At 39.1% G+C, this 101859-nt stretch overlaps 8 protein-coding genes and 1 long non-coding RNA gene across 31 annotated transcripts in view; 4 read left to right on the top strand and 5 right to left on the bottom strand.

The window, feature by feature from the left end:
* LOC124304626 (ephrin-A5) overlaps window positions 1-6001 on the bottom strand; it is a 440201-nt gene extending 434200 nt beyond the window's left edge. The window contains exons 1-3 of the mRNA XM_046763106.1: window positions 5271-6001; window positions 4563-4704; window positions 4323-4375 (exon numbers count right to left, since the gene is read on the bottom strand). The gene's annotated coding sequence lies outside the window, so the exon portion shown is untranslated. The remainder of the gene's footprint in view (window positions 1-4322; window positions 4376-4562; window positions 4705-5270) is intronic.
* A 19226-nt stretch (window positions 6002-25227) lies between these two features.
* Window positions 25228-26854, top strand: LOC124305755 (uncharacterized). The gene is made up of 2 exons (XR_006908442.1): window positions 25228-25628; window positions 25709-26854. It is a non-coding gene; the product is annotated as an uncharacterized LOC124305755 (long non-coding RNA).
* On the bottom strand, window positions 26379-29783 carry LOC124305749 (protein phosphatase 1H). Of its 4 annotated transcripts, XM_046765485.1 has the most exons (7): window positions 29651-29766; window positions 29232-29466; window positions 28886-29143; window positions 28589-28806; window positions 28240-28510; window positions 27879-28138; window positions 26379-27806 (listed from the first exon to the last, which is right to left on the bottom strand). In XM_046765485.1, the coding sequence occupies exons 2-7, from the start codon at window positions 29415-29417 to the stop codon at window positions 27557-27559; spliced, it is 1443 nt and encodes a 480-aa protein (XP_046621441.1). In that variant the 5' UTR covers window positions 29418-29466; window positions 29651-29766; the 3' UTR covers window positions 26379-27556. The 4 variants fall into 4 exon arrangements, with proteins under 4 accessions (XP_046621441.1, XP_046621443.1, XP_046621442.1 ...); XM_046765487.1 differs by lacking the exon at window positions 29232-29466 and having other exon boundaries at window positions 29748-29783; XM_046765486.1 differs by lacking the exon at window positions 29232-29466 and having other exon boundaries at window positions 29651-29741.
* A 107-nt stretch (window positions 29784-29890) lies between these two features.
* LOC124305750 (putative Dol-P-Glc:Glc(2)Man(9)GlcNAc(2)-PP-Dol alpha-1,2-glucosyltransferase) lies at window positions 29891-33089 on the top strand. Of its 3 annotated transcripts, none has more exons than XM_046765490.1 (4): window positions 29891-30295; window positions 31258-31621; window positions 31712-31851; window positions 32002-33089. In XM_046765490.1, exons 2-4 carry the CDS (start codon window positions 31297-31299, stop codon window positions 32734-32736), a joined length of 1200 nt encoding a protein of 399 aa, XP_046621446.1. In that variant the 5' UTR covers window positions 29891-30295; window positions 31258-31296; the 3' UTR covers window positions 32737-33089. The 3 variants fall into 3 exon arrangements, with proteins under 3 accessions (XP_046621446.1, XP_046621447.1, XP_046621445.1); XM_046765491.1 differs by having other exon boundaries at window positions 31241-31621; XM_046765489.1 differs by lacking the exon at window positions 29891-30295 and adding an exon at window positions 30415-31181.
* A 353-nt stretch (window positions 33090-33442) lies between these two features.
* Window positions 33443-52263, bottom strand: LOC124305753 (galactosylgalactosylxylosylprotein 3-beta-glucuronosyltransferase P). 3 transcript variants are annotated; one of them, XM_046765506.1, is made up of 6 exons: window positions 39974-40197; window positions 39082-39298; window positions 38364-38590; window positions 36789-37173; window positions 35875-36032; window positions 33443-35230 (listed from the first exon to the last, which is right to left on the bottom strand). In XM_046765506.1, exons 3-6 carry the CDS (start codon window positions 38577-38579, stop codon window positions 34832-34834), a joined length of 1158 nt encoding a protein of 385 aa, XP_046621462.1. In that variant the 5' UTR covers window positions 38580-38590; window positions 39082-39298; window positions 39974-40197; the 3' UTR covers window positions 33443-34831. The 3 variants fall into 3 exon arrangements, with proteins under 3 accessions (XP_046621462.1, XP_046621461.1, XP_046621463.1); XM_046765505.1 differs by lacking the exons at window positions 39082-39298; window positions 39974-40197 and adding an exon at window positions 51777-52263; XM_046765507.1 differs by lacking the exons at window positions 39082-39298; window positions 39974-40197 and adding an exon at window positions 46784-46802.
* Window positions 52264-54576: 2313 nt separating this feature from the next.
* On the bottom strand, window positions 54577-62616 carry LOC124305748 (excitatory amino acid transporter 1-like). Of its 3 annotated transcripts, none has more exons than XM_046765481.1 (8): window positions 61963-62616; window positions 60905-61267; window positions 57133-57536; window positions 56829-57023; window positions 56554-56737; window positions 56041-56469; window positions 55845-55979; window positions 54577-55570 (listed from the first exon to the last, which is right to left on the bottom strand). In XM_046765481.1, the coding sequence occupies exons 2-8, from the start codon at window positions 60922-60924 to the stop codon at window positions 55426-55428; spliced, it is 1512 nt and encodes a 503-aa protein (XP_046621437.1). In that variant the 5' UTR covers window positions 60925-61267; window positions 61963-62616; the 3' UTR covers window positions 54577-55425. The 3 variants fall into 3 exon arrangements, with proteins under 3 accessions (XP_046621437.1, XP_046621438.1, XP_046621439.1); XM_046765482.1 differs by having other exon boundaries at window positions 60905-61258; XM_046765483.1 differs by lacking the exons at window positions 60905-61267; window positions 61963-62616 and adding an exon at window positions 57619-57816.
* A 1204-nt stretch (window positions 62617-63820) lies between these two features.
* Window positions 63821-68425, bottom strand: LOC124305754 (uncharacterized). 4 transcript variants are annotated; one of them, XM_046765510.1, is made up of 7 exons: window positions 68289-68424; window positions 67323-67397; window positions 65935-66062; window positions 65659-65796; window positions 65247-65490; window positions 64130-64298; window positions 63821-64040 (listed from the first exon to the last, which is right to left on the bottom strand). In XM_046765510.1, exons 4-7 carry the CDS (start codon window positions 65764-65766, stop codon window positions 63908-63910), a joined length of 654 nt encoding a protein of 217 aa, XP_046621466.1. In that variant the 5' UTR covers window positions 65767-65796; window positions 65935-66062; window positions 67323-67397; window positions 68289-68424; the 3' UTR covers window positions 63821-63907. The 4 variants fall into 4 exon arrangements, with proteins under 4 accessions (XP_046621466.1, XP_046621465.1, XP_046621468.1 ...); XM_046765509.1 differs by lacking the exon at window positions 67323-67397 and having other exon boundaries at window positions 68289-68425; XM_046765512.1 differs by lacking the exons at window positions 67323-67397; window positions 68289-68424 and adding an exon at window positions 67624-67644.
* Window positions 68426-68711: 286 nt separating this feature from the next.
* Window positions 68712-91303, top strand: LOC124305752 (single-stranded DNA-binding protein 3). 8 transcript variants are annotated; one of them, XM_046765496.1, is made up of 14 exons: window positions 68712-68849; window positions 70174-70246; window positions 70341-70402; window positions 70510-70594; window positions 70797-70838; window positions 70966-71052; window positions 73741-73848; window positions 75429-75503; window positions 75634-75682; window positions 76433-76462; window positions 78716-78927; window positions 80298-80468; window positions 80879-81079; window positions 89967-91303. In XM_046765496.1, the coding sequence occupies exons 1-14, from the start codon at window positions 68794-68796 to the stop codon at window positions 90069-90071; spliced, it is 1356 nt and encodes a 451-aa protein (XP_046621452.1). In that variant the 5' UTR covers window positions 68712-68793; the 3' UTR covers window positions 90072-91303. The 8 variants fall into 8 exon arrangements, with proteins under 8 accessions (XP_046621452.1, XP_046621454.1, XP_046621456.1 ...); XM_046765498.1 differs by lacking the exon at window positions 89967-91303 and adding an exon at window positions 89410-89725; XM_046765500.1 differs by lacking the exon at window positions 89967-91303 and adding an exon at window positions 87838-88169.
* Window positions 91304-95371: 4068 nt separating this feature from the next.
* LOC124305751 (glycine receptor subunit alpha-2) lies at window positions 95372-100831 on the top strand. Of its 4 annotated transcripts, XM_046765494.1 has the most exons (9): window positions 95378-95934; window positions 96622-96766; window positions 96856-96938; window positions 97038-97181; window positions 97323-97405; window positions 97566-97700; window positions 97870-97970; window positions 98046-98366; window positions 98999-100831. In XM_046765494.1, exons 1-9 carry the CDS (start codon window positions 95831-95833, stop codon window positions 99149-99151), a joined length of 1269 nt encoding a protein of 422 aa, XP_046621450.1. In that variant the 5' UTR covers window positions 95378-95830; the 3' UTR covers window positions 99152-100831. The 4 variants fall into 4 exon arrangements, with proteins under 4 accessions (XP_046621451.1, XP_046621448.1, XP_046621449.1 ...); XM_046765492.1 differs by having other exon boundaries at window positions 95375-95934; window positions 97038-97405; XM_046765493.1 differs by having other exon boundaries at window positions 95376-95934; window positions 96625-96766; window positions 97038-97405.
* The last annotated feature ends 1028 nt before the right edge of the window (window positions 100832-101859 follow it).

Below are 101859 nucleotides of genomic sequence, written 5' to 3'. Positions count from 1 at the left end.
AGAGAGAGAGAGAGAGAGAGAGAGAGAGAAGAGAGAGAGAGAGAGAGAGAGAGAGAGAAGAGAGGAGTGTTTCAACCCATGAGATGCGTACAGAATCCTGGAGGACAGAAAAATACCGGCGCACTTCTTACCCCCTCGGTCTTTCTCTTTTAATTTCTCCCTCTTTCTCTCGTCGTGCATCGCAGCGGATCGGAATATAATTTTAAAACGCTTATTTATCTATTTCTTATGCAACGAGTCTGGGTACTCTGGCATTACCAACCCCCTTGTTGCACAACCACCGACATTATTCTTCCTGATGTACGCCTAGGCACAACGTTTTACTAGCGTGGAAGATGGACCTGCGAGAAGGCAGAGCTGAAGATGTTGTATAGATTTGTTTTTTTTTTTCTTTTTTTACCGTAGAAGAAGAATAATTCATCGTCAATTAGGAACGAATCCTTATAGGTACTCGATGTTTCCTCTTCTCTTCGCGATCTTGATCCTCTTTACAAGCATTGAATCATTCAATCCGTATAATGTAAATGTAACTTTGCAATTAAATAATTAGTTTTTATGCAACACCTGCATGGAAAGTCCATTTTTATGCACCATTTACAAGCACCGAAAGTAGTCTTTTATACACGTGTGCGGGAAAAACTTTCGCGCATTGCTAGCGGTGTGAGAAAAAGACGGTCACGCTTTTATCCACAGTTGCGCATTTTGCAAACAGCTGCACTAGCGCCACCGACGGAATAGTTTGTCACTCTTTGCCGTGCTCGGCATCGTCACTGAACAGACATCGTGCCGTGGTTTCGTGTAAATATAATCGCGTATGTCGGACTTCCCATTACAGGTGTAGCAAAAAATAGAGTTCGATACACGCGCGAAAGTTGGCAATGCCTATCTCGCGTTAATGCGCCACACTCGCCCTTCAACTCGTCTCCGGGCTCGTGCTACGCCTTCACGCTTGTGCGGGCATTGCTACCTTCGCGCACTAGTATAGAAAAACACTATTACTGCATGTTACAGAGAATGGGGCCGTCTGAAACCATTGAACAATAACACGAGGTAGAAGCTATAGTAACGATACATTTTTAGGAAAAACGTATAAAAACGATACTGTTTTGAAACCTAAGAAAGACTTTGAAGGAGTCCAGACACGCATCGTTGCAACAACGTCACCAACATCAACCCTTGAACAAAAATGGAAGCCTGCAACATGTTGTCACGATGCGTTTCGAAGGATCGGATCAAATCCAGGTCAATAATTTCGAACCTTTGACTGAGATGGTGGAGGAGAAAAAATCGTTAAACAGAGAACGTTTGACAAGGACGTAAAAAATTCTATTTTCGAGAAAAGAATTGACCCACCCATATATTGTTCAGGTCAGAGAACGAAAGGCAGAGTGAATCTGTTTGAGCGAAATCCCATTAAACACAGGGAAAACGAGGACGGGGAAATCCAGCAAGCAATCTTGTCAGTACCACGTCTCATGAAACCCTCCCATGGTGTGTGTAGACATGACGGTATACACACGTCACTGTTCTTTGCACAAGGGGATGGATGAAGGTATATTACAGATACACCTTGTTTACATGATGTACAACGTACAACGTATTTACAAACGAGCACTGAACGTGTTTCTTCTATTGTGCCCGATGTGATTCAGACCTACGCGCCGAGGCACAATTGACCTGGACTGATTTTGATTCCAGAAAAGAAGAGGGATTGAAGTGTTTCGCGAAAATTTCAACTTCTCGGACTGCTCAGAATAGAAATTCACACGATTTTAAGCCTCGACGTGTTCCAAATGAAATAGAGACGGTTCAATTAGCTGGGATAAGCGATTGAATTGATCATTTTGTGTCTGCTTTGCATAGGTTGATACAATTATATCAATAGGTTGGATAGTTATCACGAAACGTCAAAAATATCTTCACACTCTCAGACGTGAACTCTGATCATTCGATTATCACTTTTACTTGAGATCTATCAAGTATGAATGGGGACATTTGATTTAAAGCCTGCGGTTCGAGAGGACCAGGACAGCTACTTTCAAAAATTTCACACGGTCCGAAACCGATTTATCAGTCCCTTCAAGATTTTTGAGTAGCAGAAAAAGATCGAAATAACAAGCGAGGTTTACTCAGTCGGCTAACCCTATCTATCCGAGTCTCTAAATACCCCATCACCATTGACGGTTAGAGGGAGTAGCCTCAGGGATCTATAGTAGTAGTAGTGTAGTAGTAGTAATAGTAGTAGTAGTAGTAGGATAGTAGTTATTTAAAATGGAAAGACTCGCGGAAACACTCTGCGCCTGGGGCTGACTTGTCTTCTGGTGGTAGTTGCTGACTTTGCAGAGACACCGCAAGCTCAGCAGCTAAACTTCCACGGGGTGAGGACCAGAGGTAGGGAGAAAGAGGAGAAGGACTCGGAGGACTCGGAGGAGGAGGAGGAGGAGGAGGAGGAGGAGGAGGAGGATGTAAAGCAAAGTGACCATGATACAGTTAGACTTGCGGAAACTAATATCGCTGTCGTTTTATATATATATATATATATATATATATATATATATATAGAATCACGATCAGGGTTAAGTTTGCTGATAAACCGAGACTAGACGAGTCGTCGTTTATTGTCCGTTAATTCTCTCCATCCGACCCCCCCCCCCCCCCCCCCCCCCCCCCTAGAGTAAAACTTTTTCTCACTAGGTTCTTTCCCTCGCTGTACCAACTCTTGTTTTCGATGTTCTATACTTTTCCTACCGCTTCGTGATTTCTGCCGAACAAGGGAACGAAAATAAACCAGTTTGCAAGGTGCTTGAGGTACGAAGTGTAACGGTACGAAAATTGCAATTTTTGAGACCATAATATCGTTCAACTCAAAGAAAAAGTGTGTCCCGGACGCGGAAGGCTGAGGGAGTGATATTAACTGACTGATCTTCATCCCCTCCCCCCGAAATGTTTCATCTTCATAACACGTTATATGTATTATACATATCCATATACGTATATAAGGCGAAGCAGAGGAGGAAGAGACTTGAGGTTCCTGAGCCCCTTAGAGGCGGGTGTGTGGCTATATTCGAAATTCAAAAATCTGTACAAAATCCGTTGACGGAGGCGCGTATTATGTGCATATATGTATATATGTCTATGTATATATATATATATATATATATATATATATATGTATAAAGAGAGAGAAAGAGAGAGAGAGAGAGACGTAGAGCGAACGGTGAAATAAAATTCCGCCTTAAGGCTCTCGGGTAGACGTGTAAGAAAAATACGAGAAAAAATAGAATCGTTGACAAAAAAAAAATAAATAAAAAATAAAAATAAATAAATAAGTAAAAGTAAAAAAATAGGAAAACAAAGGACGGGAAGAACGAGACAAAAGTAAATAAACAAAAACACACCGCGAGTGAAACGACTACGGGATGTAACAACGGAGTGTGTAGTGTAAGGTGGGCATATATACCTTATACCTAACCACCTATACCCTATCCTATCCTACCTACTTTGCTCTTCTCTCTTAAGAGGATAAGACTGCTTAAGATCTAAACGACCGTTCACCGAAATATCCGACCGGCGCTCTCGGGCTCTCCGAAACGCATTTACGCACACGTGTATGTATGCACAAAGGTAGAGGAGTGAATGTGTGACGTGTGTGTATATATATATATACATAAATATACGTCCAGATAAAGAAAATAAACGTCGTCGGTCGGTCGGTCCGTTAATGTTTACTGTCGGTTAAACCCTTATATTCAAAAATACTGGGTGTTTTTCAACACGGGGTTTGAAAGTCGCCGTTTAGATTCATCGAACGTAAATCGTCGTTACTCTTGAGAGCACAGATTATACTTTTACCATTTCAACAGGTATCCACATTACACACATCGATCCAGGCACTAAACTTCCGCCGTCGAGAGAGATTACAAGACTGTTCGTTTTTCTTTCTTCGCCGTACGGTATCCTTTGACATCGTTTTTTTTTTCTTTTCTTTTTTATCCCTTCGATTCACCGTACGTCTAATATTTATTACAACTATAGTATACTTGGATGGTCAAATTTTAAAACCGCAAAATCGAGTATTCCAATTTTTCTCGTCGAAATAAAAGAAGAAGCGACTACCGCGATGAGTGATCAAAAATCGTACAAAAGCAGCTTTTCTCTGTCGTTAACGAGTTCGCAGAGATTAAAAATAAAACAAAAATAGAAAAAAACGTGATACGGTTGTATTTCAGCGTTTTTACGATAGTTCGTGGAATATATCTCAGAGGGAGAAGAATGATCGTTTCCGTTTCAGATGTATAAATCGAATTGGTGTGTGTACTTACTTTTTGGAAAGTGACCAGGAAGTCGGTATATCCGCACTTTAGTATTAAGCACTCTGTAGAACAATCACGTGTTTTTTTAATTAGGTATGATATTATTATTATTATTATTATTATTATTGATACTTTTCAATTTATCGCGTTTAATATTTCAATCGCGTAATCGCACGTTTTCTTCTTTCTTTTTTTTTCAAATTTATATTCAAACTTTTGCCTCCTTCTCTTTTATTTTATTTTCCTTACTTTTCTTTTTATCACTTATCACCTGAAACGCTTCGCGTTTATCCCGTGAGATCGAACCTCTGCAGCAGCTGCAGGGTGGGTTTTAAAAATTTACCCACCGTTTATCCCACGCCACACGAAGACCGATGAATATCCGCACGTGCTGCTTTCGTTGCGTGCCACGTGAATAAAAATAAAATAAATAAAAACCAATTTCCCGACTGATACTCGCTCGAGGATTATATATATATATATATATATATATGTATATATAACTATAGTTTTATATATACGTATATGTATATATATTTATATTCGTACAATGTATATACGTCTCTACGAAAATATCTGCATGTATAAATATTGCAGAGAGAGAGATAGATGGAGAGAGCGAAAGAGAGAGAAAGAGAGAGAGAGTTTTTCTCCGATGCGTATAAATGATAACGGATGGAAATTTGTATTCCGAAATAAACGAACTGCAGGCTGCTATACAAGCTTCGTTGAAATCGTTTTTGAATAAGCTTGCATGTGTTTTACCAAATTTCGTATATGGATATCTATACCGGAATGTAATATTCCGTTTTTCACAGTCCCTCGGGAAAGTTTCAAGACGTGAAATTGTGGAAAAAAAATTATAACAGCGCAGCGTTTTTCCACAGCTAATTTGAAAAATGAAAGGTTCAATTCTGTGCGTTCGTAATTTTTTTTTTTTTCTTTTCTTTCTCTTACCTCGATGATTTCACCGAGGTTTGCAGAGCTTTTTTTGATTAATTGCGTTTTTAGTCAGAAGCACAAGATTCGTTACACGCTTATATACCGTTTTTTCGTACTTATACCTACGTCCACGAGTTTTAAACGGTGATTATTAAGCGGCAGCGTGAACTTGTGATAACGTCGAATCGGTCACAAAACGATTTTGGTTGCAACACATTCACACAAACACTAAGTCCCGTAGGCATTCAGGGCGATGTTTATCGTATTACCGAAGTGGCCAAACTACCTGTATGCTTGATAAACATACAAGAAACACGCGCGCACACACACACGTATATATTTCGGTGTATAATAATGTATACGGTTTATAGGGTCACACAATTGGGATTATCATTTGAACAACACTTTTATTATCGTATATTATATAAACTATTAGATTATATTATACGTTATTTTATACCATATGTATACAATATTACGTTAAAGTTGTGTGTTTAGAATTATACGTATGTGGGTGTTTATTATTCAAACTTCACAGTGTAACAACGTTGTTTTGGTTTTCTTTCTTCTCGTTCTCTTTCTCTTCTAATCACGTTTCGTTTTTTTTTTTTTTTTTTTTTTAATCCTTATTTTTGTTTTTCACGATATCTCCAACCACACTAATTCCGTTCCTCCGGGATCTGCAGCGATTGAAGATTCCAGGTTTACCGTGCAGCCGGATGTATTCGTTATAGTACGAGACGTTGTACAGGCCGACTCAACGGGTCCCGAACATTAACAATCATCAGGACCTATCGACGAGAGAGAGGAAGAGAGTAGAGATAAAAAAACAAACAAACTCTTCTTTAAATAAGGGTACACAAAAAGCAAAACTAACTTGGGCAGCCTTGGAGCTCGCAGCGAGAGAAATATGAACACAGATTCTGCACTCGTGTATAATATTATTAACCGTAAAACTTATGCCACACGATTTTTATTACGGAATGATATAATTATTATATAATCATTATCCCCGCGGTGTAGTTAAAGTTTCTCCGGAAAAACGTTTATTTGCCACAGAGACGATCGGCGAAGATTTTTCCTCCTTCGCTTCCCGACGACGTTTTCCTTCCGTCTTGCGATGATTTTCCTTTGTTTTTCTTTTACTTCCGATTTAAAAACAGCAACAACAACAGCAACAACAAGAAGAACAACTATATAACAATCACACAAAGTAATACGATTTATTATATTGTATTATATTATATTATATTATATTATGTACTGAACAGAAGAAAATATCGGTGTGTAGAAAATAATCGTAAAAACGTACGTGAAACGTACCGTGTGAGGGATTATTGTAGAGGAGAAAAACAAAAAGTATTCTCAAAACAAGGAAGTTTCGATGAAATGATAATAAATAAATTAAAAAGTAATTGTCGACTTGTACATGCGATGAGGAGAATAATAATAATAATAATCGTAGTAGTAGTAGTAGTAGTAATAATGATAATGATAATAATAATAATAATAATAGTAGTAGTAGTAGTAATAATAAAATAATGATAATAAGATTAATAATAATAATTTATTTCACACTATCTTTTATTACTCGGTTCGCGCGGTGTAAAAAGATTCTCGTTATCGCGGGAGAGATTTCTTTCATCAATCTCCTTCTCTGTCACCCTTTTTGTTGTTGTTTTTCCTACATACATACATGTATGTACATATATATATATTTGCGTCGTTCCCCCCCTCTCGCCGTTTATTTCGCCACGCACCTTCTCTCTCTTACTTTCCGTATTCCTTCCCCTCTCCCGCTATTTCTATTTCTCTCTCCGTCACGCGGGGGATTTTAAAACGCGAGGTGACACGTTGCGTGTGCGTCGATTTGTTTGTTAGTTGGTTAGTTGGTTGGTTAAGTTCCCTCGTTCGGAGCTGGTAGGTGAAATTGGCGTACGATTTGTGGTTAAGTAAAGTAATTACAACCACCGTATTCGTCGTTATGTATGAATATTTTTTTGTATATATACTGTATATGTGTGTATGTATATATATGTATATACATATAAATATATATGTATATATATTTTATATATCTCGTGCACGATTTTAATCGCGAGGAAAACCGCGTGCCTCTCCCGTTCAGACCGGCACTAAGGTGAACCTTGCGCGTCCGTTGACGGGCTTCGAATGACGCCGGGTGTCCCCCGTTATACGGACACGGAGGCTTTACGCCGCCGCGTCTCGACGGCCCGGCGCGGCGCGCGTTACGTAGAGAAACGGAGAGGGACGAAGGCGCCCGAGTCGCGGGACGATCGTCGCGTCGCGTCGCGTCGCGTCCCAGCCGAGATGAGCGAGAGCCTTCGCGCGCTGCTCTACGTTGCGTTGCGCGGCGCTGCGCTTACGCTACGTTACGTTGCGCTGCGCTGCGTCATACGGGGTTCGTGCCATAGGCGCACACACGCTCGGCTCGCGCGGTCGTTAGGCGCAGGCGCGAATTGACCCGAACTCTTGCAGGCGCCGCGCTGCACCGCCGCCCGTTGCAGGTGGCCCCGAATTCTTCTCCGCCTTCTCGTTACAGGTATCCCCGAACCCTCGCACTCTGTGCACCCACGAATACGAGGTGCGGATGCGCTGATTGCATGCTGCGGGGCGCGTTCATCCCGTGTCTACGTGTAACTTGTTCCGTAAAAATAACATCTTAAGAAACTGCAAGCTTATATTCTGTTACCGTTTTTTGGACTAATATCTTTTGAACTACGTGCCAAATGTCTTTTACAACTAATTTTGGTCGAATGTAGTGGAAATCTCAGGCTCTTTATGGCTCGAATCTAACTTCCGTCGCAATTTCTTTGAATTTTTCTATACGTATACGAATAGCACAGGATTTTTAAACCTCTGCGACACGGCGGTTATTCAGGATTTATATTCAATTTTTTTGACATCGCTGTCATTTTTTTTTTTTTTTCTGCATTATCAGAGATTCAAGATATCAATGTTGATGTTTTACGAGGGATTATGATAATTCCGCGAATATAGTGAGCGCTATAAATGAACAAAGTATTGAAAATGCCTGGTTTTACAAAATAAATGTAATTGTGGAACGGTTATGGGGACTATAAAAGTGGAACTCGATAAACTTGAGTTTTTGTGGTCGCTAAAAACGAATCCGACGTCGAACTCTCAAAATTGAAAATAGCGGCTCCGATATGGTGGACTCCAAATTTTTAAATTGATTCGATTCGCTTGAAATTTGTTACTCGGGGGTTTTCGGGGTCGCTGAAAACAAATCAGACGTCAGAATTTCAAAACTCATGCTGACGGATCCAATATCGCGAACCAAAAATATCAACATTGATCCTATTCGCTTATATTAGATCCGCCATTTTAAATTTTGAAAATTTCTCAGATTTGATCCCATTTTTCAAGTCAGTGACCTCGAGAACCCATTTATACCCAGTTTCAAGGAATTTGCCTACCAGTAAAAATGGATGCTTCAAAAGGTTAACACTTGATGATTGATTTATTGTTTTTTTCCTGTTGATATGTGAGCTCAAAAAATGTTAAATTTCACCAAACTTCTTGCAGCTACGACTGTGGGTATTTGATATGGATATTAAAGATTCCAAGTAAAAAAATAATCATAACCACGAAATGCCAAAAATCCTGTTATTCGAATGGGAAATTCCGAAAGCTCAGCGGCAGAGTTTAGAATCACGATAGGATTACAAGATATTTCAGCCCGTGAGCCCAACGAAATTCGATAATGACCATATTAAAAACCCACACACCAATGCGCATAATTGTTATTTCCTTCTTCCTGTCTACCTAACGAAGTGTGTGACAACATAACGACGACGTAAATTATGCATCCGTAGCAATGCCAGTGTGGGACGTCTTTTTAAACACCTGGTTCAAACGCAGATCCGAGTATTCAAGATTCCTACACAGATATGTTATTCTTACACGCTACTTAATAGATTTTACCGCACTTTTTACCCGGCGAAACAAACATATTTCACTGAGATATTATCCAAATTTAATTTCCGCTCCAAGATTGAACAAAACCGAAAATTTTGCACTAGTAATCTACTAGATTATGTATATTTGACTTGACAACGTGATTGCGAAGAACAGAAAAAAATATTACGAAAGTCCATTGCGTCATCGTCGTAGGTTTTCATATTCCGTTTTTACTATTGACGTGGATGTAGAAATTGGCAAAAGTAAACAATGAAAAGACAAAAACGATTAAATGAATTTAATTAGGTAGAAATTTTGTTACCGAATATCAACCCCTCAGGGATCGATAGTGTAAATTTTACCGCATGAAGTTTGCCGAAATTAATGAAAACGTATTTCGCAGAAATAAGCTTAACCTTGATGCCATAAAGGTCATTTTTCATGCACACGTATAAAACAGAGCACCTTTTCCTCCAAGGGAAACTCGGCACTCCCTTCACCACCGCACAGACTTTATCCTTACGCATTTAAAAGCTGATCCCGTACTCAACAAAATCCGCTTTTTCCCACTAGAGCGTAGCTTTTTTTTTTTTGTGCTTCATGTTTTCCGATTTTTTCTCTCGCATCTTTTTAATCGCTAAACAAGAAAGCTTTTGAAGTTGAATAATTTCTTACTCTCGACGATTAGGTTTTACCATTATTTCGTAGGCGGGATACGGTTTAACTTTACAAATAAAAAGAGAAAAAACAAGAAAATTGAAATTAAAATCAATGAATCCATTCCGGTGAAATACTATGGCCTTGTAATGTTTTATCTCGCGATACATGGATATTACCTGCGGAGAGAGAAAAGTTTTGTCGTGAAATACTGTACACATTTTACGAAATTTGTTGTTTCTCTTTTTATACTGTTATACTTCTTTCTCTTCTTCCTTATATGTATTATACAGTTATTTATACGCGTTGTTTTCTGAACTAAAAGAAAAAGGAGGAAGCACATATACCTACAGGGATATGTATGGATACTTATACTGTATGTATCTATATACATATACATATATGTACGCATAGATTCTTATCAGGACAACTTTTTTTGCGGTCGAATAAAAGATGAAGCGACAGTTTCCAGAATACTGTACACATCGGAGCATGAGACACGCACACACACAGATATATGTATAAATACATGAACGGTTTGCACGGTATAACTGCGATACGCTTAGGCCGTGAAATGATATTCCTGGAATGAGAAAGAACCGGGAATTAAACGACTTTTATTTCCACTTTCACATACAACATTTAAGGTAGTATCCCCCCGCCTCCCACGCCAGGCGTCGCAGAGGCGCCGACTTAAACGCGAAGGGGAACGAGGGAATAGCTTCAGCTATTAAACTCCACCCTTATCTAAAAACTCTTTTAAAACTGTAACGCGCCGAATAAAAGATATGGCTATATAGACTCACATTTAAACACGGCGCAGCCTGCAGTGCGATGCAGAAATTAAAACCCGCCTGAGGAGTTGGTTATTTCACTGAATGGGGTCGGGGGATCTGATCTCTCGTACGAGTCTCAAGTTTATAACACGGGTCAACGAAAAATAAATTTTTTTTTTTTAAATTTATATCAATGCATCAAATAATAACCAAAATCTTTATTTAATACTTGCAAAGTTTGCTTTTGTTGTATTTTTTTTACATCGATAAATAAGTCTTGAAATTTTTGGTTCATAGTATAAGCAGCAGATAACAGGACCTTGAAATAAAAAGCAGACTTTATCCAAAAAGAAACTGTTTTTATAGTTTCATTAGTAACGTGAAAAAAATCAATATTTGACGTCTAGAGTCCAAACTCAAAATTCGTGTCGACCGGTGCAATCGGTATAAATTTGCAACTGCGTTGAAATTTTCGCCAACATACGTGTTATACCTATGTTTGCCTTCCCTTGTGCGGTTGGTTGAATTTACGTTGAATATGCCGGGAATAGCGAGTATTTTCATGATCATAAAAACGTGTGGAATAATTAAATGATCGCGAATTCTTAACCTGATTGACGCCAAGTATAACGTAATGGGCACAGCTGGATGAGTATGAATGAAGAGCTTCATGGAATGATTTGCTAGTTTCCGACCATCAAAGATCGTCTGAAAGTTCCAACAGCGATTTCCTTGCTCAAAGATTTAACTCCCGGAGATAGTGGCTGGTGCCTGAACATCCCACGGGAATGCCTCGAGTTTCATGCACCGCCAACCCATCTCTAAATTCTAAGCCATTCGCAACTTCAATCCTCACATACAATTTCCTGTGAAAAATCTCTCCTTGTTCTTCGATCGTTACATAATTTCATCATTCAATCTATCCGTGAATTTTCAAAACTGCCGATTTACCGGAATCTTTTGTTTTCTAGGTTATAAAACTTTCTGCACTGAATTGTTGCTGCGAAATCCATGAAATTCGAATACAGTTACGCCTCGAAATTTCAAATAGCCAATTTTCTGAAATTCGGAACCGAAAATATCTGAAAAAATTCAGAAAAATGTTCTTCAGTGGCAAAATTATGCCCACGAAATTTCAACAAAGTTTCTCAAGAAACTTGGAATTGATCGAATTTTCTAGAGTCGAGGTGACTGCCATCTTGGATACAAAAAATCACCTGAGTTTGACAGACATCTTACACAGATATGTATGTGCAGCAATGTTCATTGATGCCTTCCCATTTCAGCTACCTTGTTTTCGATCCGAAACAAAATGCGAGTTAGATTCTAATCGAATTATGTGAAAATGACTGGCAATGCAGTCGACGTGAGCGATTTAAATCATTGTCACATAATTCGTATAGAATCGAACTCGCATTTTGTTTTGGACTAAAAACAAAAGAGCCGGAAGGGGAAGTCATCAATTAACGTCACTGTGTATACAATGTTCTCTCTGTCTTATAAGTCTTATATGTCGGATAAGTTCTATATTTGGAGGAGTCAATTATTCCGCAGCTATCGACGCAGTGATCGCGTGTCTAATAATTATAACAAGTGACAAGCGACGGGTTGTGTGACTTCAGGGTACAAATTGTCAAGCCTGATATAATCGTCAGTCGCGAGACGTGGCTTGTGTCAAATTTGACACGTATACCGCGTCTTTTCCACGTTTATTCACTTTGGTCCCTTGTTTGTTGTCATTTTTCTCACTGCATCGTACATATGACGTAAGGGCAGCTCGTTAAATAATTCAGAGCAAACATCCTGTCTGCCCAAATACAGTGCAGCGAAAAGTTACATGTTTCTCACAGAGCCTCTCGTGTACCTTGAGAGTTAGGTTGGGTTCCTCAACCGACGTGACTTCGGAATTCTCCCTATTCACCCACGCCCCATCGTACCGGCCATTCGCGTATTGAACTTTCCCATTTCAATTAAATATTAAATACCCCGATCGATACCGCGTCTTGTCGTTACGTGCCTTACCTTTGCCCACCCTTCAACTATACCCCGCATCCGTGTCTCTAACCCACGAACAACATTCACTTGTCGGTGCGATGCGCTTCCTGACTACCTGGTATGTTCAGAGGTATTTTTAGTACGCGTCGAATATTCACTTCATGGCCGTGACCTTCCGTCGAAGAAACTAATTTTTCCTCCACTCATCGATGTCGGTGAAACACTGTAACTGAAGTTTGAGTGGAAAGACTTCAACCCTTCACTGGAAAGCAGGGTATTCGACCAAACTTTAGCCAACATAATAATGATTTCCACTAAAGATGTTATAGAATATTTTATGTCATCACTCAAGTAGTTGGTAATTCAGTATTTGTCGTGACCTTTGCCGATTAATGACAGTTTTACCCAAGCCTCTCTTAACAATTTATGAATTACTTTTATACTGTCATTCTCAAATGCTGATATAGCAGTGATGCTATGGGTTACACGTACGAATGTTTTGATCCGTGTAATTCGATCCGTGAATAATTTTATCTCAAAAGAAGACACCAGAAGGCGCCACTTGAAATGAAGAATCCAACGAAAAAACTTGTTGCGTTCCACACTCTTGTCCTATTGTTGTGATATCGCCTTAGTTCAAGCCTTTTGAATAACGTGTGGACTAGTAAGTGTCCGTACCCTGCTGGAAAAGAAAACTGCAGCACAATGTGCAAAGAAGTGGTTTCACCGAAGGCAGGTGAATTTTTATGCAAACGGAATTGCTGCAAAACGTTGAATAGGAGATCAGAAAAAGGACCTTCAATCGGTGAGAAACATAGTATTCAGAGGATGTGGTTGTTCCCGATGGCACGGAATAGCGTTGGATTTTTATTCAAGCTTTCTTTGAACTCTCATACACAAGTATACAGGCAGTTGCTTCCCGTTTATCTGGGTAACGAAGACAGCGAGGAGCAGGTGAACAGATATGACGCGAAGGAGTTTCGATTAGGTCCGAAGTCTGGCGCCTCGAACTCGATTGTGGAATCCGGCGGTAATGACCAAGAAATTAGATTGTAACTTTTTCACGGTCCGATTTTCCAATACCGTTTCGAACGGTGAAAGCAGCGGCTGGTTGATTCGATGTGAAGCTACAGAGGTACGTAGCCTATACATGAAAGTATACAGCGGATGAGCGACGCTGTGAATAAGTTATCAGCCACCCGGGAACTTCGCAGTAGAGGGTAGGTTGAGAGGTACGTGATAAGTTTAAGTTAATACGAAAGTGCGGTGGAAGTTGATATATAAATAGGAAAGTCACACTTGTCGCATTGTCGTGAGATGAAAACCGCCCGAAAAGCAACAGTCTCGAAAGCTGGAGCGAAGCGTAGAAAGAATTTCAACGTTGAGACGAGACTTGACCAAGTCGAAGAAACCTGATCCCGCTGCAGTCTCGCGAAGGGATGGATAACGCGCGTCGTTTGTTAGACCGATCAGCCATGAGCATGGAAATATATCAAGATGTCAATCTCGATCAGGAAAAACCCACACGAACGTTGGTCCCGAGTCCAGAATCGCTTATTCACCAAGACTGCCGTTTCCACTGTGCTGCATTGTGACGAACGTTGAATGCGGTATTTTCCCAGATTTCACCTTATCCTTATATTTCCCTCGTCTCGGCCGCGTTATTCCATCTTCGATACCTCACCGGCAAATGTGATCCCATTTCGGAGGTAAAGAAACGCTTTCGCGTCTCGCTGTTTGCCCAATTGGGTGGGCAAACCAGCATTTTTGAAAGAATGTTGACAATGGTCGTATTGGCGCAGTTATTACACGAGATTCATTTTACCATATTACAGAACTGTGAAACCGCAGTAGCTGCAGCGGAATGCAAGGAGATATGGATGCGGAAATAAAATTCTCTACTGGTTCGCGGATGAATAAACTACTCCGCAAATTTCCGCGTAGTACATACATTAATTCTTCCTGCGGGTTATAATCACCGGCCCTCCATAAACCACTTCACTAATGCACAAGTAACACGCGTGTTTTCATCATGTTATAACAACCTACGGGAATTGCAGACTGCGGGGAGATCGCAGGCAGAAAAGCTGTTCGCAATAATGATCGCACGAGTTAACATCAGCAACGATCTGAAATAACGTCGTACATGCATTAGGATCGCGACGATAGGCGATCGTTACGCTTTAGTAATGTAATTGCAGCTCGCGGCTGTCGCGAGATCCTCGTAACTCATTGGGAGTTCAATCAATTAGAACGAAGAACTTGATATCATTTCGATGAATGAAACACGCCTCTTGTGCAGCGGCAAACAAGCGGAAGAGATTTGATCGATACCTGAAACATAGGTATGTACCTACCTACCTACCTACCTACCTTGCCTCACCATTCTCCTAGCAGTACCGAAGAGAGTCGCAATTACTACTACGACAATCATTGTTCGAACCACTAGCAGCTGAAAAGGATGTTAGAGTTATTACAGAGTCAAACCGATTCCGACTTGTTGATCGGAGAGCCACTCGAACCGTCAGCGAGTCTTCGACATTATTAAAATACCGTCAAGGAGTCTCGATTCAGGATTAACCTTCAATGTTATTATACAGAACTGCTCCGTCTAGCCACCCACTGGCGAAATCAAAACTTCTGAAGTATCGTTTGTCGGATCAAGCTCCTCGGTCTGAATGGCTCCATTGTGAGCGTCCCGACACTAATTTATTACTCTGCGCATGCCGGATTTCTGAGAATGTACGTTACGCTGTCATCCGCGGATCAAACAAGCCGACTAATTGTCCGCACGGAGTGATACGGTTCTCCGGGCGAAAGTGCACGGCTGCGAAGGTTCATGCACACGATTACGGAGTTTGGAAAACTAGCGTAGCTGACGGAGAAGAGGGACTGTAAACTGGTGTCAGGACCCGGCGGACTCGACCGGGTTCCCTAATCCTTTCAGAAGTCACTCTGAAGCGATATTCCATTCGTAGTGGTGCAGGTCGGACTATTACCATGGCAGGATGGACTTCGACTGAATCTGGAGGGGACAAAATCGAGTGACACCGAAACGGTTTCGTGTACATCTAACGATTCGGAGTCCGAGCTGGTGGATTAGCATCGATTGCTAGAACGTACGAACCGGTCCCGAGTAAAATGACGGGATAAACTTGGTTATAGATGACCTCGCTTCGCAACAAAGAACGCTGAAAGGTCTGTACTATTCTTAACCTGACCATCGAACGTTTATATCTCGAGGAAAATGGTGAATCGGAGACAATGAATTCCTGGTCCTATTTCCACGAATAGACGAATGTCCACTATAACTCTATCTATTCATAGATTCTAAGTATCGAGTGTCCGTTCCTGCGTCATTCTACGGTCGATACAAGACCAGCCACACAATCATGTGGATTCGTCGTGAAAGGCAGCACAATTTCCATGTGACATATGGATGGAACCGGTGTGATCCGAAGAAATTCTCTCACTATATAACAGCTCGCCGTAATTATCGTCCGCGGTTGGTTGCTGATTGACAAACTTCAGTGATTACCATACTGCACACTGTGCTCTATGAAGAACTTCCGGCATTGGACACAAACTCACCTCTTCACATTGATCGGGGTCAATTTTTGTATCTTCCGACTATTTGGATCTCACTTAAATCCCTCGAAAGATTAATTTGTCATTCACTTGTCGAATTTTTTGAGCGAAAACCTCGGTGAAGCTCTCTTCGGCTATATCCGTCTGCCTGGCATCATTAATTCATCATGGACGAGCTTATAATATCAGGCACCGTGAATAGTAGCGTGGGACAAGACAACCGCGGTAATAATTTTTTCCGATGAAATTATTCCTAAAGGGTTATATCGCACGGGGTGATATTATTAGATAGAATAACTGAAATTATGTCACCCATTTCCTATTTCAAGCTCAGTGACGAACATCCCGTGATTATTTCGTCGACGGTAACTTGCAGGGTTAATTCGACCTGATGTATGTGTGCATGAGTAAACGGTGTATACTGCGACAGGATATTCGATCCACGTTGATCAAAGAGGCTGATATCTATAAGCCAGAATTCCATCGCTAGCGTTATTCTATGCCTAATTACACGTACATCCGTTATCAGTTTTCATTGTTTGAGGTGAATAAAAAAGAAACGAACAAACAAGTACGGGGAGAGAAAAATTTGTTTGCTTTCCAAGTAGACATTCTGCAAACACTTTCGCAGACATTATGAATACGTGATAAAACTCCAACTACGGACTCTCCGACGCTCGATAACGCTGCCGGACTCTATTTCTGTGCAAATTATACACCGGTGCAAATATCGCAAACGCCTAGGGACAGAGGTAAGAATGGTTTCGGTGAGTGTGTTATACACCGCCTGGGTATAATCTGTGCCACGGTTAATTTCATGCATTCGAAGGTTCGACATGTGACAGAGGGATACGGGTGTGTTTGAATAAGTGATGGCAAAATGGAGCCGCGACGGCGGCAAGGATTGCAAGGCGAAGTAATGATTGCGGAAGGACATTCTTGGGCGTCTGTTTTTTTTTCTTTCTTTCCACTCTCTCTCCTTTTCCGCGCCTTAGTAATCGTCACAAATTTACCCGCGCCGTTTACATCGTTCCAGTTACATTCCCCTGCTGGGTATCCCAGTATGCAGTTTTTAGATTTTGAATCGAGGCGTGAAAGACCCAACCATCCGATATTTCCGGTGTTCTCACCACAGGAAACTACATGAGTCACCGTATAATGGGATGTATAACACCGAAAACACGGGCTCCCGCTACTTCACGTTCAGGGAGCGACCGGGGGTCCCTTTAGATCCCCTTCGCCCGAACCTTTCCGCGGGTTTTGTATTCTATGGCGATCGAATCTCTGCCATAGGCGTACGAAACGCTCGAAAGCAAATCGCGCTTGGTCACCTTCACCGAAGACACCCTGTGGTTTGGAAATTTGAAAAAATCGGACTCGTAACGGTCGACGAATTTGAATTTACGTCGATTTCGATGCCGAGTCAAAGTCCGTTGGACGAAAATCTACGCGAAACGCTGGAGCGAGACGAAATCACGCGGTTCCACGCCCATGCGTGATGCAGGTTCGCCATGTTGGTAAATTTAAAAGGTTCCGTTTCGATATTCGAACAGTCACTCTGCAGCACGGGAAAAGCCTTCAGCCAACTAATTGTTCCCGAAAATATTATACGTATCGGTGATTGACGTTTCATCGCGATGCTGATGGTTATATGAAAAAATGACTACTCATTGAACGGAATGAAGAGTGACGCTCCAAAAGATAGCTGCCTGCCTACAACCGTATGTGTTGTGCGTGTCTCCTTGTTCATCGTTACACCTACTTATATACATATCGGAAATTGTTCGATAGGATTTTCAGTCACACGTCTCACACGATGAATAAACGAAGAAAAAAAATTTGAACAAGACAGTTGAAATATTTGAAACGATTATACACCTCGTAATCCGATTTTTTTCGAGCTGTACCGGTGTACACCGATTTTCCGATTTTAAATCAATTTCCGGTACCCAATTACAGCTCCAGATTTTTCCCCTAATCTCGCTTTCATCAGTTTTCTCCTCGTCTTAACTTTTTTCACAGGGTTCTCTATACTCTTCAACATTCCGGGTACGCGAGCAGCCGCGAACTTTATTAACAGATACAAGAAAGGCATTCCAATGGTAAATTCTTGGAGGCTTCTTTTTCTGCTATACCTCTCGCGTCGTACCAGCCTCCGTTAATTGCTTAATTATAAACACCTATAAAATTCCTGCGTACGTTTCTTCGCGACGATTCCAAGTAGGTGAAATTTTTATTCATATTACATTACACCGTACCTTTGGTACGAGGTAAGTGTCGCAAAGATTATCTAAAGAAGCGGACCATCTATACACACACATGCAGGTTCCGCTTTTATCAATCGATCGAATTGCTGACTATGGTTCGGAAAAATGAAAACCACTAGGTGGTGGTCAAATCAATAATAATCATTGTCGTTGGTTTAGATAGACGGCGAAACGCGATCAGGCTGGTCCAAGAATCACGTGGTTTCTGGTAGGGTGTTTCTGGCCCCAATCTGGTAATAGACGAGGACCCCCATAATTCAGAGCTAACCCGAGTCCATCTAATGCGAACCCCCGGCGCGTGTGTGTAGACCCAAGATCGCCACACACCGTTACAGATATGCTTCGCATGTGTACAACAGGCTGCGCATTCACCTGGATAGCCTCGGCCCTTCTTCTCCAAACTATACGCCTTCATACCGGGTGCTCAACGATCCAAGGAAATATGCAATACGTCGAAAATTGCGCCCATCATCTCTGGTCGAAACGATACTGTCCCGTTATCATTGTCCGATCCCATGGATTCGCGTCCTGCAGTGATCTGATTAAAGTTTGGCGAAAAAAGCACCTCAAGCCATGAAAGAAAAGATTCCACGGACGATCGATTGCCGGTGTGTCGTATACTTAAAAGGTTGATCGCCCGTCTGGCCCAAATAAGGATTCACACGAGTTGATATTATGTCAAATAATACTTATTAATGAATATCAAGCTCTTACATATCTTGACATTACGCGTCTTCCGTACGAAATGTCTAGGAATGAGCGATTCTTTCCGATTAATCGAGAACACCGATGTTTTCTTCATTGATTAATCGATGTTTGATTTTGTTTTCTCAACGTTGGATGAATTCGATTTTTTTCTGTGACTTTGTAATTCGAACGTGGACGACGAGGACTAACTGCGACAATGGAACAAAAATCGAAGTTAAAAAAGAAACAATAACTGTTGATGTGTATATTTGTTAAAAAATGAGGTTATATAATAAACAAAAAACTTTTTCTTGCAAAGATGTAAAATCTGTATTTTCGTGACGATTTACCGATGTATCGATCTTTTTTCTTTTGAAGCTCATCTATTTACATAATCGATTTTTTTTTTCGAGTATCGATTATTTTCTGAACATCGCTCATCCCTCGAACTGACGCCGGTTGGCCATAGAAAACTGTTTATCTAGAGAAAGCGTTTCACGCACATTACTATGTGTCGAACTTGTCCATCGAGACTTACTTTGTTAGTCTCGCTATTTAAAATTCAGGTTACAGCATGTGCATTTTTGAATCCTCTGATTGCTGGGTGGGTTTTACGATCTCATGATTGCTCCTGAAGCTTAAGACATTTTCGCGATAATCGCGCATCTTAATACCGGACAATTTGCCTGTAACCTAATCTAGGGGTTGGTGATAATTAACGCTGTGGGCAGCCCGGTTGTTTACTGCTCAGGCAGCTATTCAATCTGGCACTAATTTAGTGCGAAGCACCCTTACGTTATACTATACTGCTCTGCTACGAATGGAGCAAATGGAGTAAAGTGATGCTCGGTGAATGGGGAAGGCTGTGAATGATGCTCTTCTGCGGTGTGTTCGAACACCAAGTACGAGATCGCGCACTTTAAGCCGTACAGAATTAAGCCTGCAAGCCTAAGGCGCTCCTCCCAGGGTCCAAATAGCAAAAAAAAAATATGCCGCTTCGGGAAAATGTTTTATCATGAGTAAGGAAAAAGTAATATCACAGCAGTGTTTCAGGAAACACATGAAAATGGGAATTTCGAATTTGCATTCGAGTATGCGGAGTTGCCCAACGTCAGGCGTGCTGGCTGACCATTCAAGTGCTTATACTACTTCCAACAATGTTGGTTTCATCGCGGATCAGTCGACAGGGCAGGTCTCTGCATATTTTTGATACAGGAAAAAATGGCGAGTCACTCTTTAAATAACGCGGGTTTTATTACGCAGAAGAAAATGTTCATTCTGGACGAGATTTCTTACTCAGCGTTCTTTTACGATGGCTGATTATGGTGAATACCAGTTGTTCTTGCATTTTTACACATGGTTTAGTCTGTGAGTTCCTTATCGGTTGGTCTATGAAAAAATTGTCACAATATTACAAATCTTGTTTTTTCAGCCTCTTTTTAATGATTGTTTGAATCACCTGTACATTGCCATACACGCATCTCGATTCCTCAGTTTTAGCTTATCGCTTCTATTTCTTTAGGAAAAAAACCAGCACAGGGTGTGTCATTAATTTACGTATCCCATAGAAATGTGGACCAAAGTGCCATCACTATTCAAGCAAGGTTGGAAGCGAGACCGTGAATTCAAGGGGTCAGATGGAATTGTCTGAAACAAAGGTCAAGTTAGTTCCGGAGTTTGAATTAAATTTAAAAGAGTGTCCGACCGCTCCGCACACTTTGCGTGAAATTTTGAAGCTCGGGGTGATTTTGAAAGAAGTCCACTCCCGTTCCGGTACAAGGCTTGGGTTGACATGAGGCAATTTATACGCCAAGTGGACGTTTCAACACTTCAATAATATATTTCCCGAAAGATAAAACCCCAATAGGTGGTAGCTGATGTGATCATATAGGCAAATCGTACGAGTATCACTTCACTTTCGTGTATGCGTGTCTACATTCCTTTTGAAAAAAACTGAAAAAATCAGGATGCGTTTCAGCGTTGTAAATTATGTTCGTGTTCCAGAACCTTTTGCATTGTATTGAACGAGCGAACTAGCCTGTACTGCACTTAGTCCATACTCAAACTTTCATGCATTCCGGACACGTGACGATAAATGGTATTCCCTCTGAAGGCTTATTTCCATTCTGTCATCAGTTGTCCTTACGAATGCCGTTTGTGAATCGTATATAAATGGCAGATAGCAGCTGAGTTGTAAGTTGCCGTACATCGATTTGAAGATTACAAACAACTCTTAAATGGCTGCCTGAAGAACTTTTCGATTTTTTCTCCAGTCAATCTCCGTTTTCTTTTCAATACCACAACGTTTTTAAAAATGCATCAAAGTAAAAACACGTAAATTCAAAGCTAACTTTATTTTCACAAATCGAACCTCTAAGTTTACTTCTTTCCTTCACCGTTCAGAACACCAGTCATTTGGACTAGACCGCAAAATTCTATTTACATATATTCCGTATGTTGCTTTGATCACCATTCAAACGAAGGTATATTAATTTTCATGTCTAACTTGAGCGGGAGGAATCGGGGCTCCAGGGGTGAGTCGATGGTATTTAATTACAGGTACACGTCAAAAGCGAAATAAAAGTCAGAAACCCACGATTTTGCACTGTGGCGTGACCGAAGACACGGATGTCCACCGACGTGACATTTATACATCGTTCGAGGTACAGTAGAGAAAATAGACGTTTCATTTCATAAAAGCGTACAAAGTGAACTTGCGATTCTGATATCACGACAAGGCCAAGAGATATGTGAAAAAACTCATGACCGAAGGTACGTACCTGCTTTTTCTCCGTACCTACCTTCCTATCTAAAAAGAAATAGTTAATGGTTAGAAAAAGTTTAGCGTTCGTCGAAGGCGACACGCGGGGACAAAGCCTGTAAGAGAAAAGCTCCATCCTCGGCCGATCGATAAGAAGCTTTATGTTTTTGCAAAGACTTTGTCATCCGATAGCGACAGGGCCGTCACGTCAGTTAACGTCGTCTCCTCCCCCCCCCCCCCTCCCCACCCCTGCCCTCCCTCCCAATCTGCTCACCGAGCTTAGAACCTGTCCAAATTTCACCGACGTGGGCCAACTGATGCACTGCAGGTGAACTACATCGGGTGGGTTGGGTAAGAACTGTACGTCCATTAGCATCGATTATAAGTCAACTCAGTCAGGTTCGTCTAGAACGATACGAAAACACAGAGTCGCGTCTTTCAGGAATGGTCTCAACGATTTTTTATTCTTCTCCCTTTGTTTGGGTTTTCCGAAACGCCGGTTTTCCCGTCTCGGTCCACCCCTGGTCGGCGGACAGTGACGAAGAAAGATAGTCCATCTCACGCCGCAAGTATCCGGCAACTTTGACGCTTACTCCCTTGAGACTTTCTATAAATACACCACGGGGTGGAAGGCTATTCTTCGGCTAACCAAACTGTTGAGTTTACTCGAGCTGTGTACGGAGTGAGTCTAAAGTATACAACCTTTGTCAGTGATCGATTTTCAGTCACTCAGACCCGTTAATTATGCACGCGTACAGTATGCCTATTTATTACTACAATATCTATTGCTTATGTAACGTAGCTGAAGTATACAGGCAGTGAGCTGGGTGGAAAAACTCTTACTTCAAATCTCTAACTTCCTGCTAGTCGCCCCGCTGCCCAAAGGCAAATAAACTGCTTTTGATGGAAGGGAATGAACAAAATTACCTTCCAAGAACTCCAAGGGGAACGTAAGAATTGTGTGAACTTGAAGTTGAATAACGAGTTCAAGGTGTCGACCAAATCTTACATCGAGCACCACAGATCGAAAAAGATCTGTCGTCAGATTTTCCTGCACCGGTACTTTGCGATGAATAAATGGTTATTTTCACGTCTCTAGTGAAACGGCGTCCATTACCATAACAAGTACCTGTATATTTTTGAATGGGAATCGAGCATAATTTCTTGGCGAGCTACCAATTGATGGATAATTTTTCTCCGCGATGGCTGCTTGACTCTTTCCGGTTTCTGAACAGTTTCTTCGCCACCGGAGTTTCCGGTGCTCGCATCAAGACATGAAGCTGGAATTGCTGAAAACTAACCGAGCTGAAGAAGGAGACGCGGAGCACATAAGTGGGATTTATTGCCTTCAAGTCTCGATAGTTTGAAGATAGTTTAAAACGATTTGGAACAGGGCCGTATAGCACAATGCCGTGTGGTTTCTTGAGGTTGATTTAAACGCACGGTGGATAAACTCCGCACCGTATAATGTAGGTACATCCCCGAAGCAATTTCCGTCGACAAACCAAAGGAACAGAGGACCAAAGCGCCTGGCAACAATAAGGAGAAGCGCACACAGAACGTGCTTGCAAACGCCCAATGCCCCCATCGTGTTACCCATTAAACCATGGGTAGGTTGGCCGAAGAATAACTCACTTCCGGCCTATTCTCGCTATGAAACAATTTCGCCATATCCAATTATTAAAATGAACGCAGAGGACGGGTTCGTCAATGGTGGCCAAAAAGCACGTCGTGTTAAAGGTATAAAAGAAGCTGTTTCAAGCGGGGGTTGTAAAAAGGAATGAAAAAATAAAGATACGAGCAAACCGAGAGACAGCTGTGAGAAAATGACTCGGGACGGGTATTTATCGTGAAAATTAGCAAGCTGGCGAGAGGGGCTGACGGAATTCCACGAGACGTTACGTCGAGGTGTCTGACATGTACCGTATAGGTATGTATACAGCTAGCTACCCTCTTTATGTTCTTGGAGGGACGAGAAAGACGATGGGCCGAGTAGGTATATTCTAGGGCGGGTGACTGAGCTAACGAAGATAGGGAGACGCTGCAGGTGGAACTGAGACGTTGACGATAGAGACAAGCCAAAGAGAGGTGGTTCGCAATAAGGGGCTTGCGCGGCTGAGGGATCAGGGAGTGACGTCTGATCTTCATTAAGCTTTTCCACCGAGTTTCAAACTTCACCGACGACGACGAAGAGGAGCAAGAAGACGAGGACTAGGATGAGTACAACGATAACTGCCTAACAAAATTTTACCTACAACCTCTTGTCTACCTGGAGGCTATCGCCGAGGACGATATTCTCGAGGATCGAACGGCGGAAGTATTCCGACTTCCTCGGATAACCCTCAATGTCGAATTCCGCATTAGTTGCTTTGTATCGTAATGGTAGAACTATGGTCAGAGTTGACGGTGTTTTCTTAAACCGTACTGAAAATATCAATCTCGAAGTTCTTGGAAAGTTAATTTCAGCGCCTAGATGTTGGTATTTATATTGCAACACTCTCGGGTGTTACGGAAGTTAAATACGGGTTTGTTGAGTAATCAAGAAGTGAACAAGACAGACAAAGATTAAAAGATGGGAAAATGCGAAACAAGGCGGTTTATTACAATAAATGTTGGTTGACGTAGCGGCCTCATCCATTTCAGAACATATCAGAGCTCTTATCTATCTTTTATCTATGATGACCACTAGGTCATTAGAAAGGGGGTAAAACGGGTGATTTCACCTTTTGCAACAATATAGTCAGATACAGATTCCATGAAGAGCAAACTTTTATCGCAAAGTAGTTCAATTTGGCGATAAATGAAGTCGCGAATGAATATATTCGTTCTACAATCAGCAGCAAAGATACGTATTACATACATGTTAAAAAATATCTATACCATACCAACCTGCACGTTGAATGCGAAGGTGGAAAATGTATGAGGGTATTGGTGAGTGTGAAGTGGGTAAGAAAAGTCGAGATGAGATCTCGAGTAAAAAAACTATAGGTATACATGTAGACACGGATGTGTGTAGTTACACGCATGCACACCTACCTGCTATACCTTGGCAAATAATATTTTTCACGGTGAGAAGTTGCGTGACGGGCGATCAGTCACGGTGTATCCGATCACCGAAGGGGGAGAAGACTCGTTGTCATGGTGAGGCTAAAGGAATGGAGAGGTGCGGATTAGATATCCTCAACCATATATATGTGTGCGTATGTGTGGATGTATATATATAGGTGCCCAGGGTCCCTGCTGCGTACATCTACTGTACATCAGAATCGCCGCAAGTTGGTACAGGAGTCCCATAGCCAGGCGATACATCATCGTTAGGCGACTTTAGACACTCACCTATTTCGGCATTGCGTCACGTTGCTTTCAATCAGTAGAATAGAGACTATATTTTACCTTCGGTGACACTGTACCTACGGGCTGATCTTTAAGGTTAATTGTGAAAAGAGTGACAGAATAATGGGATTTAGTCGTTGCTCGGAAGTGAGGTCTCGGTACGAAATGTAAATACCACCTACGTACAACTTCTTGAGCGTATCGAAACTGTCGATTAGTAATTGATACTTGAATTCAATATGGCCGCCTTCGTTATCGCTTCACTTCCGATTTTATTTCGGTGATGCGATCATTTCCAGAGCTTACCAAATGGCAAATTTATCGCTTTCGAGGATTTTATGTCTGAGGTTACTCGAAAAATAAGGTACGCAATTGACATCATGCAAACTGTGTCTAAATCAGATGTATGTATGTTACGAAGACCAGGTATTTTGGAATTTGTAGGTTATATAATGCCACGGACTATGAAATCGCATTAATAGATGACAGCACGTGAGAATTCTTGGTTTGAAAAATGCAACAAGCCTAGCGCGTTGTACTGAACTTCCTCTTACACGGAATCAAATCCGAAGAAAAGAAGCAGCGAAGCAACACAATAAAGTTGCATGGGCAATTCAAGCATTCAGGGTAGGACTGAAGAAAAGTTTTATAGCTAATTTAATTCTATCTGTAATCCATAACCATCAGTAAGTTAGAAATTAGGTACGGATAGAAATTAGCGCCACTTTCTGAGTTAACCTAAATTCGTAACGCCTGTTTCTAAGAACACAACATGGTTGTCAGGGCGTGAGTAATTTATAAAGCAAAAAAGAAAACTTTTTTTGAAATAACCGAAATTCTTTGGTTAGAAAAAACATTCGTTCCAGGTATTTTTTACATGATAATTGTCGTAAATGGCATTCGACTTGGCAATGCAAATTTTAACACCCAAAACTCTGCTTCTCCTTCATCAAGTGATGAGAATGTTTCTAACAAGGTAAATAATACTTTTTTTCCGAAGTATTCAGCCAAGTGAATGAACATCAGTTGCTACGACAAATCTTCTCTTTTTCATTTTCTCTTTGCGAAATACGGATAAAGGTAAATAATGGAAAAATAAATGTAATACAAATAATCGTTCTGGTGATATTTTATATATTGACATAACATAACTACGCCGACGTGTACATTAACGAATGTCGGTTTCATTTTGTTAGCCTCCACGATTGGTTGCATATATTTGATCGTTGAGAATTGATACGTATATATCGTAAAGTATCAGTGCTTTCGTACACAAGAATTAATTTTAAGTAGTTGAAATGTATAATATTTTATATTCAAATTGTACAAGAATACTAATATTAATAAAAAAAAAATTCTGTGTATTGATATTCAATTATAATTCTTAGTTTTCATGTACAGAAATATAAATACTTATACGGTGCACAGCAGCAAGATAGGAATATTGTGTGTTTCAATTGGTTATACCAATTTCAAGTGCCATACGGCATAATAAATAAAATCATTGCAAATGCCACGATTTTCACTATTGGAAATACTTCCGATTTCCAGAATCATTCTGTTAAATCCCCAGAAAGTGCGTTCATTCTCTGTTACGAGAAAAAACCTTGTCACCTACGAATACAGGTTATACGTATTTACACCTGTATTATTTATTGGAATGTCGATTATCGAGTAACAACTCTATATAGGATAAAAAAAAAACACAAAAATATCATTAATGGGTGGTCATATAAATCTAATTACGTGGCGATATACACGTATTCATGGTTCATGTATGCATAAAAATTCATCGTAATTATTATCAACATTGTTGCTAATCTTCCCATTATTCGAAAGTTATTTTCGAAAGTTGTGATTTGCCAATGTTCCTTGCGACATTTACCCTATAACGTGTGTGTACCTAAATTTTTGAAAAAATATGCCCTTAGTACCTAGATCGCACATGCGAATGCTTATACGAGACCGAATGGAAAATGTTTAAAACATGCGATAGAACGTGGTAATAAATAAAGACGAAAAAATATTATTCCACGTTTTGTATACGCTAACCTATCATTAACAATATTAACAACCCATTACGTGACACGCATTATTCTCTAACCACCTATAAGGTGGATTTCACTAACCCTTGGGACCCTCATCTCATGGGGTTCTAAGTTTTTCTTATAAAAGATTAGTAGGAAAATTGTTCTAAATTAGCTTTCTTTTTTCCTTAATTTGCTATATCATCACTTATTTCTATGTAATACGTCTTCTCATAAGATTTTCTTGCGCCAACGATCTTTGGATTTAGTTCGTGGCGGAGGATTGCATCGTGTCAAGAGCGTGCCTCTGATCTTGTTGAATAGTCTTCAACCATTGCTTATGCTCGCACAGATAAGGATACAACGGCACAACAAGTACACTTATATCGTCGACTGACGCCATCGGCAATATTTTCATTTCTTTATCTTCGGGATTTTCAACTTTCCCTCGCCACACGCGGCCCACCAATCGTCCTCGCGCAGCCTGCACCAGCTCCTGAGCTCCCATAGTCAGACTGAGAAGAAAAAAACATGTGTTTTGTTTGCGGGTGAAATAAAATTTGGACAAATAATGGAGCTAATTGTACCGGTATTCCAACGACGGAGTATCGGGAGCGACCGTCTTCCTCAAAATGTTAGCTGCCTCCTCGTCTGAAACGACGTCCCAGAGTCCGTCAGTGGCGATGATTACGCAATCTCTCTCGCTGAGATCATATTCCTCGAGTTTCAGGGATTGCACTTCAGGTTGGGATGACAAAAACGGTTTTATCGTCACTCCCGTGTTCGCAGCCTTTAATCCGTGGTCTCCAAAGCCCCTAGTGACGCCTATAGTACCCATTACTCTGCTCTGTGGAAAAGTATTGCACCGCGTTTAGTGTATACGCCTTGTTTCTTCCGTTTTAATGTTTTCTTCCGTTCTTGAGGGTTGCAAAATAAATTGATAGTTACCCTTTTTCCACGTCCAGAAATGAGGGGCAGTTTCAGGTCTGAGTGGGTCAGTGTCTTGAAGGCCCAGCCCGTCATGTAAGGTTCTCTGTAAATGACGTGAGAGCCCAGTTCCCGCTCTAGTGGACGCCTACGGAATTCGAGCGCGGTAAATTGGCCCCTCAGCAATTCTCCTCCCCTCAAAGAACCCAGGGCTCTTACACGATCCGACTCTGAATCAGGTGTATGATCCCGCGTCAACGCACGTTCTTGTTCACCAACCACCAATATTGCTCTGTAAAATGTTTTTAATAGGTTCTTTAATGTCAACATTATCAGAAAAATATGGCGTTGGAAGAAGGTAATTCTCTACCTGGAATCACCAGCACCAGCTGCGTACAAAATGCCATTGAGAAAGAGTATTGTGATGGCTGTGCAACCGCCGCCTCCTTTCTGTGACTGCAGTTCCACCATTTGATCCATTTGATTGTAGGCAAGCTCAATAGCACCTACAACCAGATCTCTGCCATTGACTAAACCACCTTGTTTCGCGCTGAGTAGATGCTCGCCAGGTATGGAAGCGAGCTTTTCCTGAAAAATAAAATAAGTCACCAGTAGTACAGACTAATATTCCATCATGTTTCTGTGAGTCAAAGATTTTGTAACTTACATAAATTATCCTGTGGAGATGTAGCCTTGCCGTTAAGGCTACTTGGTATCCAGCATGACCATCAAACATTGAAAACATTATGTAGGGCAGCGTGATGTTCGAATCGACTAACTTTAAATCCCCACGGGTCGCAGTTGCTTGATCCTCATTCCAGGTACTCTTACCAGCATTAATGCATTCTGCATAGCCTGCGCACCAAGGCAACCGACTCAAATCTCTCGGGACAATTATAGGTCGCACTCGATGGTCAGCGCTTACCTAAAAAAAATTATCTTTTAAAATAGAGTTAAAATAACAAGGGAACGTGGGAACATGTGCGATATTATATGTTTCTAAGATTTAAAACCTGTGTCTCTTCATTGGTAAGACCCAGGAAACTTGGTCTGCTATAAGGTTTAGTCTCAACTTCAAAGACTAGATTAGAGTTGAGAAAATCTGTTCCAATTTCACTGTCCGATTCAGGCGGATACTCGAGTCCTAGTTCACTGGCCCCGACAGCAGTGAGAAGCGCAGATTTGAATCTATTGAACATTGTTATGTTGTTGTTCGCTTCGTCTTAGCGCGAGTTTTATTTTCTTGTCCTGAAATTGTTTATTTGCTTTATTTGTTACTACAGGTTATAGGTTAGGCGTCAAATAGAGGACGCATTTTTCCCTCTTTCAGTAAATGCAAACATCTTCTTGTTCGCATTAATGTTTCGACCGTAATGGCTCGGATTCTTTAACTAACACTAGTAATTTGATTTATTAAATTTTACTACTACACATCTAGCTGCAGGTTATGACAGCCAATTGAAGTTTGACGTTTTGCTTGATGGTCAACAGCGCCCATTTTAATATTACCACTTTACCCACGGACTTACATATAGGACTCCTTCCACCATGCATACAGGTCTCTGGAAAGTAGGGAACCTTTTTTGGAGTGGGGGGTGTATGGCTTGGTGAAGCAAGTCAAAAGCAAGGTTATTTAGTTCCTGCTATGACCACCTGAGTCGTTGCGTTCTAGGACGTGTTATGTACAGATATATAATCGAGGAAACTACACGAGAAAAAAACCACACCTATATTACAACGATCCTACCGGCCAGGCCAATAACTAAGAAAATGAGCTTCACCAAGTGAATCACCCTCCACCATATGAGTTTTCAGTGGGCTGATTCTTTAATTAATGTGAAAATACAGAATCAATCCCCAGACATGTGCGTAAAACAGTCACTTTACCAGCCGTCTGCCTCGTGTTCCAAGTAATAATTAGGCTTTCCGTTCGGTGCAACCATCTACGACTCTTGCAAGTTACGAACATGAGTTATGAATTACCGCCGTCTTGTTTACCATCTTGTACCAAACGAAGCCTTCAGGAATAATCGGATTGGCTGTCTGCAGCCATGTTAACAACCATTTTTCAAAAAAGGTATTTCTCAGCTTTGTATTATCTATTTTCTGTCTTTGGACCCCTGCTTTCTGTTCTTGACTAATCATCATCCATCTTTTGAGCAATTCATCCTACTCTTTTACAGTTCGTGTATTGTTTGAGGATGATACAATTTCATTACATACTTTCAGATAATCCTCCTTGATTTCCCGCTCTTTTTATGCTGCCAAACTGGATAATCGTTCAGAGGTACCTTAATGTACCGTATTTTTTTTTTTATTTTCTCTTGCCTTCGGTTATTTACTTTTTTATATATCCGTCGAGGATTCTTGCATTCCACAGTGTCGAATTATTTTTTTCATACAAGAATGTAATTTACACTGTTTATTCGATTTGGGTAAACAATGCAATTGCATAGAATCCAATCTTCGATTAAGAAATTGGCAGCACTGAAATGATGTGGCGTCTCGGTGTGAAACACGTGCTGACAGATCGCTTACGACGCTAAATGCCGACCATTTGAAGAATTCGATACGCAGCCGAAGATTCCTCGGTAACTGAGTAAATAAAGCTTCAAATTTCGCGTCGGTTCTCATTGTAACGGTACCTGCTGTCATTTAAACGTAACAGTCGTTCGAAACAAACGTCTGCTCGTTTTGAGAGGTCGTGCAACTGTCACTTACCCAATCGCGGGAGATTTGAACAGGTTAAGTTTAAATAAGTTCTTTAAATGATGAATTTTAATAAATCTATCACAATTTCGACTTCTTCTCACACTATGCTTCGACAGCTGGTTGTCTTGATATTCGTGGTAGCAAGTATCGGGCTTTTTTTTTACCTAAATAAAGTGCAGCCGCATTATTACATCGATGAGATTTTCCACGTGCCTCAAACGTTGCGCTTCTGCGACAGAAATTTTTTCGAGGTAACTCTTTTTTACGTCAATATGAAATATAATTTGTGACAGTCTTTCACAAATATTAGAAACATACGAATTTCAGTGGGATCAAAAAATCACCACACTTCCGGGGCTCTATCTGATGGCCGTCGTACTTTTCGCACCACTCAAACTTTGCAACACTATCGTTTTGCGGGGGATCAACTTGATCGGGACGTTCGCAAATTTCTTCGTTGTGTATCAAATACTAAAGTCAAGTATTGAACGGCGGCAATATGGTGCTAAACAAAAATCACACGATCAGAGACAACAATGGACGATCCTCATAGCCAGCTTAAACATCGCTATTTTACCACCCCTGTACTTCCTTCTTTTTCTTTATTACACCGATGTCATTTCCACCAATTTGGTGCTCCTCATGTACCTGTTTTACATAAAACGACGATTCAAAACATCCGCTTTTGCGGGTAAGTTAATCAACCACCTAAAATGAGTTTAAAAAAATGAAGCAACAATTTTTCTCGTATCATATTTACTGCTGGTTTTCATTTCCCAAGGTGTCTTGGCCGTACTCTTCAGACAGACAAATATCGTCTGGGTTGCGTGGATCTGTCTTGAACTCGGAATGGACATACTGGAGAAAAAAAATCCGAACCGAATCCACAAAAGCTTCAAAAACACTCCAGCATACGTCAAGGTGAGTTGATTGGCCCTTTGCAAAAAAAAAAAAAAAAAAAAAAAAAAAACGATTCAGTAAGAAGACAACGCAAATAAACATCGGAGAAAAATATTTGAATCAAATGTTTACAACTTTCTAGCTGAACGGCATTTTTCCTCTGTTTTCTAGCTTCTCTGGGATAATGCAAAGGAAGAAATTCTGGGTCGAAGATTTACCAATTTGGCGGCAGAAATATTCGGTGTACTGTTGCCGTACCTTCTAATCGGTTTATCCTTCGCGATTTTCATTCTCTGGAACAAAGGCATAGTCCTTGGGGACCGCAGCGCCCATGTAGCCACATTTCACGTGCCTCAAATCTTCTACTGTTCGGTATTCTTCGCCTTTTTCGCCTGGCCATACTTCATCAGTCACGTAATAGACTTCTTGAGATTCGCGAAGGCTCGTTGGGGCCTCACCACTCTTGCCTTGCTTCTAGTCGGGATAATTGTCCGCTACAACACCCTGGTGCATCCCTACCTCCTCGCCGACAACAGGCATTACACCTTTTACGTTTGGAACAAAACTATCGGACGATATTATTTGGCCAGATATCTCTTCGTCCCGATTTACGGGTTCTGTCTTTTCGCCACTTGGCGGGCTCTTCGTCATCTCCGATTTCTCTCCCAGATCGGCTACTTTATCGCAACGTTCATAGTGCTCGTTCCCCAGCTCCTGCTGGAGCCCAGATACTTCTTCATTCCCTACATCATATATCGTATCAATTCTATCGACAGTGTTAAACCGTGGCAATTGTTCGCCGAGTCATTGACGACCCTACTAGTCAATGCTTTTCAATTCTACGTATTTTCGACCAAAGTATTTTACTGGGACGACGACGAGTATCCGCAAAGAATCTCGTGGTAGTTGCGATCTTGTTCACCTGGAAAAGAAACTAGTCTTTTTTGTTGAAACGGGGGAAAAAGCTCTCGAAAACGACTGATTCTAGGCATATATGTACGTATAACTGTATTGTTTAATGGTTTGTGAAATGGAATAAATGAACAGAAGAAAATCCAAGTTCGATAATTATATTTATTTGATTGCTATTACGTTACGTCTTCCAATTTTCATTTCCTCCTTCGTAGCAATTTTTTGCTTCTCATTTTGTTTTTGTTCGTTTATTTTTACATAGTATGTAACAATCTCACCATAATTTGGTAGGTTTTACCTATATATTAGGTTAAGATTTATCATGTAATGTACAAATATAATACACGCCTCGCTCCTATAATATTACTTTGGATTTCGCCTAACTCGATCGTCAATATGTTATATTCATTGTTTTTCCATTCGCTGCAGCTGGCGAATTATTTACTCTCAGGCCTTAATTATTTATTAATTCACTCATTTATTTATTTTCAACTAGGTATTCGTTACGATAATCAAAATGGTTTTCAATCTGAAGCATTGCGTACCTACAGATAATTATTGTGTCCGTAACTTGTATGCACCGGGGTTAGTTTATAACGTCCCTTAATCACCAATTTCGTTATCGCGCTCCGTTGAACATTCTTTTGAACTTTTACATTTATTTTATTTAAATTCATAAATTTCAGAGTTTTCGACGCTGACGTCGCGTAACTACCTAAATATAATGCTAAAAAATGTTCAACTCTTTTTTATTTATTTTTTTTTTTTTATCTTGTCATTTACTTTCTTCTCTCGTATCGTTTTCCGATTTCAATATTACCAATATTTTAATACCACGCATAATTCTATTCTTCGAATTTCATCTCTCAGACAATAAATACTATACGGATATGTCCAATGTAAACCGCAAATTACAGGCAATTAGATCGCACCTTATTTTCTCGAATTATTGTTACCGTTTATAATTAGTTACGCGGCTGTTGCGCCTTTTGTCCTGTTCTCTCTATTCTCGTTAAGAAAAAAGGAGATACCATTGCCCTTATATTTATCTATCTCCTCTTCCATCTATCTGTCTACCTATCTATCCGCTCACTTTTGACTTTGTCAACCTCGCATTCACCGACGAAACGATCTTTGATATGCGCAATGACTCGCGTCGAATGAGGTCTTGCTAAGCAGGATCGACGTTACGACGGAATGAAATCATAAATAGGTACGTAGAATTGAATGTTGACTGGCTAGCCGTTAGATACGTTTTCAAAATACAAAGCGCGGTATTAATTTACAAAATAAAAATAAAACACAATTCGTACCGCACCGAATAACGAATTTTGAATTAGTATCTCCTCTCGATTAAATTTTACCTCTAAAAATCGTACAACGAATCACGATTTGTTAAAGCTTCATAGAAATATCACGTATTGTAAAGATTATCGCCGTTCTTTGCTAAAATCAATAACACCGATTTTTTTCTCACCGTTGCTGATTGTTTCAACATATTGCTTTTGAATTTAAATTTACTAATAGATGTATAAAAATATAGTAATAGAATGTAATACCCATATGGCAAAGTCCAAGTCTTCCTGATACATCATTACCTCAGGCAAACACTTTTGAAATATTATTACAATCAATTTCATCAACATTTAAAACAAGTCAGTTTCAAGAAAAACAAATAATCGAGCCGTCCGGTACTTGCCGAAAATCGACTAGCGTATTATCGTCAATCGAATATTCTAACACTGACAATGAGATTAAATCCCGCGATATACATGTACTCCGATCATTTTGACCTAACAACATGTAAATAGTAACGTATCCATTGTCGGTACTAATTTATGTTGGCGTGACTCGTTAAAGACAAATTGTAAAGTCGACCCTGATTTCAGTACGTCAGCATTATAACGTATAGTAATAATAATAGCACTGCTCGTTTTTAGGTATCTATAGTGTAGGTACGTTATATCTTGAGTAAGGAAGATACAGCTTAGGCACTAGGTTTACGACGCGTCTGTGTAAAAGTGATCAAAGACGGCGTCGTCTAGTTGAGACCGATATCGATTATCGCTATACCGCGCCTCACATTTTATCATACTATTTGTTGCTTTAATTTGATCAAATTCGTCGAAGCGTATTTCTCCTTGTCGAGGGCCGCACTCGGCTCGTTCTTCTTGGTTTGCGTGTGCCAGGCGAGAACTTGGCTGCAGTTATCAGCCAGAAGCTCTATTTCGCTCGGGTTGAACGGCGCCAAGCTTTTCAGGAATCCGTCCTCCTCGTACCCGGGCCTGAACGGCATGCTGGCCTTTGGTCGCTCAAGCAAAAACTTGACGCTAACTGCAAAACCTGCCATATCAACGGGGAATTTCCGTCCTGCCATCCAACCGTCGTAGAAACCGATGAACTTTCCGTTCTTCACTATCGGCGTACTTAGACCGAACTTTGTGCAAAGGCCAACTGGCCACATCGAGACTTTTCGAGTTGTGCGGATCTGAAATTATGCAATCGAATCATAATGAGAGTGAAGTTCGTAACGTTAATGTAACGATTAAATTTGAAGAAAAATTATTATTCCGTAACTGTAGGATCGTCTGGAATTGAGTAATCTATTTTTAAAAACTGTAGTGTATTCAGATTTTGGAAATTAAACTTTTTTAAATACGTTCCAAATTTTCAAGACAATGATCTTAGCTTCAATATTTCGTTATGTTAACGTTACTAACTTCAGTCTGGTGAATCATACGTGTTTATCAGAAATCCATTACGAAATTGAAATCAAAGCAGCTTGTAATTATCTGCAAAATTGCACGGAAATAAACGGTTCGAGAAAATAATGGTTACTCGTCGTCACCTGACGTGGTATATTTTTTGTCATAAATGATTCACGGTTTGGAAGACCTTCGGTATTTCTCCATAGCAACAACTGATATCGAACGGTACGATCAACAATGCAACTGCATGCGAGTCCTGCATTAGAATCGATTGGATCCGATTCGTAATTTGATTGGTAACCGCTGCTCGAAAGTTTTCGATAGTTCGCGTAATATTAACGGATAAATGGGACAAGTTCGATGAAGTTTTTTTTATACTCTACAGAAAGACCATCTTATCTTTTCGACATTATATGATACGAACCTCGTCGAACAGCTTAATGTCATAGGTATTGTCGTCGTCGGCAAAATAAAAAACTCCACTCGTCGCATTTGCTCTAATCCATTGAAGACCGCGATTCCTGTTCGAAACTCCCCGAGGTTTTGCACCGTTCTTCTTTTTGTACTGCTCGGGCATCGGGGCTGGACAGGCAAAATAGTGGGGGTTAATGTCCGAAGTCACAACCGATGACTTCGATTTGATCACACTCGTTTGTTACAGGTTCAACAAACACCTCGATTATCGGAATAGTATATTTTTGACGAATGAGTGAAGTCTGAACACTCCTGAAGTTGGGCATGGACACTTGGCGCCCGGATTTCATGACTTGGACTCACCTAACGAGTGACGCAAAGGGATTCGAAGTAACTTTATAATCAACTCCACATGACTTTTCGTGACTTCAAGTGATTCCAAGTAACTTTAACTAACTCCACGTGACTTCGTGTGATTCCAATTTACTTTAAGTAATTCCACGTGACTTCAAGTGATTCCAAGTAAATTTAAGTATCTCCATGTGACTTTTCATGACTTCAAGCGATTACAAGTAAGTTTAATTAACTCCACGTGACTTTTCGTGACTTCAAGTGATTCCAAGTAAATTTAAGTATCTCCATGTGACGTTTCGTGACTTCAAGTGATTCCGAGTGACTTTGAATAACTCCACGTGACTTTTCGTCACCTTAATTAACATCATGATTTCACGACTTCAAGTGAATTTGTGCGATTTCACAGGACTCTTTTTACGCTGTATACCTAAGTTCAGGAGTGGTTGCCCCCTTGTCCAAATGTCGTAGCGATAAGTTAATTCGGATCTGAACCTGATATCGTGACCTGGGGTAAAGTCATCAAAAAAGCAAATGCCAGAACCGTAACTCACAATCAGAAGAGAAACTCACCAACGAGATGTTCATACTTGAGTCCAGTCCTTTGGAGGAGGTCAGTGACTTGTTGAGTGGGGGTATGAGCGTCTTCGATGACGAGCCAGTGGACGTTCTTCACGAGCATCAGAGTGTGGGCCATTCTCGTAAGTTCCGGGACTTGTTCCGGACGACGATACGTCGGGGTGATAACGTAGAGGGGGTTTTCATCGGCGAATTTATCTGCGGCTGCCACGACGCTGTTGATGGTGGTTTGTGCAGGGGTTTGGGACAGCAGCCTGTCCTTTTCGCGATTACCGATCGTCAATTTGTTCAGCTGATTCAGAATTCCCTCGGTCAATTGGACTCCGATTTCGGGCCCGAGCCCGTTCGATTTTCTGACCGCGTCCACCGCGTATCGAATCTGCAATCCGGATGATATTGAAGTTGGTAACGTTATTGCAATGATTCATGCTGAGGACACACTGTTATTTCGTCATTTTGGAATTGTCTGAAATTCAGTGGACCGTAGTAATGTAAAATACACTTATATTTCGAAATCTCAATTCCTCAAAGCTCATTGTAAAATTAAGAAAATCGTGATTTTATGCCCAATGTTTCGTTACGATAACTTTCGTAACTTGAACCTCGTCAATTCGAAAATGATAATGCCGCGAATGACGAAATAATGTATAAACGAATGTGCACAGATTCAATCATTCTGGTGAAATATTTTCGACGATATAATTCTATCGAGAAAACTAACGGATAAATGGAAAAGCGTTTTTTTTTAATAGATCTTTCCGTACAAATCGATGAAATTTTGTGAAAGATTCTAGTCGTCTGTACAATTACTTACAACAGAATATTGTATTAATTATCCTCGAAAAAAATGAAGCGATAATTCGTGAATTTTCTTACGCGAATTATACGAACTTAGTTATAAACGACAGTTCTACGACAAAAATAAAAGAAAAAGAATTAATGGCCATAAAAATAAAAATAAAATTCTGTAATTCTTAGAGGATTGGTCAAATTTGTGTAAAAAAACCTACAATTCATTATAAAAACTTGTAGTTTCGCGATATTATTTGTAGTCAACTGTACAACTGGAAAACGACGAAATAGTTTTTCAACGAATTTCGCAGAGAAATATAATGCAGATTTATGTTCGGCGAATGACCTTATATAAGATGAACATTATCTATCAAGAAAATATGAATTATAGTATTATAATCAAACCGAACTAGATAGTTGCATTACTTTTACAAATAATACTCACTAAATACAAAGTCAAGTGGATATCGAATAGTGAATCTGCATTAAAAAATTTTTGTAATCTTTTGAGAATGATTTGATCGGATTCATAGAATCTGTCTTATATCGTTGAACTCATCTTGCCTGAATTATCAGTGAGTCTTGCGGACAATCTTACGTAACAAACATTAATCTCAAAATTCTCTGACGTAATCTTTACAAAACGAAGTCCGTTATAATTTTTTACGTAAGAACAAACGGTTGTAGAAACAAGCGATTGGTCCCTCTACAAATGTCCCTGGAAAATTTTGGTTTCTTTTTCTTACCAGGGCATCCATCGTGCTAAAATTCACGTACCATTTCTTCGGTGAGCTTCTGGTGCGCGATGCTGCAACCGTAGGTGTCGCTGTTTACCGGTATACCATCAGGACCATCCGGGGGTTGCCCGGCATTCAAATCAAATTTCAATGCGGGGATTTGATCAACTCGAATCCCGAAGGACAGGTGATACTGGTAAAACACGAGGCAGATACCGACGAGGGCAATCATGCCCATCTTAAGAGCCGGTTTCATCGTGCGTGAACCTGAAAGAATTACGATGTTCAAGGAGGTTTCGAGGACGTGGAACGATCAGGTTTCATTCCAATGAGAACCGCTACTTTCTACGATGACGCATTCCAAGGACGTCGGAATCAAGCTTGGAAACTGTAGTGTAATTCTGAAATAGACATAGAACATAATTGCTGGCACATAACCATTTCCGGAAACGTAGGCAGTCCGGAAACAGCAGCAGTGTGGCAGATAAAAGATAATAAGGGTGAGCGAGTGGAAGATATAACTCAGGACCAAAGTTCAGTGAAAGAATGAAATGATATTTAAGCTGGTGGAATAATACAGAAAAATTCATAAGTATGTTTCGGAGGCATTGCTGTAAAATAAAATTGTCTAAATTCGATCAAAAGACGCGTTGGAAAAAAATTTTGAATCATATTTTTGTCAGTGTAAGAATAGTTGTTTCAGATTTCAGCGTATCGACAGTGTAGCACTAAACTTATACAACGATGAGCAGCATTACCAAAATACACATGCGTGTGTCAGTCCTGCAGCATTACATCTGACGTTTTTAAGTTGCGCGTAAACGTCTCACGTGCGCAGCTAAAGTTTTCGCCAAGAATTTGAACGAGTTCACTTGTCTCAATTATACCAGTTGAAATTCGTTTATCATCATTTCTTGTGGTTTCCCTGTAAGGTCACCGCTTCAGTCCGTCGATAACCTCGTGCAACATGATTGCCTGGCGTACAATTAGACAAAATCACCAAAACAGAATTGAAACTGATAACTTATACCGCCCAGCTCACAATCAATAAAAATACCATCCGTCGTGATAGTATACGATACATCGCATGAGCGAGAAGACAAAATAGAATAAAAAACACTCGTTCCCAGACCGGTGGAACATAACTTCGAACCTCCGACACGACTCTTCGCCGCAATGCACCGGATCAAAGCTAATTTGATAACTTTACACGGTACATCTGTTCGTGTGAAACATGAGAAAAGGAAGCGGTAAAGTAGACACCCTTGACCTGAAAAATGATTTAACCACCCTTTCCGCTACCGTTTTATCCTTATTTATTTTATTCTTTATTTTTTCTTTTTTTTTAAATGTCCCGATACAATTCTCCCGGTATAACGGTGCAGTTGCTTGTTATTTCGATCAACGCTTGTATAATCGGTCAACGAATCATTTAAAACAAAACCTCAAATTCCAACGTTCTATTTCACAATTTTATTAACAGTAGAAAGAAAAGAGAGTAGGATCGCCTCTCTCGCGCTACGACGCTGCCTCTAAAAATATTTCGCGATGCAGTTTTGCCAGCAGCATGGCTCTGCTACCGAAAACCTCGAAAGAGCGACGCCGCGACGAGACGCTACCCGACCAGCTGTGGCGGTACTGACTACTTACTGACTGCACGCCTAGAACCTCAGGAGGCAGTCGTTTTACCGGCTTGAGGCAATCGGACGGCTGAAACGGGGCTCTGAAATGCGGCGAGTGCCGCCTTTCGTTTCGAACTGCGACGGTGTCGTCGTGGCGGCGGGAAACGGTGCAAGTACACAAATCATGATTCAGGCCGAGAAACGCGTCGACGAAACGCAACGCCGGCGGAGGAACATCGGCCACGAGATTCTCTGGAACACGCGAAACTGCTGCAGGCTCTGGCTGCGCCGTTTCGATCGATCCCCCCACCCTCCGTCCTGGCAGACACCATGTGTTCCATCCTCAGCATTTTCGCCGCTCTCCCCTCCACGTTCTCAACCCCTCGACCCACACCCCCCTACTGGGTATTGATCTCGACGGTGAGGAGAAACTCCGCTAATGCTATACACCGTGTTCTACGTGTTCGGATTATGGATTAATGCGTGTTCGAATGAAGCAATTAACCGGCCTAGTTGGCGAGGAATCGATTATAATTTATATTCATTATGTTCGGAGGTATGAGTCATTTGTGTTTAAATCTTTCCATTCCTGTAACCTGTGGAGATGTCTGAAAAAATGTCAAAACGGAAGATGTTGGGTTACGAAGGGTGAAATCACCCGTTTTTGTGACATAGTAATTATCATAGACAAGAGATGTTGTAAGAGGTTTCACATCTCACAAAATGATGTAAAGTTGATGCGCCGACCAATATTTATTGTAAAAACAGTCTTGTTTCTGACTTACGTCAAGGAACGCGTATCGCTGATGAAAACATTTTTCACTGCTTAATTTAATTATTTATACCTGTTGGATCATTTCTTTATGCTCAACCAACCCATATTTTATTTCCTAACGCCAAGTTCGTTACAATATATTATAAAAAGTAGCGATTTTCGGCCAAGCAACTTCCTTAATTGAAGAGGAAAATTAAAAAAGCCTGTAATTATATATTTTGTAGGGAGAGAAAAATTCGATCTTTTCGGACCGAGCGTAAGTTTGCGATATTAGTCGTAGGTGAGCCGAAAACGAATATTGCAAATACGCGTGACGAAAGCAACGTTTCCTCATTGTTGTACACGATTATTTATGTAAAAAAAGTACGTTAACATCATGAGATTGTTTTGTGCTTCTCTGCTTCATACCCATAGAAAAATGAGATGTTTTTGGTTTTGCGCATAGACCCAATTATCCGTTTTCTCCTAAACCCGTCGCTGAGGATCCCGTGGCGTCAACTTGTACAGTTCGCGATAAAATTTTTCCGAACAACACGAAAAGTTATTCAATTATTATGGTAGGTACCTATCAAGGTTATCAAAAGTTTCTTTCAAATCGATTGATTTGAATGTGAAGAGTAAAAAATAATAATTAAAGAAAAAAAAAAGAAAAAAAACGACCAATTGTCAACACTGTTGGATATTGATCTTGCTACCACAGGGTTTATCATTTTCTCCTTTATTTTTTCTCACTTTCATGTATCACAATAGTTTGAAGAACTTTAGTGACCCGAAGGTAATTTATACATATTCATAATAGATAACATTTATAATTGAAACAGGTCCGATTTTTTAACCACTCACTATCGGACTGTTAAAATGCAAAATTGGCGTTTTAGCAACTTTCAGTTGAATCAAGTTAAACATACACGTTGAAATTCTGTCAGTTCCCTGATTCCGTTTAGCATCCAATTTACTTTTTAATCAGACTGTATCCGCGTACCTACACAGTTGCAGGATGAATTGTGCAGGTAGCCGAGAGAAAAATATTTCCCAAGTATTTCTAAGAGAAGCTACTGCGACAATATCCTTGAATTAATCCGCGGTAGGTGTCACCTTATCTCTTTCTTGCATCCACCAAGACGTTTATACTCATTGTCAGCCGTATCGTGATTATCGTGCTCAAGTTTATATCCATATGATACCCGTATGATGCGTCTCTCCAGCCCTACATCTTTCAACGCGTAATTAAATACGTCGAAATGCGAATACCCGTAATCTTATATCAGTTTTTCTCTTCATTTATACCGATCCAGCAATGTACAATGAAATTGCAGAGCTATAATTTAAAGTTTCTTTTTCTTTTCTACTTTCACATTACAATGAGACTAAAAATTGAGAAATTGATTCTAGTCACTATTCGCCTTAAGAGATATATTCGATCTGTTTCTAACTGATTGTGAGAAAGAATAATTTTCGTCATAATTAAAGGGATGAAAAAGAGAGAGAAAAAAAAACACGCTCGAAATCTTTCGCCGCTAATTGCTTCTTTACCTTATAACACTGTATACTTTTATCTCGTACTGTACTCACGACGGAGAAAAGCATACCTGGGTAGGGTCAACACGTTTCCTAATGTATATGCAGGAGTTGAAAATTCTCCACTGCGTTTTAATTTACAGCTCGCCGCAATTATACACTAATAATAATTGCTACGCTGAGCTAACGAAATTAATTTCAGCCCCTGAAATCTCTGTACCTAGCGTACGAAGCATTGTCTGTTGCCTGTTGTTTCTTGTTCTTTTTTTTTTCAAATTTAATTTCCATGCTCCCAATTTGCAACGCGGTGTAATTATGCAATCATCTCCTCTCTACGTCCACCGAGAGTTTTTCTAACAACGAAACGATCCCTGCTCCTGATTCCGGCAACCGTAGTTACAGCTCATATCGAGCACCGTTTCCCGCCACGATAAGGCCCCTCCAACTCCTATCTATACTCTGTCCGGCGAGAGATCGACACAGCATTGCGCATGTTCGGGCGGAGTGGGGGTCGGGTGGGGATAGCGGGACTCGCCACTCATTGTCAGTATCGTCTCTCTAGTTTCGCACATTTGTGTCCTACGCCAAAAGTCCACGCTCTGTAACATGACTAATAGGTGAAGTAATGTCAACATCGTGGTCTCATTATATTCTACTTGCAAATTTTACAATTCCAACTCACTCGCTACTTTGTACCGACTGACGTTCGACGGTTTCAAATCAACCGTTAGATTTGAAATTAACCGTTAAGCCCTGGGAACAAGCTAATTCCTCAGGTGATGGGGTGATCTCATTAGCCGGCGCCATTTTATTATTCATTCAGTCCCTACGATCCTTACGAAGTGCCGTAATGTTTCGGGTGACTGTTTAAGGCAGGGGGTCTTTGACTGATCGACTTGAATTGACAGGGTAAGCAGGTTGAGTCGGAGTGCCAGCAAAAATTGGGCTCATTTTCGGCGCAGAGTTAGTATAGTACCGATTTCCTCAACCCGTGGCGTTCCTCTTCTTCGATCCTTCGATATATGTGAACCGGACAGCTGTCAACACGTCATCATCACTTAACAATCATAATACGTTCGATATTCTCGGTAGGGCTCCTTTTGGGACTTTAGGGGAAGATAATCCCGGTCAGTGCGTTGTCCCCTCCACGCGCAACTTTCATCGTGAGAGCGTCGAGTTCGGAATTCGACAAGCGTCGTGACAAGTCTTGAGTGGGTAGAGTGGGGATGATGTTTGCGGACGGATTTGGGGAAGCGGCTTTACCGATAAGGAGACCTTACACACTTACCGATTTCAACGAAACTTAGGTCGCGTTTAGACCATGACTCGGACTTGAATTTCCCAAAGCAGAGACTCCGAATAGACAGCCGTTTCCGAGAAAATAAAGCTTATGTCTCGCTGCGACAATTTTTTTTTCTTTATTTTTTCGTTTGTGTTCTTTCAATTCTTGATTCCATTCTCATTCCTACATCAGTTACATTATAGATTTATGAAAATTTTACGAGTAACTAAACATTGAATTAGCATTTTCTTCCGACAAATACGCTTTTTATAATTTTTTTCGATCTATCGTTTGAAACACGTGCTTTTCATCCAGCACATAGATATTCTATTTAATCTTTACGTCTGACCGTAAGTTCGCTTCTAACTCGAGAACTACTGAACCGATTTCGATTATTTTTTTTCCTGCGTATAGTTACAACGTCTGGGCAGATCTTATGCTATATTTCGTTAGAATCGGCTCAATAAAAGTAAGAAAGAAATTATATGCAAAAATTGCAGAAATTCATTTTCCTGCCGGTATTGTTTCATTGCATTAATTTTAGGTAATCAATTGCGAGAAAACGCTTCAAGAGCTTCCGATCCAAGCGCGGCCCTGATAAACCTTCGGCTGGTTTCGCCTCGCTTGAATTTGCTGAAGAAATCGATGCAACTCGCTCCCTTCTCCTCTCTCCTTTTCCCCCCGCAAGGTTAATACTGCAGCGTTATATATACATTGACATGACATGCGGAAAACAATTTCGACACGAGAAAATTTAGGAAATCAGAGTCTAATTTTTCCAATAAACTCTTCCTGTCTCGGGATTCGTCAGGCAGCTGGGTCTTTTGTATAAATAATCTTGCATTAACTATTTTTTTTAGCTCGTTGTATGTGTTGTAAAAAAATTTCTAATCAATTATAAGCAAATCAGTTATTTCGTGAAAAGGGTCAAAAAGGAAAATTCTCAAGGATCAAGACCTTCTGTGTGAAAATATCGAATTACCAACTGGCTGATCCTACTATTCCTTGCGCATAAATACTATAAAGTTTGCAAACTTTTAACGAATTTCCCTGATTCTCAGAACTTATACTGAGAAATAATTTTTGGTTTTTTTCAAAGATAACCATCTAGCACGTTTTGTAGAAAATTTCATACGAGTCAAGTCTCAGTATTTTTGTGTTTTTTGGAACCCAAGAATTATGTCGTAAAATCGATTGTCAAGAGTCTTTTTCGACTGATTGATACATCAAAAAATAAAAGCAAAAAAGGGAAAGAAATATATATCGTTAAACAAGAGTTGTGTAGAATTGATTTCGCTTTTTTTGTTTACTCTTATGCGTACACACAGAGCATAAAAGAGCAAATTTTGCTGAAAAATGCAAGAAAAGAGGAACACATCGGGTGTTTTATTAAGATATCCTTCGTAAAATGCAGAATTTACACAAAAAACAGTGAAAACCACTGTTTCAGAGTAAAATCTGTAACTTTTACAATAAAAAATATGGTTGAAATGAGATTTTTTTTACTAAAAACCTTCATGTGTCCCTCTTTTCCTGCGGTTTTGAATAAAATTCCTTTTTTTCGCTTCTTCGTGTAGAAAGGACGGCAGGATATTTTTGTTTCGTGTTAAAAATAATTGAAATTATTTATTTCGTTGCGCCGTAACAACGTGTATAAAACATAACGCCAAGATTTACTCACGGTAACATAATTTTGGCTGTCAAAGCAAAAATTCATTCTCATCTGACAAGGCAAATTTTTCGCACCGTTTCGTTTTCACTTATTAATTTTACGTCTCGTTTAGGATCGATTACGTTGCATCCCGAGGGTTCAGAATCGTCCGTTTCTAATCTCACGTTACGAGTTGAGTAAAAAAAAAAAAGTTACACCGAATTCATGGTGTAACGTTTCAATCTATGTCATGACGTAAGCATGACGTAGTTAGGAACTAAATTGGCATTGAAGAGTAGCCGTGAGAATTTTTTTATTCCTGAACGGGTACGCAATCATTCAACTATAGTCATTTGAGGAACATTCACGTACTCAGAGTTGAATTTAGCATTTTCATAAAGTCGATTCGCTTCCCCCAGATTTTCTCGGCATGGCACTCTGATGAAAATTCAATTGTATTGTGTAATGTCGCGAAAGTTAAACGCTAAAATTCAGGCTCACTGTTTAGAATCGTGAAAAAAGATGTTGATGTAGAATGAGCTTTCATTCGCAATAACGCGTGCTTTTTTTAATGACCGCCTAGCATGTGATGAATAATTTACACTACGATGAAAAAATTCGTCGGACGTTGGTGATCTAAACAATTTACTATTTGAACGACCTTCATTGTCCTCGAGTTGATGTTAAATTAGTTACAAATACATGGAGTCAGATTACTGATAATTATTTGACAACCTTTCTGACTTTGATGTTATTATAGCGCCATTGTGGCAGGAAGGAAGTGATCGGAAATTGATCTAAATCTATTTTCAAAGTAACATATTGTAACAGATATTTGTTGTATCATTCTTAAATTTTAACTCACAAACTCTAGTACTGTAAACATGCTAGTTACTGATGCATATTTTTTAAGAAATCACAAGTATGATCATAAGTTTAACTTGACTAAACAAAACGACAAATCTTGTTAAAATCAGATATAGTCTAGGATAAGCGAATGACTAGTTAATTAAGCATTTGTTATATCTTTTTTAGTTTGAAGATGGTCGGTATGTTCACATGGTAAATTATATCATTGACCGACATTCGACCGATGTTTTTCTTCATATTTACCACCTGGTCACAAATTTTCAACTAAACAAGTTAGACCGCTAAACTTGTCTTCATTTTTTTCCTCCTACTCTCTTCCCCTCATCCTCACATTCCTTATGCTGCAGCAATTTTCCATTTTCAATTTCAAGCTACTCGAGTTGACGGCCTACTTATACCCAACGCACATTTCGCACCTCTCGAGAATAATGAAAAACGAATACACGAGTTCGCAGCGTACAATATCCATACATTTAATTTAAAAAATCGTAGAAAAAAAATTTCAATATAAAAAAAAAAGAAAACATAATATTCGCAATAATTCGTATTGAAACATTGAATATGCGAGTTCGCAGATTTGATCATTTATTTTCTAACCTAATTTAGTTCGGCACAAAATTCGAGAGAGCCGAATTTGATAAGTAAAAAAAAAAAAGAAAAAAAAAAAAAAAGTTGCAACGAGAAAATTTTTCACCCTCAAAGAAACACAAAACTTACGTGAATTTGCGTTGGATTCTTTTACCTGTAATAAGTTTCGCCGTCTCGAAGGTTCTCCGATCACCTTTCGAAGGTTATATCCAAGAGTTCATATATTGATTAGCGTTCGATTTCCTTAGCACTGAACAAGTGGTGACGGATGTATAAACCAATTTCTTAGACGACTTAGGTCCTCCGTCTATTCACTTCAAGAATATTACCGTAATTCTTTTTTTTTTTTTTTTTTATACTTCAAGGTTTCCCGACAATTTTTATAAGTGCACAGGTGAACCTCGAAACGTTATAAAATCCAATTCAATATTTGTGAATTTCTCTTGTAACGAAACCTTTTTCCCCGATTACCTACAGATAGAACGAAACTGATTAATGGAGGGAGAGAAAAAAATTCTTCACGAATAATTATTTTCCGTTACAGCGCGACTTGTAAAATTATTCCTCATACGACGTGTGCAGGCGATGCGTTTAGCTGACCCGTCAGAAGACCTCCCACCCCACTTCCGAAATGTCTTCCTGTTTTTGCGATAACGCTTCGCGCTTAATCAGAGTCACATAATGGCATAGAATGCGATAATATTTATAAACCATACGTTATAAATTCATGCGTATAAAAAATTTGAATCATTCGTAACCGCTGATTCAACGGAGACAAGAACGCAAATTGATTATTACATCGTTATCCCTTGACCAAGGATTTTATAGGTATTGCGTTGCAATGTAATATCCTTCGCACGATCGATGTTGGTAGAAAAAATTGTTGTAATTTTTTACCACGAGTTGCTGCGAATTATTTAATATTTTTTATTGGTATAATACGTTGTGCGATTTAACAACTTGTAAATTTTTATGAATAAAAATGAAACAGGTAAATCGTGACGTTAAGGGAGCTTTCCAGTGTGACAGCCCGAAAAATCGCTGTTTTTCGCGATTTTTTTTTTTAAAGAAAAAATAATCTAATCGGTCTGGTTTTTTTTTTGTATATTAATTGGGTATTGAAGAATACTAAACAATTTTTTAAAGATCGATTTATTTATTAATTAATATCTATAAAAATGATGAAACAATTGTTGCAGAAAATGCACTTGGATGTTGTGTCCACGTTGGGGGTCACAATTTTGATCTGAAACAAAAAACACAAAAAGATTATTGATCGGTATATAATTGGCTTTCGTGCTATGGAGGCTTTTTTCTTTTTTTTTTTTTTTGCAAAAATGGCGCCGGTTTGAACAAAAAGTATCGATTTTAGCATTTTTTTTGGCAGTTTTTTTTCCAAAAAAATAGGAAGATGTCAAAAAAAAAAAAAAAGCTTCCATAGCACGATAAACAATGACGTTAAGAATATTATGTAAAAAATTCAACTCGATAGCTTTAAAACTCTGCCCTCCAAGTTGGACACCGTTTTGAAAAATGCTGTTTCGAGAAAAACGCGTTCAAAGTTTCAAGTGAGGAAATTTTAGGTAAATCGTTTACTTACGGTCAATCAGCGATGCCAGGTCCGTACAATATCCCTTCTGCTTCTTCGAAAAGATCGTGCTCAATGGATTGTTCAGTCCGACGAGCTGTCCTCGCCTCTTTGCTATCCAGGGACGCCCGGCGGTTTGCTTGGGTGATGCGGGCATTCTTGTACTTAGCGGCGAAATGTGCGGCGCTCGGCCCTATCGTGCATCCCATCGTCTCCAAAATTTTTAAAATTGGGTCGTAACCTTCATTGAAGGTGCACACAGCACACTGCGTAGCGATTTCTACTATCTGCTTGCCGCAGAATACGTGCTTTGGGGCTAGTTGCCACACACAGTCATTGATTGATTTTCAAGAATTTAGCACGCCATCCGCTTGTTTTTTTAAAATTGAGTGCGACAAAAAAATAAGTCGCGCGACTAATTTACGGCTAATTAACGGCAAATTATGCAATAGTCCGAATTCACATTTTCGACAATTGGCGAGCCAAGTTCATGTACGTGCAGGTAGGAACGAGACAATAGAAATAACAGTCGCACGGGCAGACGGCCGACGCGGCAGCTGTAGCGCTCCCTTGCCTTCTTCCAAAAAATGCTGTACAGTAACCGAAATAATCTGAATTTCGGCATGAAAATTTCAGGGAATATTTGGAAGAGTGTATACTATTCGATAAAGCAAAAAAAAAAAAATCGAGTTTTTGAAAATTTCACACTGGAAAGCTCCCTTAACAGTCCAAGACAAACAAAGGCGTATAAAACCGGTTTTCAACATCGCGCGTAATTCTTCCTATACACCGTGTGAAATGAGCTATTTGTAAGCTGAATTTCACGTACCTATAAACAGATAGAAATACGTGTATATATGGACCGGTTTAAATTGCACCGAGAAAGAGAGAGAGAGAGAGAGAGAGAGAGAGAGAGAGAGAGAGAAAAAAAATAAAAAATAAGAATAAAGTCGACGTTATACTAATTATTTTAATCTATGATACAAAGTGAAGGCCGACTTTTGTTTTTCTAATGTTGAAGAATTTAGAGAATGTAAGATTCCGCGTTGTTATGTTTTCGGACGTGTAATCGTGTTTTTGAAATAGGCGATTTTCCGGTGCATCGATAAAAAAAAAAAACAAAAAACGTCACCCTATACAGTTGCGAATAATTTTGCGGCAAAATATCTCTCATTTATTTACATTCTCTGTTCAAACAGCGAGGATTAATTTTCTTATTATTAATAAAAAATGAAAATTAAATTATGATATTCGCATTCGAATTTAATTTTGCCAATTTGAAACGAATTTTTCATCTCAATTTTTACCAGTCGTCGAAATGAATCCGGCGCTTTTACAACACGCGCCTGAATTATTATGGCTAAATTATTCGTTTCACTGATATCTTTCCGCAACGGGATTATGGTGGTATCGCGTGTCAGGGGTGGCTTTAAAACCGTTCGTAGAACTCTGAAACGTGGTAAAATTATAATAAATCGAACCTTATCCTGCGCCTCGCGATAACGAATCTCGAGCTATAGATTAATTTTTCATTATTCAAATCAGTCTCGTTATTACGAGTTGTTGCAATGCATTTTTTCCCCGCGATCCGCAGAATATATTATACTTTTTTCTTCTATCACAAAGAAATCAAGCGCTTATAACTCCGTAACTACTAAACCGATTTTGTTTATTTCCTTTTTCTGTGGATAGCCACAGCGACTGACTAGAATTTAGGCCATATTTCGTTACGATCACATCATTAATTGCGGAGATGTAACGATATTTGTAAGCCAAGTCGAAAGGGGATCACAAACTTATGCGAACGCTCGCTAAAGTCAGGGAATTATGATGGCTCATGGGGAAAGTAGTACATTATGTGACAAGGGAATAAAGTTGACTTTTAACCCTGCGTTGAATGCAGAACTTTATTTCCGACTCAACTCTGGCCATGATGTTTATTTGAAAATTGGGACTTTTGAATTATCATTTTAGAGAAGAATATACCACTGTCGTCCCACTTTTGAGGTAAACAAAGTTAACTTTACGATCCAGTCGGGAATAAACGTACTTTTTTTTTACGAATCATTTTCAAACTTCCGCTGCGCTCCGTAATTTCAATTAAACTGACTTTCGGAAATGGTATTGTTTAATTTCTAATTATGTGTCTAAAACGAAGCAATATTATGTGTTTTTTAGACCCAAATTTATATACCCAAGGCGTACAATTTCCGGAGCTTTTGATCATAAAAATCCAAGTTTCTTGGTAAAAGTCAGCGAATTCCGAATTTTTTTACAGGAAAAGTCAGGGAATTTTATCCGAGCAAAATTGTCGCCACCTTGTAAACTCTTACAGATAGAGGAATAGAAAATTACGTTCAAAAATTTTCTAGGTCTCGACGAGCTTTACAAAAAAGTCCGCTAGAGCCTATGTCTATCTCTAATAATTTCGTCACAAGATAAGTTTGAAAATAATAATAGCGCTATTATTGTATACGTTAGACTGGGCCAAAAAAAAACGAAGAATTTTTTTTATTAATGGTACTGTGAAAACATTGTTCATGAGGACAAATAAAAATTATCCTGAAAGTTTGAGCCCTTAATATTAATATTAAGGGGTGTATCGTTACAGCTATTGATTTTTTAACAGTTACCGCATTTTTTTACCCAAAGTCCGTCAATTATCAATCTGAAAAATTTTATCAATCCATATTTTTGAAGGAAATTAAATTTCCTACAAAAAAGCTCTCCTACTAAATTGACGTAGATCGAGCCGTTTCCTTGTAATCGTGCCTTAAACATTGATTTGTTTTTTCAAATTTTTGTTTGAATTTTTGATTTTTGTAATTACCAGAAAAATCAATATTTTCACAGATCAAACCATTATTTTTGTGGGAAATTTGATGCTCTACAAAAAAGGTCTCTTAACATTTTTCATGAAATTCACTCCTTTAAAAGTTATTCGACATTGAAATTGTATTCAAAAGTAATTAACAGTTGATTTTGCGTTTGACATAATTCTTTTCACTTGTTTGACAAATTTAAGACTTAAATATTGAAAATATTTTTTTTTTCTCGTCAGATGGCTAAATTTTTTTCAAAAAATCGACATTTATTACGATATTATCCAGCTAAAACCTTTCTTTATCTACATATTTTTATTTTTACCGTATTTTACCAACTTAAACAGTAAAAAAAAATCGGTTTCTCAAGTTATTTTTTTTGTGTAGTTATTATATACTATAATTTATAGTTTTTTTTGGCCCAGTCTAGTATACCTGCAAGCCAAACACAGTGTTCCAGTTTACATGACAATAACCAAGAAAATACCAACCACTAATTGTAACCAAGTGAAAAATGTTGCTTTTTTCAATTCAATTAGAGGAAGAAACTGACGTGAAATAATTCAAAAGTGTTCATCATCTGTGAGACACGAAACGAGAACAATCAATTTTTCATTTACCCAATTAAAAAACAGCGTCACCGTTCACTTTTGAGTTGTTTGAAAAAAAAAAAAAAAATTGTACGATGTAAACCGCGTATATAAATATAAGTTTATCACGCGCACCTAATTACTTACCGTAAAGTGAGGCATGATTGTAGACAATTTCCAAGTGGCCAAACACTCTTCAAAACGTACAGCTGTTGTCACATTTCTTCGATCTTCCATTTCTCCGGTTGTATATTTTCAGTCTTACCGCGTCTTAATTAATCGTTAACGTTATTGTTATTACTCTTATTATTATCATCATTATTATCAATGGTATTGAGCCTTTCTTTCATCAGTCAATTCTCCGTCTATTTTGCCCGGTAAACGCGGCACGATTTTTTACAACTGACCTCTGACAAACAACAACGTCCGTGTAAGGTGTCAATTGGCGTGAACAGAAAACGGTAACAACGCTCGCCTGTAATGAGCCACGTGTCGATACGCAGTGGTCATCATAAGTCCGGCGGAGAAAATTGGATATACGGCTATTTTGACTTTGGAGGGGGACGACAAAAAAACGTCCCGTACTGGCATCGCCTTTCGACAAGCACGGAAACCTCGACCGCCATTAGGAGAAGCGCGGAAATATTCCGTCATTCAGAGCGCATGTGCACAGCAACAACACCAGCCGGCTCTTTTCCTTGTTGGATATAACAATAAGAAGGTGTGATTTTTATTGCGGAGTACGATGCGCGGGAGAAAAGCATGTAATTAGAAGGTGGAAAAAAAAAACAAAAAAAAAAAAAAAAAAAAACGGTCCACGAATTGGAACGAAACAAAAAGATGAGAATACAAGTTTTTTAAATAAATAAAGTTGAAATCTCTTACGAAGATATCACGGTAAGTAAGTGAGTATTAGTTTTATTGCTTCGTTTGAAGAAATTTTACAATACACCGTAGATTGATGACGAGTTTAGCGTAATTGATATGTTGTTAGGTATAAATTACGGGTGGTGATCAAAACTTGGAAGGGTTTAATATTTCGATAGGCTGATGTATCGAAATTTCGAAACATGCGAAAATAAAATGACGAAAGACGAGTTGTACGAGACATCGGTTTTTGAAAATGTCTGAATGATTAGAAGTAATTCCAATAAGTTTCGTCGTTTTTTTTTTTTTTTTAAATTTTTTTTTTGGTCAACATCGATTTCAAAACGATTCAGAGAATTGGTTTCAGGGTCCCGCAAGCATCCTTGATCCTATTCCCTGTACTCGAGGGTCATTCTGCAAGGACTTTCGTAGCTACCAGAGTGTTTCGCATCATGGCATAAAGCTTCTAAAGAGAAGTGCAAACGAAAGTGAGATCATAATTGAAGAGATTGCTTATCGAGAGAAAAAATAGACACGAGTAGATGAGCATGAATCGAATCGTGGCTATTCGTATGGAAAAAAATCAAAAAACATTACATGTATAATGCCAATTTCAAAATACCGTGTATTTAAGTTTTGTAAAATTTTTTCAATCTTATTCAACCGATCCTCAATTTTACCTCATACGAATCACTGAATCATTCATATCCAGTTGCGAAATTTAATCGCAAAAGTATTTCACGGGGCTCGCAATTATTGCGCCCTTCGGCTCTTAGGAATTTATCGTAGCTAGACTGAAATCAGTTTGAACCCAATAATAACGTCGTTGTACGCATACTTTCTCGATTGTTTATCCAATTAGGCGTTGTGTATGAATATATGTGCACCTGATCGCCGGCACACGCAAAGCCTTGGAAATTATTACGGGTTTCAGCTTTGTTCCATCTTACATATTTTCATCCCCAAAATTCCAACCCTGAATGCCAGACAAAAATTTCCTTACCTCATTTGCGAGAGTTATCCTTCTGTTTGATTGAAATAGCGTATCTATAGATCGATAAATCGAAATACTCTTTTCTTTATTTACTTAGAAAATTCGTCAAATAAAAAATCTAGATACCGTTAATTTTATACTTTCGCTATTTCGGCGTAATGCGTGGTATGTATGTATTGCACACAGATCTATGCATACATATAATTGTAAACGAATGATATATATATATATATATATATATATATATTATCCATATTTTTTTATTCCGACATATAATATACATGCATACAGTAACAGTAATAATAATTTTAATAATCGTAAATATGACAAGTATATATATATATATTTTTTCTATATATTATATATTAAGTTTCTGTTATATAATTTATTATAATATTTATTATTAAAATTGAACAATTAACAGTTATACCTATCAATGAACAATCGTTTACGTAATATTATAATACATAGTTTCGTTATATATCGATATAACTATTATTACTATAGTACGGTTATAATTATTATAGAGAGCACATTTCGTCATCAGGCCCCTGGAATAAATTTGGAAGCGTTTTTTCACTGCAAAATTTTCTTACACACATTACATAAAGATTAATTTATAAATCGTATTTAAATTTTTTTTTTTTTTCTTTTCTAATCATTTTCCAACACTACGCGACTTCATTGTCTTCAACAGCCAATTATTGCGGTATCGAAGTCGATCTGTTGGATAAGAATGAATTGTAAAATTCTGCAGAATCAACTGCAGATGAAATTGACATCTTTGTGTCGAATTTCTTACCTAAAATTTACAATTTCTATATATGGCACGAGGTAACCAAATATTAAATGTCACCTAAATTTTTACTTAGACTCTGAAAATCTTAACGAAGATCTCGAGCAGTAAATATACATGTAGCTTTATCGTAAACGGTAATTATTGCATAATGTCGTAAAATCTTTCTCTACGTAGAACACATATCTCGTGTCAAAGAACAATCAATTCAGAGAATAAATTTCACGTGTCGGAAATATTTACATCTCTTTTTTATCTAATGTTTCCTACCCAAATTTCCGGTTTATTGCTTTCTTTTTTTTGTTTTTTTTCCGTTATTGCATCTTTCCAGCAATCACGCCTTTCGATAAAGCTTCTTTCACTAAAATCCACGCCTATCGGGAAATACGTTTAAAGAGAATTTGGTCCAAGACTGTTCTGGTAACTTCTATCTATGTTGAAAACTCTTTGATTTTACGTTCTTGATGATCTTATTCAAATTGGTCTTAAAACTTTCTTGCGTTTGGATAGTTTTTGATTTGATATAATGAATGACAATGTCTGTATAGTTGTACCGATACTCGAATTAATTCGGAAGATTTACAGAAATGTTACGAAAAAAGCGAATTATCCTTCTTGTCCGAATGGAAACAGAGAGAGAAAAAGACAGGGAGAGAGAGAGAGAGAGAGCGAAAGAGCGAAAAGACACCTTTCTAACTAGTAATTCTATGACTAATATAAAGCTACTTTACGTATGGCATTAATAATGACTTGTGTACGGCTCTGTTGTCACACAGAGCTGCGTATAACCATAATTTTGAGACGTGTGAGCAATGTTTCGTATCTTTTAATATATAATAATTGATAAATTATCACAAGATGAATACCTAATATCGTGTTATGTATACACACACATACATACATGTATATGTATATGTATGTATATAGCGTAAATTAGAACAGTAAAACTTAACGTGTAACATATATATATATGTATATATGTATATTTATTCATATATAATATGCACTCGAAATACCCGCCAACAAGCTTATATTATATACATGTTGACTTGTGTATTGTCGTCTTTGCAGTAGACGGCATCAAATTTTTTTTCTCACCGTCGACGCTCCGCAAGTTCGATAATTCAAATACGACCTCTTCATATCGGCGTCGTATTATGATCAGCACCATTTTTCGGCTGTAAATCCCGCGATGGATTTCGCAGCTCGTTGCGACTCAGGAAATTTACTATTCCAGCACCGAGTGAGTCTCCCATCACGTTAATTGTCGTCCGAAAACGATCCCTGAAAAGCGTGAGAAAACAATAAAGTCATTGAACTGGTGAAAGGTAGTGTTCAAGTGGAATAAACTGTCCTTGAATTTTTCTTGGGTCTTGGAAATACTCTACTTCTAATGTCCTTGAATAACCTGAAATCGTCCTGGAAATGTCCTTCGATTTGTTACGGATTTTTTTAACGGACACCATGAATCCCAAGAGCTTACAGGACTTTTGAAGGACAGGCAAAATTCAAGGACATTTTCAGGACCATTGGACACCATATCAGGATGTATCCTTACAGCAGCCAATCCACCGCTATGATCAACGTGACATCTTTGGCCGGCAGTCCAACCGTGTCAAGGACCATGACCATGGTGACCAAACCAGCCTGCGGAATGCCGGCCGCGCCGATGCTGGCGGCGGTTGCCGTGATGCTGAAACAGTGGCGAAGGATTCGTCAGTCAGTGAAATAGTCAGCACAGTGACATCGATTACCTGACTGCCACCAGCTGACCAAAGGAGAGATTCACGTTGCGGACTTGAGCTATGAAAATTGCGGCTACAGCCTCGTAGAGGGCCGTTCCGTCCATGTTTATCGTCGCCCCGATCGGCATGACGAAACGAGCCACTCGAGGGTCTATACCGTTCCTGTCCTCCAGACAGCCAATCGCGACCGGAAGTGTGGCGGAACTGGACGAGGTTCCAAAGGCCGTTGCCAAGGCCTGAGCCATGTTCGAAACGTAGGAGAAGGGGTTGCGTCGCGTAACGAGAAAGTAGATCAGCGGAAGGACGATGAATCCGTGGATGAAGAGGCCCACGAGCACCGTCATGAAGTACATTCCAAGCTGGCCGATTATCACCTCGAAGGATTTCATTTCCAGGAGCTTCGATGAGACCAGGAACAACACTCCGATTGGCGAAACCCTGCCGGATGACGCGGTGATTATTGAGTTTCATTAGAACGGAAGGCGTTCAGACCAGCGATAAAATATGCTAAAGGCCTTTTACCAAATCACCCAGTTTGTGATGATCATCATTGCCGATGACAAAGCCTCGAAGAAACGGAGTAGAGGTCGACCGTCAGGTCCCATTTTACCAAGAGTGATACCGAGCACAGTAGAAAATACAACGAGACCCAGTATATTCGTACCGTCGGCGTATTCGTGCTCGATCTTCCAGGTCAGAATGTTGGCTGGGGAGAATGAGGAGCATTGAAGTGAATAAGTACTGATTGCTACGACTCATCGTCGCCGGTTGATGACTAACGACGAATTTACGCTCACCGTTCGTGTCGTTGGCTTTGGGCTTAAGTACTGTACGATACTGCGATATGCAGGCCTGGACCAAGTTCGGTGGAAACATGTTCCTCGCCAGATCCATGAGCGTGTCAACGGTTGTCACGTTTCTCGAAACTCCGGCTCGTTCGATGTTCGACTCGTCGCCGCGTCCGGGGTGAATGGATATGACGAGAATGATACCTGCGCCAAAGAAACTGCGTTAGCTTAAAGGTAACACCATTCTAGGATTTTGGAAACCTCGATTTTTTTATTTTTTCGGGTCTTGGACAGTTGATCGTAAGACACAAACCCGTGATAACTGCACTGACGGTTGTAACCATGTAGTAAACGATCGCTCGCGCCCCGATCTTCCCGCTCAAAGACAAGTCCAGCGAACCAATAGCCGAGATCAGACTGGCCATGATCAGCGGCAGGATTAAACTCTTCAGCATTCGTAGGAACAGTTCGCCTATGTAGTTGACGTACATTATGTCGCGGGAAGGCCAATTTGTGCTGCGTGCATTCCTCAGAACCAGGCCCAAAATTATACCACCAACCACACCGAGGACCGTCAGTATCGTAAGGGCGTTGTGCTTCAGGCAGTTTTTCGTTTGCTGCCGTCGGTTCGGCGGTCGTTTGTTCGGTGTTTGGGGGTAGTACGATGTCCTCCCAGTCCCGATCCGCCCTTGCTTTTCCGCATCCGACAGCGGCGATCTGCGTCAAATAAATGCACTTAATTACATGGTACCGCGGGTTTCATTGGGATAGATTCATCGTGTGAAAAGTGTGTCCATACGTCATATCAGAGGAGAAAATTCATTTTTCGAACTACGTGTTGATCACCATCGAAAAGTGTTAACTCCGTGTTCGTCGGTCGATACGTGCAACAGACCCAACGACTCGAAACGAAGAAGAATTCGATGGATTGGAATGGACAGTGAAATGGATTGTGAAGATTTTTTTTTGAGGGTGTCTCCTAATGGCCAACGCTGCTCTGGACTGGATGCGCGCTGTGCACAGAGGCGGAAAATGCGATATGATGACGACGGTTGACATTTGACAAGTTCGCCGAGCATTAACAAGCAGTTTTACTGACGGTACATGTGTAACTCGTGGTATCAGCTCGTGCGTACACACGCGGTGGATATACGCATGTTCCAAACAGGATATGAATATCCCCGCCCGCAGTTTCGCCCCTCTGTACATCGTCTCCACACGTGTTGGCCGCAGCTCGTCCGTGCATGTCACACCCTTTCGTGTACATCGCCATTCCCAGCACAATGCCGAACGCATTGAATCTGCAATTACTGTGCGCTTTGCGTCTTTCTCTTTATTTTTGGCACAATTGGTACAATTATACGTATATTCAGAAGCTTCGAGGTGATCTGACGATGACCTATAATGAGTTGTACTATATGTCGTCGTTGAATTGTCACTACAAAACCTCTTCGTAAGGTGGTTGGTAATGAAGGTGAAGTGGAAAAGAAGGAAAGTAAAAAGGGATTATCATCAACGCCATCGCGTCGATCGATGTGTATGTGAATAGTTCTTTCACAATGGCCTAGGATTGAAGGCGATACGTGCGGCTTAAGGCGATGAGCGCGATGAATGGAGAGCGTCAGAAGGAACTCCAATTAAAATTCGTCGCGGAGAATAAACGAACCACGAATGCTCTCTATGCAGCACATTTCACGTGTACGTACCTATTCATATACCGAGTACACTGTGACGATATAGACTCATCAAGTAACAGATGCGATACACGTTGCGTGCCATATGCAGAGTGCGATTTTGATGAAACTGCACTTGTCTGCGACATCGGTTGACGTCGTCCAAGTACTCACTGAAGTGGAATTCAATCACAGCAGTAAAAATATTCTGGGAGCTGGAAGTCGAATAGAGACAATCTCGAAATCAATTTGTTCATTTTGTCGATCACTTTATCACTTGTGATAAAGGATGTTTTCCGTTGAGTTGTACGCTTTCTGACTGGACAAAATGACGTTAAACGCCTTAATGATCGGTGACATGAGCTGCAAAATAACCACCACCACCATCACCCCCCATCGTTTTCATTACAATCGGTTGGAAATTAGCACGGTTCAAATGGCACGTCAAAGAAATTATGTTGCCCGTCAATAACAATAATTAGAGGATATATCCAGTTATCGAGCGTTCACATTGTGGAGAGTCGAACAATGGGAGAAATTGGTTGAACAAACGCGTCTATATACTCTCGAAGGTATTCTCATGAATGGGTTCATGAATTCAAGACCTAATTGAAAGTTGGAACAAAGAACGAAGAAGAAACAATCGACCACAGCCAATGCCATCACGATGAAAAGAAAATGATTCCAATTCTTTGAATTCTTCATACATCACAATACAATAAATGAATTTTTTATTTTCAATGATTATCCTGATCAGTTGTCGCGTCGTATCAGGTGATCAGAACCAGAAGATTTAGGCAAGATTTAAAATCCAACGAATCGAGCAAAGTTGTTCTACTCAATTTCAACGACAAGAATCAATGTTTCTGCGCGGAAGAAAAAGAGATCAGAAACAATTTACGTAACTTTGGCTAACGACAAAAGTTCTTTTTGATTGATATATGATATTATAAAGAAAGAACGATAAAAGAACCAAAGAAAAAATAAAAAAAAAATAAATAAAAAACAACAACAACGGACCCGACGGTTAAAAGAGCAAGCAAAGTAAGCAACTAAAAGTAATCGATGTTCTTCGTACTTCCTCCATGGGAACGGATATATGGATAAAATGTATATTTGTACAGATATATATCTATGTATGTATATCAAGCGTCGCCCATTCTGCGAGGCAATTTACCGTGAGGTCATCTCGGGGAAAATAAAAATGTTATCAAGATGAAAGCTGAAGATGGAAGAGAGACTCCTCTTCGAGTTTTCATTCGGCATGATATTGGGTTGTTCTCTGAACATAACGTACAGTTTGTAGCACATATAATAGGTTGTGCTGACCATGCGTACGTGCGTTAAGATGGTATAACAACAAACGGCTGTAACCAACTCGCCCACGTCTGACCCGACTGTCATTTCGTTTCGCTTTTGCTTGATCATGATTACTCCAACTAGCAAATGAAGAAGCGAATCATCACAACCAGCAAGCGTTTGATAATTTGGGTCCCTACTTTAGGGATGTTCATTGAGTCCTTGTTCGAGGTCTGAACATACAGTGGAAAATAATCACGGTAAACCGAAGTAAGAATTCAAATAGTGCGAAAAACGAGAATTTTCTTGTTCCTCGATACAAGATCCATCGGATACAGACAATGAGTCAAGAATATTTAGGAATTATCCATTCGAGACGGTTGAACAATAATTATGGTGACTTGTTCAATTAGCCTAACAGACATCTTCCTTGCGCGAGGATTAATCCGAAAGATTGGCCGTACCTAAATGCTTTCATAAATTGTCCGTCATCGTTCTGAGTTGAAGTAAAGTAGCTAAATAAATTTGAGTACAAAGGCAGCGAGCGACGCTTATAGTATACTTCAGAACTGATATTGGATCTCTTGCAAAAAATCAAGGATAATGAGTTCTCAAAGTCAAAAGAAGAGAAACTTTAAATATTGAAGAGTAAAAAATTGCATACTATCAAAGGAAAAACTAAAATAATGGATTATATAACATTATATCGTAATGAAGTAAATGCAGTTAGAGGGAAAAAATTGTTAGAAGGAAACACTTGAATAAATTGAAATGTATACAAATCAGTTTTGTTATTCACGAAAAGACTAAAGGTTTAATTGGAAATAAGTTTATTTTTAGTTTTTAAAGTTATTTAGGCAAGTGTATATAGTTATGGATAGTTTTTAAATCGACCCCTGAATGCGGGTGATTTTCTTATGGTACCTCCGTCAGGATACATATGTATACATATACAATGTGTATGTATACTGTGTACTACTAAATGTATGTATTTTTAGTTGTTATGCAATAAAGAGTCTTTCTTTATGGTGGTTCAAAGCAAAAAGCGAGAACACGCAGAACGAAAGCTTTGGTGAAAAATGAATGCTGAAACTTTATAAAAAATGTACTCACAATTCTGAGGCGACTTCCATAGTTGACACAAAAGACGCAGCAGATAATGAAATTCCCCCGAGTTCTGTAGCCCGTTTTTTCCAACAGTTGAGAGGTAGACCGGAAGTTGGCCGGGTCAATTGGTAGATGCGCTGATCAATGTAGCGGGTCGATCTGAACAACCGGTGGAAGCCCAGTTGCGGCAAGTAGCTAGTGTTCGCACTCGACAGAGGATGTGTGTTGATGATAGGGAGCTTTCAATCTGTGCCACCTTGGGTGGTACATAGGTTACAGCGCTTCACGATATGTGCCCTGCACATACCATATTACACGATCTCCCCTACGATAGCTTCCTGTCCGTGTCCATAATATCCACTGAAACCACTGTACAGCCATTAATTACCTCCATTGTAAACCTCACCTATATCGAGCCAGACTTTGATCCGCTATCATTCATCAGGAATGATCAGTGAGTGATGAGCGTGGGGTTGGAAGGAAAATAAAATCCACACCACATGTTTGCGCGTGGTAAAATTTTTCGAAATGGCACCATGTACCGGAAAGAAGATCTGACGGTCGATTATCGCGGGACCGATGAGTGTTTATAACTTCTGAACATGTAAATACCTTTGCACATGCAAAGATAAGGCGTACACACCACTGAGACACACGTGTGCGTACAAAAGCAGAAGAATGAATTTAAAACACGTGATTGCGTGCGCGCTGTGAAACGCTTAGGATCGATTTTTAGAGAAAGTCTTTCCATTGAATTACTTGCTTCCCTTATAAACGAGGCTTCCAAATTCTTTTCCAAACAATCCCGGCATGTAAAGATCGCGAGGTATATTCACGTCACATCTTGCTTATACGAACTTAATTTCAATCAATCGATCGACGGGAAACGGGTATGAAATACTGATTGCCCGTGAACATTCATAACAAAAAGCAGGGAACAGGATGAATATACAATGGATAATATTCTGAACAAAAGCGTTGTTGTTTTGACTTTTGAACAATTGGCCGTGCGATTTCATGCATGATTTTGATGGGACTATGTCATGGTGATTTATTGAGCTCACCTCAGCTGGTAACAAGCCGTTTTTTAGATGGTTAATGAAATTTTTTTTTTCAGCCGTATTGTATCATCGCTGATATCCAAGAAATATCCCTTCATCTACCGATTCGAACGTCCTTCCTCGTCGATTGAACCGAATCCCTTAAAACTTTTCAACTATATCCACTCGTGGCTTTTATCATCAGGGACGTCAAATATTCTTCAACAATTGTAAGCTCAAGAGAATCTCATCGATCAAGCACTCCTCAAACCACAATCTCTTATTCTCCTTTTCTTGCTTTCTCTACCCCTCTCCCTCTTAATGTTTCTCCGCTTTATCTCTCTCTTTCGCCCTCTCTCCTACTCTCTCACACCGCCTTTCTTCTGTTCTGCGCAATAATAGACGAGCGAATAACAATTCCTCGATTATTCAACGTACTGGGGAATAAAGCTGCAGCGGGTAATTGAAAACAACAAAGCACTGTGTTTTTGATGGCTAGGGTCGCGTACGTCTTTGAACCGTTCAAATCGACGTAACACCTGGCGGGAACCTGCCTCCACCACTTGTGGCGCAACTCTGTGTGCCACGCGACGATGAACACTGATCGTGGGACAGGAGTCGGACTACCAAGAGACGAGGTAATGCGGTTGTGCGCGCCGCGCAAGCAGTTGGATGTGTGGTGTGGGCTGGAGCTCCGATCATGAGTACGACGGACCACGAGCAGCCCTCGCAGACCTTCGCTATTCCCCGCAGATTTTTTTCCCGCCATTTTTAATTTCGCTCAGAGGTCCCCGACGGGCTGTCAACGTAAATAAAACTGGGCTCGATGTAAGAAACATGAATGACAGAGGATGTTCAGATACGTTGTACTCGGTGATTTGTATTTCATCCCCAAGGTTCAATGTTCATTACCGAGCATCTATATCCTCCTGATTCAGTAAAAATTTCATTTTGGCTGATCGCAGCAGGGATCACTGCAAGATTTTTTTTCTGAAATGAACTTCGACCAGTCTGCAGAGATTCTGAGTCATATTTTTGTCGGGTACGAGCGACACTCGTACGTTTGGAGCAAATTGCAATGTTCAAGTGCCAATTACCATAATCGTACTCAATTGCTCAATTTCAGGATAGGCACCTGAGATAGTGCTATAAATACATGAATGCTTAGATGTTCATAGGTGGACTCCAGGAGACGATGATCCATACTCGACCGTAGCTGTCGAGGAAATTCTGTCAAAATCTGGTGATTTTTCAACATCCAACAATGTATTTTCGGTATTTTCCCCCCATCTCGGGGTGTAACATGGAGGCGCGGCCTTTTCCGTCCTTTTTCGCCAGACGGTAGGGTCGCGGCGCAACAAACTGAGTTACCATAGCAACCGGATCTCTCTCATTCCATCCTCGTCACCATTTTCACTGAAATCCTGATTAACTCTCAGCGGTATCTAAGAAGCCAATCCATCCCCTCCTCTTGCTAATTTTCCGGTAAATCACGAACGGTACCGAGAGGGTAATATCAATTATCGATTTCCACATGCCAATAACGACCACTAGGCACATTACGTACCCCCGAATCGATGACGTTCACTATTGTCGACCGATAATTGGAATAGACAACCATGCATATTACGCTGAAAATTGACTCGGAGGGTGGCCGATATTCACGTGATTCGCGTCGCTGCATCGACGTCCAATTTGTATTGTAATTTTCGAACGCGGATTGCAGCCGAACCGCGTTCAGCGAGGGACACGCAATGCTAGTATTTTTTATCAATACCTATCTCGGCTGCCTACTCGCTTTAATATTGATTCAACTCAGGACCCCGATAGCTCGGCGTCTGGTACATGGAGATGTGTACAGGGATGGAATAACGAGAGTCACTTTTTAAGTTAAGTGTAAAATTTATTTCAATACAAATAATGCCAGCCCTGATTCTGCCATCGCCAATGATGTCGTTATCACGGATCGCTAATAAGCTTCATACATGACCTCCGGCTCACGTGACTCGTCTGCGATCGTCAGTTTGTAATAATCCTCATGAAGTTTCAGCTGCAACGCTGCAGGCGCGGCCACACTCAGCCAACTTACAAGCTTGTTGTTGCTGTTCAAATATTCCAGGATCACGAACAAAATAATTATTAAATAAATGCCTGCGTAATAACTAAACCATATTAATAAAAGGTATCCTACCTTTTCCAGACATGCCTCAAGAGATCTTGAGAACCGCACGGATGCAATTGGAGAAATGGAGTTCCTAAGATCGGATGAATTGCCTGGGATAATTCCGAGTAACACAGGTTGTTGTTGCTTATTAATTTCTGTGCGACCTCGGCGCTGACCGGATTGCAGCCCGCGAAATCTGTTTAACACAAAAAATATATATATATATATATATATATATATATATGTATATTCTTTGGGTTTTTCTACGGGTGTAAGACGAGTCTGGAACCCTGATAAGTCTCCTTAACTACGAGGTAGTACTTCAGGCGATCAAAACATTTCGAGGAAGTCATAGGGTGACTTTTTTTCCGTGAAATATGCGCTGACCCAATTCGTCAAAAGCGCTGCGTCAGGCCTGTGCTGAGGGCTACCGGTGCCTCGAGTAATCCCTCGAGACTATCTCGGGCGGTATATGGGATGCATGGATATGAGAACGGTTGTTGTAGAGTTTTCGAACCAATTCCAGGATAACCGAGGCCGAAGTAAAGTTTTGAGCAACGAACGCCAGCACAGCCGGAGGGTCCGAGAAATCGAAATCCGTTTGAACCAAAGAATACTCAACGTGGTTGCCACTTGCATCGGCCTTAATCGCACCCAAGAGCGGGATTGCGAGGCGTCCGTTGGCTGATTGCTCGTTCGATCTGGCAGCCTCTTTCTCTGAACGAGGCTAAAACGGAGACAGCGATCAGGGGAGAGGACTCCCGGAAAACCGGTGAGTGAGGCGGAGCGTAAAAGCCAGAAACAAAAGAGCGTACGAGCTTAGCTGATATTGTCCGACAAAAAGCTCGCGCTAATGTGACTCTCGTTTGTTTTTTAAGAGGGCTTCTACGACCGAAGCTTCTACCGGGGGACTCGCCTAGCAAACCAACGCCAGCTCTTCCACCGTATTTTCCTTCCTCTTTCAATGCTAACCTACATCCGCTCCAAACATTCAACGTCAAGTGCGTAGGCTGCTTTCGAATCGTGACAGCACCATGACCCTGCAGGTACGTACAAATCAGCGATAGTGAAAATTAAGCGACAACGCCGAATACGCCCGAGGGATGGGGGAAATATATTAGTAATGGAAAATTTTTCTCCTCACCAGACTTCCATCCATTGAAGTAAAGTACTGGTACGCTATAACTCATGGACCACAGAACGTGGTGAAGTGTGATCAGCGGCCTCTCGTCTTTCGAAGCCGCCTCAAAAGGGTCCTTGGCCAACCTGGCGTCCAAGTTTTTAGCCCAATAATCTTTGTCGGTACCAGTTGGTGGCTCGTCGATTGGATATTCGCACGGGACGTACGTTTTCACTTGGCGTGAAAGGTACGCCATTCCGGGTGCGCCCTTCGTGACGATCGGTAATCGTTAAAACGCTGATTGATTATCGGTGTAAGAAACTCAAATATTCAAGTTTTAGTGCTTAATTACGTATTCCGAAGTACAAGAAATACTTAACGGTTGTTCACATTTGTATAATATCAAGTTTTTATCTAAATTCTTTTTTTTCATCACCTGATCGCCGACGAGTTCCCAATCATCGTGAATCTTGTCGGAAACCTTTAACAAAGCTTGAGCATCTTTGATAAAGGTTTCCCACGTGACAGTACCGATTCCATCCATGGCCAGAAATGATGACACGTGACTTGCGACCTTGTGAAAACGAAAACGACTTCAAGAAGAAGAAAGACCGGGGAAAAACAAAACAAAAAACAGCTCCAAATTTGCAAAGTGGCTGTGGAATCACGATATAATAGAAATCTGTACGGGTGGGTGGATGTTTGTACCTACCAACGGAGTTCGGAGTCAACGTCGATACGCCGCGCTGCTTCAACTCGAGATGTCGCTTTTAGTGTCAGCTTCTATCGGAGGTTCCATCTCCAGAGTCACCTTTCAGGAATAGTGTATTACTTTTGCAGCTGAAAAATATATTCAAGTATGTAAACAGAAACAGGGGCATTGAAAGAGTACAAATAACGTAACGGCGAGCAACTGGCTAAGTCAGAGAAAAACTTTCCAACGTAATATATCGAAGCCCAGAATATCCTTGTGGAGAGGGCAGAGCTCAGCACTTAGACATTACGATCGTCAAACATGGCCGCGAAAGTAGCACAGCTTACCAACTGCGGCGAGACGGGCTGAACGGCTCGCAGCTCAACACCCAATACCCTTCATTGTCTCTATCTTTACGCTTGATAACGCTGTCGGTGCCATTTTACATACACCGAAATTCATTCTGTCCAATGTATCCTTGAAGGCGAGGCTTTTTCGAGAGCAGCGAGGATTCCTCGGCCAATATCTTATTCACACACGTGTTTGCGCATTGTAGACAAAGGAAGCCTTATCACGTAGCTGGTAGAATCTCGCATCAAACTTTCATGTCCAAATTTTGCAACAGTCAGACAGTCTGAATTTACGATTAAAAAAAAAATAGCCCTTCCCGACTCGAAACCTGCGGGTACTTTTACTATTTTCAAGCTCATCCTGTTCGCTAATCTCACCGATGCGTTCTAATCTCGAAATAGAACCTACATAGATAGAAATATCGTACAATTGAGAAGGTCGAATACTGCACAATTGCACATTGATCAGCGTCGTGTTCCCTGGGACATTTTGACCGATCGTTCGGAACGTTCGTCAAGAGAGCGGCCGTCGAACGACGGTAAGTATAACAAAACGGGTATTATAAGTGTGCCGAGCGTTGTTATGTGGCGTGGCTGCACAGTACACAGACGCAGTTGGGCACACGGATTGATGGACGTCGTTCTTTATTGACGGGTGGAAGTTGACATGAGAAGAACAGCATCGAAGACAACTACGGCGTTGAGCTGAACGTCGAGAGGCTCGTGAAAAAAAACCGACGCTTATAAGTTCGCAGGTGAAAATATTTCCTCCAATGGGGGCCCAGGAAGAATTAATAAATTCCAAATTTTCATGGAAATCGGGCTTTTCCATTTGTAGTTACTCCAATAACATTCGTCGTCATTTCTACCTCGATGAAGAATTTACAAAACGGGGAAGCTGCACAGCCACAGGCACGGCAGTAGTACCGCACAGTTCTTCCCCTCTTTTATACCGACTATTCAACTTCGGCTGGCTCCGGCTGGGCTCGGACGAAATCGAACCCCCACCCCGTACCCGCGCCGGTAAGTACGGCGATGTGTGGGTAGTGACTGTACCTTTGTGTGCAGGCCGATTTCCAATGCCCCTCAAGCTTCAGGGGCGTGACAAGACTCGACGAGCCGGGCGCGTATCTGGGGGCCCGGTAAAAATTGTCGATGTTAAAATTTTTCGACACACGTGGACGGAAAAATGTTATTCGGATTGTCTCGGGAGCGGCAAGAATACAGGCGAGAAGACAAGACCGAGTAAAGACTCTGCGAATTTATCGCCGATCGGTTTTCTCGCTAAATCGAAACTACGCTGGGTCAGAACGGAGTTCTCGGTAATGGTCGAAGGGAGCTCGTCGCGAGGACGTACTTAACTGTAAACGAGGGTAACGGCACCCCCCGTTTATGCGCAGCTGCTTATCGCTCAGGTAGTGCTAGGCTGGGTTGGTTTGTGTGCGCGTAGCTCTTTGCGCTTGCTCGCTAGGTGTACGTGTACGACACTGCTGGCCCCCCGTTTGAGCGTGTGGTCGTTACCCGAAGGCAAGAGTGTACGTGTGCCGAATGACGCGGCTGCGAGTCGTACGTATAACGTCGAGCGACGGGGTGAACTGAGCAACTTTAGAATCCATGGTATAGACTAGACCGTCGAGTAGTAAGGAGAGTGAGCGACGGTAGACCGACAGACAAACAGACGTGGTTATATTAACGGTTAACAAAACACGGGAACTCGCGACTCGGAGCTCCGAAATACGCATATTGATATTAAAATGAGCGAAGAAGCGGATGGATAAATTCGGTGCTACGGTGTAAATACAGTAGGTGTATGTATATTGTTCGATGCGCGTGTGTGACACACAATCGCCGAGTTATATCAGAGTGAAAATACGTGCACGTAGTACTGTACTTATGTATTGTAGTATGTATTTATGTACTACTGTAATGAATTGTCGCGGGCACAACATCGCTTAGCGGAAAGTTATACCGAGGAGGCCCCGCGACACCCGGGAACAGTTTTGAATAATAACGGACACCTACCAGAGAAACAAGGGACCGAATTTCTAGCATGACGCGCCACTGGGTTGAAGAGATCGCGAGCGTTGCTCGGCCAGAGTCATGCAGCAGCGGGAACAGCACCGTCACTATCACCAGCAGCAACACCATCAGCGGCCCCAAATCCAGCGGTCAAATATAAGGATCAATCCAGTGTTGACTTACGCGTTATGTGAAAACCACACAGTCGAGTATCATCGGCTTGTATACCGTGACTGATCGTAAAACCTACAGAGATATACACACACACACACATACATATATATATATATGTATACATAGATGTTGTACATACGCGTATACGCATATATATATAATAAATAGGGACGGAAGTACATTCGATCGTCGGTCGTTCACTACACAGGACTTCTTCGAGTTTATAAAATACTTTGTTCGTTACCAGTTGAAGTCTGTTCGGTACTCCGCCGATATTTCCTGTATTTCAATTGTCTGAAAATTCGAGAATAACTCGGCCACGCAACAACTGAACATGTACGCGAAAGGTAAAGGTTCAACTGTACCCTCGGACGGTCAGGCTCGTGAAAAGTAGGTATTTTCTTTATCTCTTAAGCCGCCATTTTTTTTTCTCTGCTTCTCCGTATTTTGTTGTTGCTGTCTGTCGCTTCTAAGCATCGTTTTCGTTCCTCCTGTGTACAATTATTCTGACAATAATCACTGTTTTACTGTAGACGTATTTCTCTTTTTTTTTCTTTCAATTTTTCCTTAAATTTTACCTATTAAGATGGTGTCCTGGTCGATTTCGAAGTCCACGTACACATCTTGAAATATCGAGGTCCACTTATCTGAAACAGCTTAAAGGTCCCATTCTGTACACAATTCTGAACAAAAACACTACCATCCATTTTCATTCGAGTCAGAAACAAAGAAATGGCACGGATTCTCCGAATTTACTAATGCGATTTCATAGAAACCATGCCATTACTGTATTTATGCCTCAAATGAAAATGCGTTGAAGTGTGTGTGTTCAGAATTGCGTATACAATGGGGCTGTTGAGTCTTTTTTTTTTTTGTTTGCGTTTGAAGTACGTGGACTTTGATATTTGGAGATATACATATACATGCCATTACGACGGTCCTGTCGTGGCGCGGTTTAAGGCTGAAGTTTTAGCCGATGGATTTTCTCGTGCTCCGACCCATCGCCCCCCACCCCCCTTGAACGTTGACGAATGGCGATAACATTATTTTTATAAAAATTTTCTACAATGTTTTAGTTTTCTTCAGGTACCTGATACAAATCAGAAATTAATATCAAGGCTACGATTCTACATGCTTACATGCTTTAATACAAGTCCACTTTTGTTTATTATACACACATGCGCGTATTAATGCATACACACACGCACACGCCACGGGTATATACGAATGAAGAATGAGAGAGTGAGCGAGAGAGAGAGAGAGAGAGAGAGAGAGACGCGTGATCTAATTTTACACATTATACTAACAAGTTTACATTCTATTTTGCGTTCTACAAACCGAACTTTTACACCCTTCGATTTATCAAAGTCGAATGTTGCGTCGACACATGCAGGATTCGATTTCTCCTGCAACGCAGAAGGTGTTGCGATTTTTAGTTTCGTCTGTATTATTTAAGATACGCATGTATGTTCACCACTCGTACAGACTTATTCTAACGACTTACAGTTTTTGTTAATTTTGTTACACGTATAATCATACGAAACCAACGTCATTATCGTGATTGTCGAAAACAATAAATTTGACGAGTATTATTTAGTGCTTATATTCCTTCTTCCGATCATTTATCCTGCATTCACAGCAAGATCCGATAATGGGATTTTTTCATCGTGTATCGTGAACCTCGAGCAATGCTTGATTAGAGATTTTGTTCCAGACTCGCACTTTACGTCTACGAATACCTCCTTCATGTTGGAGCACAAAAAGCTGCACAGACATTCCTTTCGGAGGTAAATTTTCATCTGTATTAAAATACGACGTAGCGTCAAAAATACAAGAAATACAAAATTTTATTTTCATATAATAAACGTTCTCTCGTTCTAGATTCGATGGGAAAAAAACATCACCCTTGGAGAACCTCCCGGATTCTTACACTCCTGGTGGTGGTGAGTCTACGAATTCAATTAAATCGCCAGTTTTCTTACAAAACTTTTTTCATTCCTCCAACCGACGTTTCATTAACAAATTGCAAATCACTTATTTATTGTTTCAGTGTTTTCTGGGACCTGTATTGCGCCGCACCAGAGAGACGCGAAACGTGTGAACATAGCAGCGAGGCCAAAGCTTTTCACGATTACGTTAGTAAAAGTTATACATATAAACGACGAAACGTTATTCACTTTTATTAAAATCTCGATACATCATTCCGTTCGTTGGTAAATTCGAAAACTCGTAACGTTCGAACGAATTCGAGTCGTAGACGATAGAAAAGATACCAGCATACTAGCATGCCTTTGTCAATTATTCGTCACTAATACTTTTGTTTCTTTTCACACACAGGGATTCGTTAACAGCGGTTACGGCGTGAACGGCATTGCACACGTAAGTATCCCAGTCGGCACAGATCTCACTCTGAAATTCTTTATTCATTATCGCAAAATTCATTTCGTTCGTGAGATGCTCTACCATCATCGTTCACCATGCCGAACTTCTTAATAAATCGTTCCAGAATGCTGGCGCAGCGCCCTCTCCGCTCGGTCAGATGCCGCCCAACGACGGCATGCCTGGTGGCCCGATGCCCCCAGGATTTTTCCCAGTAAGTTCATTTTTCCTCTCCGGATACCTGTAACCGATTTTTTTATTACCTTCGTTCTTAATCTTTATTTACATCGTTTCGGTTACCTTTTTTCTTTCCACATACATACGATGTAACTATCCGTGTTATCATTTCCGTCGCGTCACTACATTACATCGTAATAGTATATTGTGTAACAAGCAGGAAAACTCGGTGAGTTTGCAATACGAGTCGTGGGTGAGCCAAAGATGAATACTGCAAATCCGCGAGGCGAAAAGACCGCTGCCTCCTTGTTTCACGCGATTCTTTATGTGACAAAAGTATGTTGCTCGTTTTTTCACGAAGCACGAAATTGAAGTCGGGGTCGCGTAATGTCGGATTTGTTCGCGACGGCGCATGCGCGGAGTACAGAAAGTACCACTTTTAACTCCTAGGACTTAAAATCGGTCTTTTCAGTACTCCGCGCATGCGCATTCGCAGACTTACTCTACCGTCATAGATACGGGTACTTCGTGCACGGAAAACACGCACGGAAAAACGCGTCAAACATGCTCGCGTTCTATAAAATCTACATATAACCGAAATTATCGTGCAACTTCAGATGAGGACAAAAGTAAAAATTAATAATTCGAAATAACCGCGGGAGATATAATAATAAAAAAATTCCACACACACGCCGAATCTGTTCATTGGATAAATAATTATTATAAAAGAATGTATAGTGTACACAATTTAACACAGTTCTATCTAGTTGTTGTCATAAAATATTAGACAAACTGCACGACGTTTTTATTTTCATATATGCATTACACACGATAATACACGCATTCGTATAACATGACATTTATATTCATCTGTTGATAATGAAAAAGATAAAAGTCGATCCATTCGCTCGTAGCGAAAATCAATTACTCATCGGTTCTATTTTTGTTTTTTGAACAATAATCCAAAACAAAGCGTTTTAAAATGCTGATCAGTCGTGATGCTGGAAATTTCGTTGAAACAAATCGGAAATTAATTTGATACTTTACACTGCACGATCAATTCACACACGCACACACACACACATGATACTCTAAACAAACATTTTATGCTATGCTTGTCTCTATACATTGTACTTAATATTTAAATGTACTTATTTGTACCTCTGCTATGTGTCTAACTTTTGTATGTGCATTCGTGTACCATTTCACCATTATGTTTGGTTTTTTTTATTTGTCCATACATATATATATATTATATTACGTGTCTACGAATTCTTCCTTACTGTATCGATTTCTTATGTTCGTTACATTCATCACTACATATATACGTGTATATGTTTCATTTGTCTATACTCATTATATTATACGCTCAGCAAATGTATAAACTGTAGGAGAATTTCACGCCGGCAAAATTTTGTCTGTTATTAGATGCTAGAATACCCCTATAAAAGTTTAGAGTTCTCTTTGACGCCAAAATATTCAAAACCATTGCGTAAAATTTCTAATTTAAATCAAATAAAGTCTAAATTTCAGTGAAAAAAAATCTAAAGAAACAAACATAGAAAATGGGAAAACAAATTTTACCTTTGGTTGGGAATATGCGGCTTATCTTTTTAACGTCAGAGCCTGCATCTAAAATGTAGATTAGTTAATATCCACTCGTCAATTTAACGTCCATGGCGTACCAATATTTAATGGCGCGCAGATACAGTGTATTTAAATTACTGATTCATGGTCATAGATAGCACATACTGGGAAAAAACTGTCTTGGAATCACTTGTCTGATTATGAAAAAAAAAAAAAAAAATACACACACACGCCATAGTTTATGGATTTAATATTTTTTTCAGTGTGTCTGGTTTCGCAAAAACGTCCATCTCTTGACAAGCTTGAATGATATATACTTCGAAATCTTTTTTCTACCATGTCGCGTTGCTTGAAAAAGATCAATTCTGCGAATACATAAAGAAAGAAAAAAAAAAAAAAATGCAAGAATGACGATAATCCTTCTTTTAAATACACGCAGCGTTATCCAGAATTAGTGATGTAACCAATATTCGCATCCGCCTTGGCACAAATCTTGCGAATATTTTGTGAATGTGATCGTCACAAATACTTCGTATTCAGCTTACAAAAATTGTGAAAGTAATATTAAACGAGACCAAAAACATTGGTTTTATAATGAACTTTTATTATAAAAGTTCGTCTTCTCGTTCCAATGAAATTCTAACGCCAAAATTAATTTCTTTCTGTCATTAATTTGTCGTTAAATAATCAAACAAACCATCGGCTTGGTTCGCATCAGCTCGGCAATTTCCGGAATAAGATGCAAACGGCTCTAACCTATGGCGTGCTACTTGTTACGGTGCGTCAGTCAGTCGATCAATCGTCAACTTTTAGGTGCAGAGAAATGGCGCCAGATTTAAAAATGTCGATGATGAATATTCGCATTTGCGAATACATAAAAACTTATATTCGTTACATCACTACCCAGAATCAAATATCCTGATGCATAATAACTGTTACTAGTCTTACACATGCATATATTTGTTATATACATATATCTATCGTGCCTTCTAGTCTACATTATATACATCCATATATATATTAATCATATATATAGAAAGAAGCAAAAAAAAAAAAAAAAAAAGGAAAAAAAAATAGCTGTTGCCTGTGAAATCGCAATGTCGCTACATGTCCATGTTGTTTGCGTTGCTTGTTGCAGAACAACTCGACAATGCGACCATCTCCGCCCACACACCCCTCATCACAGCCATCTCCTCAGCACCCCCAGCCACCCCCGCCCCCACACTCGCAGATGATGTCCACCCAGGTAAGCTTTCATTCGACACGATTCATCATACTCGTTCGTTTCTCTGTGTCTAACTTGTATTATAATGCATCATGTGCCACCTCATAGTCTTTATATTTCCGCATATTCTATTACGCTAAAAATTCTGATATCAAAGTCTCGAAAACTGAGATGAAATTGATGATATCGACGTGCTTTATTTCATCATGGAATCAGCGTAGAAAGATAAATTTCGATTCATGATCGTTTTGATTCTTTGTAGTGTGAAGCATTTGCTTGTTTGTTAATTTTTTGCTACTTCTTTCTCCGACTTTTTTTTTTTTTCTCTAAACTCAAAAAGAATGAAACACGTCGTTCTTCGTCGATTTACGTGTACGTAACAATCTTTCAACAATCCACGATGTGATCAACGAATCTTGAGGTAAGCTGCTTGAATAGTTTCTCTGGAAAAATATCAGTTTCAGGGATCAATGAAATCAAATGTCTTTCACCATCATTTTGAGCACACACAAATTCTTCTATCTACATATTATTGGCATCGGTTCATAGCGTCGGATTAATTACTGTAGATTTTCAAAAACGTATTCACAATTTAAACAGATCATTTTTCATTTTAACATTCGTAATATCGTCGAAAAAATCATGCAGACATTCTAAAAATAGGCCAGAACATTTATCAGCAGAGTTCTTAAGGTAAGGCGTTGATAAATCCTTTTCAACCGCTTCCATTATTCTATATTTTTTTGTCTTTTTTATTTTTTTTTTATAGATTTATACACAAATCTTTGCACTGGTTGTTTGTAATGTTCGTCATTAAACATATTATAAATCACTCACGCATCATTTATTGTAACCTCCGCAAATTAATTCGTTCGTTTGCGTATAGTTATTAATTTTTTTCATGTGTCTCCCCGTCAAATTACCATCTCTTCATTGTTTCACCGTTTTTGTTTTCGTCTGGTTTGTCTGTCTTACACTAATCCTGTACTATTACATATATATGTATATATATTATATACTTATACGTTTCGGGAGTGCTAATCGTTCACACAGTTTGTGCATTATTAATCCTATACTATACTTATGTTTATACTCATCATTCATGTACATACACGTGAATAACAACAGAATGAAAACAACGTTGAACGAAAAATACGGTGACAATCACTAATAAATCACACGCGGCTTTTACCTTACTCGCGCAAATCAACGAGTTATGAAAATTAGAGGAACAAATTTGAAGTTGAAATTTACGGCGACGATATTCCGCATCGTCATGATCATCGACATATGTTTGATTTTATTTCAATTACGGTTTTCGATTCTTTTTTCCAACTTTTTTTTTTATTTTTTTTTTTTTTTTTGTGTTTTTATTTCGTTCTCTCCGTTTTCACGGGTAGAGGAGTTGTTACAAATAATTTTTGAACTCAAAGCCAAACCCGTTGTGAGTTTTATTCGATCTCCTATCCTCAATTCAAGTTATAGAATTTCTTTGTCAAACAGTGTTTAAAATATTGTGAAAATATGAAGAAAATTATTTTGAAAAATTCCCGAACCTACGGACGGATATTTCTAACTTATTTTACTATTTCGAATTTCAGTTCATGGGACCAAGATATCCTGCTGGACCTCGGCCCAGCGTTCGCATGCCACAAATGGCAAACGATTTCAATGGGGTGAGTTGTGAATTTTATTTACAAACCGTGATAACGACAATACTAAAAATAATAACAATGATAAAGTCGAGTGGAAAAACGTTCTCTGGATAATATTGATTTTTTTCTTCTCTTTCTTATCCTTCTCCAGCCTCCTGGACAACCAATGATGCCGAATAACATGGATCCGTCAAGACAAGGTGAGTTTTAATTACACGATGTTTTCCAAATTGTGCAGTTGTTTTTCTTCATCTTCGTCTTACCTTTTTTTTTTTTTTTTTTTTTATTTTTTCTTCTTCGTTCCATGTCGTCGCGAAACTAAGAGCGTTTCAAGACAAGAATTACGTAGATGCATGTGTGTACGTGATAAACAAAAAATCGTACAAAATGAAACAATAATAGAAGAAATATTGGAAAAACAAATAACGATCGCACACAGCAATAATTAAGTAATGGAAAAAAAAATGAATATAGATGGAAAAAAAAACAAAGATAATTCATTATGAATTATAACAATGTCATAATATTTATAATCATAGTGGTTGTAACCAAAAAACGAGAGGTGGGAAAAAAAAAAAAAAAAAAAATCTGGATTTTGCATCACTGTGACGTGGAGTGCGTTGGATTGGTTTTTTGAATCGTCTAATTACCGACGGCGGCGCAACTGAATTGTTCGACAATGTAGAAGAAAATGTTGTTAAAAAATTTTCTCACCTGAATTTTTCATTCCCCTTTGTTTCGCATCGTCAAAGTTGTTTTCACCAACGTAGAGTAAACAAGGATTGACAAAAAAATTTCAGTCGAAAGTTGAGGATGAACTGATCAAAGTAAAATAATTTTTACCAACGATCTTTTGCGCCGCAATGTTTTTCTGTAATTAGGCTTATCATCATCAATACCTGACCTTTTTACCTACTTGCCATACTAATGTGTGCTCTTGTGTTCCTCAGGCGAAGCTGGAGAGTTTGTAGGGTGGCAAGGTAGGAAGCAAAGCCAGCGACAAAAATCACACTCACATGACTTAGTCAAGCATAATTAGTTTCTGTTCTCATATTTTCACTATACACATACATCCATATGTTGTGTATATTATTATTATTATTATAATTTTTTCTTTTATACTCATTTATATTTCATTTATTCACTTTTTTTTCCCTTACTAATTATTATTATTGTTATTATTACTACTGTTGTTATTATTATTATTCTGGTTTTTTTTTTTCACGTTACATTATACAAACATACAAACACAGAACAAACAGAAACACACACACACACACACATATAATGTATGTGCATGCATTTACATGCGTACACATATTTATGTACATAAGGAATTTATCCCCGTGGAGCAAAATCGCACAGCTTTGTTTTTTAATCGCAATGAGGATTTAAAATAGCCGAAATGATATTACGGCTAGAACAAAAAAAAAAAAAAAAAAAAGAACAAACGGAAATTCTAAAAAAGCGTTTGGTATTGTTTTTTCTATGTTTTCTCTCTATAATTTCGTTCGTAAAGCCGCGAGTGTTGCGATCAAATACACGTAATTACAAAAGAAGAAGATGAAGAGAGAAAAAAATTTGATACAAATAAATTATTTACAACACAAAAGTCCCCATTGCTTCTGCCTCCGGCATTCTCATCTCCAGCATGTAGGTCTTCTTGTTAACCGTTGTTGTTTATTATCTTTTGCGTAAATTTATTTTCATCAAGCTTGAAAATATTTTTTTCTTTTTTTTTTTTTTTTTTACTAACACGATAAAAGAAAATAAAGCAAAGACAATTTGAAACAAGAAACAAGTACGTATATTTCATCAACGACGTACGATTAACGAACGGCATTGTCACATTGCATGATACGTCGGTAATAATTTATCATTTACAAGCATACACTTGTAATCGTGCGTTTTAATCGAGTGGAAATTTTAACTGCTCGATAACGTGTTGCTCACACGATACAAAAGTGATCTTCCGTCGTTGTTTACCTGTATGTATACCTAGTCGAACGTTGCAACGTATAATAATGGAATTTAGAACAGTACATAAAACTTACCGTGCATACTAACCGGTAACTTGCTTCGTTCGTGTCAAAGCGTTAATATTGCAGGTAAAAGCCTGAAGAAGTAGAATGATAATAGTAATAATAATAATGATAATAAATAACATCAAAGTCGTGCAGATAAGGAAAAAGAATTGGAATACTTACGTAAAACAAAAAAAAAAAGGAAAAAAATATTGAATATTCTTGCTGCAGTTGTTGATCGCTTTTGCTGAGTAAATATACATGCATAATATCTTATACGTCCTGAAACTCGATTCTATGTCTTCTATCTCTTATCGCTCGCATACATATATGTATATTATTACTCGTGTATGTACATTTGCGATTCTCTGTGTTCAAATTACGCGCCATTTTCGATGCGTTACGAAACTAGCTGGCAGGGTTGAAAATTCCCTAGGACAAAGACAGAGATTAATCGCTGACTCGGCAGCGTAAAAGAGACAAAAGATTGTCGTCGTCGCTGGGAGCTAATTTCGGAACGCATCTTGTATGCGATGTACATGCGTACAGAAAATAAAAAAAATAAATAAAAAATTCTCATACACACGTTGCACACACAGTCTTTCTCATCTAACGTATAAGAGAATAATTAATATATTTATATTGTAGAATGAATGTGATGTAGTCTTAGCGTTACTTATACCTGTGTCCACGTATGGGTATACGCATAATAATACGTCCCTGGAACAAAATTAGGTGTAATACTCGTCAATAACGATGATCAGAAGCCAAATACGATGAAAACGAAAACCGTATTTTAATGATGCTCGAGAAGATTTCTACAATCTGTAAAAATCGCGTGCAGTCTTCCATGTAGTAAATTACGTAGTACGAACTTTTTTTTTTTTTTTTTACAATTTAGTACACACAAGTTTCTGGGTTCCGTTATAAATTTCCTTCTCGCTGCTTGGCTTGAGAAAATGATGAAGAAAAAACAAAAAATAAATAACCGACAAAAATTTTGTCGTTACGTTCTGTATGCACGTAATACGTATATGTATACCTATACGCATATGCCTATCGTATATAACAAAATTAGCCCTACCTTACAGTTCTCATATATATTTTCAATATATATATATATATGTGTGTATATAATCTATGTAAAAATTGTTTTACCCGACAATTCTATCGCCTAGCGTTTTCACCAAGTTTCTCGTTTCTATTTAGGACCTCCAGGCATGAATCCGATGAATCCGCGAATGAACCCACCTCGCGGTCCTGGCATGGGACCCATGGGACCTGGAAGTTACGGACCCAGCATGCGAGGCCCGCCGCCCAACAGCAGTTTGGGACCAGGAGGTCCCGGCGGTCCAGGAATGCCACCAATGAGCATGGCTGGACCGGGCGGAAGACCACAGTGGCAACCGAACACGTCAACGGTAAATTGGGGGACAGACTTTTTTCATACTTTTGACTAATTCTATTTCGAAATGGTCGGTCATTGAGTATTTATCAAATTATTATTATATTCGCGAGCTGCGAAAATCTTTCTGAAAATATCGAAAACAAAACGTAAGCAGAAAATTCCGGAGTTACAAGCAAAAGCTTCGATATCGATATTTTATTTCGAATCGATGGGAAACGGTTAAAAATCTTCTAGATTCGAATTCAATGAAACAATTTTTTTCATCATGTTAACGTTGTTGAATGCTTAGCATATGTTTCAATTACTTGGTACGAAATAGTCTGGCAAACAAAATCAGCCTGCTGTATGTGTAGTGAAATACATAGAACGAACTTACGTGACAAAATTTTAAATTTTGACCACTTTGGCAACTTGATACGAAGTATCGATATCCAACAATAAGTTCTTGTTTGTGAGATTGGTATATTTTATTTTTTTGTATTCTTTCAGAAACCTTTATAGCCTCAGAATTCAATGATTCTACAAATACTCAATGTACGACTGTCTTGCAGTAAAATTAACACGAGTTTTCGATTCATGGTCAACTAACCTCTAAGAACCATGCATCAGGTGTGCAATCCAATGAAAACATTTCCCCAAATAATAAATCACGAAACAAATACCGAACAAGTTCGATGAAGGTGAATCAAGTTCAATTAGGTTAGAGCAATATCCCTTCAATATAAAAACGACAAAGAAACAAACACACCAAAAAGAAGTAATTGATTCGGACCGAACAGCGCACTCGATGCATCCCTGCGGTGGCATCATCACGAAATCGTTAAAAGTAGAACATGTTTAAATTCAAATACATCAAAACTGACAATTACATCTTTACACGTACAAAACCATCGGCCAATTCACCGGTTTAATACTGCAAAGAAAGAATGTCGAATCTGTGATTTTAACACAGGATCTAACCGGAAAACAATTCTCGGTAGACTTATTCCAAATAATACACGTATTTTTGAAAAGTAGGCATCACCAAGAAACAAGGCTCGCACCGTGTTTTTCACAAGGATTCTGAATCTCATAGGAAAACATAGATACACGAAATGATCCTTCGTATCATGTATGATATTAAACAAATTATGATTGAATTTTTTCTGATTCTTATCTAATCGCGAAGCGTTCAATATCCTCACCGAGACTCACTTTTGGTTGGGAATATACGTCCCGTAACATCTTAATGTCCAACAATATATTATTCAATATAATATCAGAGCTTTGCTCTGGCGAACACGGAATTCGCGCTTTCGTGATGTGGCCACTTTGGCTCCGTGAGTGACTTTTTTTTATCGACGCTTCCATCATCCCGCACCTTACGATTTCTCACTTCCGCAGCCGATGAACTACTCGTCGTCATCACCTGGAAATTACGGGGGTCCACCGGGATCATCGGGTCCCCCGGGACCAGGTACACCGATAATGCCGAGTCCGCAAGACAGCAGTAACAGCGGTGGTGAAAATATGTACACCATGATGAAACCCGTGCCGGGAGGAAACATGCCTGGTGTAAGCTCCTCGATTATTCTTCCAGGAAATAATCCTCGACATCCGCTTACTCGAACGCCCAAACAAACCAATCAGATGTCAATTTAGGGTCGCTCTTAATTAATTTGGACCGGGAAATTGTTATTTTTTTTTATATGTTTGATTAGTAGCAAAGCACAACGAGATAGCAAATTTTCGTTATCCATTCAAAAGTTCTAATTGTTCATTCATATGTGTGAAAAATTTGTGACTGGAATAATTGTTCGCCTTGTGCACATTTTTAATCGAATGAACTCTTACCGTTTTTTTTTTTTTTTTCTCTTTTCTTTTCTTCTCTTCTCTTTTGTTTTCTTCCGAAACCAAATCGAGGAGCGTCCTGAAACCTCATGCAAACGACTTCTTTCACGTGCTTCTCGTTTGGCGTTTTAAAGGATTTCTCAATGGGCGGTGGACCCGAAGGCGGACCTATGGGTCCCATTGGTCCCAACACAATGGGCCCGGTATTGAACGGTGACGGTATGGACGGCATGAAGAACAGTCCGGCAAACGGCGGTCCGGGAACACCGCGAGAGGATAGCGGAAGTGGGATGGGCGATTACAATCTCGGCGGTTTTGGTGGCCCAGGCGAGAATGTGAGTAATATCAGCAGGTTCTTTAACGACTCTATGTAGTGATACGGAAAAACAAAAAAAAAAAAACAAAAACAGTCGCGTCGTTGCTCCATTTTCTTTGTTTGTTTTCTAGTACCTAATTATATCATATTTATACATGCATACGTACATATATATACATATACACGTGTATGATATCTATATATATATATATATATATATGCATATGTATATGTATGGGTTTACATATAATTGGTACATGTTGTATTTTGCTTTCTGTCGGAAGCCTTTTTTTTTTTTTTTTTTCTTATTTTTATTTACCATTATCTTAATTTTTTTTCATCTCTTCCTCGACGCTTTACCTCTCCTCTTGCCAACGTCGATCTCATGTTCAAATTACGCGTATCTTTTGCATATACGTCCGTAACATAACCGATCTCCCCATCAATCGTTGAAAGAATAACAGAGAGAAAAAAAAAAAAAACATTATAAAATTACGAAAAAAAAAAAAAAAAAAACCAAAGTAGAAAAGAAAGAACTGAAAAACCGACGAGGTTAGGAATCACATTATAATTTGACGAGAGAAGTTGCCGAGTTGTGTCCGCACGCGTGTGAATAAATATGATGGAGGAGAATGAACGAACGAACTAAACATGCGTCGTCAATACGACCAGGGATTTATTTTCGATATACCGGAAGTGATAATACAACGACGACACGTGTATATAATATATATATATATATATATACATATATATGTATATAGATATATATTTCTGTATACTCATCTTGAGAAGGTGCTACCTGATAAATGCTTGCCCTTAGATGTACATCTAATATCTATATAGTTTTATGATTACAAGAAAAGAAAACGAAAAAAAAAGAAGGAATAAGTCGAGATTTTATTTTTAAGGAAGCGTATTCATATATACATATATATATATATATATATATATATATATATGTATGTATGTATATATGTATATATGCATAAAAACATTTGGTTGGGTTACTTAATTCGATTTGATTTCTTTCCTCCGAGCAACGGAGTGTATTATTTGATTTTTGCAAATGATTTTTTTGTATATACGCTAATTTTTTTTCATTCTGCATTTTATTATTCTCTACTTTTTTTTTTTTATATTGTCTTTGCATTATTTTTTATTTTTTTGTTTTTAAATTCTTTTCTGCGCGAATCGCAACGCCTAAAAAAAAAAAAAAAAAAAAAAAGAATAAAAATACTCCAACCTTCATAAAATTTGCGGAATTTTTTCACGGCAGCTGCATCTAATCATATTATTGTACTTTGCAAGGTATATATATATATATATAGTCATTTGATTAGGAAGTTTCTACTCATACGTATCATCACGAATTTGAAATCGTGAATTATTCAATCGGCACGTGTGCATTTAGCTTTCATATATTGTCGAAATATCGGTACTAGACTTGATCGATATAAATTTATTCGAAAGATTGATACAAATCACGTTCATGCATTTATTTTCCTATTTTCTTTTCTTTTTTTTTTTTTTTTTTTATTCTACGCTCTCCACTTTCACTCTCACGAGATTTTGTTCATCGTACCATCACGCAAATATTACGCTCCGTTAATCGGTCGACTGACTTTCAATCGTGTCAATCTTGGTTACTTACAATTAGTATATATGCATACAGTTAGATAATATAAGACTTGAAAATGACAATGATATTTATATTACTTTTTCTTAATTAATTAACTACTGCATCCCGCCATAAAAAAAAAAAAAAAAAAAAAAAAAAAACAAAAAAAATACTACAGACATAAATACGCACATACATGTGTGTATGCGTGTGTGTACGTGTAATAAAACAATTGCTTTCGCTGCATTAAATACTCAGAAAGGTTGCAAAAGTACCTATAGATATCTAATATAAATAATACGATTATTATCTTATTGAATATATTTTTTTCCTCGAATTTTCACCTCCATTTTGTATTATGTTATTTCTTCTTCTCTCTCGCACTCGTTTCGTTACATATTATATCATACGGATCTTAACATAATCGCATAATATTTACCGTCAACGATTTGTCGCTTTAGTTATTATATTATCATTGCTGTTACTATTGCTATTATTATTATTACTATTACTATTATTATTATTATTATTATTATTATTATTATTATTATTACTGTCATTAGAATACTATTATTCTTACCATTATTATCGATGATATTATTAATCATAATCTTGATTCGTATTTATTTGAGAATTTACCTACCAATGGTTATAGAGAGAGAGAGAGGGAGAGAGCGAAATTGAGAGAGTGATAGGGGGGGAGGGGGGCGAGACGGAGAGATAGACGGTGCTTAAATTATTTTATACTAAAAAGGCTGTTTTTTTCTTACAAACGTTAACCTGTCTATTCTAAACAACATATATACATATATATTATTATTTTTTTTATCATATTCGTTCGCGGATCCATCCTTTCAATTTCTTACCACTTCAACGTATGTTCGAATATTTCATTTTCTTTTCATTCTTCACTTTCTCGGTCCGTTACGGCAATTACTTCGCTTCGTGAGTTGATTTATTTATTTATTTGCTTATTTTTTTTTTTATTTTTTTATGTAACGCGAGCACGTTTTACGTATTTTTCTTCATACATGTTCTGCGTACACAAAGTACCCGTTTCTACAATGGCAAAGTGATTCTGCGCATTCGCAGACAGATGTTGTGGAGTAAATCTGACATTTTCACTGATATATAGCTACGCTAGATAGAGAATCGCGCTGCCCAGCGCGGTGCAATATGAAACAGTAAAATCGCCGCCATTTTGTAGGTCCAACGACACGTGTGACGTCATTTTCGTAAATTGTCAAATGTTGTCGCCATGTCAACGAGTCCAACCGCGGTTTGGATTCCTTTTATCAATGAAATTGAATAAATTCATTAATCAAATCGGATGTGTAACTGTCACAAAGAGTTCTCATGTTTAAATCTCCCGCGCATAAAATAGATCGTGCCTCTATAAGATGGCCGCCAAATCGCTAGCGTGTCAAACATCTTGGGCCATCCTCTATCCAAGTGTAGTTATATACGAGTGGACATTTTTCAACGCTTCATCTCATCGTGTAAGGAAACAAGATGTGCGCGATAACAAAGTCACGTGATAGCCCCCACGTGACGTGACAACAATTATAGTTGAATATAAGCGACGTCGCGTTAGGGCACGTTCTCAATGGTCAAAGCGGCAGCGACACGCGAGAACACACCTTGTTTACTTGCACCATGCTTCAACCTAACCTCAAATTTTTTTACGCCTCGCGTATTCGCAATATTCGGTACACAATATACTATTTCATATCTTTTCCTTTTCAATTTTCGTTAATATCAGATTGTGAGATATTCTAACCAATATCGACTCATTCATAAACCTTTTTCTGCACGTTATTTATTCAATTATGTACATTTTTTTTATCCCACGTCACGGGTTTCCCGTTAAATTCTCCTCGCATCCTGTGCTAAAATCTTTTGATCGCATAATTTCCCCCCCCCCCCCTTTTTTTTCTCACATCATACCCAAAAACAATATCTAGAATCTAATTGTAAGTTTCGAAGGCTTACATACAATGACGAGGGCGATACACTTACACTATTGTCACATACTTGTACTGCTGTTTATGTATATATATATATATATATATATATATACTGAAACTCATGTATTTAACGAGTCCCTCCATTCAATTGCTCATCTGCATATATAATATTTATAATATGTAATGTGTATATATAAATATTAGCTCACGATAAATACAGCGCGGTTTAAAATATTGTTATAAACAAACGCACAGTTTCCTAAACATGTGATCGACGTTTTATTTTTTAATTTTTTTTTAATACATTTTATTATTATCATTAATTTTCATTTCGTATACTCGCTTCTTTGTCAATGATTATCAATTTTGCATCATAAAGTCTGATTTCGGCAACATTTTAAAGTTGTAACGTAACCTGATATGGAGGAGGTTCAATTTTTGTTTCCATTTTTTTTTTTTTCTCTTCGTTGGCAACGCTTCGGGCATGTTATCGTCGGAACGGAGAAATATTCAGGTGCTAAGCGGAACTTGATTCAAATCTTTTCATCCCCCCCTCCCCCCCCCCCCCCCCCCGCCCTTTTATCCACGCGATGCAAATGTCGTAAGAAAAATATGGCCACTTTTTCACATTAGGTTACATGGTTGTAGGTATTATTTTATTTTTATTTTTTATTTTCACTATTTCACCCGTAATATAAGTTGTAGATATATACATAAATATAACATGCACAATACGCAGCGCATAACTAAATACGCGTAAACACTCTGATGCAGCCTATTTTTAATTAAAACTCGCGTGGTACAGCAACAACAACAATAATAATAATATTAATAGTAGTAGTAGTAGTAGTAGTAGTAGTAGTAGTAATAATAATAATACTAATGATGATGATGATGATAACAATAATAATAACAATAATAATAATAATAAATACGGGTGGTTTTTTGGTGTTTAAAATTGCTCAATTCGAAATAATATTTTGTACATAATTTAAGCGGCGACTACGACGACGGTTACATATTTTTATCACTACCTATACATACATGTTTGTATATATATATATATGATATATTGCAAGAATTGCGACGATAATCGATGATCGGAAGATTCGTCATATGATGGCAAATCCATCAATAATATTGTTACTATTCACTGCTACTACTATCATTATTATATTCTGATTATTACTGCTATTATTGTTATTTTAATAACGTATATCTGTACCAAGTTTCTATCCGCAAATGATATATTAATCTTTCCGTTATTTCCCGATTTGCGAGAAAAAAAAAAGAATGTTTTTTTTTTTTTTTTTTTTTTTTCTTTACAACAAATTTCTTCCTCACATGTTCGTTACGGTTTCATCTTTACGTCTTCTCCGTCCGAATTTCTGTGAAACGATTCCTGCTGTAAATTGTTTTTGTACTCCTTTTTACTCAGAGTAGAATACACGTGGAATGGAAATGGTGGAAAAGATAAAGAATATGATACCGTATGCACGATGTATAGAGGCGTATGTGTCCGTGACTCTTGCCTAATTTCGATTTTTTTTTATAATTCTCGCATTGTTACGTCGCCTGTTTACGCATGGTATGATGGAACATATTGTTCGAATTATACTCCTAGGCGGGCATATATACATATATACAATATATCATTAAAAGTCTCAAACGGCCAAGATCGATTTGTACGCTTGGATAAAGGGAAAAGACGAAATTAGAAAAAAAAGAAAAAATACTACGAAAGAAGTTGGCAAAACTATTGGATGGATTGTATCTTTTATTGGGAGATATGTGAAAGAATATTGTATGTGTATATATATTTTTTTTTCTTTTTATACATACCTACACGCGTGTATAAATATGTGTTATTTATATACGCGTGTATATGTGCATAAAAATGTTTGACGAAAGAGAATACGGAGCAAAGAAGAAATATTTTTGTATTGATTAAATAACAAGGCAAGGATGTGCATTCTTTATGCCTGCCAGGCGATACGAGCAGTACTGAACCTATGGTATATAATATATTATACTGTGAGTGAGTGAGATGATAAACAAGAAAAAAAAAAAGAAAAAAAAGTAATAATCTTGATTGATGCATACAATAGGAATGGGGAGAGAGATATTGAGGAATGATATACGATATATTTTATTATAAAATACATGTGTAGATGAGTATATTTAAAAAAGAATTTCCGCAAATCAATTCAATCGCAACGAATTCTGGAATATTCTTTTTTATCTATAAATCTTATTGAATATCTGTTCATTATATTTTTTTTTTTTTTTTTTTTTTTTACGTGGAACATAATTTTTTTTTTTACTCCTTTTATAAACGTATGGAATTCACCATATTTACATATATTTGTATATACATATTATTATGTGTATATTATTATTATATATACTATGTGTATACATGTATGTTATTGCCGTTGGTTATAGGTCAGTACCAGACTATGCTGTGCTGCTGTTAGTTACTTTTACTTAAAAGATACTTGATAAAGAAAAGAAAGAGAGAAAAAAAAAAAAAAAAGTACTCGAAGGTACATCACCGTAATATCTCCTATTATGACAATTCTCTTACAGCGAAACATAATTTTATCATGTTCAGTTCGAATGTACACGATGAAAAAAAAAAAAAAAAAAAAACAGGTACGCTTACGTTCCAAGATTTCCATTCTCTCTCGATATTGTCGATGGCGTCTTCTTGTGTTTTTGTTTTAATTTTTTTTTTTTTTTATTCCCTTACCGCGCTTCGCTTCATGTTTGTTTACTCGTATTGACCGTGATGTAGTAAGAATAAATTTTTCATCTCATCGTTGATGAACGGTGGAGAAAATATTATCCAAACGGAACGGGAAATGATGAGAGACAAAGCGAGGAAGGGAGAGACTGAGAGAGTGAGAGAAAGATATATATATATATACATGTATATATATAGACGGAGAGGGGGGGGGGGGGGATAAGGAGAAACGATTAATGTGACTTTGTTAACATTTTTAATTACTTTTATTTATTCATTATTTTTATTTTCATCCTCCGTTTTACTTATTTATTAATCTTATTCCTCACAATCTGTCCTTGGACGATATACTGACGAATATAAAGCTGCCGAACGTTGTAACGTTATTTTACAAATTGTTTTTTTCTATTTTTTTTTTTTTTTTTTTTTTTTTCTTCGTCGAGGCCGACCTAACGTTCGGTTAAAAGAAGCGAATCGACGCGATGTGGAAATCATTTTCGATCCATATTATCGTTGAAAATAAACGTGAACAACGAAGTGATGGAAGGAAAAAAAAAAAGAAAAAAAAAAAAAAAAGTCGCGGAGTAGTTGGAAAATTCAATAATATCGTGGCACATCTTGTAACGTAAACGTATCTTATATAGTATTTTATTTAAATGGTATACTCTCCAATACTCCCACGTTGTAAGCCATATACGCCTGATGACATATAATAATATATATGCCTATATATGCCAGGGAGATCGAGACAATAAATGTAATCATGTTACACTGAGATATATTGCGTTTTGTTTTTATTTGTAATAACCCGCAGGGTGCTGGCTGCCGGTATATATATATCTATCGTTTTTCTTGCTGGTCATGTTTTTTTTTTTCATACCATCTTTTTTTTTCTTTTTTTGTTTTTTTTTTGTAGCGTTTGTTGTTCCCTCGGTTCGTGGTTTTCATTCGGTTTATCAGAACGGGTGTTTCGCTGTTTCGTTTTTAACATCGCTGTGTAAATTTTCTTTGAGAAAAAATAAAAAAAAAAAAAACAAAAAACATATTTCAGCCAACTTGAAAAAATTGTCGTTGATTTTTGAACATTCGAAATTTCTTCCTCTTCACCTTTATTTCAATTAGAACTTCTTTGATTTTCATTCTGTCCGCACTTCGTGCACGTTACCGATGTGTCTACTTACTTATACTATAATATTGTATTGTAGACAGACACGAAACACTCGATCTGTAACATATTTTCCACACATGATACAATATTGCGATTTAGTCAAAGACAAACGAGCATAAACGGTATGCAATACGAAAGTATAAAAATATATGAAAAATATCTATATTGTCCAAAAGAAAAAAAAAAGGAAGGAAAACTAAATATATGGTAGCTATATAGTACTAGCCTGTACTGACCTGTAGCACATGGATGCGTGTGGAAGTGATTGATGAAAAATGCGTTCACAAAAGAAAAGAAAAAAAGAAAAAATTATGTAGATGAAAAACAATAATTGATAAATGCAAAAAAAAAAAAAAAAAAATACATACATTATAATCGAGTTTAGCGAAGTGTGCGTGGGTGTGGGGGGCAGGTGTTTTTGATTGTTTGCTTTCGTGAAACTTCGTTTTGTATCCAATTCATTTGATTTTCGCTATTTTTTTTTTTTTCTTTTTTTTTTTTACCTGAATTCGTTTAATTTATTTTTTGTTTATTTTTTTCTCTCTCTCACTTTTTTTCAAACACAAAAAAAAAAGAAAAAAAAAAAAAAAAAATTGAAAAACGATGACAAGTATTTTTGTTTTCACACGCGGTGTTCAAGTTTTATATTAATTAGTACACCATTCAATAACGGTGTGGCGTATACAATACAAAGAAAAGCCTCTCACAGTTTTAACGTCCATGTGTTGTGGGTCAGAGCACCCTGGAAAATTGAAATCCCGATACATGATGATTTTTTTTTGTTTTTTTTCACCAACCCAATTTCACCACTGCTACTACCTTTATATTGTTTCGTGACCCAACGTAGCCCCACCAACGCACCACCACACTACGCTACGCGTATGCCAGCCAGCATTCTCCCCAAGATTCGAACATAAGATTTTGACAAAGTATATTTCATTGAATTGAGTTAAACGTTTGGAAGAAAAAAAAAAAAAAAAAAAAAAAACGAAAATAACAATAACAATCGAGACAAATAAAAAATAAAATCAGCACGCGATTGATCCACGCTGAAACGTCGGTGGAAATTTTTTTTTTTAGCACGACACGATACTTTGCGTCGTCTCGAAAGTTTCATTTTTATTTGTACCTCTGTCGCGGCAAGAAAAAAAAAAAAAATAAAAAATCAAAACGAGTAAAAGATAAAAAAAATTCGTAAATCTTTCTCGAGCTTGCGTTGAATTTTTTCCCGATTTTAGGGAAAATCGTGATTTTTTTTTGTTGAAATGATGAAATTGAAAAAAAATGAATAATAATAATTCGTTTCGAAATCTTGGTGGAACGCTGCGCATATTTGGTAAGGTGCCCTGTCAATGGGTTTGCCTGACCTTACGTGTAACCGGCCTGGTGTTGGTTGGTTCGCAGGATCAGACCGAGTCGGCTGCCATACTGAAAATCAAGGAGAGCATGCAAGAGGAAGCGAAGAGGTTTGAAAAGGATTCAGATCATCCAGACTATTTCATGCAATAATGATATATAGAGAAAGAATTATTATTATTATTATTATTATTATTATTGTTATTATTATACATATATATGTATATATACATGTATAAATTTCACATGTCTATGTATACGTATGTATGTAGATATATACATATACAAATACATATACTCGTATACACACATATATATTTATAATAATGCCCGAATGATTTAATTATAATGATTTACGTAGACCTACACATGTCCAATAACATTATATTCCCACGAACGTAACAACGACGACGACGACGACGACGACGACGACGACAGAGACGAAAAAGCAGGAGACGCAAAAAATTTTGTTGGTAACGAATACGAAAACATTGAAAACGAGAAAAAAAAAAAAAACGAACAAAACAAAAGCACGAACCATTCCATCAAATATTTGTAAACGGTGTTGAATACATCGTACGACGTAAGGAATAGGACAAAAAATGAAAGAAGAAACTATACAAATATACACGCGTACGGAAAAGATATTTATGTATATATATATATATGCCGGTATGTGTATATATATATATGTATATATTTTAGATGTACGCAGACAGCAGCGACAAAGCAAAGAAAACCGTACGCGTAAAAAAAAAAAAAAAAGAAAGATTTCTTTTTTTTTTTCTTTTTAACGCGTTTATTGTCCCTCAGTTCTATAAATATATGATCATATATTCGAGAGTCTTTGTACGTAATTTCGAAAAGTATTGCGGTTTACTTTAATAGCACCGAAGGGATGTTCGTTGATCAATCAATTTTTAATTTTCGTTCCCGTTGTCAGTTTGTTATTTATTGATTTTTTCTTCAATGCAAAGGGTTATATTCGCATAGAATAATGAGAAATGGAGATTTTAGTATGGTTTGGAAAATATAATCAATACCTCTTCTGTATCGTTTTTCTCGTCCCCCGGTGGTTTTTTTTTTTTTTTTTTTTCGTATTTGACTTTTACCCCAATCTGGATCGGTAAAACGACGAACCTTTGAATCGCGATGACGAAAAACAATATATACGTACACATGTGTATATATACGATACAGTATATATTTAAAAACAAAAAAAAAAAAACAAAACAAAAAAGAATCGCAAAAATTAAAACTGTTATTTATTGGAATACTGCGTTGATCGGCAGACGATTGTTTTTTTTTTTTTTGTTTTCTTTTTCCTAAATACGATCCAACTGTTTCAATTTAAAAAGAAGTAAAATGGAAAATAAAAAAAAAAACACTGATGATGATGATGTTTATGACGATGATGATGATAGTGATGAAGATGATAATTTTACTGTAATACTAACGAATCGTGAGAGGGGATATAATTCATATATTGTTTTTGTGTACAATGTATAGTTGTTCGAGATTTTCAATAATAAGAGACGACTTTATGATTGATCGACTATTGTAACTGTGACCTATGGCTGGTAGTAGATTCACTATCACAATTTGTACTTGATCAATTACCAGCCGGGTGAATACTGGGCAAAGCGAATTTTATGGGTGGTACAAAGTAATAACATAATATACATACATTTATTACACACACACACACACACACACACACACACACACACACACACACACACACACACACACACACACACACACACACACACACAAACGCACACACAAACGCAACACGCAAGCACTTACTGCGGACTTTTTATCGGATGGATGGATGGTTATTAAGAAAACTTCTAACACCTGTGAAAATTATACAAAACACGCCTACTACACATAAAAACGTCCTTTGAATCCACGCATAATTATTGACATAATGTAGGATATTCTATATACACATATATACATATATATGTATATATAAATACAAATATAAATATAAATATAGTGTCGGTAGAATAAATGATAATTATGAACCTAATAATAATAATAATAAATATTAAATAAAATAAATGTCCTCTATCCTATATACGTAGTGTTCCTTTTTTCTGTCTACGATTCGATCAACATGATCACACATTCGGATAACGATTGAACGCTGTCAATTGTTTATACGACGACCATCGTAATTTTGATATTCAGCATGCTCAGGTAAGGTATAATTTACAATATAGAACGAGAAGAGTTGAAAATTATTATGCAAGATATTATAAAAAAAAAGATAAAACTTGGAACAAGGGAGATTTAGAAAAAAAAAATCGATGAGTAACCAAAATTCAGAATAATTCTAGTAGCCGCGCTTTAATTGCAGTATCGTCTGCTAAATATCACAGCTGACGATGAGGTAAGAAGTTGCGGGTTATTTATTCCGCTCTCGTTCCCTCGAAAGCCTAGTCATTCGAAACAATAGGTCTGCTCAAGAGACGGAGAAAGATCGTACATACATATATCCGCAGAGGCATTGCGGCATTCGCGCGCATCATGTACGAGGTACGAGGTTCGAACGAAACAAGAGTAAAACAGAAAACAAAAGAAAGAAAAAAGAAAATGAATGAATAAAAGAAACAAAAATCAAGCGAAATCAAAGAAGGAGTCTAGGCGTAACCGAATATGGCGACGGATTGACGCGCGACGTCTGCAGGATATGCGGCAGTAGGCCAGACGCTCTACGAAGGCAGCTGAAACGTAATAATGCAATAAAGCGCGAATCGAAGCTGCGGAACTCCGCTGCCACTGCAGAGGGCGTAGCAGCAGCAGCAGCAGCAGCGGCGGCGGCGGCGTCGGGAAGAGGAGTAACAGGGTCACAGGAAGTGTTGGGGGGCATCCCGGCTAGCGGTGTGTGTAGGGGGTGGGATGGGGGGAGGCGATGAGGCGAGGGCGCGGTAGGAGAGAGACAAGGACTTGGAGAACGGGCGTGCTTATCGTGCATCGTCGTCGTCTCATCCACCTGAAGCGGTCCTCAACCGCCCCAGAGGCTAGGGACTGAGCCAAACCGGGCACCCCTTACCACCGTGTTACCGGCTTACAGCTGACGTTCGCGAAAAAAAAACTCCAACCAGCCCGAGGAGTGTTGGTGCCCCGCGTGACGTACACAACCTCAGCAGAATCTAATTTCTTCTTTGGTAAGAAGAAGACGCGGGGTAAGATCGGCCACTTGTTTATTGCCCGTCAATTCGCACCCAGTCAGCCACCCGAAAAAAGAATTTATCCTGATACTCGACAGAAATGCGTTCACCACTCCCAGCCTTGGTGGTAACACCTACTCTCTTTCCAACTCTGAGAAAGGGAATTGGAACAGACAGCCGCCCCGTACAGATAAAGTCCTGAATTTGGATGTAAATTCGTACCCTGTTGAGGGAAAAATTTTGCGGTGATAATTTAGACTCGAGTTTGGGTTTTTTTTTTTTAAACATTGTTCAAAATGTGATACCAAAATTAGTCGATGTGCTATTTTTGCAATCTATTTCGAAAATTTACCATCCGATAGTGTTAGGGATTGACATAGAATTATAGTCTGCGGAAATTCACATCAAAATTCTTCTTACTGTGTAAGAGCACGAAAGCTGTCGAGGATAACCGACTGTTTTTCGTACGGCACCGTAATTCACTGACGGTATTAAGGGCGGTAAGAAGAAGAAGAAGAGGGAACAGGAGAGATTGGTAAACAAGGTTGTCCACGAGTGCGATATTCACATGATCCGTCACCCCTGAGATGAAGAGCAATTCGGTTGAGAAGTTCTTCGAGCATTCCAACACTGGGATATTCGTCTTGCTCTTCAGCACCCCAACTTGACGATAGTGACGTCACACTGCGACGTTGTGACGTGCGAGACCTGATTCGTTAACCATGAGGCGATACGGGTACTGCGTCGTTGGTGGATACCCACTCAGCGAGTCGCCTAGGAGACCCGGAATGACCTGATTGCGGATGAAGCCGCTCTCAATGTCTCGTTATCGCGATTATTGTACGAGAACCTGAAAGTAGGGACCGTCGATCATTCGGCCGACGCTGTTGCGAGCACAGATGAACCACTGCTGCAGTGACGAGTATACCGGAAACGATTCCGCGAGCGGAGAGCCTGAGGAGTTGCTCGAAGCGATGCTGGAGAACGACGGGATCCTAATTAATTCGAACAAGTTTCATACGCGAGGAGTGCACCAGCCACTCGAGATGACGCGGAGAATATTGACTCGCTGCATCAGTGGCGAACCGGTGCGGTTCAGGTCCGATGCCAAAGACATCTGAAACCGTGTAGAAGCAGTACCCTTCACCAGGTTCCATCCTCGCGCATACTGGTGGATGCAACTTTTGGTTAGTTCTAATGATTATAATTGCTCGCGTAATGAAGGTGACACTTATTATCGCCCGACAGCATCCCAAGTCCAAGTTGAAGAAGGGTTTGGCGAACGGTGTACGGGTCGTGGAGGCAACGGAAATCACCGCAGTTCAGTTCTTTTTCTCTCTTTCCATGTATCTTTCTCTTGCCCCCTTGGTCCACCGTGCTATTCTCTTTCTCTGTCACCGTGACGATGAGTTGGAGCCTCCTCAAAGAGTGTGCCGGCCACTTGACGAAGCGACGCTTTCTATTCGTGGCACAATTTCAAGGATCGATACATCGACTGGCGTCGTTTCTGGTGCCTTCAAATAGCGGTAGTTACCAAGGGACGAGGACCACTTGGCATTCACGGCCTCCACTCTCCGAAGTGTGGATGCTATTTGGGTACTAGTACCTTTAACCGTCGTCTGATGCGCGGATGGACAGGCCCTACACGCGGGACAGGATTCTCGCCGGTCGTTCATTCCCCCGATCATTGAGAGTCGCGAACTTGTTGACTTATAGGATGATCCTGAGAATGAAGACGCTACATCTTCGTTCTGCTTCATAGCGTTTAAGGTAGGTGAGAAACCCTTTCCGGATTCGTTGCAGGGTAGGTAAACAGTCGAACGTAATACTGCAAAGAGACAGGAGGGACGAGATCCCGTCGATTAAAGACTCGGTGATACCCTCACGGACACAATGGACTCTTTGATGGCTTCCTTCCGTGCCAGCATGCAGTGAAATCCGGTAAAATTAGCAGCACGAATTCGATCCTGCCTTTTTTTCTAGTCAACGTCAGGGGGACAACTTCCACTGTCTACGAAAAAACGAAAAGATCTTTTTTTTCTCTAGTACGGATTCATCTTTCACCCTTCCAGATACGAGATCTCATTTGCCATTCGAAAAGTGGCGAATCGAACATGACAAACGTTACACCTAGAGAAGTTGCAGCGAAATATAAGCCCATGTTCTATAGACATTGGCTGACCTTTTATCTGTTGTATCGGTCCACATCCGTCCTAAGGAACCGCATCGCGCTATCCCCAGGGAAGGGGCGTGTGGAAGGGGGAGAAATTTGCAGGAAGCTAGGTGGAACGAGGGGCGAGTGAAGATAGGTGATAGGTGATGGAAACTCCGTAGAGACAGTGGCTGGTAACCAGCTAGTACCAACGAACGGTAGGTTCAGCGCAACGTCTAACACGAGTACCCGCTACTACAGGGGCGTTTCAACCCTTCCAAGGCTGTCTCTCTAACAACGTCACTGCTCTTCTGTACCTCCCACCACTTTTCTACCTCTGGCGTACCTCTCCGCCTCCAATTTCGCAACTTCTGCAAAATCTCGGGCAAGAAGTCGAGCGGAGGTCCTCAGTCAGTCGACGTTCGGCAGTCAATCGTGGCTAAAAACCATCGGTTCTAGTGGTTCCGTTGAAGCGAATCTTTCGGCCACACCGATTGCGTAACTGTCATTTCTGAACATCCGGGATATTATCGCATACTCCGGTTCCCTCAACTACGGATTTGAAATGTGTTGAAGACATGGAGAGCGGTCCAGCTCGGGCTACTCTGAACGGCGTCTGCAGGATGAGTGCTTCTCTGCCGCTGGTTCTCTTACTTGTCCTCATCTATGCAGCCCAAGCTCAGTAAGGCATTCCGTGATATTCTGAGGAATACGTAAAGTAAATCATGTAGTTCATTCATTTTAAAAATCAAAACTTTTCGTTACTGCCACCTACAGAATAAACAGTTACTTACCATCGTTTCGAACACTCTTGAAAAAAATATAGACAAGATTCTTCTAGTGGTAGTCAGAGGGTTCTTTTCTCTGCCGTTGTTCGACACTTTCGATTCATCGACTTCCTCCAATTATCGTTATTCTTTTTTCGCAAACTCGTCCAGTCAACAGATTAGCTTCTCGTTTCGGTGCCAAGTTGGACTCATTAAAATTCCAATACGAATTCCCAACCAGTGTCTCACTATACATCGTCCACTGTGTGTAATCGAAACAATGGAGATATACTCTCTTTACTTCAAAAGAGTTAATTGGGGATCTAAAAGAATGCCCCCGATATCGAAGACATTTCAATAATGTTCACTCCATTTATAATGATTACCTGCTTTCGGTGTTGCTACCAATTGAAAGTACATTCTTTCTTCAAGAGTCGCGAACTTCGTCCACGTGAGAAATATTATTTTTATATTGACAAATCATCGGATGGGCACAAAAATGTATATCGAGTCACGTGTGCACTGTCAGCGAGTCATTGGGCCGATGCATAATAGAGAATATCACACACCCCTCTAGCGAAAAACACACGAAATATTTACAGAAGGAGTTTGGAGTTCTTTGACCTCTTGCCAGAAGATCCAAAGTTATATGACAAGATGCGGCCACCAAAGAAAGACGGACAAGCAACTGTCGTCTATTTTCACGTAACAGTAATGGGTCTAGATTCTATAGACGAAAATTCTATGGTAAGACTTTTTTGCATTTAAGTAGTCAGCTGAGGTAAGCGAACGATTTAATCCGAATTTTAAATTAATCACAAGAAAAATCCTCCTAGACATATGCGGCAGATATATTTTTTGCCCAGACATGGAAAGACAACAGACTGCGACTTCCGGAAAATATGACTTCGGAATATAGGTAAGGATGACATTATTGAACAACACAATGCTTCAATCGATCAGTTTAAAAGAGAACCGATTCGAAAATGATAGATTTTTTTTCTTGTCATGATTCAAGGTTATTAGAAGTTGATTGGCTGAAAAACATGTGGAGACCGGATTCGTTTTTCAAGAATGCCAAATCCGTCACCTTCCAAACGATGACAATCCCCAATCACTATTTATGGCTTTACAAAGACAAGACTATTTTATACATGGTGAAGTATGTGCCGATCAATTATTCGACTATCGTTGTACGTTCCCGCTATCTGTCTTGGACCGACCCTCTGTATTCTCTTATCTGTAAAAACCCCGAAATAGTGACATCACAGCAAACACCAAACATCATCATCATTCGTTTTAGGTTGACGCTCAAACTTTCCTGCGCCATGAACTTCTTGATCTATCCGCACGACACACAGGAATGCAAATTGCAAATGGAAAGTTGTAAGTAAACTCATATGACAACGACACGGGCCTTTTAGAGCTTAGTTTCAAGCTACCTACCGTCTTTCACGCACGACTTACGTTTCCGTTCCCCCCTCATCTGTCGGCTGAAACAAAAATTTCGACACTCACCAAAGTTTAAAATATTTTCAATCAATAGTGTCGCATACCACGGATGAAATGATCTTTCAATGGGACCCTGACGTACCGCTGGTCGTTGATGAAAACATAGAACTGCCACAACTTCAGCTTGTGAAAAACTACACAGCTGATTGCACGCAAGTCTATTCCACCGGTATGTTCTTAAAGACTTAGCCTCTAACGAACGTTGAGTTTTTGAACCAAGTACTGACCAAATCGCTTCATCGCACATTGAGCTGATTTTAATCAGCCATCAACTTTTCATTGCCGTTACTTCCCCTCATGGCAGATACAGATTTGAACCAAGCAGTTTTCTTCTCCAGGAAACTTTACATGCCTGGAAGTTGTCTTCGTGCTAAAACGGAGGCTGGGCTACTATCTCTTCCACACGTACGTTCCTACTTGCCTCATCGTAATCATGTCGGTGAGTAATTGTGACCATCCTTCGAAACGTTCACATACGTTCCTAACCGGGTTTTTGAAAATTGTTTTTCACCAGTGGGTTTCGTTCTGGATAAAACCGGAAGCCGCACCGGCGAGAGTCACTCTTGGAGTGACGTCGCTCTTGACGCTTTCGACGCAGCATGCAAAGAGTCAGGCCTCTTTGCCTCCGGTATCATACCTCAAAGCAGTTGACGCCTTCATGTCTGTCTGCACAATATTCGTCTTCATGGCCTTGATGGAATACTGTCTGGTCAACATCGTACTCGGAGACAATGACGCTCCACCAGCCAAACCTCCACCACCTCCTCCTCCACCAAGCTCGGCCAGTGGCCCGGACGCCACGAAACTCGACAAGATCTTCGACATAGCAACCAAGGTGACACGTGGATGCACATCCATTGTTCACACTACTTTCAGTTCATTCAGTGACTTGAGAAGAGTAGACGATGAAGTCCTGCCAGCTTCTGTCTCCTTTCACGGCACAGGAAAGATCAGCCCGATTACTTGAATGTCCGAACCGTATTTCTCTTGCAAGCGTTAACTTTGATGGTTTCCAAATGTACTGTATCAGCACAATAATAAGCATGCTTAATTCTAGAACGGTAACGTCATTTTTTTTTTACCTATTCCGGCAACGAGGGGTGAAAAAATGCTCCCATCTTGTTAATTCCGTCTTACGGGTACATCGTATCGTTAAGAGTCCTGTAGGGTCTCATTTTCTTCGGTATTTAGTAATGTAACAGTGGTAAAAAAGTGATGTGTCTCGAGTCGAAAACGTATGTTGTTTTTTTTCTACGTTACCGTTCTAGGGTTGATAGTACTCCAATTCGTTATTGGACTTCCTGCGGCTCGGATGACTCTGCGGGATTCGTGGTACCCTGAAAATTGAATTCAGGAATTTTAACGGCCCATGCGTTCATTTATCGGGTTGACGTTTTTCCAAGTGGCATTCAAGTGCCCTTTATTATTACGCAGAGAAACGCCGTCCTGATAATCGACCGATTACAGAAGTCAGCCGCAGCGCCACCCCCCGGACCGACGCCGGCGCAAAAGGCACGGATGCGGGCCCTCAACGTCGACAGAGTATCCAGAGTGTTTTTTCCGTTCCTGTTCGCCGTGCTGAACGTCACCTACTGGATCATGTTCGCCAAGTACATCTAACTGGAAGGCGCGCTTGTCACGACGCAAAAACAGCGATCGCTGTTGCGTAGTCGAATCCGGAACACAATATGTTTGCTTAATGTCTCGATGGGTGTAAAAAACCCTGCTGTGCGCCAGGAAGAAATCACAATATTACAACTGCTTAAGATGCCTGATTTTTGCAATCGCCAATAGACATGAGCAGTAATAATTCATACGTGTCACAAGACTATGTCGCACTGCAGCAACGGCTGATGAGATATAGATCTTTTTCCAGAATCGCGTATTTTGACATGGTTGCGTGTTTTTTTTTTTTTTTTAGATCACTTCCTTTTCAGACACAAAATTGAATTCAGCTCTTGCTTTTCAACTGTAAGTATATATATTATAATGTCGTGCAATTTGCTGACGACGAGTCGAATTGGCATTGAGCATATTAGTGATTTAAAATTGCTAATAATCATTTTGAAAAATCTTCGTATTGAACTATAATGCGTATTTAGATCTCGGAATTAAATAATATTTGGTATAAATATACTTTTAGCCCTAGATTAGCTTCAAGTATTCGAGTCCAAAGTGTCACGTTGTATAGATTATTTGACATAGAATTAAGTGTGATGTGAGATAAAAGGTCGAACGACCCTATCGAAGGGACAATTATGTTTGCGTCTTTTCCTTTCTGCCGCCTTTCTATTCTGTAATTTCTATCTATCTTCTCTTTGTTTTTATATAATAGCGTCAAATTCACTGTACCGTCAAATTTGAAACACAGTACAAATATTTCTTCCTTTCCATTCTCATAAATGCAGATCAGATTATTTCTACGTAAATGTTCAAGTTTAGAGAAGAAAGATGAGGCAGAGAAAAAACTTATTTGCAAATGTAGATAATAGTGGTGCGTGTATGTGAATTATGTATAATATTAATGTTAAATGATTGATGACACTAAGTGATTATACATATAACGTAATATTATAATACAAATACTAAACAGATTGAATATACAACGATTTACCAAGGTTTAATACGTATGAAAATGACCGTGTTACGAGTATACAAGTTTATAATTTAATCGCGCTTTAAATATTCGATTCCATTATATCGTATTGAATTAAATTATACCTATCTTCCGAGTGTGTGAATTTTCAAGCGCATATACATAAAGCCTAAGTAGACGTATAATGCTTAATTATTGCGATTCGACGGAGTCCGCAATATCGTCGTATCGTCATCTGTAACTATATTAACACTCGCGCATAAGCCATTTCTAAAAATGTAATCTATGATTATGTGTATATGTGTAATGTACTCGTATATCTTAATCAACGTACGTTGTATCTTAATATACCTTTTGTAGTGTGCCAATTGAACGCAGCTTAATCGTTCGGAGCAAAATCCGAATTACTATAAACTTACGTGCATAAAACCTTATAATGCACCTGAAGAAAATAATCTTGACCGCAGACTCTGTAATAAATTATTCATTGCTCGAAGCTGATATAGTGATAAAATGAAGAATTTTTTTTTTTTTTTTATTTTTATTTTTATTTTGTATAATAATTAAGTACACAGCTCTTGTAATAATTATAAACGAAAACACGTACTAGTGTGTGTTTAATATCTTGTACGGGCATAATTCTCGCTAAACGATTTCATGATCAATATTCATGTACACTTGTGAAAATATATGTATAAATACGACGCTGCATACAGGTATATATTTAAAGCAAAAACCGATCTGAATTCAAACTTATTGAGGTAAGGAAACAATCCTCATATTTATGGCCTTGCACCCTGGTTTTACGGTACCCTGGATTAAACGGTAGTACCGGCGTAGTTTTAAATTTTTTTTTTTTTTTTTGAAAGACCAGTTGAACGCTCACGGACATCGCAACCGAATGTCTGTTCCACAGTTTTCGTGCATACTTGTAGTGTGGACTCAGGGTGACGGTCTCACAGAATACAGTCATTGCTTTCCAAGCTGATATCTCTGCCTACAGTTATCTTCGACTAAGGCTGACGAATAGTACGCGTTCTATGATGTCGGTTATAAATATATCAACCCATGACCCTCGGAGTGAGCGATATGAAAGCCCCTTTCAGCGCCGTACTAATTACAAATTTCAAGCCTTTAATGGGACTAGCCTGCGTCGTTTAGTCTGTCGAACATAAAATGTGGCTAAAGCTTAGCTGCACGAATTGAAGCGAGGAAGAAAAACGTCTTTTCATCCTTTTTTTTCCGGTCCTGTGGTACTCTTTGAAATCGAACTTACGGTGGTCATTCTATTTGAAAGGGAGAGGAAACACGCCGGGACATCTTATCGGGAACGCGATTACAGGCAACGAAATTATCAACCACTACAGGTCAATTCTCAGCCCGGTATAAGACTTCGTCATTTTGAATTCACATGCAAGCAAGATAGGAGAGAGAGAGAGAGAGAGAGAGAGGGAGGGAGATAGAAACAGAGAGAGAGGTGGAAGAAGAGGAAGAGAACGAGGGTCTCAAGTACAAACGACGTGGGAATAGTAGATGCTGGAGGAAAGAGTGAGCCAGCAGCGAGGGAAGAAGGAGGAAGAAAACAAAAAATAAAAATGAAAAAAGTATTCCAAGGAAAACTCGGCGGAGTTCAATGACTAAACCATGGGTCTAAAACCGTTTGACAACTGCACAGCTGCAAGTGTTCAGCACATGTTGCACGAGCCTTCCGTTCGGCCTCACTTTCTCTCTG

This window comes from Neodiprion virginianus, chromosome 5 (genome assembly GCF_021901495.1).
Source record: "Neodiprion virginianus isolate iyNeoVirg1 chromosome 5, iyNeoVirg1.1, whole genome shotgun sequence".
Classification (NCBI taxonomy): domain Eukaryota; kingdom Metazoa; phylum Arthropoda; class Insecta; order Hymenoptera; family Diprionidae; genus Neodiprion; species Neodiprion virginianus.
Note: the sequence above shows the minus strand (reverse complement) of the source record. Positions and strands in the feature narration are given on the sequence as shown.

Excerpts from the sequence above, each read along its gene's own strand:
- LOC124305748 (XM_046765481.1), bottom strand. The coding sequence starts at position 60,924 with ATGGAAGTCGCCTCAGAATT. Across the intron at positions 56,738-56,828 it reads CAAAGCCAACGACACGAACG|CCAACATTCTGACCTGGAAG; the intron begins GTGAGCGTAAAT and ends CATTCTCCCCAG. Across the intron at positions 55,980-56,040 it reads GGTCAGCTGGTGGCAGTCAG|CATCACGGCAACCGCCGCCA; the intron begins GTAATCGATGTC and ends CCACTGTTTCAG.
- LOC124305750 (XM_046765489.1), top strand. The coding sequence starts at position 30,987 with ATGATGAATTTTAATAAATCTATCACAATTTCGACTTCTTCTCACACT. Across the intron at positions 31,182-31,257 it reads GCGACAGAAATTTTTTCGAG|TGGGATCAAAAAATCACCAC; the intron begins GTAACTCTTTTT and ends TACGAATTTCAG. Across the intron at positions 31,622-31,711 it reads CAAAACATCCGCTTTTGCGG|GTGTCTTGGCCGTACTCTTC; the intron begins GTAAGTTAATCA and ends TCATTTCCCAAG.
- LOC124305753 (XM_046765505.1), bottom strand. The coding sequence starts at position 38,579 with ATGAAACCGGCTCTTAAGATGGGCATGATTGCCCTCGTCGGTATCTGC. Across the intron at positions 37,174-38,363 it reads AGAAGCTCACCGAAGAAATG|ATTCGATACGCGGTGGACGC; the intron begins GTACGTGAATTT and ends TCCGGATTGCAG. Across the intron at positions 35,231-35,874 it reads ACATTAAGCTGTTCGACGAG|ATCCGCACAACTCGAAAAGT; the intron begins GTTCGTATCATA and ends GCATAATTTCAG.
- LOC124305751 (XM_046765492.1), top strand. The coding sequence starts at position 95,831 with ATGGAGAGCGGTCCAGCTCGGGCTACTCTGAACGGCGTCTGCAGGATG. Across the intron at positions 97,971-98,045 it reads GCCTCATCGTAATCATGTCG|TGGGTTTCGTTCTGGATAAA; the intron begins GTGAGTAATTGT and ends GTTTTTCACCAG. Across the intron at positions 98,367-98,998 it reads TCTTCGACATAGCAACCAAG|AAGTCAGCCGCAGCGCCACC; the intron begins GTGACACGTGGA and ends GACCGATTACAG.
- LOC124305752 (XM_046765496.1), top strand. The coding sequence starts at position 68,794 with ATGTACGCGAAAGGTAAAGGTTCAACTGTACCCTCGGACGGTCAGGCT. Across the intron at positions 70,247-70,340 it reads CACAGACATTCCTTTCGGAG|ATTCGATGGGAAAAAAACAT; the intron begins GTAAATTTTCAT and ends CTCTCGTTCTAG. Across the intron at positions 70,595-70,796 it reads CCAAAGCTTTTCACGATTAC|GGATTCGTTAACAGCGGTTA; the intron begins GTTAGTAAAAGT and ends TTTCACACACAG.
- LOC124305754 (XM_046765509.1), bottom strand. The coding sequence starts at position 65,766 with ATGGATGGAATCGGTACTGTCACGTGGGAAACCTTTATCAAAGATGCT. Across the intron at positions 64,299-65,246 it reads CTTCAATGGATGGAAGTCTG|ATTTCGCGGGCTGCAATCCG; the intron begins GTGAGGAGAAAA and ends TGTGTTAAACAG. Across the intron at positions 64,041-64,129 it reads TTGAGGCATGTCTGGAAAAG|CAACAACAAGCTTGTAAGTT; the intron begins GTAGGATACCTT and ends ATATTTGAACAG.
- LOC124305749 (XM_046765485.1), bottom strand. The coding sequence starts at position 29,417 with ATGTTCAATAGATTCAAATCTGCGCTTCTCACTGCTGTCGGGGCCAGT. Across the intron at positions 28,511-28,588 it reads GCTGGTGCTGGTGATTCCAG|AGCAATATTGGTGGTTGGTG; the intron begins GTAGAGAATTAC and ends AACATTTTACAG. Across the intron at positions 27,807-27,878 it reads ACTCCGTCGTTGGAATACCG|TCTGACTATGGGAGCTCAGG; the intron begins GTACAATTAGCT and ends TTTTCTTCTCAG.